The sequence below is a fragment of the Eleutherodactylus coqui genome, chromosome 6, assembly GCF_035609145.1.
Source record: "Eleutherodactylus coqui strain aEleCoq1 chromosome 6, aEleCoq1.hap1, whole genome shotgun sequence".
Lineage (NCBI taxonomy): Eukaryota > Metazoa > Chordata > Amphibia > Anura > Eleutherodactylidae > Eleutherodactylus > Eleutherodactylus coqui.
This window is the reverse complement of record NC_089842.1, coordinates 19,705,688-19,849,866: the sequence shown is the minus strand read 5'-3', so window position 1 is coordinate 19,849,866 and position 144,179 is coordinate 19,705,688. Positions and strand designations below refer to the sequence as shown.

At 44.7% G+C, this 144,179-nt stretch overlaps 2 protein-coding genes across 2 annotated transcripts; one reads left to right on the top strand and one right to left on the bottom strand.

Annotated features, from left to right (window-relative positions):
* The first annotated feature begins 20,476 nt into the window (after positions 1 to 20,476).
* On the top strand, positions 20,477 to 49,196 carry NFKBID (NFKB inhibitor delta). The gene is made up of 12 exons (XM_066572629.1): positions 20,477 to 20,572; positions 35,490 to 35,566; positions 38,380 to 38,416; positions 41,495 to 41,697; positions 42,047 to 42,264; positions 42,510 to 42,615; positions 45,121 to 45,267; positions 45,599 to 45,653; positions 45,953 to 46,104; positions 47,445 to 47,561; positions 48,218 to 48,382; positions 48,642 to 49,196. Exons 1-12 carry the CDS (start codon positions 20,542 to 20,544, stop codon positions 48,708 to 48,710), a joined length of 1,377 nt encoding a protein of 458 aa, XP_066428726.1. The 5' UTR covers positions 20,477 to 20,541; the 3' UTR covers positions 48,711 to 49,196.
* Positions 49,197 to 56,874: 7,678 nt separating this feature from the next.
* Positions 56,875 to 135,352, bottom strand: NPHS1 (NPHS1 adhesion molecule, nephrin). Its single transcript, XM_066606415.1, has 30 exons — positions 135,285 to 135,352; positions 123,465 to 123,536; positions 116,549 to 116,746; positions 115,919 to 116,041; positions 110,520 to 110,651; positions 110,317 to 110,395; positions 109,575 to 109,678; positions 109,089 to 109,210; positions 108,020 to 108,191; positions 102,076 to 102,233; positions 100,373 to 100,514; positions 99,122 to 99,246; positions 98,725 to 98,893; positions 98,322 to 98,451; positions 96,590 to 96,762; positions 95,983 to 96,123; positions 75,595 to 75,735; positions 74,132 to 74,253; positions 72,946 to 73,111; positions 72,621 to 72,777; positions 69,638 to 69,789; positions 65,778 to 65,889; positions 65,331 to 65,512; positions 64,354 to 64,413; positions 63,934 to 64,056; positions 63,163 to 63,187; positions 62,819 to 62,930; positions 62,635 to 62,749; positions 57,268 to 57,374; positions 56,875 to 57,184 (listed from the first exon to the last, which is right to left on the bottom strand). Exons 2-30 carry the CDS (start codon positions 123,511 to 123,513, stop codon positions 57,056 to 57,058), a joined length of 3,720 nt encoding a protein of 1,239 aa, XP_066462512.1. The 5' UTR covers positions 123,514 to 123,536; positions 135,285 to 135,352; the 3' UTR covers positions 56,875 to 57,055.
* Positions 135,353 to 144,179: the final 8,827 nt, after the last annotated feature.

The window sequence follows — 144,179 nt, the reverse complement described above, 5'->3', positions numbered from 1 at the left end:
GAAAATGAATATATCATTAACCGTAGTGACCACCCCATAGTGTTTTGTTTTTTTTTAAACATTAGTTTTTTATTGTATTTTCAGCAGAGTAAATGACAATAGAAGAAAAAACTGAGAACAGAAAACACTGGTACGATTCTAAGCAGCAGTTTATGCTGAAACCTTTGTGTATACAAAATCAGTAATCTGGGTGTTCCCAAAGTGTTTTTGTCTTGGCTGGTTGGGCTTTAATCCCCAGGGCTGTAAAAACAGGCTTGCTCTGGGAATTAAAGCCCTGTGGGCTGTGGACATGACAGCTCCATTCTGCCGGCTGCCGGAGGTAGACGACAACCTGGAGCTGTCATGGGGGGCCGGGATATTAAACCCCCAGTAACGCGATAGCATTAAAGTAAATACAAAGCTAAAAAAAGTTAAAGTTTTACCCCCATCCTCCACGATGACTCGTAGTGTTCTGGTCTTCCAGGATCTAGCGCCGGCATCTTCGCATGCGTGCCAGACGTCACTACGTCACGCACATGTGCTGAAAGCCGGGAGGCCCGGGAAATTTTAAAACTGTCTGCTCCTGGCTAGTATGAGTACCCCAGAGCAGGGGGATGTCACTGGGCACCACTGTATGTGGTTCCTGGTCACATGATCGCTGTTATCAAAAGTAAAAAAAAAAGTGTAATGAAAAAAGTTTGTTTCAGCTCCCCTCACGGATCATATCTGTGAGGGGAAATCAAATTACGTACCTAAGGCCCCCAGTTTTATCGATGGACCTCACTCCTGCTTCTGTGCATGCACCTGTCACCAAAATGGCGGACACATGCTCAAAAGCCGCAGATTGCCGGGGTAATTTAAAATCTTCTCGCGTCTTGCTATGAAATGTAGCTGAAAGCCTGGAGATTTCACAGCGGGCCACATTATGCGGTCCTTGGTTATGTGATCGCCATTATCCGAAGGATAACAGCAATCACATAAAAGTTAAAACAAGTTAAAGTTTCACCTCCCCTCGCGGATACAATCTGTGAGGGGAGGTGATAGTACTTACCTAAGGCGATGTCTCCTGATGGGATCCTTATCCACGGACCCTACCCCAGCTTCGGCACATGAGCCCATTGCCAGAGTGGTGGAGGCAATCGTAAAAGCTGAGAATGGCCCAGGAAATTTAAAATCTCCTTGCTTCTGGCTACTAAAAGTAGCTGAAAGCCTGAAGCAGTGACCGGGGGCCGCAGTGAGCATTCCCCAGTCACATGATCACCGTTATCCAATGGATAATGGCAATCGCTTAAAAGTTTAAGTTTGATGCTCCGTTCAGTTTGGGCCCCGCTGTGCATAACAACAGAGGATTAGGGTCACAAAGGGTATGTTTCTAAACACAGGACAAGCAGGGAGATCCATTTTGGGGTGCAAATCTTCATTCCTATGTGTGCTGTACAAAAAACTTTTTAAAATGACACAATTGGCAAAAAAACAAAAATCGTATATTTTTTCTTCTGCTTTGCTTCGATTCATTCAAAAAGTGTGGGGTCAGAATGCGCAGTACACCCCTAAATGAATATGTCAAGGGGTCTAATTTTCAAAATATGGTCATTTGTGTTAGTTCTCCATCGTTTTGGCCGCTCAAGGGCTCTACAAGTAGGCGATGGGGACTAAATCACCTTTAAGCAAAGTGTCTGTCCTGAAAGCCACTGGCTGCTCCTTTTGGTTTGGGCCCAGTTGTGCATACAAATATAATATTAGGGCCACAATGGTTTTGTTTCTAACACAGGACAAACAGGGGTATCTATTTTGGGGTGTAAATCTTCGTTTTCATTTGCACTATAGAAAAGAAAACTGTCTTTAAAGTGACATATTTGCAAAAATATGAAATTTTATTTTTTTCTACTCTAAATTGCATTAATTCCTAAAAAGAAACTGTGGGGTCAAAATACTCCTGATCCCCCTCAATGAATAAAATAAGGGGTGTAGTTTTTATAATGGAGTCATTTGTGGGGGGATCTATCATTCTGATAACAAAGTGTTCCTCAAAATGTCGATAATTAATGTTAAATTTGTACGTTTCCTAAATGGTTAGAAAAAACTAGTTTTTCAAATGTGCATCCAGAATCAAGTAAACAGATGGAAATTTATATATATATCATCAAAAATGTGTACAGTATATTTGCAAATATTTGAGATATTACAGTTGAAAATGTGAAATGTTCCCAATTTTGGCGCTTTTAATAAATATATACAAATTCTATTGGTCTATTTTTACCACCTAAATGAAGTACAACATGTGGCGAAAAAACAATGTCAGAATCACTTGGATATGCAAAACCTTTATGGAGTTATTCTATGTTTAGGTGACACATGTCAGATTTCCAAAATTTGTTTTGGTCATTAAGGCGCAAACAGGCTTGGTCACTAAGGGGTTAAGAAATTTCATATATATATATATATATATATATTCATTATTGGCATTTTTAGTCTGTTCAGTTTAGGACAACTCCAATTAGAGGTCAATGTCACACTGTTTCATGTGCAATGAGAACTAGCATCTAGAAAAAAGTTTGTGTTTTAGCTAGGTATTTTTTCTTTTCGGTATCGCTTAACTGTAACATTGTTGTTGGGGCTTATTTGCCTCCTGTTGGCTTCAATGAGAAAAGTTCCCCAGTTTTGTATCTCTGATAACAGTTACACACAGAACAATCCTGCAGAATGTGCTGATAAGAGTGGCCATAACCCTGATAGATTTCACTATCACGTGACAAGGGGTTAACAGAAGTTGGGGGGCCCCAAGATAAACTTTTACACCCTGGCCCTTGAGCCTTTAGCTATGCCCTTGCATGACATCATCAAGGTGGGGTGAATGATTGAGCTAGCTGGGTGTGGTGATCTCCTGCTAGCCACATATAAACCCAGCTCTTAGCAGTGTCTGTCTGGGTTCCAGGGTGAGCAGTCATGTTACTTCTGTTCTGTGCTACTTGCTGTCTGTTCTGTGTAACTTGTTATCTGTTCTGTGCAACATGTTCCCACTCTGAACTGTGTTTGCATGTAGGTCTGTTGTGTCTCTCTGCTTCCCCAAGACGGTTTGGACACCTGTAGTCCTTGTCTGTAGTAGATACATTGCCCTTTTCCCTTCCCCTTTACAGGTGCGGCCTCCAAACGTCTTATGTCTCGCTCGGTGTGTTACTTGGTGGATTCGTGACACAGTTCTCAATGTCAGCTCAGTGGCTGATGGTCTATCCCCCCTGTATGAGGACACATAGACTTGCTATGGTGTTTCATCTGTGACCTGTGTTCCTGTTCTGTTGCTGCTTGCTGTGGGACCTGTGCCCGCTGCTGCTGGACTCCTGGTTAGTGTAGGGACTAGCGGTATATCCAGAAGCCTTGAAGTGGCCCGCTAGCTTCCACGTTTTAATCAAAATGTCAACTTATACCTGGTATTTATATGTAGCTTATCATCTTCCCTGTAGTTCAGGGCCAGTTGTCAGAAACCCATGCGTATCCATCCTTCTTTTGTCACGATTGTGTGGGCCCCGTGCTTAGTTGGCCCACATGATCGTAACAGCTGGCACTTTATACTACCTTGCCCTTTACTCAGTGGTCAAGAGGGTTGCCTGTGTAGCAGGTTTTGTAGCTTCCTATTCTACCCAATGAATGATGGGAGCTGTACTTTTGCAACAGAAGGAGAGCCAGAGGTTGAGAACCGCAGCTTTATTCATCCTGTAATAGAAAAGTTTCAATTCCTCGTGCTGCCGGTGTGCGGTGAGTAACAAGCAGAACTAATGCCCAGAGAGGATTCCATCTGCAGCCCTTCTGTATGATACAAGTATTTACAATGGAAATTCTCATGAATCATTCAATACAACTTAAGAAGACGCTTTACATTGTGTGAAAACCCTTCTCTGCCTATCAGTTTAATGTTAATCATCAACAAAATTATCAGTGACATCATCATCATTATTAATTACATCATCATCAGTAACCCCTTAACGCTACAGGATGTACATTTACATTCTGGGGGCTCGAGGTTTGTATACAGGGGAATTAGAGGTCGATCCCACTCCATATATGGGTGGCGGCTGTTTTCTACTGCCGACACTCGGGTGGCCAACCCAGGTGGCATTGTGTTTTTTACAGCCGACACCTGCCCAATCAGTGCCTTTAAATGCCACAGTTAATTCTGATACAGGTAAATTCCCCTGGTGCTAGCACTGAGTCGCAACCGACTCGTAGGGTGACGTCACATTGTGAGGTTTTCTAGGCAGGTGGTTTTTGCAGGGTGGTGTGCCAATGTCTTCCCTAGCCATCTTTACCCCCCACCAAGCTGGGAACTCATTTCACTGACCTCGGAAGGATGGAAGGCTGAGTCAACCTTGAGCCGGCTACCTGAATCATGCGGGGATTGAATCCGCAACCTGTGAGCGAGTGCTCGGGACTGCATTCTGCCGCCTTAACACTCTGCGCCAGCAGCCTTTGATGGAGATTTTTTGCTTTTTTTCCATTTTCGTTTTTTCCTCCTCCCTTTTAAAATCATAACTCCTTTATTCATTCATTGATCTAGCTGTATGAAGGCTTGTTTTTTGCGGGACGAGTTGTATTTTTTCAATAGTATTATTTAATGTACCGTATAATGTACTGAAAAACTTTTGATCACTTTTTATTACATGCTATCTTGGAGACAAGGTGACCAAAAAAGTGCTTTTCTGGTGTTCTTTATTTTTTTCAGACGACGTTCACTGTACGGGGTAATTAATAAGTTACTTTGATAGATTGGAGTTGTATGGACATGACGATACCAAATATGGATTTTTGCTATATTATTTAGATACTTTTATTGTAAATATGGCAGAATGGGTGTTTTTTTAATTTCCTTTTTTAATATAATTAGTAAAACTTTATTGCTTTCATTTTTACTGTGCTGAAATTCCACATCCAGTACACCATCCCCAATTATATGAATTCATGACAAAGTTCTATATTCACGGACCATGAATGAAATAGATCCAAAGAGGCATGCATTTATATACACACACACATATATATATATATATATATATATATATATATATATATACACATACATACATACATACATACATACATACACACACACACACATGCCTCTTCGGATTTATTTTATTATGCCTGTGGAGAACCCTGAATAGCTTTTGATATTCAGCATTTTTAACGACATTTCTAGTTTATGGTAAAAAGACAGAAACCCATTTTACAATGTTAAAAACGCCGTGTTGGCTCTCTCAGTAGCTGACAATCCGGGTTTGGCAAAACATGAGAAAAAGACATACCACGTCAAAACACATAGAGGAGCCACTAAACATACATAGTGTCCAGGGAATGGAACATAAAGTCAGATTAGAACTCAGAACAAATGTACCTACCAAAGGCTGGCCAAGACTATTTCCTCAGGTGAGTTGGTGTGTAAGTCCAGATCGCACCTCCGCCAGAGGTCTATCGAACTGCTCAACAGACTATATAGTAGTTATATTCTTGTACATAGGGGGCAGTATTATAGTAGTTATATTCTTGTACATAGGGGGCAGTATTATAGTAGTTATATTCTTGTACATAGGAGGCAGTATTATAGTAGTTATAGTCTTGTACATAGGGGGCAGTATTATAGTAGTTATATTCTTGTACATAGGGGGCAGTATTATAGTAGTTATATTCTTGCACATAGGGGGCAGTATTATAGTAGTTATATTCTTGTACATAGGAGCAGTATTATAGTAGTTATATTCTTGTACATAGGGGGCAGTATTATAGTAGTTATATTCTTGTACATAGGGGGCAGTATTATAGTAGTTATATTCTTGTACTTAGGGGGCAGTATTATAGTAGTTATATTCTTGTACATAGAGGGCTGTATTATAGTAGTTATATTCTGGTACATAGGAGGCAGTATTATAGTAGTTATATTCCTGTACATAGGAGCAGTATTGTAGTAGTTATATTCTTGTACATAGGGGGCAGTATTATAGTAGTTATATTCTTGTACATAGGAGGCAGTATTATAGTAGTTATATTCTTGTACATAGGGAGCAGTATTATAGTAGTTATATTCTTGTACATAGGGGACAGTATTATAGTAGTTATATTCTTATACATAGAGGGCAGTATTATAGTACTTATATTCTTGTACATAGGGGGCAGTATTATAGTAGTTATATTCTTATACATAGGAGAAGTATTATAGTAGTTATATTCTTGTACATGGAGGCAGTATTATAGTAGGTATATTCTTGTACATAGGGGCAGTATTATAGTAGTTATATTCTTGTACATAGGGGACAGTATTATAGTATTTATATTCTTGTACATAGGGAGCAGTATTATAGTAGTTATATTCTTGTACATAGGGGACAGTATTATAGTATTTATATTCTTGTACATAGGGAGCAGTATTATAGTAGTTATATTCTTGTACATAGGAGAAGTATTATAGTAGTTATATTCTTGTACATAGGAGGCAGTATTATAGTAGCTATATTCTTGTACATAGGGTGAGTGTCGTAGTAGTTATATTCTTCTACCTGGGGGATAGCATTATATTAGTGTTATTCTTGTACATCGGTGACAGAATTATAATATTTATATTCTTGTACATAGGGGCAGTATTATAGTAGTTATATTCTTGTACATAGGGGGCAGTATTATAATAGTTATATCCTTGCACATAGGAGGCAGTATTATAATAGATATATTCTTGTACATAGGGAGCAGTATTATAGTAGATATTTTTTTGTACATAAGAGCAGTATTACAATAGTTATATTTTACGTTCGTCTGGGTTAATAAGCAGCTGGCCCACACGAACGTGCCAAATGACAGATAGGGAACACAAGGATTAACCACAGATATACTATCCCTATCTACTACTAGGTTTGGTGACACAGACCTACCTGAGTAGGGATATCGCCCCTATGAAGGACTGCCCAGCATTCTTCGGATCTGGGCCCTTGCTGCTCCTAGGAAGCTCGCACCCAGGATAGATCACATAAACATACCACCACGACAGGGACAACTGGGCAGAATAAGGAGACACAGAGATCCAGAATCACACCATACAGCAGCCAATACACAATCAGTAATAGCAGGTGTTAAGCTATAAATACCAGGTATTAGCTGACATTTTGATCAAAATATGGAAGCTAGCGGGCCATTTCATGGCTCCTGGCTATACCGCTATTCCCTAGACGAACCAGGAGTCCAGCGACACCAACCTTTCTTGCAGCCACCATGCATAGAACCTGTTCACACAATAAATAGACACGGAATGAGCACTGAACAGTACTATCCACACCTGATGTCTGGCCACCTGCAGACACTGAACAAGACGCTGTTCACACACCTAACACATATACAGGCATGCAAGACTACAAACCCCAAAGAGAAGAGACACCAGCTTCCTCTTGCAGAGGGGATTGTAAATATATATGCAGCAGACTCGTGGGGATTTGCTGACAGGAGGAACTCCACACCCAGACAGCTCAATTATCCCACACCTGTAGAGGTGTGCTCCTGGAACCCAGTAGTACAACAGATCCCAGGAGCACAACCAGACATTATATTCTGGTACATAGGGGGTCAGCATTATAGTAGTTATATTCTTGTACATAGGAGTCAGAATTATAGTGGTTGATTTCTTGTACATATAGGGTAGTAGAATAGTAGTCATATTCTTATACATAGGGGGCAGTATTATATGTAGCAAGGGGGTAGTCTTGCCTCGGGATCGCTGATCTCTCGTACCAGAAATGGCGCCCCACACGGGTAAACACGGCTCAGGACTAGCGTATCTCTTTGTCTGGCTCCTGACAGCATTTATTCCACAGCACAGCATATCACATCACATCATGTCCATAAGCACCCCAACTTGGGTGGGAGTCCAGGGGCGTCCCCTGTTGGACTCTTGCCTTTTCAGGGCACCAGCCTGCAACACCTTCCTGTGCTGCGCTGGTCCTCTCTCAGGTGTTGAGGTTAGGGGCATCACCCTGTCAGCCTCAGGCCTTCTTGGTCTGCACCAGACCCTGGGCTAGCAGCCCTCCCAGCTCCACTGAGCTGTCTCTCTCTGTCTCTCTTAGCCAAACACTCTCCCCTGTCTTTGGCAGGAACCAGCTTTTATCTGGTTCCTGCTCCACCCTTTGGTTAACCCTCGCACCAGGAGTCCTGTCTCTGGCCCTATACAGGCCCCCCTGTGCACTGCACCACTACACCCCCCTCCCTTCCCCCTTGATATAGGCCGTAGGCCGTATGACCTTTTCTTCTTGGCCCTCCGGGGTCAAAGCTCCAGGCTCGGGGGTCTCTTTCTAGTTTTCCTTCTTGTCTTCACTCGGCTCATCACCACCTTGCTGATCTCTGTCAGACCGTGCTCTCATAGCTTGCAAGTTGACTTCCAAGTGCAACTTCGTACCCTCTGTAGCTTGTAACTTATCACAAGGTTTCTCTACCTGAACCTTCAATTCTTCTACTTGCTGTTCCAAGGCTTTAGTAGACTTTTCTAGTTCATGTACCGTCTTTTCACCATCACTCTTGGAGCTAACCAAGTCCTCCATTTCAGTGTGGAACAGCTTGGGGTCTCTTGCCCTAACTGGCACTTTCTGAAGCTCAACTTCCATGTGGAATACTTCACATCATACATCACTCATCTGTTCAACTGTTGCAGGTGCCATTTCTTCAGTCTGCCCTTCAGTAGCGGCATGTGCACTTATTTCCATCTGTGGGCCTTGTACCACAGAGACACTTCCATTTATTTGCACAACTTCCTTATCCAGGACAGGAGTAATTTCTGAGGCCTTTTCCCCAGTCTCTGCTACCTTCGTGGCCTTCTCTGCTTCAGCAGTTTCACCTTCTGCCTTCTCTTTGGTGACTTGAACTTCAGAGGATTGCTCCCATCCCATCTGTAGCTCAGCTCTCACTTTCTCAATACCTTTCACAATTTTTATCTCTTTTTAGAATTCAACAGGGTCTTCTTTTTTTCACTTGTCTGAACTGGGCCCTAGACCTCTCTAGTCCCTGAACCTTCTTTTCAGCAATATGACCCTTTGACTCCCAGAGCTTTACCTTTACACTTAACTTCTTAGTGGACCTTTGCAATACCACTTTCTTCTCACACCTCCTTCAGAGTGCGCGTCAAGGTTAGCGCTTCGGTCTCTTTCTTAATCTTCTCCAACAAGCTCTCCATTCCTTCTACCAATTGTTGGAACACACCTTTTAGCTTTTTCTGTATCAGGGTTCTCTTCTCAGCATCTGTTTTAGCGCTAATCCAGTCTTGCATTTCAGTGCGCATCAGCTTGTTACGCCTTTCTTTTGTAACTTTAGGGAACCCCGACTTCCCCTCAGTAAGTCACTGTTCACACATCTTTTGTTTCTTCTCCCAGTTGGACACCATCTGACATTGGTAACCAAGCTCCAGACTAATGTCTTCTACTTCCTGCTGAAGACTCCCTGTAAACTTCTCAAGTTCATCATAGACACCAGTTTGAAGACAAAACAGCTGATTTATTGCTTCCACTTCTACTAGGATTTCACTGTCTTGCTCTTCAACCGTGACCCAGCATGCAGGGTTCTCATACAGTTTCTCTTCCATCTGTGACATCGTTTTCAGGGTGTGTGTTGAAGTTAACACTTCGGTCCCTCTCATACCGACCTTTTCTTCAGCACGCTCACATTCAGTGACATATCTTGCCGACCTGATTTTCTCCTCTGTAAGCTGCTGTTCACATATTTGCTGCGTCTTTCTTAGTTTGGACTCAAGCTCCTTTTGGAGACCAAGCTTCACAGAAGCACCTTCTATCTCTTGCTGAAGATGTGCTTTAACCTTCTCAAGTTTATCAAAGGCAGCTATCTTCTCTTCTTACTGCTGCCTTGTAGCTTCTAACTCCTCTTGTATTTCTTTTTTCTGCTCTTCCACAGAATCCAAGCACACAGCACTCTTCTCCAGTCTATATTTTAGGTCAGACACCTCAGCCTGAAGTGTTGCAATCTGCTTTGACAGGTTTCTCTTAGCTTCTGCATCTTCCTCTAACTGCTTGAGGAACACATCTCTCTCGTCTTGCATTATCTTCAGGTGTGCACTAAGACCAAGCCTCTGCTGCATCTCTTCTTGCACCAGCCTCTGAGACTCTTCAGCCTGAGCTTCCAGCTTCACCTGCAGTCTCTTCACCTGCTCAGACAATGCTGTCTGCCTTCTGTCACCTTCAGTGACTTTTACTTGTAGCTCTTGGAGCTGCATTTCCACTGTATTTCTCTTGCACTCATATGCACATTTGTCTTCCAACAACCCCTTCATCTTTTGGGTCAACTCAAGACACTCACTTTTCCATGTTTCTTTCACTTTTTCAATTTGCTTCAACTGGTTGGTCAGTTTCCCCACAGCTACAGTATGACTCTGTTCCAGCTCTGGGATTTGGATTCCATGTACTTTCTGGTTTCTGCTCCACCCCTTGGTTAACCCTCGCACCAGGAGTCCTGTCTCTGGCCCTCTATAGGCCCCCCTGTGCACTGCACCGCTACATATAGTAGTTATATTCTTGTACATACAGGGCAGCATTAGAGTAGTTAAATTCTAATACATGGGGGCAACATTATAGTAGTTATATTCTAGTACACAGGGAGCAGAATTTAAGTAGTTATATTTGTGTACATAGGGGGCAGTATTATAGTAGTTATATTCTTGTACATAGGGGCAGTATTATAGTAGTTACATTCTTGTACATAGGAAGCAGCATTACAGTAGTTATATTCTTCTACATAGTAACAGTATTATAGTAGTTATATTCTTGTACATAGGAGGGCAGTATTATACTAGTTATATTCTTCTACATAGTAACAGTATTATAGTAGTTATATTCTTGTACATAGAGGGCAGTATTATTGTAGTTATATTCTTCTACATAGGGAGCAGTATTTTAGTAGTTATATTCTTGTACATAGGAGCAATATTATAGTAGTTATATTCTTGTACATAGGAGGCAGTATTATAGTAGTTATATTCTTGTACATGGGGCAGTATTATAGTAGTTAAATTCTTGTACATGGGGGCAGTATTATAGTAGTTATATTCTTGTACATAGGAGCAGTATTATAGTAGTTATATTCTTGTACATAGGGGCAGTATTATAGTAGTTATATTCTTGTACATGGGGCAGTATTATAGTAGTTAAATTCTTGTACATAGGAGGCAGTATTATAGTAGTTATATTCTTGTACATAGGGGGCAGTACTATAGTAGTTATATTCGTGTACATAGGGGGCTGTATTATAGTAGTTATATTCTTGTACATAGGGGCAGTATTATAGTAGTTATATTCTTGTACATAGGGGCAGTATTATAGTAGTTATATTCTTGTACATAGGGGACAGTATTATAGTAGTTATATTCTTGTACATGGGGCAGTATTATAGTAGTTAAATTCTTGTACATGGGGGCAGTATTATAGTAGTTATATTCTTGTACATAGGAGCAGTATTATAGTAGTAATATTCTTGTACATAGGAGCAGTATTATAGTAGTTATATTCTTGTACATAGGGGCAATATTATAGTAGTTATATTCTTGTACATAGGAGGCAGTATTATAGTAGTTATATTCTTGTACATGGGGCAGTATTATAGTAGGTATATTCTTGTATATGGGGCAGCATTATGGTAGTTATATTCTAGTACATAAAGAGCAGTATTATGGAAGTTATATTCTTGTACATAGGGGGCGGTATTATAGTTGTTATATTTTTGTACATAGGAGCAGTATTATAGTAGTTATATTCTTGTACATAGGAGGCAGTATTATAGTAGGTATATTCTTGTATATGGGGCAGCATTATGGTAGTTATATTCTTGTACATAGGGGGCAGTATTATAGTAGTTATATTCTAGTACATAAAGAGCAGTATTATGGAAGTTATATTCTTGTACATAGGGGGCGGTATTATAGTTGTTATATTTTTGTACATAGGGAGCAGTATTTAAGTAGTTATATTCGTGTACATACAGGGCAGTATTATAGTAGTTATATTCTTGTACATAGTGGGCAGTATTATACTAGTTATATTCTTGTACATAGGGGGCAGTATTATAGTAGTTGCATTCTTGTACATAGGAGCAGTATTACAGTAGTTATATTTTTCTACATAGGGGCAGTATTATAGTAGTTATATTCTTGTACATGGGAAGCAGTATTATAGTAGTTATATTCTACATAGTTACAGTATTATACTAGTTATATTTTTGTACATAGGAGCAATATTATAGTAGTTATATTCTTGTACATAGGAGGCAGTATTATAGTAGTTATATTCTTGTACATAGGGGGCAGTATTATAGTAGTTGTATTCTTGTACATAGGGGGCAGTATTATAGTAGTTATATTCTACATAGTTACAGTATTATACTAGTTATATTTTTGTACATAGGAGCAATATTATAGTAGTTATATTCTTGTACATAGGAGGCAGTATTATAGTAGTTATATTCTTGTACATAGGAGGCAGTATTATAGTAGTTGTATTCTTGTACATAGGGGGCAGTATTATAGTAGTTATATTCTTGTACATAGGGGGCAGTATTATAGTAGTTATATTCTTGCACATAGGAGGCAGTATTATAGCAGTTATATTCTTGTACATAGGGGCAATAATATAGTAGTTATATACTTGTACATAGGGGCAGTATTATAGTAGTTATATTCTTGCATATAGAGGGCAGTATTATAGTAGTTATATTCTTGTACATAGGAAGCAGTATTATATTAGTTATATTCTGGTACACAAGAGGCAGTATAATAGTAGCTATATTCTTGTATATAGGAGCAGTATTATAGTAGTTATATTCTTGTACATAAGAGGCACTGATATTACTTATATTTTTGTACATAGGGGGCAGGATTATAGTAGTTATATTCTTGTACATAGGGAGCAGTATTATAGTTGTTATATTCTTGTACATAGGGAGCAGTATTATAGTAGTTATATTCTTATACATAGGGGGTAGTATTATAGTAGTTATATTCTTGTACATAGGGGGCAGTATTATAGTAGTTATATTCTTGTACATAGGGGGCAGCATTATAGTAGTTATATTCTTGTATAGGGAGCAGTATTATAGTAGTTATATTCTTATACATAGGGGGTAGTATTATAGTAGTTATATTCTTGTACATAGGGGCAGCATTATAGTAGTTATATTCGTGTACATAGGGGCAGTATTATAGTAGTTACATTCTTGTACATAGGAAGCAGCATTACAGTAGTTATATTCTTCTACATAGTAACAGTATTATAGTAGTTATATTCTTGTACATAGGAGGGCAGTATTATACTAGTTATATTCTTCTACATAGTAACAGTATTATAGTAGTTATATTCTTGTACATAGAGGGCAGTATTATTGTAGTTATATTCTTCTACATAGGGAGCAGTATTTTAGTAGTTATATTCTTGTACATAGGAGCAATATTATAGTAGTTATATTCTTGTACATAGGAGGCAGTATTATAGTAGTTATATTCTTGTACATGGGGCAGTATTATAGTAGTTAAATTCTTGTACATGGGGGCAGTATTATAGTAGTTATATTCTTGTACATAGGGGCAGTATTATAGTAGTTATATTCTTGTACATAGGGGACAGTATTATAGTAGTTATATTCTTGTACATGGGGCAGTATTATAGTAGTTAAATTCTTGTACATGGGGGCAGTATTATAGTAGTTATATTCTTGTACATAGGAGCAGTATTATAGTAGTAATATTCTTGTACATAGGAGCAGTATTATAGTAGTTATATTCTTGTACATAGGGGCAATATTATAGTAGTTATATTCTTGTACATAGGAGGCAGTATTATAGTAGTTATATTCTTGTACATGGGGCAGTATTATAGTAGGTTAAATTCTTGTACATGGGGGCAGTATTATAGTAGTTATATTCTTGTACATAGGAGCAGTATTATAGTAGTTATATTCTTGTACATAGGGGCAGTATTATAGTAGTTATATTCTTGTACATAGGGGGCAGTATTATAGTAGTTATATTCTTGTACACAAGGTGCAGTATTATAGTAGTTATATTCTTGTACATAGGGGCAGTATTGTAGTTGTTATATTCTTGTACATAGTGGGCAGTATTATAGTATTATATTCTTGTACACAAGAGGCAGTATAACAGTAGCTATATTCTTGTACATAGGGGCAGTATTATAGTAGTTATAATCTTGTACATTTGGGGAAGTATTATAGTAGTTATATTCTTGTACATAAGAGGCAGTATGATATTAGTTATATTCTTGTACATAGGGGGCAGTATTATAAAAGTTATATTTTTGTACACTGGGAGCAGTATTATAGTAGTTATATTCTTGTACATAGGGAGCAGTATTATAGTAGTTATATTCTTGTACATAGGGAGCAGTATTATAGTAGTTATATTCTTGTACATAGGGAGCAGTATTATAGTAGTTATATTCTTGTACATAGGGGCAGTAGTATAATAGTTATATTCTTGTAGATAGGAGCAGTATCATAGTAGTTATATTCTTGTACACAGGGGGCAGTATTATAGCAGGTTTATTCTTGTACATAGGGGGCAGTATTATAGTAGTTATATTCTAATACATAGGGGGCAGCATTATAGTTGTTATATTCTAGTACATAAAGAGCAGTATTAGAGTAGTTATATTCTTGTACATAGGAGGCAGTATTATAGTAGTTATATTCTTGTACATAGGAGGCAGTATTATAGTAGGTATATTCTTGTACATGGGGCAGCATTATGGTAGTTATATTCTTGTACATAGGGGGCAGTATTATAGTAGTTATATTCTAGTACATAAAGAGCAGTATTATGGAAGTTATATTCTTGTACATAGGGGGCGGTATTATAGTTGTTATATTTTTGTACATAGGAGCAGTATTATAGTAGTTATATTCTTGTACATAGGAGGCAGTATTATAGTAGGTATATTCTTGTATATGGGGCAGCATTATGGTAGTTATATTCTTGTACATAGGGGGCAGTATTATAGTAGTTATATTCTAGTACATAAAGAGCAGTATTATGGAAGTTATATTCTTGTACATAGGGGGCGGTATTATAGTTGTTATATTTTTGTACATAGGGAGCAGTATTTAAGTAGTTATATTCGTGTACATACAGGGCAGTATTATAGTAGTTATATTCTTGTATATACGGGCAGTATTATAGTAGTTATATTCTTGTACATAGTGGGCAGTATTATACTAGTTATATTCTTGTACATAGGGGGCAGTATTATAGTAGTTGCATTCTTGTACATAGGAGCAGTATTACAGTAGTTATATTTTTCTACATAGGGGCAGTATTATAGTAGTTATATTCTTGTACATGGGAAGCAGTATTATAGTAGTTATATTCTACATAGTTACAGTATTATACTAGTTATATTTTTGTACATAGGAGCAATATTATAGTAGTTATATTCTTGTACATAGGAGGCAGTATTATAGTAGTTATATTCTTGTACATAGGGGGCAGTATTATAGTAGTTGTATTCTTGTACATAGGGGGCAGTATTATAGTAGTTATATTCTACATAGTTACAGTATTATACTAGTTATATTTTTGTACATAGGAGCAATATTATAGTAGTTATATTCTTGTACATAGGAGGCAGTATTATAGTAGTTATATTCTTGTACATAGGAGGCAGTATTATAGTAGTTGTATTCTTGTACATAGGGGGCAGTATTATAGTAGTTATATTCTTGTACATAGGGGGCAGTATTATAGTAGTTATATTCTTGTACATAGGAGGCAGTATTATAGCAGTTATATTCTTGTACATAGGGGCAATAATATAGTAGTTATATACTTGTACATAGGGGCAGTATTATAGTAGTTATATTCTTGCATATAGAGGGCAGTATTATAGTAGTTATATTCTTGTACATAGGAAGCAGTATTATATTAGTTATATTCTGGTACACAAGAGGCAGTATAATAGTAGCTATATTCTTGTATATAGGAGCAGTATTATAGTAGTTATATTCTTGTACATAAGAGGCACTGATATTACTTATATTTTTGTACATAGGGGGCAGGATTATAGTAGTTATATTCTTGTACATAGGGAGCAGTATTATAGTTGTTATATTCTTGTACATAGGGAGCAGTATTATAGTAGTTATATTCTTATACATAGGGGGTAGTATTATAGTAGTTATATTCTTGTACATAGGGGGCAGTATTATAGTAGTTATATTCTTGTACATAGGGGGCAGCATTATAGTAGTTATATTCTTGTATAGGGAGCAGTATTATAGTAGTTATATTCTTATACATAGGAGGTAGTATTATAGTAGTTATATTCTTGTACATAGGGGCAGCATTATAGTAGTTATATTCTTGTACATAGGGAGCAGTATTATAGTAGTTATATTCTTGTGCATAGGGGGCAGTATTATAGTAATTTTATTCTTATACATAGGGGCAGCATTATAGTAGTTATATTCTAGTACATAGGGGCAGTATTATAGTAGTTATATTCTTGTACATATGGGGCAGTATTATAGTAGTTATATTCTAGTACATAGGGGCACTGATTTTTTTAATTGTGAGCTTGTTTAAAGCCCAATAGTCAACACAAGGCCACAAAGACCCATCGTTCTTTTCAACAAAAAATAGGCCTGCTCCAGCTGGTGACTTTGATGGTCTGATATGTTCCTTGGCTAAAGACTCTAAAATATAGGATTTAAGACCCTCATTCTCCCAACTTGACAGATTAAATATGGCCCCCTTAGGGATGGGACTATCCGGGAGCAGATCAATCCTACAATCCCATTCGCTGTGTGGGGGGTAATACCTCAGAAAGCTTCTTAGAGAACACATCTTGAAAATCCTGTAAATAGTCCAGAATACTAATAGTATTGGTGGAGCACAATGTAACAGGCACTAGATCATCCTGACAGCACCCTCTCCACCGAACTAGCTCTAGAGTAGTCCAATCGAACTGAGGATTGTGCGTCCTTAGCCACGGCAATCCTAGAACGATATCCACAGACATCTTCTCCATGACCAGAAATGAAATAACCTCCAAATGTAATGCGCCCACCATGACCGACGTTCTGGTGTCCTCCACCGCACCACCCCTGAGGACAGAGGGGTTGCATCGATACTGGTAAAGTGGATCGGCAAACCTAACGCGGTAAAACTTGATAACAGTGGTTTTACGAACTGCATATGGAATCAATAAATGCCTTTCCCACCCTGTGAAAATCCTTGTAAGACACACTACAGGGCACCAGTAATTTAGGGAGTACCTGACCTCCTAGATGACCCTCCCTACAGTCACCTAGGATCTGAAGTTTTCCTGCTGCTTCCATATCTGCCTTTCCTGGCAGGACGCAATGTGATGACCAGCCTTGCCGCAGTAGAAACAGAGTTGATTTGAAACCCGAAACCACCTCCATTCTTCAGGACTCAACCGGTCCACTTCCATACCATTAGCTTCGGGAGATGACAATGGGGTACAGGCTGTAGAAGTCGCCAGAGACTTAGCACCATGTTCTTGACGGTACTCTAGCTTAGCTTCCCTTCTAGACAAGAGTCTACGATCAGCTCTGACTGCCAATTCCATAGCCTGATTCAAAGCAGAGGGTGACGGATGGGACAGCAATAGATCTTTTACTGCGGCAGACAGGCCTACCAAAAACAAATCTTTGAGCGCACAGGCGTTCCATGCAGATTCACCTGAATACTGCCTGAAACTAGAACAATATTCTTCTGCCGACTGGTGCCCCTGGCATAGGGCCAACAACTTACTGACTGCATAACCTGCACGATCGGATTGATCAAAAAAAATATTCCCGAACTCAATGAAGAAGGAGTCTACCGACTGCAGACAAGCGGAATCAGCCGGTAAAGAATAGGCCCATGACTGAGACCCTTCTCTGAGCAGAGACATAACAATCCCCACACGTTGGGGCTCAGACCCAGAGGACCGAGGCTGCAAGCGAAAAAACAACTTACAAGCCTCCCGGAAGACAAAGAATATTTTCTGGTCCCCCAAGAACACCTCGGGTAATGGGCATTTAGGTTCAGGTACTGGATTAGCGGGCACAACCAACTGCTGCTCATGATGTCTGAGACGCCTCAACAGGTTCTGAACGATCCCGGCCAGGTCACGAATCTGACTGCTAATCATATTGTAGGACTCCATTCAGACCGTGAATCCCACCTCAAAAATCCGCAGAAAAATATTTTTGGGGCCAGTTATTATGTTACAGTACTAGTAGTGTGCACTGGTACCCACGGCGCGGAACTCCCTGACCCTCACTCACGCCAATGTCCCTTCCTGGAGGTAGCCCCAAAGGTGAACAGGTCCAGGCCGCCAACACTGACCCTACGCTGCCTAGTGGCAGGACAGGAAGGAACCGCCGAACCTATGCAGATGACAACTTACTAGTACAGACAGGTTAGGCCAATGGAATAAACCAACATGACAGGAAAACCACAGAACACAGGCAGAGCTGGATAGAGACAAGGTTACATTCACTGGAGCGGGACCGAAGTCAGACACACAGGGAACGGAACCAATAACTGGCAACTGCTATCAGAAGCTTCCAGACTATGTTCAGCTGTCTTAGCCCCTTGGACAGAGGCCAATCAAGCCAGTTGGCTGGAGCTCCCAGCCAGCCACTATAACTCACAGAGGTAGAGCATGCGTGTCTCTCATAGCAGGCGCTCGCGTGCCACACACCGCACCCGCACACCTGACCACGGCGCTGCCGCTCGCCAACCCGATTGTGAGCACAACACCATCCCAGAATGCCGCGGCAAACAACGCCACTGCCACCTGTGGTCCCTGACCGGCCTCATGGTAACACTTATAGAAGTTTTTATTCTTGTACATAGGAGTAGAATTATAGTAGTTATATTCTTGTACATAGGGGGCAGTATTATAGAAGTTACATTCTTGTACATAGGGGGCAGTATTATAGTAGTTATATTCCTGTACATAGGGGGCAGTATTATAGTAGTTATATTCTTATGCATAGGGGGCAGTATTATAGTTGTTATATTCTTGTACATAAGGGCAGTATTATAGCAGTTATTTTCTTGTACATAGGGGGCAGTATTATAGTAGTTATATTCTTGTACATAGGGGGCAGTATTATAGTAGTTATATTCTTGTACATAGGGGGCAGTATTATAGTAGTTATATTCTTGTCCATAGGAGGCAGTATTATAGTAGTTATATTCTTGTACATAGGGGGCAGTATTATAGTAGTTATATTCTTGTACATGGGAGCAGTATTATAGTAGTTATATTCTTGTACATAGGGGGCAGTATTATAGTAGTTATATTCTTGTCCATAGGAGGCAGTATTATAGTAGTTATATTCTTGTACATAGAGGGCAGTATTATAGTAGTTATATTCTTGTACATAGAGGGCAGTATTATAGTAGTTATATTCTTGTACATAGGGGCAGTATTATAGTTATATTCTTGTACATAGAGGGCAGTATCATAATAATTACATTCTTGTACATAGGGGACAGTATTATAGTAATTATATTGTTGTACATAGGGGACTGTATTATAGTAGTTATATTCTTGTACATAGGAGCAGTATTATAGTAGTTATATTCTTATACATCGGAGGCAGTATTATAGTAATATTCTTGTACATAGGGGGCAGTATTATAGTAGTTATATTCTTGTACATAAGGGCAGTATTATAGTAGTTATATTCTTGTACATAGGGGGCAGTATTATAGTAGTTATATTCTTCTACATAGGGGGCAGTATTATAGTAGTTATATTCTTGTACATAGGGAGCAGTATTATAGTAGTTATATTCTTATACATAGGGGGCAGTATTATAGTAGTTATATACTTGTACATAGGACCAGTATTATAGTAGTTATATTCTTGTACATAGGTGCAGTATTATAGTAGTTATTTTCTTGTACATAGGAGGCAGTATTATAGTAGTTATATTCCTGTACATAGGGGGCAGTATTATAGTAGTTATATTCTTGTACATAGGAGCAGTATTATAGTAGTTATATTCTTGGATATAGTTGTTAGTTTTTCAGATTATAGCTTTTACTATAAGCTTTTACACATTTAAAGAAACTTGAAGGAATGGAAAACATCTAACAATTCTCTGCTGAAAGCATGTGTAAACAGATACCTGATTAGGATTTTTCTGTATGCTATAGTAGTTGATAATAAGAGATAACTTTATATTATAGTATACAATATATGTTATCGCTGTAATCTTGTGGCTAGATTGCGCCGTGATGTTGCTCATGGCAAATTTTAACCACTTGTGGTTTTTTCTTCTTCCACTTGGTTACTTTCCCTTGTATGTTCCTCTGTATCTATAACTCTGTTATCATGTCATCTTGACTGCATTCTCTCACTCTTTATTTCCGAGGCTTCCTCCGGGGGCGGGGCTTGTAGGTTCCTCTTTATTAGAGACAGATCTGACAACTTTCTGTAACATTCACACTGAAAGAAAGAGAAGGGAGCTGCGCTGGAGCCACAAGAAGACACCCGAGGAGGGGAGGCTATGAGCTCGCCTCCTTCCTCCGCCTCTAGAGGTAAGTGTGACAGACAGACGAGGATCAAGTATATAACGAGTGCAAAGTATTTATAATTATAATCACTTCTTATTGTTCATTGATGAATTTACAAGTATAAGGAAAAATACAGCAAAATAGTAATAGTTCATAATAGAAATGCACACACATACCATATATATATATATACACATACAATATGTGTGTATTTATCTATTTGGAGCTATTATTATATAGCTGTTTTTCCTGCTAATTCTGAATTCATCGGTGAACAACAATAAGAAGTGATTTTTAATGCTTTAATTATAATTATAAACATGAGATGTCACACTCATATTTGTATGTATATATAACATATGCGTATATCTATATAATAGATATACACACACATATATATATACATAGAGAGTATTATCTACACATGCAATAATATAAATATAACAACAACATAATATTAAATATGAACATAGATTAGAATATCAACAAATCTAATAATAACAAATATATTAGTAGTGTAATATCTAAAATCATATAAATATGTGATAATAACTATTACTATTATACAATCCTGTTCTGTGAATACCCATGAATACTCCACCTGTTACTGTACGTTACGGTATGGCAGTATGGAGACATTTCTCCCTAAAAGCAATGCAAAAATTGACATACAGCTGCGAACACTGGCCCTTAATTCCCAATTAATAATAGATAACAAAAGTCTTCTGACTGCGCGGCCATTATTTATAATGCTGCAATGTAAATGGCATTGTTGGTGCAGGGGGGGCGCGAGAGCAAGATGTGGATCCCAATCTCCTGCTTCAATTACAGTGGGGTAGAATAAAAGGAAATAGCATTATGTTTACAGGAGTCTATGATGTAATACAATGTATACAACATAATAGAACATATACAACATAATATAACCTATATGGACTATTAAAACATAAGCTAAAATACCCAATATAATATATATTATAATACATGCAGGGACTGATTTGAATCATATGTTTTGCATTTATATTTGTTCATATATATATAAATTCACAGGTTTTTTTTATAATTAAATTGTATTTACAATTAATAGGGCATATCTATGATAAGTGATAGGTAGATATGCGATAGAGAGATATTAGATAGATAGATAGATAGATAGATAGATATGATATGAAATATATATGAAATATATATGAAATAGATATGATATCAGATAAATAGATATGATATGAAATATATATGATATAGATAGATATGATATCAGATAGATAGAGAGATATTAGATACATATGATATTAAATAGATAGATATGAGATAGAGAGATATTAGATAGATATGATATGAAATATATATGATATAGATAGATATGATATCAGATAGATAGATATATCAGATAGATAGAGAGATATTAGATAGATATGATATTAGATAGATAGATATGATATGAAATATATATGATATAGATAGATATGATATCAGATAAATAGATATGAGCTAGAGAGATATTAGATAGATATAATATTAGATAGATGACAGTATATGTGTTCTATGTAATAAAGCGCACAGCCAATGAGATCTCATAAGACCACATGTGTGAGTGGAGGGAGTCACTGACTCACTGCACATGGTCTGATGTGGATTTCCCAAATATTGAGTCACTGCCGGGGATTCCTCTTTACGCTTCGGTGACAGCTGTGACCACCCACACACGTCTCGTCAGATACTATAGTATCACACAACGAGCGACAGCGCAGCGAGAAACGAAAAACCCATTCTCCTCACACAACATCTGCAGCCCCTTGTCACCGAGAACAGCACAACGCTACCTGCTCCCTACCAGCTCTTAAAGGGGACCTCACACTTTATTGTCAGACCGCTGAGTGCTCTGTCCATCTTCTTAACCAATATTTTACTATCACCCCAAGGTATCAAAAAAAATCTCCTACTGTTCTTGTCTACAGCTCTCATGCAGATCTATGTGTCTCTATAGCTGCAGGCTGCATGATTAATGCTGTAAACAAATGATGGCAGAATACAGGTAGTTGTGTACCCCAAAAATGGCACTAATAAAAACTACAGCTCAACAAGCAGCAAACAAGCCCTCATACGGCCATGGTGACAGAAAGTACCAAGGTATGGCTACTGAAAAGTGGAGATGAAAGTCCCCAAGAAAATCGTTGCATCCTTACGACCAAAGTAGGCTGCGTCACTAAGGGGCCGCGTCACTAATCAAGGCCGTTTACAAAGTTACTTGATTTGTATGCTAGATGAGTAGGAATGATGAAATGGATTGGTTGCAGAAGTTTACCCACCCGTTAAACACGGTACTCAGTAGTCCCTTAGGGACTTTTCACATTGGATGTTAGTTTCGCCGCCGGACTAATAGCAGATTTTGAGCTATTTTCAATTCTGCATCAGAATCTGCAGGTCGCCTGGTGCAGAATTTGCCGCGCCTTGTGGTGCATCATGGGGTCCGTCCCGTCCCGCGTGAAAGGTGACAACAAAATGACCAAACTCACAGTTCCAGCGGCGCTACGTGACTAGAGATGAGCAAGCATACTCGCTAAGGCAAACTACTCGAGCGAGTAGTGCCTTATGCGAGTACCTGCCCGCTCGTCTCTAAAGATTCGGGTGCCGGCGGGGGTGAGCCATGAGTTGTGGCGGTGAGCAGGGGGGAGCGGGGAGAGAGAGATCTGCCCTCTGTTCCTCCCCGCTCGCCCCCGCCATTCCCCGCCCCCCGCCGGCAGCCGAATCTTTAGAGACGAGCGGGAGGATACTCGAATAAGGCACGACTCGCTCGAGTAGTTTGCCTTAGCGAGTATGCTTGCTCATCTCTATACGTGACGTGTTTGGGACTTTACATCTTGGTGATCACATGACAGTCACATGACTGTCTCGCCTTGCGTAGACTCCAAGCGTGGTGACTGTCGGAGGCCTCACTACTACTATGAGCATCATGCCTGCGCTCATAACCCCACTAGAGTCCTTTCATGGTGTCATCGGCATTTTCTGTGCTCAGCCCCCTGCGGCAGCCAAAGGCGAGCGGACTTTACGCACAGTGAAAAGGAAAAACGTACAGATCCCAGGGGGTGAATTATATTTCTAGTCATGTGACTTATGCTAATTGGGGGGATATTAACTTATGTGACATACAGAGGACATAGATTAGGATTTCGGGTTGTGGCGGGGAGTCCCCGGCTGCACAAGCGGTGATGATTAGTTCGGTCATTAGTTGTTTTTCACTTTCGTGTTTTCCTATGACTCGCTGTAGAGGTTCCGGCGAGCAGCGAGGTCATCGGGGAGCGGCGGGCTTTACTGCAATCTAAATACGAAATGACAGTTTTTAGAATAAATGATAAAATCACATAAATCACATAATAATAATTAGATGTTATATAAAGCGTTATTCCAAAGAACGCCGTTTAATATTAACTCCTTGATAACCAACCCATTTTAGGCTCTAATTATCAACCAGTTTTCAGGTTTCTTCATCGTCGCATTCAAAGAGACAGATTTTTATATTTTTCCAACAACATTGCTTAAAAAGGGCTTTTTTTGCGGGAGAAGTTGTATTTTTTTAACCCTTTAAGAACTCAGCCTTGTTCGGTGCTTAAGAACCCGATGACTTTTTTGGGATTTTCATCTTCACACTTCAAAAGCCATTACGATGTTTATTCTCCCATGAGGCTTGTCCGTTACAGAAGGAGCTGGAGAGTATAACTTTTATTATTTTGGATGGGGACCGGGTGAAGAAACACATCGGATCTGCTATTGTTTTTTTTCTACAGTTTGCATCATGCGGTATAAATGACATAACCTTTTTTCTGAAGGTCGTCGGTACGAAATCATATATTTACACTTTTGCATAATAAAAACCCTTTTTTTAGGAAAATATTTGTTTCTGCTTTGCTGCATTCAAAGAACCTTCTTCTCATTCCATAGATGGAGTTGTGTGAGGACTTGTTTTTTTGCATGATGAGCTGTAGTTTTTATTGGTACTATTTTAGGGTACATAGACTTTCTTTGATCACTTTTCGGGACCTTTTACACGAGTGTAGCGTTTTTTCAGCCGGCCATGTTATGGCCATGACATGGCTAAAAACGCGTAAATCTGCCGTTTGTGCGCCCGTTCAGATCGCCTGGGCTTCTGTGCATATATACCGAGCCCACAATGCCACCCTCTTGCCGCCCCCTCCCTGGCTCTCAGCAAGGGAAGGGGGCGGGATGGGGAAGGATCTAGTGTGCTAAGCTCCCGCTCCCTCTCTGCCCCTTGTCGGCAGCCAGCAATGGGAGGGGGCAGGACAGGGTGGGAGCTTAGCAACTAGCTCCCGCCCCGTCCCGACCTCTCCCGTTGCAAACAGCCAGAAATGGGCGGATTGGAGGAGAGAAGGGGGAGGAAGTTTAGCACCTGTCATTGGCTCCAATTGGCGTCTATGCAGCGGCCGACGTATTCTGGACAGGAAGATAGTTCAAGGACTATATTTCCTGCCCAGCGCAAAAAACACCCAGCCGAAATGCGCGATATTGGCTGGCCTGGCGTTTTTACACTGTGGAATATTGCCCGTCTGATCTGATGCATTGGAATCCAATGCATCAGATGGCAGCGTATATCGGCCGGCCGTGAAAACGGTTGCCGATATACGCTCGTGTGAATAAAGCCTTAGACCAACTTCACACGGGTGTATTCGCACATGCAATACATAGAGATTATTACCCATTGGTTTCAATGGGTTCATTCTCGCTTTCTGATTTTTCACACGCAAAAAAATCGGACCTGCTCTATTGGTCACAAAAGTCGACCATAGAAGTCTATGGGGGGTGCAAATGTGTGTGCGATGTGCAATGGGATGCTCAATGTGCTGCGCAATAACCTGAAATAAAAGATCAGGGCGTGTTCATCTGCAGCGTGCAAATCAACATGCCATACCCGTGCAAAAGAGGACAGTAAAATATGCAGACAGGCGGGCAAAAAAAGATTCATAGTGCAAATATGTTGCACTGAGGTGGGTACAACAATGCATACGCCCATGAGCAGGAGCCATTACTGTGTTACTAGGAAGGCAAAATGAACGAAAAAGCATTTTTTTGTTCTTTCTTATAGTGTCTGCCATGCGAGATAAAAAGTGTTTTCAATTTATTGTACGAGTCATTATTAGAGATGAGCGAGCGTACTCACTAAGGCAAATTACTTGGGTGTGTACCTGCCCGCTCATCTCAAAAGATTCCGGTGTCGGCAGGGGGCGGGGAGCGGCGGGGAGGAACGAGGAGGGGAGATCTCTCTCTCCCTCTCCCCCCCTACCCCCGCTCCCCCCTGCTCACTCCCGCAACTGGTAGTAGTTTGTCTAAGGCTGGATTCCGACGAACGTATATCGGATGGGTTTTCACGCCCAGCCGATATACGCCATCTCTGTCTGCAGGTGGAGGAGGCTGGAAGAGCCAGGAGTAGTGCACTGAGCTCCCGCCCCCTCTCTGCCTCCTCTCCGCCCCTCTGCACTATTTGCAATGAGGAGAGGCGGGATGGGGCGGGGCTAATTCTCAAAACTTAGCCCCGCCCCATCTCCTTTCATTGCAAATAGTGCAGAGGGGCAGAGAGGAGGCAGAGAGGGGGCGGGAGCTCAGTTCCTGCTCCTGGCTCTTCTATCCCCCCCCCCTCCCCCGCAGATGAGGACGACGTATATCGGCTCGGCGTGAAAACTCATTATAAATCCATTGATACCAAACATGTAATTTTTTGAGTCCTTTTAAAAGAAAAAAAAAAGGAAAAGTAGAGAGCAAAAAAGTTTTTTTTGTTTTTTTTAAATTTATTGTAAGTAACTTGAAGCTGCAATACTCCGATGCTCATTATCTGGTTTTCTGGCTAGTACTTGCAGTGGCAGAGCTGCAGGGATTGGTGTTCTCTACGATCCTCGCCCTTGCAGTGGGGTCCCAGCTGGCTCCTGCTGCAGACATATGTTATGGGCTAAATAGCATCATTTTGGGTGCATAGAATATATTGTATAACTTTTAGCACTTTTGGGGGAGAGACAAAAATATTGAAATTCCCCCAGATTTTTCTTTTTAGAGCATTTACTGTTGGCATAAATAATATGACAGCGTTACTCTCTGATTACCTCTATACCATAATGTGTTTGATATATAAGATTTTTTTATGTTTTACTCCATTTACAGACAACAAACACTCTAAACATATTTTTTGTTGCATCAACACATTCCAGGAGCAATAACAATTTTATTTTTTTCATCGATGAAAATATTTTTTAATACTTTTTTAAAAATGTTGCACTTTTTATTTTTGTCCCAGTGGAGGCTTCAATGGGTTAATTTTGATTACTAATTCTAGAAGCCTCTTAGACCCCCCTCCCCTCTGGGAGGTCAAAATAGGTCTCCTGAGATGGCAGACCCAAAGGCCATTGTTAGACCTCTGGGAGACATAGCAACCAATCAGCACGCAGCAATCACATTGTGGGAGACTAATAGGTGACAGAGGGAACACCATCCCTCTGTAATCCTCTTAGATGTCATAATCGGGATTTTCTATGGCATCTCAGGGGTTAACACCCCTTTAACTTTGAGAAGATCCAGCTGTGCCCGGCACTAAACAGCTCTGCCGGGCTTCTGATGCAGGGCTTCTTCACACCAGCGTCGTTTTGATGCTAAATAGGCATGTCAAGAAATGGTTTATCTGAACGAAGCCATGATTTCCTATGGGGTTCTTTGAGATGAAAGATTTTTTGACATGCCAAAAAAAAATCGCGAGCCTAAAAAAGGCGCAATAGGCGTGTTTTTTTATGCCGAGCTTTCTCTTCGTCAAAAAATAAGACTTGTCCTACCTTTTGATGTCACAATGCCAGCAGCTGCCATAAACTCCTATGGAGTCTGCCGGTAAAGGGAGGGGGCGGGAGGGAGAGCGGCATACTCATGAATAGCAGCCGCGACATGCTCACATATTGGTGGTCACTAATGGGTTAATGTTGTTAGTATTATTAATATAATTTTTTTTATTATTATTATGTCTTGTATTATTCTTGTATTTTCAATGTTTTATGTTCAGATTTTTGTTGTTTCATCGTATCTGCTTTAACCCCTTAATGACTGCCCACACACCTTTTGACGGCCTCATCGGCTGAGCCTTATTCTACCTGGCTGTCAATTGGTGGCCTCACTGTGGAGTAAGGCCCCGGGATCTGTGGGACTGACAGCTCCCTGCTCTCGGCTACCAAAGGAAGCCAAGAGCCTGGAGCTGTCATGGGGGGGGCGGCAGTATCCGACCCCGGACACGTGATTGCCATTATCCACCGGATAACTGTGATAGCATAAAAGTTAAACAAAAGTTTCAGCTCCCTTCACGGATCGGATCCATGAGGGGAGCTGAACGTACTCACCTCTGACCTCCGCGATGTCCTGCGCTTTTCTGGTTCTTCCAGGATCTGACATCGTCCTCTGCGCATGTGCGCCAGAAGTAAAATGTCAGGTGCATGCGCAGAAGGCCCGGGGGCCCAGAAGATTTAAATTCTCTCTGCTCCCGACTTGCATGTGTAGCCGAGAGCAGGGAAATGTCACCGGGGACAGCTATGTGCGGTTCCTGGTCACAGGATCGCCGTTATCCATTGGGTAAAGTTAAAAAAAAAAGTTTAAAAAATGAAAAAAAAGTTTAATCTCGCCACACAGATCATATCTGGGCTTTGGGCACTGACGTCATCGTGTACTGTGCATGACCGCCTGTGTGAGGACGCAGTTATGCTAAGTACATCACGCGGCCGTACGCAGCGCCACGGCCGAGCTCACAGCTGGGATACGCTGCAGTCCTCCGCAAACGGATTCCACATACGGCTGCGTGAGCCCGGCGTTATTCAGACCGCTACCTGTAATACGTAATTTACAAGAAGCCCCGGGAACGCTCGCCTTCCTGCAGTTCCAGGAGCAGCTTGTTGAGCGCCTTCTGTTAGAGACCCCCACAGCTCAGCAAGCGTACAAAGGCTCACAGAGCGCCACCTTTTACACCCCGTCCTGGCCACTGAGGTCAAGAAATACCCCCAAAAAAGCATGGGAGGAGGAGGGATACCCTTTTTTTGCCCCATGTGTTTTCAGACATACCACACAGTTTACATTATTACTTTTATCTAAGATTTAGGGAACACGAAAAAGGTCATGGAGGAGGTATGCGGGGGGATTATTTTTAGAGAGTCAATTTTTTTTTTTTGTGCAAATGAGCAATGTGCTCTGGAATTTATTCAGTTGTGCCCCGAAATTGAACTGGTGTTCCCTCCATTATGGGCCGAGCCACGTGTACAGTAAGCAGATTGGGGCTACAATGGGTATGTCTCTGAACACAGGACAAACAGGGGTATCCATTTTGGGGTGTAAGTCTCCATTCATATGTGTGCTGTACAAAAAAACCTGTTTTTAAAATGACTCAATTACCAAAAAAATGAAAATCGTAATTTTTCCTTCTGCTTTGCTTAGATTCAGTCGAAAACTGTGGGGTCAAAATACGCAGTGCACCCCTGGATGAATTCATTAAGAGGTCTAGTTTTCAAAATGGGGTCATATGTGGGGGTTCTCTGTCGTTTTGGCAGCTGAAGAGCTCTACAGGAAATGGGGCCTGAAAGACCTTCAAGTAAAATGTCTGTTCTGAAAGCCACCGTCTGCTCCTCTCAGTTTAGGCCCTGTTGTGCATGCGGACATAATATTAGGCACACAATGGGTATCTTTCTGAACACAGCACAAACAGGGGTATCCGTTTTGGGGTGCAAATCTTCAATTTTCATGTGCACTATAGAAAAAAAAATCTTTAAAATGACATTTTTGCACATTTTATTTTTTCTCCTCTAAATCGCATTGAAGCCTGAAAAGAAACTGTGGGGTCAAAATACTCCTGACACCCCTCAGTGAATACATTAGGGTGTTGTTTTTTTCAAAATGGGGTCATTTGTGGGGGTATCTATCATTCTGACACAAAATGTTCCTCAAAATGTTGATAATTAGAGATGAGCGAGCATCGCTCTCCTCGAGTAACTGCATTCTTGACCAAGCAGGCTCAGGAGGGCGGGGGAAGGCAGGGGTGAGCGGGGGGCGACGGAGGATAGCGGGGTGGAAAGTGAAAGATCTCTCTCCCCCGACCCCCCCCCCCCTGCTACATCCCGCCGCCCCCCGAGCCTGCTCAGACAAGAATGCAGTTACTCGAGAAGAGCGATGCTCACTCGAGTAACTGCCTTATCCGAGTGTGCTCGCTCAACTCTATTGATAATCAATGTTAAATTTATACATCTCCTAAATGGTTAAAAAAAACTAAAGTTTTTCCAATGTGCTTCCAGAATAAAGTAATCAGATGGAAAAATATACCTCATCAAAAATTTGTAGAGCATGTTTAGACATTGCAATTGAAAATGTGAAAAAAATGTACATTTTTTCAAAATTTTCCCAATTTTGGCACTTTAATTTGGCCTGGTCATTAAGGCACAAACAGGCTTGGTCACTAAGGGGTTAAAGTTATTGGAAGGAATTTCTGTCAGCTTTTGTTCCCTTCTCCAGTTTATAAACGCTCAAAACACGCACCAAGCATACCCGCATGTATAAACAAATGGAAAAGATACAATATGCATTTTGGCCAAGATATTTAAAGGGGCTCTGTCATTAAAAAAGAAAAATTCTATACTTACCTATTCCTCCCCCATCAGTCTACTTCACTGATCTTCTCCTGTCTACTGCAGTCCTGTGGGGTCACTTCACCTCCAGTTGGCTGATTCCCCTCCTTCCCGTGTGGTTATGTACATTGGCTGGCAGTCTTCTGCCTGCCAGCCAATGTACGTAACGTCACAGCTCACAGGCCAATAGGGGGAATTCCGATCCACTGCACAAGCTGCTCATGCGAGCTGTCTCCGCAATAGATCAGAATTCCTTCCTAGGCAGTGAACACTACAGCACAGGGACCTGTCCTTCACTGACCCGACCGAAGGAATGTGAGGAATGTAGCCCTCATAGCGGAAACTCAGTTAGGAGAAGATGTGTTAAGGAGACTGATGAGGGAGGAATAGGCGAGTATAGAGTTTTTATTTTAATGACAAAACCTCTTTCAGCCTGCAAGTCCACTTCACAGGTCCTCTTTCTCTCATGGGTCCCTACACTAATGAGACAACTAACCCCAGAAAACCTGCCTGCAGTGCGGGGTGATCGTCCTAATAGGGATGACCCTGTGCTGATAGCTAGGGACCTACCTCATTCTAGATGATAAAGGACCGACAGCAAGAAATAGTTCACACTACATGTACCGAGAGCTGCATACACACACAGGAGCAGGACACTGTTTACCTTGAACATCCTGAAAGGTGCACAGACACCTCATGTCCAGACACATGCACAGACACGCAAGAGAATGACACTGTTCACACTGAAGAAAAGGCCAACAGCCTCTAGCAGAGGATCTGGTATATATGAGCAACAGACCTTGGGGATTGGCTGGCTGGAGCAATCCACACGGAGCTAGCTCAATCAACACCACCTGTGAAGCTTTGTTGCTGACAACCCATGTAATATAACAGATCCCAACAGCGAACCCTAACATTGATATTGTACTATTGTTACATTCGTGCAAGATACAAGCATAATGAACCCCCCACGGACATCACTAACATATCAGACCTTGAAATACCTAATGTCTACAATGGACAAATGTAGACATGCAACACCAAAATGCAGGGGGCACAAAATAGGGCAAATAAGGGTAAGAGAAATACAGGGATGAGAACCGTATACCTAAACAACTTTGGTGTAGTAGACCTTGCCTAGAAGCAGGGCGATCGCCCTGATTGCAGAGGCTTAACATCAGGAATCTAGGGGGTCTAGTCTGTCCCTAGATGGAGGATAGGAAAGGGGTATAATGCAGATAGAAAGAGCAATGTATACAATACAGTATAAGGTAGAAGTGAGTAAGCCCCATACAGAACAAATAACCACAGGTACTTAGCTGTCAGGTGTCTGCTGCCCCACCAAACACCTCAAGCAGGAAAATAACTGGCGCCCATGTAAAGGCGGCCCCAGAATAAATATACTTCCATTACATCAGATTGGCTGGCTGGGGGAAACACTTCCCTGTCTGTCAATCAGATCATACACCACAGGAGATGTTGAAGCAAGGAAGAGAAAAAGGGAACTCCGAAATTTCAGACAAATGACACCTAAGGGACCTTCTGCAGTGACAAGAAGAGGCACTAATCAGCTCCCAGTGCTGAATAACAGGGGGTATGAGTCTAAGGCATGATCACATGGGCGGGGCCGATGTCGTGATGTCACCCCAGCTTCACTTCCTGATTGTAACTCATGTGCCATAACAACTGTGTTTGTATTATTTTATTAGCAATGTTTTATGTAGTGTTATTGTATCTGCTTTAAAACTATTTTTTCTTCTTTTTTTATATTTTCCATAATTCGAGGAGATGGATACGTAAAATGATAATTAGTGGTCAATTGGCTATGCATAAATGATGCTGTATGAGTGTAGAATAAATTAGCGCCATTTAAATAAAGTTTATTATTATTTTGCCCCATAACACATGACACGGCACTATTGTTGTTGTTCATTCTGTCACTTCCGACTCTGGGATGACCTCGTGGAGCAGCCTACGCCAGAGCTTGGTGTTAAATAATTGTCAGTGTTCTGTATTCATCAGTCAAAAACAAGCATACTGAGGACTGTAATACAGAGAAAATAATAATTGTTGACTTTGTATGAGGTTAAGGCCCTTTTACACGGAGCGATAATCGCTCAAAAATCGCTAAAAAGTGACCGTTTGAGCGATAATCATTGTGTCTAAATGCATCGCCATCATGCAATTCAGTCCAACCTAAAAATCGTCATTCAGCCTTATCAGCAGTTCTTTGTGGGTAGTGCTGATAGCATTGTTTCCTGTTGGAGAACAAAGGAACGGAAATCAGATAAGAGCTTTCAGCTAAAGGCTTCATTTGCACACTTAGGCCTCGGTCACACGACCGTTTTTTGGTCCGATCTGCAGACGCGCTTGCGATCTGCAGATCTATAGACCAAATGCATCCCAATGGGATCGGTCACATGTCCGCTTTTTATGCGGATGTGCGATCAATTATATGACATGACGATTTGCATATCTGCGTTCTGCGCATTGCTGTGTTCTATATATGCGCTCAATGGGGCCGGCGGCAGCAGCGCCGACCCCATTGAGTACATATACTTACAGATCGTTCTCCTCTGCCACAGCTGTAACAGCTGCGGCAGAGAAGAACGATGTTCGCCCATTGAATTCAATGGAGCCGGTAATACAGCCGGCCCCATTTAAAGCAATGGGCTGCCGGCGAGCGTGGGATGAATTTTCGGGTAGGGCTTATAAATATAAGCCCTTCCCTGAAAAACATCCTAAAATGTGTAAAAAAAAAAATATATACTCACCTTGTCCCTTCAGCCGGAGTTCAGCCGCGGCTGGCCGGCAGTTCTCCTGAACTGCTCTGTGTAGTATTCAGCAGATTTAAAATCCCCACCTGCTGAATGTGCTGCCTCTGATTGGTCACAGCCCTCACCAATCAGAGGCAGCTCTCACTCACCCATTCATGAATTCATGAATGGGTGAGTGAGTGCTGCCTCTGATTGGCTGAGCGCAGGGACTAATCAGAGGCAGCTCTCAGCTATTGAATGACAGGGCAGCGCTGGGCCATTTCGACGAAAACGCTGCTAGCTGCAGATTTTTCGGCGAATCGTTGGCCCCGGTCACGTGATTTGCGGATGCGCATCCGTCATGCCATCCGCAAATCGCGCGAAAAACCGCCCGCGTGACCAAGGCCTTAATTGCTCTAAAGTAGCTATGTAACTACTTAATACTTTATGCAAAATGATCGCTCAAACTGTCGTTCGACCGATCTTTGAGCGATCATCGCTCCGTGTAAATGGGCCTTTTCCCTTGGAGTCAATCAGCAGGTTGATTGGAGGAGAGCCGACTACATTGTATTCATGGAAGACTTTTTAATTTACTGCTGCTGTTTTAGAATTAGAACTCCTGTTTATATCGCGGCCGCATTCATTTATCTTTATTATATTTTTTTAAATGTTTTTTAGATTTTTTTATGTACTTGTAAACACTAATTACATTGTATTTCGCCTTCAAAAACACGAAGCGTTAAGAATTGGAGGATGAAATATGGAGCCCTTTCATTGTTATGGTCATTCCCAAATATGAAATTGACTTAAAAATATAAAATAAATGTGATACTCAGGGTGGATTCAGACGACCGTATATCGGCTCGGTTTTCACGCCCAGCCGATATACGGTGTCCTCATCTGCAGGGTGCAGGGGGGGAGGATGGAAGAGCCAGGAGCAGGAACTGAGCTCCCGCCCCCTCTCTGCCTCCTCTCCGCCCCTCTGCACTAATTGCAATGAAAGGAGGCGGGATGGGGCGGGGCTAAGTGCTGAGAATCAGCCCCACCCCCTGTCCCACCTCTCTTCATTGCAAATAGTGTAGAGGGGCGGAGAGGAGGCAGAGAGGGGGCGGGAGCTTAGAGCACTGCTCCTGGCTCTTCCAGCCTCCCCCCCTTCTGCAGAGAGAGACGCCGTATATTGGCTGGACTTGAAAACCGAGCCGATATACGTTCGTCTGAATGTAGCTTTAGTCATATATAATGGAACACGGCTGTGGAGGAAAGGGGAGGAGCTGCTCATCTGTATTTTTAGTATTACTCTTGATTTATTCTTTATTCTATTTACCGTATTTTCCGGCGTATAAGACGACTTTTTAACCCAGGAAAATCTTCTCCAAAGTCGGGGGTCGTCTTATACGCCGGACTAACTAAAAAAGAAAAAAAAAATCAATACTCACTTCCCGCGGCGTTCTTCGATGGTCTGCGTCGCTACTGCTGACATCATTGAATGGCTGTGATTGGTTAACGCAGCGCTGGCTTTCATTGGCTGACGCCACGCTGAGTTAGCCAATCAGAGTATTAGCTTTATAGAAGCCGGGCATTCAAGCCCTGCATCCAGAGAGCAATGCTCTGTCGGTGTGGAGGAGGGAGAGACAGCCTGCAGCAGTGCTGCGGGAGGTGAGTATTGATTTTTTTCTTTCTACAGCATATTCCTGGCGTATAAGTCGACAGTTGGGGGTCGTCTTTTACGCCAGAAAATGCGGTAGTATTTTTTTGCTTGGCCAGAAGACGATAGCTACAAATGTTTTTCTTTCCAACGCGCACCCCTACATATATGGCACACATCGGGTATCTATGTAATAAGTGGGCTCAGGAGCCGAGCTCGCTACATACACAGTAGGTGTCAGTCATGTTTCACAGCTGACACCCACGAGTAACAGCCGAGGTCAGAGATAACTCCGATTGCAGCTTTTAACACTTTAATTGTTGCTGTCACTTCTGACAGTGGTATTTAAATGCACCAATCAGGCCTCAGATGAGACTGCAGGCAGCTGTCCAGGTGCCATGGCAGCCAGGGGGCCTCTATAGTATTGCATTAGACAGATGATCACAGGTTCAGGTCCTGTATGGAGACTAAAAAGTTTAATTCACTATGACAAAAAAAAGTTTTTTGTTTTTTTTTAAAACCCTCTTATCAGTCACATATAAAAAAAAAATAATGAAGAATTAAAAATTGGTATTGCCACGTCTGTAAAAACCCAATGTAGTAAAATATCACATTAATAACCGCTACAGCGAACACAGAAGTAAAAGTAATGATTTGTTAAAAGTTGGGAGGAGAAGATCAAAACCCAAAAAAGGTTGAAGCAAGAAGGGGTTAATATCTGGAAATTTTTGGATTTAACTAGTAATAGAATTGTATTTTATAAGAGATCATAGGAATCTTTTGATCGATGGCAGCACTGCACTCCGTTACCAGCGGAACCCTTATATAACAGTGATGTGTCCATATACGCTTTAGCTTTGCTTATTGCTCACTGTGTCCCTCTGCTGGTTGTCTTACAGACTGCAGGCCATACTGTTCTCCTCCACAAACAGTGAAACAACTTCTGGAACAGAAGCGACAGCAGAACCCCAGCCAGGTAACTAGTGGGAGCTATGGGGTTAATATATTCTACCAAAATAACCTATATTTCTGGGTCATGAGATGAAAGCTTCTGAGAGGTTGCAGTTTAATGAGGCTACATTGACACACTGCAGACAGGTCTATTCAATTTAACGACTTCTGCAACAACTCTGCGGTTTGGGAATATACCCTTAGGTCCCATTCACACAAAGCTTAACTGGCACAGATTCGGGAGCAGAGCTTTACATCCCATTGAACTCAATCCCCTGCGAGGCTCTAACAGGGATCTTTTTCAAAAGCAGATTTTAAAATCCGAGTTATAAAAAGAAAAGATCCCATTCCAACTCTTAAGGCAGTGTCCATGCCAAATCACATCGGGGGGCTGACAAAAAATCAGGAACCTAGAAGGTGTTGTGAGCAAAAGCATCATTTATGGTGTAGAAGCGACCCCTTGTAGGGAGGCTCCAGTACCCTGTTGTACTGCCTCTAGCTTGGATATAAGATGTGATATGGGCAGACATGGAGGCTTTAGTACCCTGTTGTACTGCCTCTAGCTTGGATACAAGATGTGATACGGGGAGGCATGGAGACTCTAGTACCCTGTTGTACTGCCTCTAGCTTGGATACAAGATGTGATACCGGTGGGCATGGAGGCTCTAGTACCCTGTTGTACCGCCTCTAGCTTGGATACAAGATGTGATACCGGTGGGCATGGAGGCTCTAGTACCCTGTTGTACCGCCTCTAGCTTGGATACAAGATGTGATACGGGCGGGCATGGAGGCTCTAGTACCCTGTTGTACCGCCTCTAGCTTGGATACAAGATGTGATACGGGTGAACATGGAGGCTCTAGTATCCTGTTATACCGCCTCTAGCTTGGATACAAGATGTGAAATGGGCGGCCATGGAGGCTCTAGTACCCTGTTGTACCGCCTCTAGCTTGGATACAAGATGTGATACAGGTGGGCATGGAGGCTCTAGTACCCTGTTGTACCGCCTCTACCTTGGATACAAGATGTGATACGGGTAGGCATGGAGGCTCTAGTACCCTGTTGTACCGCCTCTAGCTTGGATATAAGTTGTGATACAGGCGGGCATGGAGGCTCTAGTGCCCTGTTGTACCGCCTCTAGCTTGGATACAAGATATGATACGGGGGGCATGGAGGCTCTAGTACCCTGTTGTACCGCCTCTAGCTTGGATACAAGATATGATACATGGGGCATGGAGGCTCTAGTATCCTGTTGTACCGCCTCTAGCTTAGATACAAGATGTGATATGGGAGTTATGGAGGCTCTAGTACCCTGCTGGGCTGCCTCTAGCCTGTATACATACTGTGATAGTGAGAAAATTGTATCCATCATCCAAACAATAAGATAAAACTTGAAATTTATTGCATCATATTAAAACCGCAGCCTGTGCACACAGGTACCTCACAATTTCTGACGCATTTCGGCAGAATATCTGCTATAGTCATATACATGCTGCGATACGGTCGGGTATGGAGGCATACAGGTTCCATATGGTATCCTGCGGCACATTTGCCCACAGATGTTGCAACTTGGCTGCTAGATCCCACACACTCATAGGTTGTTGTAGTTGGCATCCCAGATGGTCCCAAACATGTTCTATTGGTGACAAATCTGGCAACCGGGCAGCCATAGAAGTGTGACAATGTTGTGGGGTTCCTGTGACCCCCTTGTGTGTGCGGCCGAGCATTATCCTGCTGGAAGCCGCCATGAGAGGAACACATGTTGCTGCAGGATGTCCTGAACACATCGCTGACAGGTCATTGTCCCTCATACCACTATTAGACCAACTGTCGTATGGGATGGCCCCCCAGACCATCACACCAGCAGGGGGAAGTATGCCGCTCCACAGCAAACGCAGCATTGAGGCGCTCATCATGAGGCCTCCATGCTTCAATACGACAGCTCCCAAAGAGAACCTGGAATCTTCACTAAAGACAATACGTTTCCACGCCGTAGCAGTCCAGGTTTTTCATTTACAACACCGCTGCAAACAAAGTTGATGGTGTTGGCGTGCTAATGGCAGGGTGCTGTGGCACCAAATTTCCTTCTGCAAGTACCTGGAAATCATCTGGGCAGAGACTGGGTTCTCTAATGAAGATGCCACCTGTGTCTGGATGGCAGACAACAAAACTGTTGGATCTGCTTGTGCTTGTTGCCGAATCAAATGCTCCTCTCTGCTAGGGGTCAGTTTGGGCCGTCTGGAGCATGTTCACCATATATGCATGCCCTCACGTAACTGCTGTACCCAACACCCTAATAGCTTGGTCCGAACAGCCTAGATAGCGGGAAACCCATTGACACTTTGTGAGTGCACCATGAGGACATTGTAGAGGCATGTCTAGCAATCAACGAGCTCTCCATACGGGTACACTACACAAAAGTAGCCTCAGAGTATGTTTAGAGCGCAACAGGGGAAGCACTTTTATGGCCTCAGGTGGTAAAACCAAGCGCCTAATCACCGTAATCATTTACACATCTGCCTGAGACATAACTGCAGGCCGAGTTTGGCAGCAGTCCAACATTTCTATCTGGGTGCATTATTTTTTCAATCCATTGTATATCCTACTGAATGGGGCTAAATCTACATGTGGATCCACATGCAAATCCATGGCAGAAACCAGGCTCGGGTTTCTGTTGTGAATTATTTTGTTACCCCGCTGTCTGATTAACCCTCTCGGTTTCCCTCAATCAAGACATAAAATAAAACTGGTGGAGCAGGATGAAGTCCATATTGATAGAGCCGTTCCTTATCTTCACTTGCCTCGGAGATATAATATTGCGTCATGTCATTCTCTTCCAGATATCGGCATCTCTGGTGGAATATCAGCAGGATCCAGGTTTGTCTTCTGCATCTTTCCTTTATGTTCTTTCATGTTCTTCTTTGCAATCAGACATGGCCGAATGTATCCTCAGTGATTCCACGGAGGCACTGAATGCACCCTAAGGGCCAATTCACTTGGCCATAATGTTGGGCCATGTGTTGGCTGTGTGCTCCATGGATAGCACATGACCTCATTATAGCCTATGCAGCTATACAAACAAGCAATGATCCATGTGAACAAAAATCGCTGCATGTCCTATACTCATCCATTTGCACAGATAAGAATACCATATGTGATATAGAATCCATGTAGATCAAACAGCACACAGAAGGGTGTACGTGTTCTCCAATGCGACTTGTGCCCAACTTTTTCAGGTGCAACTCACAATAGAGCTGTGTAAATCCGTCCTACGAGTCACTTTTTTGAGGCATATTTACTAAGACCGTCATTTCATATTGTGGCGTGAGTAAAGTTTGCACTGGTGTAAGTCTGATGAAAAGTTTTCGAAAGATAGATTACCTCAATTGTGCTCACGTGTGGCCCTAGAAAGGGGAGTAAGCCTCAAAACCCACCCTAGCTACTTGATTGAGAGGAACCTAACAGCTCATATTATAAGAGTGAAGGAAAATATCCCTGGAGGACATCCGGACTCATTCTGGTAGAGCCATAATGACGTTATGGGCAGCATGAGCTCAAGTTCCATGATGAAGGAACCCTAATACTTTCATACGCCATTGCAGGCTAGACTTCAAACCACTTGAGGAGTCTTCCTTTGAGCACTCTGTATTAATTATGTGTATATCACACCCCTAGGGCATATACCCAAGTATGCCCATGATAGAATCCAAATCACAGTTTTCTGCACAGATTCAGGTTCTAAAAACCATGGTAGATGTCCATGATGGCTTTGCCTTTTAGTGTACCCCGGATCCTCGTGGATTTAGCCATTTTCAATGGGCAATAACTCATGCAGTTTTCCCACCGTGGATTCCTCATTAGGAAGTGATATGTCACATATAGATATGGATTCACATTGACAGGCATTTCTTAGATGTAAAGTTTCATTGGAATTGATATGGAGTCCACTTAGATTCCACTTCAGATCCACAGCAAATTTGTGCTATGGAAACATACCCTTGAGGCTAGCTTTACACTGGTGAACATGATATGGGGCCATAAATCATGGCCCCATGCCGCGCTCCCCACCATGTGAATTCCCTGTGGATGGGAGACATTTTCATGTCAAAACTGCCTTGCATCACTGACAGCCACAGCAGAGGATCATGGAGTTTCTCCAATTATTTTCAATGGGAGACATCGTATACGTAGCACGTGGTGCGATTGCGCTGCCAGCCCCATTAAAAGCAATGTATGGCGCAATGCAAGAGCATGCACAAGATGAAATATTCTGCGATTTGTTTCCCAAATCGCATCGCGGTGCGATGCGGGAAAACATCGCTCATGTATATGACCCCAATCATCTGCACAGGATGCGCTGGATACGTAACCTGAATACACTGTGCTACTGCACACCAAAAACACAAAATAAGGACAACTGCATAAAGGAAACAAACTCTCCCTAATAAACTAAACCAGGGATATGCCTAACCAACAGATAACCCGTCCTGACAAGGACGAACCTGACCTCGTATCTCGTCCACTAGTTAACCCTATGAGAGATAGAGGAATAACACGTAAAACAAGATAGAAAAAAATAAACTGCTCTGCTCAGCTTTGCGCAGTCACAGGTAACGGGGAAACCAGCTCCAAGCTTCTGGCTTCCTCCACAGCCAGCAGATGACTGAAAATAAACCGCATCCAAGTCAAGCTGCAGCCCAGGCTAAATAGCCCTGACAAAATACCCACAGGTGGGATCCAGAATCTCTCATCTGATACCACTCCCATCAGAGCCAGAAGACAAAAACACACAGAAAACCTGCACCAAACTTTCTAGTAGGAAAGCGATCACAGGACCGCCACAACAATGTCACACACATATTTGTGTGTGACATGTGCGTCTCGCAATGCACAAATCTCACTCAATTTTCTCGCCCATGTGCAAGTGGCCCAAGAGATTATTCTACATTTTCATATGCTGCTGTATTGGACATTAGCCTTGTGCCATATCCCCATGTGTATGTGCTGCTGCGCAGGACATCTAGGAAAGACTGAATTTCTTACACTATCCCTCTTTTCTGTAGTTCAAACAACAGCACATAATAATCCTCCCAATACAATTTTCTATGCGTTGAACTTAATGTTTCTTGGTGTGAACTCTTAGTTACCTGTCCAAAAAACAAAGTAGGGGAAGGGGATATCTCATTATATGAATGTGCTGCTGTTTGGACTATGGGAAAAAAATAATGCAGGAAATTCACTGTCTTTCTCTTGTTATCCATTTTTTTCTCTTTTTTTTGTCTCCATATTCTCTTTTGCTGTCTCTCATTTCCTTAGGGTAAGCACTAGAGATGAGCGAGTATACTCGCTAAGGCACATTACTCGAGCGAGTAGTGCCTTAGCCGAGTATCTCCCCGCTCATCTCTAAAGATTTGGGGGCCGGTGACAGGTGAGTTGCGGCGGGGAACAGGGGGAAGGGGGGGGAGGGAGAGAGAGATCTCCCCTCCGTTCCTCCCCGCTCTCCCCCGCTGCTCCCCGCCCCCCGCCGGCCCCCGAATCTTCAGAGATGAGCGGGGAGATACTCGGCTAAGGCACTACTCGCTCGAGTAATGTGCTTTAGCGAGTATCTCTAGTAAGCACACATGTATCTGAAATACTTCACATTTTCAATGATGGTTTGCACATGGAAAGTGCTCAGCGGACTACAGTACCAGCCAGGTGGATGGGATTCAAATGGAATTTAACCCATGGCGCAAATTTTAAAATCTGCAGCATGTCAATTTTTGTTGTGGATTTTCACTCTGGATCTCACCCCTTTTTCACTAAAGAGGGCTGAAATCCGCCACAAATTTTCCGCACAATCTGCATGTGCGGCAGATAAATCTGATGTGTGCACACCTAATACTTACATTTAAGCCAGTTTGTTTCTTATTACGTCATTGAAGACAACAATGCTGTATGTCCCTCTTTTCACAGGCTCAGTCACGGCTCCGTCATTTCTTCACCAAAGTTCCAGCCATCAGAAAGATGATTCCATTGTATTTCATAGACCAGCTCTTCACTACACCTACCCTCCACTGGAGGACCTGTATGCTTCCAGGCATGGCCCGACGTATGGCCATGAAGGGAGATATGAGACTGGAAGGACTGAATCTCAAGCTCCGGATACGGACGTAGGGGTGAGATGTTCTACTGCAACGACAGGGAGGATGTATGGTTAAAGAGTCAAGGCAAACCAGACAGGTCTTCAAACCAGGTTTACCTGAGCCTCCAGAGCCAACTTCATTGGCATGTTATATCAACTAAAGTGCATAGAAATAGTTTGAAAGATCCCACAAGGACTATGGACTCCCGTATCTTTAGCCCTTGTCTTGAGAATCAAAAGCGGCTCCAAACAAAGTGCATTGAATGAATCTCAAAAAACATCTTGATCAATCTAGGGCCACCCTTGGCCTTCACCCAACAAGTTGTCCATGTGGCTTGTACAACATTGTATATAATACATAATATTCTGTCTTTCTTGGAAAGGTTGCATCCTCAGGCTCCTACATGGCCACTTTTGCCCATAATCCCTCCTGGATGGGACACAATTCAGGGGCATGTTCTACCACGGGAGCTGACGCATTTCTGAGGATGCCGGGATCTGTGGTTCCAGATATGATGTCTCTAGAGTTGGAAGAAGCCAGAAGTCATATCCAGGGAATTAGTCCAGAACAACTTCTGCATCGTGATGAGGATGGAGACACGTAAGTAGTGAGATTGTTCATCAATGGTAAATGTTAATTAGGTATTTCATCAGGCCCTCTTTGGTTAACTGTCGTAGCCTTGATTGCTGCCTAAGCCAGAGAAGATATTTGCTAGGTTTTCTTTGCTATAGAATAGTCCTTAGATCATGGGGCAATAACTCTTGTGTGGCATTTGGAGGGTTATCACCAAATTATGGATTTGATTTCTGTTTTCTTACCACTTTCTAAATGTTCTTTATTCCTAGAATCCTTCACCTCTATGCAGCAAGAGGCCTGCGCTGTCAATCATATGCTGTGGCAGAACGCTTCCTGCATTACGGTCAGCTGGATGCCAAAGAACATAATGGGAAGGTCAGGATATCTTTATCGATTTGTTAATTGTATCTTTTTAAATACGTTTTAAATCGCATTTTTAGAAATAGATTTATCAGAAAAATTCAAAAAGTTTCCCCCAGTATTGAGTTTGATCATCTTGATCTCTTACTGTATATTGCCAGCCTCTTTGCAATCGGAGCCAATCCAATGTGTCACCTCATGCAGTGCTGGCTTTAGCCAGCAGATAGCGCCATTGTATAACGGCAGAAAAAGAGTAACTCCCCTAGGAAAACCAGGATACAAATTGGATTGGAAAGGGTTAACAAAAGATTTTGGTCCACGAATATATTCACCAGAAAAGGACATGTTGCAATTTTTTTTGTTACATAACGCTGTTTCACATAAGAAACGCACCTCTGAATACACCGAATTAATTCATTTAATCCATATTCTGTCAGTAAAAAATACATACTGAATACGGCCAGAAAATATGCCCATGTGCATGGGCCCTTATAATCCGTATCTGTTTAGCACAAACATATTCTGCAGCAGTGTATAAATCACAGGGAATATGAACAGACATCTAAAGGCCCATTTACATGGAGCAATATTCGCTCACAAATCGCTAAAAAGCGATGGTTTGAGCGATCATCGTTCAATCTAAACGTGCGTCCATCGTGCACTGCTAGCTGATTGTTAAATTCAGTCCAACCTAAAAATCGTCATTCAGCCTTATCAGCAGTTCTTCGTGGGTAGTGCTGATAGCATTGTTTCCCGATGGAGAACAAAGGAACTGAAAGCAGATAAGAGCCCTCGGGCTAATAACTGCTTTCAGCTAAGGCTTCATTTGCACACTATTTAGCTATTAAGTAGACAATAGGTATCGTCCCCTCTCGTCTCTCCTCCTGTCTACATGACAAATTGGTTTGTCTCCATGACAGGAGCGATGAGTGATCACAAATAAAAGGTGTGTAAATTGTGTTAGGGTGTATGGGAATGAGGGTATACTGATAGATAAAAGTGATCGGGGTCTGATGGAGCATGTAGAAGCTGGTTAAATGGAGAAGAGTTGGATTAGGGATGTTATTGGCCTCCTTAAGAGTTGTATTTTTAAGGATCACTTACAGATGGACATTGAGGATTAACCGGATTGTATGTGTAGCACATTCCAGAGAACTGCGGAAGCTCAGGAGAAGTCTTGGGGATGGGAGTTCAGATTATGGAGGATGTAAGGACCTTTTTACACTGAACAACTAGCGTTCAGATTCTTGCTGGATGGAGGGAATGTGAATGATAGTTATTAAGTGTAAATGCCTGCACAAACTTAATAATGAACGGTTCAGGTCCTGCAGGCATAAAAATCAAACGACGATCTGCCCAAGTAAACTGGCAGCCGTTCATCTATGAATGACTGCCTATTATTATGGAGGTGAGCAGAACAATCTCTGGCCCGCAGCTCCTCCATTGACTGAGCGACGATTGCTCCCATGTGAAAGCACAAGTGATTATCGCTGAGACAGCTGTCTGGTTCTTCTGCATCTGACAGTAGTCCCATATGTAAGGACTAGTGATTAGAGAGCATTGCCCTTAGCGAGTACCCGCCCGCTCAAGACAAAAGGTACGGGTGCCGGCGGCAGGCAGTGAGCTGCGGGGGAGAGTGGGGAGGAACGGCAGGGAGATCTCTCTCACCCTCTCCCCCCCCCCCCCGCTCCCCCCTGCTGACTGCCGCTACTCACTGCTCCCCCGCGCAGGCACCCGAACCTTTTGTCTCGATCGAGCAGGTACTCGCTAAGGGCAATGCTCGCTCGATCAATTGCCCTTAGTGAGTATGTTCGCTCATCTCTAGTAAGAGCCCTAAGTCTGAGATGATTAGCAGAATGAAGAGTCATGGGTAGGATGGTAGACAAAGAAGGTAGGAGATACAAGATGGTGCAGCAATGTGGAGAGCTTTACGGATAAGAGTGATGAGTATAAATTGTATTCCGTAGCGGATGGGCACCAGTGCAGTGACTGGTATAGGGTGGAGGCTTCGGGGGAAGTACAGAAAGACGAGCCTGACTGCAGAATTTAGGATGGATTGGAAAGGGGAGAGTTTAGTGAGGAGGAAAACCAATGTGTAGTGAGTTGTGCAGAGCATTCAAACTGAAACACTTGCTGCAGGCTCACGGGCTTCTCATCCGCTTCTCGCTCAGCACTTTCCCCTCCTATGGGGAGTGAGAAGCCAGCGAGTCAATGAGGCTTTTTAAGCTGAGCTTAAACAACCCCGAAAGACAAGTGATCAACTTTTTTGCATTCACACTGAGCAACCATCGCTTAAATTCATTCTTTTAAACAAATTTAGAGCAATAATTCTTACATGTAAATGGCCTTCGGGACATTTTATCTTATCAGTAGCTCTTCATTATCAATTGTAAATGGCTATTAACCAATATTCAAGCTAAAAAGCTCATGTAAGGAGAACTTTACTACTGTCGTGAAGAGAGAGTGTTCAATCATCGATGTCCAGTGAGCCCCCCACCTCATCTCTCTTTTCTTCTACAGTCTCCTCTCCTGGTGGCTGTGGCTGCCAACCAACCCGAGATCGTCTATGACCTCCTGACACTGGGTGCAGATGTCAACGCATCAGACTGCAAAGGGCAGACTGCTCTACACGTGGCGGGGACCTATGGACTCTCCAATGTCATCAGGGTAAACTTGCTTCAAACATTTTTCTCCTAATGACTCCTTGAGCCATCATCTCAACAGTAATATATTCTGTACTCCACTAAACCCCAAGACAAATCTGGGGACAACCCTCATAAGGAGGTGTAATGGCCACCAGATTGGTTATCTCCAGGCTTTCCCAAAAACTGATACAACTGAAAACACAGGGGAGAAAAAAACTCAGTGACTTATATTTTTCGGGAACTTTGGGGTGATTGTGGGATGTACTCTGTAGGAATCTTCTTTCAAAGGTGTATATTATGAATGATCTTCCCAGCATCTTCCATGTAATGACCATCACATTCTTTCATTTCAGGTGTTCTTGGCTCTTCAGCACCAGAATATTGATGTGGAAGCCAGAAATTATGATGGTTAGAGAGAACTTCTAGATATGTTATATTAGAAACTGTGCCAGGCTGAACAGTGTGGGGTCCACAAAAATCACATTTCAATTTAATCAGTCCAACTGGACAAATTCTTCAAGACAGATTCTCGTGGGGCGACCCATGACCCTGGGGGCTACGGTATTGTGCCCATTGCAGGTCCTCAAGTTGCCAATTTGTGGAGGTCAGCTCCTTACAGAAAGGGTCCATTCACTGTAATCTTCTAACTTCATTTTTATCTTGTTTTTGTTGTTTTATTTTATATAATTGTCTCTTTTGTCCTCAAGGTTTGACCCCTCTGCACTGTGCGGTGATCTCCCAAAACAATGCATACAAAAGCAAAAAGAACCAGAACACCCAAAGTGCTCAACAACGTGAGAAGGAGGCCATTACATGCATCCAACTACTGCTGCAGATGGGCGCCAGCTGCACAAGTCAGGTATGGAGATTGCACCAGATACACCGTTTTCCAGTATATATATCTTTTTAAGGACATGGACTTTAGGAGCAACTGCAGAAACCTTTATCCTTTAAGGACAATTTAAAAGTCATCACTGGATCGCTGACTTCTCGCTGCATGTAAACACTCTCCCCTCAGAGCTTTACATAGGCTGTGAAGCGCTAAGCGAGAGGTCAGCGATAGTCAGCGGTGATCTGCCTGCACGAGCGCCAACAACTAGCAGTGACGTCACCTGCTCCTGCAGTCATTTAGCTGACAGTCGTTCCGTGCAAATAAAGCATTAGGCGACCATGTGATGGTAACTCATCAGCACCCCATGATCGTGTCACAGGGATGTCAGGGAGTTGGAATTTTCTAAGGTGGGATCAGAGTTATCAAGATTTTCAATATTTGAATAGGCTGTGTTTTAGTAATGGTGTTGTCTGATAAGGACAACCCTGTTCATGCACCCTATTATGAATGTTAAGGACTTCCCTTAAAGGGGTTGTCCCGCGCCGAAACGGGTTTTTTTTTTTTTCAACCCCTCCCCCCCCCCCCCCCCCCGTTCGGCGCGAGACAACCCCGATGCAGGGGTTAAAAAAGAACACCAGAGAGTGCTTACCTGAATCCCGGCGCTCCGGTGACTTCTTACTTACCTGATGAAGATGGCCGCGGGGATCTTCTCACTCGGTGGACCGCAGGGCTTCTGTGCGGTCCATTGCCGATTCCAGCCTCCTGATTGGCTGGAATCGGCACGTGACGGGGCGGAGCTACACGGAGCCCCATTCAGAAAAGAAGAAGACCCGGACTGCGCAAGCGCGGCTAATTTGGCCATTAGACGGCGAAAATTAGTCGGCTCCATGGAAACGAGGACGCTAGCAACGGAGCAGGTAAGTGAAAAACTTCTTATAACTTCTGTATGGCTCATAATTAATGCACAATGTACATTACAAAGTGCATTAATATGGCCATACAGAAGTGTATAGACCCACTTGCTGCCGCGGGACAACCCCTTTAATGAATTGGAATGAAGACCTACTCTGTTAGAGCGCTGGCAGACCAGGCCATCCATGCATTACTTGAATGACCACCATATGATGCTAGATTTCTGCTAAAGAGGAAATGTCTGGCCAGGCCTTACTTTACACGCTGATCACCGAGGACCTGCAATAATCACTTGATTGCCATGCTAGCTTCCACTTTGTATCATATTCTTGGTAAATTCCATCATTGTCAACTCAGTTCATTTCTAGACACTAGGGATGATTGTAGGATGTCTCCACTATTGAGAAGAAATCTATTTAAACTGACTTGAAATTAATATTAACTTCATCACACAGGAAATAAAGAGTAATAAGACGGTGCTCCATCTGGCGGTGCAAGCGGGGAACGTCCCTCTGGTCAAATTTTTCCTTGAGATGTCACATGCCAATCTCCCTGGACTCATCAACATGAAGGTGAGCAGCTCTGATATTATTATCCCAGGTTCTGTTTCCTGTAGCTGATTAAGTCCAAAACTGTATACGTATCTCTGATCTTGGCCTCCATTACAATTTGTAACTCATGAGCCATGACTTGTGGTCTCCATGATATTTGATTGTTGATCTTCGATACACAACAGTTTTTACCTCTGCTACATATAGGCAGCACTTAACTTTATTGCCCATGTCCCCAGTCCCTTAGTTACACGGCTCCACCATCTACTTCATATTTTGGACACTGGAAAATCTTTCACTTCACTATAACTAATGGTGGATTTAGGTCTTCCAAATATCTTGGAATGCTGAGTCTACTGCATAGTTAATCTTAGCCTTCATAATGCTAGAATCCATACGAAGTCATAGCTGATAGTGGAACTGCTGATGGTTCAAAGTTGATTCCTTCAAGGATTTATTGCCCACTGACATTGACCTACAGCACACATGGCGTTGGTTTGCTATTGGCCAATATTAGGAAGACAAGCTCATAGTCATTGGACCATAGTCTGTGGTTCGCCTTAGCTTTGCACTGTAGAACACCTGGTACATAACACCACATCCTCATGTTTGCCACTTTTAATTACTGACCATTATGTCTCCTCATTCCCTGAATGATGTCCTTTTCTTTTTTACAGGCCCATGGAAATACTGCTTTGCACATGGCAGCAGCTTTACCACCTACTCGCTCTACTGAGTATCTGATCCAGCTCTTGCTCTTCTATGGGGGTGACCCAAGTACCCGCAACCTGGAGAATGAACAGCCTGCCCATTTGGTACCTCCTGGAGAGTTTTCAGAACAGGTACGTACTAGTGAATTATCCCCTTGCTATTGTTTATCGTTTGAGGTTTGTATATCCAGCATTGAGAGCATTTACCTTTCAAAGCACCACATCCCTTCTACTATATACTAAACATTTATTTATTGCTGCAGAGACAGTGGTGGGATAGGAGGGGGATGCTGCTGCAGTTTCACAGTCTGTGCTTCTTATACTGAGTGCTGATGTTTCTGTTTGTAGAATGTGAATATAATATCCAGACTTCCTTATTTTTCACTGTTAGATTAAAATGCTCTTAAAGAGAAGACGTGTGATGTCATCAACCCGCAACCAATCAGCAACTTCCTTATAGGAAACAACAGATTAGGACTATTTCACTAGTCCTAAAGTCAAAATTCTTCTACTTGTGAAGAAACAACATAAAACATACCAAAATGCAGAATGATTTGTTCAGTAACCAAGTTTTTATTTGTTATTGCATCTTTCTGATTACAGCTATCATACATTATGGTTTCTGTGAAACTCAACACAAGTGATTACCAAAGTGTAATAATTACCATACACAACAGGTGAGGAAAGAGATAAGAAACAATAATATTCTATGGTAAGCCTAGGAAAAATGCTCATAAAGACTCGCTAGAAAAAACTGCTACATACTATAATACTGCCCCTATCTACAAGACTATAACTACCATTATACTCACCCATTTGCAAAAATAAAACTACTTTAATACTGCATCTTATGTATAAAAATATAACTACTATAACACTGCCCCCTATCTACAAGACTATAACTACCATTGTATTCACCCATTTAAAAAAATATAACCACTATAATACTGCCAGAATGTACAAGAGTATAACTACTATAATACTGCCTCCTATGTACAAGAATATAACTACTATGATACTGCCTCCTATGTACAAGAATATAACTACTATAATACTGCCCCCTATGTACAACAATATAACTACTATAATACTGCCTCCTATGTACAAGAATATAACTACTATAATACTGCACCCTATGTACAAGAATATTACTACTATAATACTGCCTCCTATGTACAAGAATATAACTACTATAATACTGCCCCTATGCACAAGAATATTACTACTATAATACTGCCTCCTATGTACAAGAATATGACTACTATAATAATGCCCCCTATGTACAAGAATATAACTACTATATTACTGCTCCTATGTACAAGAATATAACTACTATAATACTACTCCTATGTACAAGAATATAACTACTATAATACTGCCCCCTATGTACAAGAATATAACTACTATAATACTGCCCCTATGTACAAGAATACAACTACTATAATACTGCCACCTATGTACAACAATATAACTACTATAATAATGCCCCCCTATATACCAGAATATAACTACTATAATACTGCCCCTATGTACAAGAACATAACTACTATAATACTGCCCCCTATGTACAAGAATATAACTACTATAATACTGCTCCCTATGTACAAGAATATAACTACTATAATACTGTCCCCTATGTACAAGAATATAACTACTATAATACTGCCCCCTATGTATAAGAATATAACTACTATAATACTGCTCCTATGTACAAGAATATAACTACTATAATACTGTCCCCTATGTACAATATAACTACTATAATACTGCCCCCTATGTACAAGAATATAACTACTATAATACTGCCCCCTATGTACAAGAATTTAACTACTATAATACTGCCCCCTATGTACGAGAATATAACTACTATAATACTGCCCCTATGTACAAGAATATAACTACTATAATACTGCCCCCGCATGTACAAGAATATTACTACTATAATACTGCCCATATGTGCAAGAATATAACTACTATAATACTGCCCCTATGTGCAAGAATATAACTACTATATTACGGCCCCCTATGTACAAGAATATAACTACTATAATACTGCCTACTATGTACAAGAATATAACTACTATAATACTGCCACCTTTGTACAAGAATATAACTACTATAATACTGCATCCTATGTACAAGAATATAACTACTATAATACTGCCTCCCATGTACAACAATATAACTACTATAGTACTGCCTCCTATGTACAAGAATATAACTACTATAATACTGCCTCCTATGTACAAGAATATAACTACTATAATACTGCCCCCTATGTACAAGAATATAACTACTATAATACTGCCTCCTATGTACAAGAATATAACTACTATAATACTGCTCCCTATGTTCAAGAATATAACTACTATAATACTGCCCCCTATGTACAAGAATATAACTACTATAATACTGCTCCTATGTACAAGAATATAACTACTATAATACTGCCTCCCCATGTACAAGAATATACCTACTATAATACTGCCCCCTATGTACAAGAATATAACTACTATAATACTGCCCTCTATGTACAAGACTATAACTACTATAATACTGCCCCCTATGTACAAGAATATAACTACTATAATACTGCCCCCTATGTACAAGAATATAACTACTATAATACTGACCCCTATGTACAAGAATATAACTACTATAATACTGCCCTCTATATACAAGAATATAACTACTATAATACTGCCTCCTATGTACAAGAATATAACCACTATAATACTGCCCCCTATGTACAAGAATATAACTACTATAATACTGCTCCTATGTACAAGAATATAACTACTATAATACTGTCTACTATGTAAAAGAATATAACCACTATAATACTGCTCCTATGTACAAGAATATAACTACTATAATACTGCCCCCTATGTACAAGAATATAACTACTATAATACTGCCCCCTATGTACAAGAATATAACTACTATAATACTGCCCCCTATGTACAAGAATATAACTACTATAATACTGCCCCCTATGTACAAGAATATAACTACTATAATACTGCCTCCTATGTACAAGAATATAACTACTATAATACTGCTCCCAAGACGATAACTACAACCTTGACTCTAAGTACCTGAAAATTGACCCTTTAAAAGATTAAAACTAGAGATGAGCGAGCATTGTCCTTTTCGAGTACCTGCCTGCTCGTGAGAAAAGATTCGGGTACCGGTGGTGTAGAGCGGGGGTGGGGGAGGAGGAGGAGATCTCTTTCTCTCCCCCAGCTGCACCCTACTCACTCCTGCAACACAGCGCTTACTGCCCGCCGGAACCGGAATCTTTTCTCAGGAGCAGGCAGGTACTCGAAAAGGACAATACTCGCTCAAGTATTTGTCCTTAACGAGTATGCTCGCTTATCTCTAATTAAAACCTACTAGTATTTTCCCCTTCCTATTACATAAACCAGTGACATAGAATACTACAAGTTGGGGGGAGGGATGTTTCTTCTGTCTCTTCTTGCCTGTTGGCGTTGGTTCGAGTATAATTATCTACAATACATACCATTTCTGTGAAATGAATTCTTTCCTATGGACCATATTGGACCAAGATGAACTCTTCACAATGGCGGAGGGATCTTTAGAATAACTATATATTCTCTTTTTCTGAATGCCAGAACATTAAGAGCTTAGAAGAGCTCAGTTCTACACAGAGGACGTTCCTGCTGTACGACTTAATATATTATAATTAATATAAAATCTATTTCTGGGTATTTTTGTAATACAAAAGTAACTAAAATGCACAAAAACAACTTACAGAATGTTTCAGTCAGAAGACGATTGATCTCATGCACATGGCCAGAGTTTGTCCAGACGCACAATACGTGATCCTTAGAAACCAATACCCTAATGTACTCCGGCGGGAATCCTCTCATTTCATGTGGAGGTTTTTCTCAGATTCATAAGAAATCTAATAGAGGAAACAATTTGCAGCCGAACCCTAATGTATTACAGAGTGATAAAGGTAGAGAATACCTATGTAATACAGTTCCATACAGGGGGCTATACAGCAGCCCATGGGGTGCCTAGTGAACACTAGGGGAGTCCACAACTCACCATACAAGCTCTGTGTACACAGCTCTGCCATGTGTATGTGGTCTCAGACTTACTTCCAATGTGTGAAAGTATTAATTTGGCTGCATTTCTTGGTGAAGGAGACATTTTTGGTGGCCATTTTGAAATCCGTCATATTGCATTCAGCTCAGATGTTTCAAATGGGTAGAGGGTCATGTGATATATCAGTCCTGGCTAGAACTTACTCAGAAACACACTGGTGTCAGTTTGGCTCCGTCTTTAATTGTGTAGGAGTTAAGCAAGAGCAAAGTTTCACAAAGTGCTTTACATGGTGTGTTGGATGTTTCCACCCTTCTGCCAGATGCACATGGCTAAACATTTAAAGGGGTTTCCAGGGAGAACACTATTGATGACCTGTCCTCAGGTCATGAGTAGTTGATCGTCTGGGGTCCGTCGCTTGGGACTCCAACTGATCAGCTGAGCGGACGAATGCTGGCAGCGCCGCAAATACATAGAGGTCAGAGCAGAAGCAGTGGAAGTCTCTATGCTGACCTCTGTGTATGTCAGGATTCGAACCTGTGACCTCCTGCAGCCCTACCTATTGAGCTATTTAAGCATGCTGGATAACTACCCTGAGTCCTAGCACCTTGTTCCGTGTCCTTCGTCTCCTGTCCATGTTCCTAGTTCCGCGTTTCCGGGTCTTGGTCCACCCCGTCCATCCCTTGTCTTGTACCTTCCCTGATTAGGCTCTCTATAAAAGCCTGGCCTTGCCACTCCCTTCTTGCGCATTGTTGTGCACTTTGTCTCTAATCAAGCATCTCCCACATACCTTCTCCTCTACAATTGACCGTCTATCTCATGTACCAGACCTCGGCTACACCTCCTGACTACGTTATTGTTTCAACCCTTTGTACTGCCCCGCCATCTTGTGAACCATACCCCAGCTACTCCTGGACCACGCTACCTTTCTGTAAGCGGCTACAGCACGAGACTTCAGTCCCACGCTATACTCTTGGCAGTGTAGTGGCCAGCGCTTGTAACTGCATGCACGGCTCTCATTCAAATCAACGCCAGCTGTGCCTACAGTGACAAGGGGCGGCCACTACACGGAGGTCAGCGCAGAGACCTCTGCTGCTTCAACTCCGACCTTTTTGTATTTGCAGTACTGACAGCATGCGCCCGCTCAGCTGATCGGTCGGGGTCCTCAGCAATGGACCCCAGCCGATCGCCTCTTAATGACCGATCCCACGGATAGGTCATTAATAGTATTCTCCCTGGAAAACCCCTTTAATCCAGTCTTCGTCAACATACTGAAGAATTCCTGGTAATACTTCCATTTCAGGTGAACCATATTGCATATTTTTCTGCTTACACAAGGGATTTTAAATTGCTTCAAAAATAAAAATATGGTGAGAAGAACCAGATATTACCGGACACCATGTCCCCATCTGCGCTCAATGAGAACATTGAGTTTCCATGTTGCTTTTAACAGGATGGCACACCTCCGCACTTTGCTATGGCTTTATGCAGATGGCTGGATGTGTAATTTCCAGGACACTCGATTAGACGTAGAGAACCAGTAGAGCGACCACCAACTTCACCAGATTTAACACCTTTAGACTTCCATCTCTGGGGCCATTGGCCGAGTTCAAAATGGCTGCCAAAAACATTTTCTCTACCAAAAAATGCAGCTTCACTCCCAATTAATACTTTCACACATTGGAAGTCAATTCGCTCCTTATTACACCAGCTAAACAGGTGTGTCCAAAGGTTTGCCTCACCTATGTGAATTGTGCAGTGCGCTTTGTCCTATAACAACGTCACATAGCAGCCCATACTTCGAAAAATGGGTATCTGCACCTTCTGTAATAGTGTTACATACACCACACTGTTAAGTGTCGGATGGTCTGAAGTAAAACACGTCACTCTTCAATGTTGCCTAATGGCCAGCTTTTATTTTTTTTATCATTATTTAATGCGATATTTAATTTTTCACACATTTTGTTTTCAACTATTTATTCTGTCAACTGTGTTTAATTTATCACTGACCATCATCCCCCACGAGGGATCTGTGTGCTTCCTGTAATGTTACACTCAATAAAGCTGGAAAAATAAAAGAAAATGGAAAGAAAAAAGATCTCATTTTTTTCTTCTTATTTAAGTCATATATTATAGAATTTAGTTAAATTACTTTTAAACGTTTAATATTAATTTTTCAGCATTCGTCTATTTCAGAATTTTATCTAAAATAATTTACTGGGATTTTTCTGGATTTTTTTCTAATTTTTTATTTATATTTTATGCATTAAAGTGTCATTTTTTATTTTAATTACCTTTCTATTTCTCACCAAGCACTTTAATAGTAAATCCCGCTCACATGCACTTTATGCGAACGCCTGTATTACTATGGTGTACTGTCACTTACAGGTGTCATCTGCATTATTCAGCTGGCACTCCAACGAAAGGACTGGATTGGAGATCGCAGCCATTTAAACTCTTGCATGCCATGGTTGATTGCTGCCTGCATCATCCAAGTGGTAAACATAGAGAAGTAGCCTCCTCTATTGGGCCTTTGGCCCTTGCAATGGATAATGAAGGCTTACGAATGGCCTCTGTGTCTGTCATGACTTTAAAATCTAGAAATACTGACAATACACTGCAGCACAGAAGTATTACAGTGTATAATATGAGCGATCAGAAGATTGAATGTTCAAGACTTAGAAACAAGTATAAAAAGAGGGTAAAAAATAAAAATGCACAGGTAAAAAACCATTTATTGATTTAAGTAGTCCTTTATTTTTGTAAAAAATAAAAAAGACATAGTTTGTACTGCCCTATTTACAGGAACCCATACAATGAAATCTTAGCATTATTTATCCCAGTCGGTGAGCACCTTGAAATACAAGAAATAAAGCCCAAATGCACTCGTTTTGTTAAATCCTCCTACCAAAAAAATCAATAAAAAAGTGATCAAAAAGTTGGATGCACTCCAAAATGGCAGCAGTAAAACTTATAGGTTGGCCTGCAAAAATAAGCCCTCATGAAGCTTCTGATGGAAGAGTAGAAATGTAACGGGTATCCAAAAGCAGCAATGCCAAAATGAATAAAAATAAATTTGAGAAAAATGGTAAAAGTTGCACAATTTATTATATGCTCGCCAAATTGGTACCATAGAAGATAAAACTCATTCTGAAAAAAATGAAGACAAGTCCTCATGAAGCTGTCGGAAAAAAAAAGGATAAAAAGTTAAGATTTTTGAAAAGTACCTAGGCCATGTTCTTAAATGATGTTTTTTCAAGTTTTCACCCATCCACGTGATGATTTCTCTCTGCTCCACTGAAATGAATAGAGCAGAGATTTGATAGCAGGAATACAGTGGAGATGGCTTTTTTCTTAGGAAGGTGCGGTCCACCTACAAAACATTCTCCCATAAGGTGAACGTGTGGAATCGCAGACAAAGAGTAAAAAACAAAAAATATATAATTTTTATTGGAGGGGTGACTATGGGGCAACCGTCTGACAAAGATGACTGTCATATGTATTTGCCAAAAGAAGTATTAGTTTATTAATAGGAACCAGCTTGTAAACGCGTTTCGAGGTATGTGAACCTCTTCCTCGGTACTTGCTGCGGACGCACTACATGATTACACTCAAAAACATGAAGAAGATGGGAATTAATAGATGGAAAGTGGGACATGGTTTAGGTATGAAGCTGCAAGTAGTGCATGTGGCTCCACTCCATCCCTAATACTAATACATATCCAATGGATAACGGCAATCACATGACCAAGAATCACGTACCGCGGCCCTCTGTGAAATCTCCAGGCTCTCAGCTATATTTGGTAGCCAGGAGCTGGGAAACTTTAAATTACCCGCAGCTTTTCCACATGCGTCCACCATGTTGGTAACGGGTGTGTGCGCAGAAGCCGGGGTAAGATCCATAGATAAATATGGGGACTTGTTGAATTAGAGTATATGGGGATATGATCCATGAGGGGAGATGAAACTTAAACTTTTTAAACTTTTTTTTTCTACTTTTACACTTTTACATGATCGTCATTATCCGGTTCCCGGTGACATCTCTCTGCTCTCGGTTACTCACGCTAGCCAGGAGCAGAGAAATTTTAAATTTCCCAGGCCTCCTGGCCTTCTGCGCGTGCGTGAGATGTATGATGTCTGACGTCTTTCTATTTACATTAATCGACCACATGACCAGGGGTTGCTCCCCGCAGGTCCCTAGTGCTCCAGGTAGTCAGCTACCTCTGGCAGCCAACAGCAAGGAGCTGTCACATCCACAGCCCATGCGGCTGTATATCCCCACGGCGAGTGTGTTTCTACGGCCCTGGGTATTAAAGCCCACTTAGGAAGGATGTAAAAAGTTTATGTGGTGGAAAAAAGTGCAATCTGTTCCCCTCTATTTCAGTCTCCCCATGCTGCCATATTAATCGACCACCAAGGCCCTCAGTTACCGTTTATTGATCATAGTTCATGACTTTCACAGACATACAGCAATAATCATTCAGTATGTAGTACAATATGTTTTGTAAACAAATTTTACCCAAATCTTTCGACGCCCCCCTCCCCTCCCCCCAAATGGTAAAATCATTTATGTGAAAATAGACACTTATAACTGGTTGAATTCGAGTTTTCCTCCATTGCAGTTTACAGGATTCATCTGGGTAAATTTTTTGTCAACTAGAAAAAATAAATAAGGGGACATCATTTGAGTCAAAATTGTAAGAAGATGGATATTAGGGTCTGACTATCCATATCTCACACCAAGTGTCCCTGTCCCGCATATGGTGTCTCAAACGTTGCAGACAATGGCAAATCTGGTTCATCATACACCCGGCCTCCTGGTCCCTGGTACGTATCCCATGACTGCCCTGCTCTGTCTCTGTCCTGCTAAGACACAAAAATATCATCTCCAGGTGATTTACATGACAGGACAAAAAGCAGAATAAACATATGTAAATGCAACTAACTGTAGGTCCAGGCTGCCAGTTTGTTTTCTGGGATGTTGGATATTCGCCTCCAACTTCTTCATATTCATGATGGTCAGACATTCCATACCAATCTTCATATCCTCCTTCTAGGAGAAAAAAACAACAGCGCTTCTCACTTTCAAAACTCATTACTACACCTGATGTAATATTACCGCCTATGTACAAGAATATAACTACTATAATACTGCCTCCTATGTACAAGACTATAACTACTATAATACTGCCCTCTATGTACAAGAATATAACAACTATAATACTGCTCCTATGTTCAAGAATATAACAACTATAATACTGCCTCTATGTACAGGAATATAACTACTATAATACTGCCTCCTATGTACAAGAATATAACTACTATAATACTGCCCCCTATGTACAAGAATATAACTACTATAATACTGCCCCCTATATACAAGAATATAACTACTATAATACTGTGCCCTATGTACAAGAATATAACTACTATAATTGTGCCCCCTATGTACAAGAATATAATTACTATAATACTGCTCTTTATGTACAAGAATATAACTACTATAATACTGCCCCCTATGTACAAGAATATAATTACTATAAAACTGTCCCTATATACAAGAATATAACTACTATAATACTGCCCCCTATGTACAAGAATATAACTACTATAATACTGCCCCCTATGTACAAGAATATAACTACTATAATACTGCTCCTATGTACGAGAATATAACTACTATAATATTGCCCCCTATGTACAAGAATATAACTACTATAATACTGCTTCCTATGTACAAGAATATAACTACTATAATACGGCCCCTATGTACAAGAATATAACTAATATAATGCTGCCTACTATGTAGAAGAATATAACTACTATAAAACTGCCTCCTATGTACAAGAATATAACTACTATAATACTGCCTCCTATGTACAAGAATATAACTAATAAAATACTGCTCCTATGTACAATATAACTATTATAATACTGCCCCTATGTACAAGAAAATAACAACTATAATATTGCCCCCTATGTACAAGAAAATAACTACTATAATACTGCCTCCCTATGTACAAGACTATAACTACTATAATACTGCCTCCTATGTACAAGACTATAACTACTATAATACTGCCCCTATGTACAAGAATATAACTACTATAATACTGCTCCTATGTACAATATAACTACTATAATACTGCCTCTATGTACAAGAAAATAACAACTATAATATTGCCCCCTATGTACAAGAATATAACTACTATAATACTGCCTCCTATGTACAAGAATATGACTACTCTAATACTGCCCCTATGTACAAGAATATAACTACTATAATACTGCCCCTATGTACAAGAATATAACTACTATAATACTGCCCCTATGTACAAGAATATAAATACTATAATACTGCCCCCTATGTACAAGAATATAACTACTATAATACTGCCCACTATGTACAAGAATATAACTACTATAATACTGCTCCTATGTACAAGAATATAACTACTATAATACCGCCCCCTATGTACAAGAATATAACTACTATAATACTGCCCTCTATGTACAAGTATATAACTACTATAATACTGTCCCCTATGTACAAGAATATAACTGCTATAATACTGCCCCCTAGGGACAAGAATATAACTACTATAATACTGCTCCTATGTACAAGAATATAACTGCTATAATACTGCCCCCTATGGACAAGAATATAACTACTATAATACTGCTTCTATGTAGAAGAATATAATTACTATAATACTGCCCCCTATGGACAAGAGCATAACTACTATAATACTGCCCTCTATGTACAAGAATATAACTACTATAATACTGCCTCCTATGTACAAGAATATAACTACTATAATACTGCCCCCTATGTACAAGAATATAACTACTATAATACTGCCCCTATGTACAAGAATATAACTACTATAATACTGCCCCCTATGTACAAGTATATAACTACTATAATACTGCCCTCTATGTACAAGAATATAACTACTATAATACTGCCCCCTATATACAAGAATATAACTACTATAATACTGCCCCCTATGTACAAGAATATAACTACTATAATACTGCCCCTATGTACAAGAATATAACTACTATAATACTGCCCCCTATGTACAAGTATATAACTACTATAATACTGCCCTCTATGAACAAGAATATAACTACTATAATACTGCCTCCTATGGACAAGAATATAACTACTATAATACTGCTCCTATGTACAAGAATATACCTACTATAATACTGCCCCCTATGTACAAGAATATACCTACTATAATACTGCTTCTATGTACAAGAATATAACTACTATAATACTGCCCCCTATGTACAAGAATATAACTACTATAATACTGCCCCCTATGTACAAGAATATACCTACTATAATACTGCTTCTATGTACAGGAATATAACTACTATAATACTGCCCCCTATGTACAAGAATATAACTACTATAATACTGCCCTCTATGTACAAGAATATAACTACTATAATACTACTCCTATGAACAAGAATATAACTACTATAATACTGCCTTCTATGTACAACAATATAACTACTATAATACTGCCCCTATGTACAAGAATATAACTACTATAATACCTCTCCTATGTACAAGAATATACCTACTATAATATGGCCCCCTATGTACAAGAATATACCTACTATAATACTGCTCCTTATGTACAAGAATATAACTACTATAGTACTGCCTCCTATGTACAAGAATATAACTACTATAATACTGCCCCCTATGGACAAGAATATAGCTACTATAATACTGCCCACTATGTACAAGAATATAACTACTATAATACTGCCTCCTATGTACAAGAATATAACTACTATAATACTGCCCTCTATGTACAAGAATATAACTACTATAATACTGCCTCCTATGTACAAGAATATAACTACTATAATACTGCCCCCTATGTACAAGAATATAACTACTATAATACTGCACCTATGTACAAGAATATAACTACTATAATACTGCCCCCTATAGACAAGAATATAACTACTATAATACTGCACCTATGTACAAGAATATAACTACTATAATACTGCACCTATGTACAAGAATATAACTACTATAATACTGCCCCCTATAGACAAGAATATTACTACTATAATACTGCCCCTATGTACAAGAATATAACTACTATAATACCTCTCCTATGTACAAGAATATACCTACTATAATACGGCCCCCTATGTACAAGAATATACCTACTATAATACTGCTGCTTATGTCCAAGAATATAACTACTATAGTACTGCCTCCTATGTACAAGAATATAACTACTATAGTACTGCCTCCTATGTACAAGAATATAACTACTATAATACTGCCCACTATGTACAAGAATATAGCTACTATAATACTGCCCACTATGTACAAGAATATAACTACTATAATACTGCCTCCTATGTACAAGAATATAACTACTATAATACTGCCTCCTATGTACAAGAATATAACTACTATAATACTGCCCCCTATGTACAAGAATATAACTACTATAATACTGCACCTATGTACAAGAATATAACTACTATAATACTGCCCCCTATAGACAAGAATATAACTACTATAATACTGCACCTATGTACAAGAATATAACTACTATAATACTGCACCTATGTACAAGAATATAACTACTATAATACTGCCCCCTATAGACAAGAATATAACTACTATAATACTGCACCTATGTACAAGAATATAACTACTATAAGGCCTTTGTCAGACGGGCGTTTTTTCGCGCGATTTGCGGATCGCATGACGGATGCGCATCCGCAAATCGCGTGACCGGTGCGCGCAAGTCGCCCGCAAATTGCCCGAAAATCTGCTCCTAGCCGCGTTTCATTAGAAACGGGCCGGAGCTGTCCAGCGCATTGCATTCAATGGAGACGGCAATAGAGCCGACTCCATTGAAAGCAATGCGCTGCGGGCGAGCCCGGGATGAATTGTCGGTAAGGGCTTAAATGTATAAGCCCTTCCCTGCAATGCATCCTAAAATGTGTTAAAATTAAAAAAAATTGTACACTCACCTTCTCCTGGCAGCCAGAGCTCCGGGCGGCCGTCCTGCAGTGGGTGTGAAGGGGGTGTGAGTCAGACCTGCCCCCTGATTGGCTCAGCGCTGAGCCAATCAGAGGCATGCCTCACTCACACCCATTCATGAATTCATGAATGGATGTAAGTCAGACCTGCCCCTGATTGGCTCAGCGCTGAGAGACAGCAGTCACTCACCAATTCATGAATTCATGAATGGGTGTGTGAGTGTTTTCAGCCTCTGATTGGTCAGGGCTGTGACCAATCAGAGGCAGATCATTCAGCAGGCGGGGATTTTAAAGCCCCGCTGGCTGAATAGTGCCAAGAAGCAGTTCAGGAGAACTGACAGCGGCCGCGGCTGGACTCTGGCTGCAGCGGAAAGGTGAGTATACATTTTTTTTTTATTTTAACACATTTTAGGATGAATTGCAGGGAAGGGCTTATATATTTAACCCCTTCCCGACAATTCACCCCGCGCACGCCGGCAGCCCATTGCTTTCAATGGAGCGGCTGTATTGCCGCTCCATTGAATTGAATGGGCAAACATCGTTCTTCTCTGCCACAGCTGTTACAGCTGTGGCAGAGAAGAATGATTTGTCTTCTATACGTTCTCAATGGGGTCGGCGCTGCTGCCGCCGGCCCCATTGAGCGCATATAGAGAAGAGAACAGGAATCGCAGATCGCAGATAGGTGCGATCTGCGATTTTTTGTTCTATAATTTATCGGCCGAGCGCATAAAAAGCGCTCATGTGTCCGATACCATTGCAAAGCAATGGTTCTATAAAATCGCCGGACGCATGCGCATGCGCAAATCGCGGCTAAAAACGCCCGTCTGACTAAGGCCCCCTATGTACAAGAATATTTGAACAATTTTTCCTCTTATGTATACGAACATACATTAAGGCTGGTCTCACGCGGCCATAAGCACACTCTACTTGCGGAGGCCCCGCAGCGGATTCCAGATGTGAGCCTGGCCATGATGCTGCATTCAGCAGAATTGTACTGCGCATGAATTTGTCCCCATGCAGGCCGTCATGCACAGCACACCTTTTTTTTCTTTATTTATATTTGCCGCATTGTCGCTTAGTGATGATGCAGATGCCGCAGCCGAGAGCAGATTACGCAATTCTAACACGCTAATGTGAGCGGATCTGTGTTATTCAATGGCTTTTAATTGAACCGTATATCACTCCGGATCAAACTCTCGCGGAATCCGCAATTTAAGTCCGGACGTGTGAGACCGGCCCAACTGTCGTGGTTACATTCCTAACAATCTTGTACTTACCTGCCCAGCTCTGGAATTCCGGATCCGCTCTCTCCACAGTCTCATAGTGCGGGGACAGTGAGGGCTGATAATCTCGGGTCGGGTAGTAATACAGTCCTGAATCTGATCCACTGTCCTATGAAAGATAACCCGGAACACAATTAATGGTTGTACTTATACTGGTTCATTCTCATATCGGCCTCACCTGGTAGGCGCTGCTGCCGGTCTCAGAGCCACTATCAATCAGTAATGTCTTCTTTGCTTGTGTATTGATGAGTTCTCCATCTCCGTACTCATTGAGGGTTCCCTTGGGTGTGCTGCAGGGGTTAAAGAGAAAGAAGAAGATTTAAAGGGGCGGTAGCAGATTAGAAAATTACAAACAGCACCAATCTTGTATGTGGCTATGTTTGGTACTGCAGCCCAGTTTCATTCATAGATACATTCCACACAAACCTTTCTTGCTAGTTTTATACAAGCTCTTTAAGTGCTATATATAAGTCTCCCATAATACTAAGGGAGCACATTGGTCACTTCCATTCCTTCTCTTACCGCTCGTCCTTCTTCACTGCATTCCCTGTGAGAAAGAAGAGAAACGTAAAAGCAAATGCAAAATTCATGTTTTTTATAGTTGTCATTGTTTTTTAGCTAACTTTTAATTTGAGCTGTGTAATTACTACAAGGAAACCGTCAACAAGCTGCTGATGACAGATCCGTTGTGGGTATCAGGGGCCGATTGGCTATAGGCTCTACAGGGAGAAATCTCAATGGGCCAGTCTGGTAAGGGGCTAGTCTGGTCAGGCAGGGCTGATATCAGCATTTGGGCAGATGTCATGACTCACTGCACTCCAGTGGGCTTACTGTGGTTGAATTTGGGCTAATGCAAGATGGAGCATGTGCTTCAGGCCCTGCTCTCCCACAACAAGGGCACAGACACAGAAAAGGAGGAGGAAGAAAAACAGCATAATTTAAAGGGCCAGACCCAATCAACCACCAGCATGGCTATATAGAGCATGCTTATGACCACACCTACTTGTATTAGCCTCGCCTATTAGTAACTTGGCCCCATCTCCAACAGGAGGCCACTTTTAGAATTTTTTAAGTTCCCCTGATGAGCATTTTTTCCAGGGTTGTGCTCATTAACACATTAATACCCTATGAATTTCAGCTCATCAATATCTAATGCCGGCATTCGGTAAATAGCCGTATAGTCAGATTATAATTAAAACATATTAAAATAAGTCAACATCAAACAACCTTCTTGCTGATGGCTTCCAAGTAGCAATACTGGAAAATAACACGTTAAACTGCCTTTTGCTTTACCTTCTTTCGTCCTCCTTCCGAACCTCCTCACCAGGCAGAAGACGAGCCCTGCATTTAATAAGATGAGTAGCACCCCGCCTGCACCGATGGCCGCGAACAGATACGGGGTCCATTGGAAATCATCTGGGAGGAACGTAATATACAAACAGTGCTTTTATGTTCTCCTTCCTTTCCTCCCAGCAGTAACTGTCACAGTACAGGTTCTACAATGTAGCAACTTGCTCTTCCCAATATCTTCCCACCCCACCAAATAGCTTTCAGGCTCCACCCACTTTGGGGGGTGACAGCTAAGCTCCGCCCAAAGTGGAAGAGCTTTACAACATGAAGCTTCTACAGGGAAGCCCAGTAACATTACATGGTGATTGGTGGGTTCCATTGAGACAAACCCTTCAGCACCTCAGAACTCTCTCAGCAACTCACCGGCCTCTGGGACAGAAGGAGGGGGCTGTGTGGGTCCAGGGAGCTTCAAATCAGTGTCCTCTGGAAGATCAATACAAGTGTTTGAAAAGGTTAGGTGACATTTAAAGGGATGTGAATACATTATATATATAATTACTAATTAGAAACAAATAGTGAAACACTTTCTATTTTTATCTGTTTTTACTTTCTGCTTTGTGGTTTTCTTATTCTCTTCTCTATACATGACTTTGGCCACCTTGCCTGAGCTGCATTTAACAGGATTTACAGATTCTTTACAGCAGCCTCATGGGTCATGGAAACAATGCGCAGGAAGGGACTCACTGACTTCTAGGGGAGAGTATTGTGGGCATACATGGTGACCTTTGCAGGGAGGGTAAGGAGTTGAGCTGTGATCATCACCAGTAGACTCCTATGGGAGGGTGTTGTGGCCATGCTCTGTGACCTTTACAGAGAGGGGAGGAGGTAAGCTATGACCACTACCCATAGACCTCTATGGAAGAGGATTGTGAGCATGCTCTGTTACCTGTGCAAGAAGGGGGTCAGCTGAGACCATCATCTATAGACTTTTGTGGGAGAGTGTTGTGGGCATGCTCTGTGAACTGTGCAAGAAGGGGAGAAGGTGACTTTGTTCATCACCTATAGACTTCTATGGAGGAGTGTTGTGGGCGAGCCCTGTGACCTGTGCAGGTAGAGGGAGGAGGTGAGCTGTTACATCACCTACTGACTTCTATGGGGGAGTGTTGTTGGTCTGTTCTGTGCAGGGTTCCCTTTAAAGAATAACTTATGGGAAAACAATACGATGTCCAGTATTATGACCTGGGGGTGGAGCATTACACAGGGGGTCTCTCTTGGTATTCTCTAAATCCCTGCCATGCTCCACCCCCTTTGGCCCTGCATTGGGCATCACACAATGTACCAGTACTGAGTGTTCCTTTAAGGATGAGCTGCGGTTTATTGTTCCACTCGGCAGGGATTACCTTGTGTAGTGACTGTCAGCACGGCTCCGCCATCTGCATAGTCGCTGTCTCCCAGCTTGTTGACGGCGTTCACAGAGAAGTTATACACTGTACTGCCTCTAAGTCCAACAATAGTAAAAACAGTGGACCGGGGTGGGAAGACATCGACGTACATGTAACTGTCAGCACCGCTCATCCGATACCTGCAAAACAGCAGTGCATTTCTAACAACTGACCACTAGGTGGAGTATTGGAATGAACGCTAGATTATGATGACTAGCACTTGTTTTTCATGTTTTCTTACAATTCTTTGCATTACATTAGTTCCCTGAGTGAGATTACCCAATAATAATGTTCATCCAGGGCCACCTGCTTCATGAATAGAATGCTAGTACTCCAGTAAGAACTGACACACATGCAGGCAGGAAAAGCTGCAGGTAAAGCCAATTGAAAAAATAATCCACTAACCGGACTCGAAATTGTTGTTCCACTCCTCCATCAAATCCCTCCTTCCATCCAAGGGTCACTGAGTTGTGGGTAAAGCTCAAGATCTTCAGATCAGTAGGTGGATCGGGGCGACCTCGGGGCAACATAGAGAAGATTTACTGCAGCTTATAAGAAACGCCAACTGCTATTCATAAAGTGAATAACAACTGAAGATCCTGTGAAAGTGTCGGTCAGGTCTGAGTTACCTTTGTATCTATGGCAACATGATGGCCAAAATGTTTGAAAGTGACACAAATTTAGTTTTTCACAAAGTTTGCTGCTTCAGTGTTTTTGGATCTGTTAGTCAGATGTTGCTATGGTTACTAAAGTAAAATTATAAGAATTTCAGAAGTAAACTTTTATTGACAAATACATTAAGTTTAGTCAAGGACTCGATATTTACAGTGGTGACCCTTAGTTTTCAAGACTCCTTCACTTCCTACTGGCACACTGGATATCAGCTTCTGGGCCAATCATGACTTATGACAGCCCATTCTTCCATTCAGTGCTTGGAATTTATCGCATTTCTGTGTTTTTGTTTGTCCACTCACTTTTTGAGGATTGACCACAGGTTCACAATGGAACTGAGATCATAGAATCATAGACAGGTAGAGTTGGAAGGGACCTCTAGGGTCATCAGGTCCAACCCCCTGCTCAGTGCAGGATCACTAAATCATCCCAGACAGATGTCTGTCCAGCCTTTGTTTGAACACTTCCACTGAAGGAGAACTCCCCACCTCCCTTGGTAACCTGTTCCACTCGTTGATCACCCTCCCTGTCTAATATATAATGTGTCTCCTCCCTTTCAGTTTCATCCCATTGCTTCTAGTCTTTCCTTGTGCAGATGAGAATAGGGCTGATCCCTCTGCACTGTGACAGCCCTTCAGATATTTGTAGACAGATATTAAAGGGGTTGTCCCGCGGCCAAAACGAAAACATTTTCACACCCCAGTCCCACATGTTAAGCAAGCATTACAAACTACCCATGTAAATCGTTTTTTAGAGCGTTTCTACTCACCATGAAGCTGTTTCATGAAGATATAAAAATCTTCTTCCAAGATGGCTGCCGTCATTTCCCAAGGTGCACCGCTGGTCTTCTCCCATGGTGCACTGCGGGTCTTCTCCCATGGTGCACCATGGATGTTCTTCTCCAGTCTGAACTCCACTGCCGATTACAGCCACCTCATTGGCTGATTGGCACCATGTGACGGGGCGGAGCTACGTGATGACGCTGAGAAGGGGGAGGAGCCAGGACGCAGCTCGTGAGCCCGGAGCCATCAGGAGATGATTTTTCTCAGCGCAAGCGCGACTGTTGCGGCGACCAGAGAGGAAGGCTTCAGTCGTCGCTATGGAGACGGGGATGCCAGCACCGGAGGGGGTAAGTGTATAACTTCTGTATGGCCAATATTTAATGCACGATGTATATTACAAAGTGCATTAATATGGCCATAGAGAAGTGCATAACTGCACTTGCTTCTGCAGGACAACCCCTTTAAAGTCTCCTCGCAGCCTTCTTTTTTGCAAGCTAAACATTCCCAGATCCTTTAACCGTTCTTCATAGGACATGATTTGCAGACCGCTCACCACCTTGGTAACTCTTCTCTGAACTTACTCCAGTTTGTGTCTTTTTTAAACTGGGAGGCCCAGAACTGGACACAGTATTCCGGATGAGGTGTGACTAAGGAAGAGTAGAAAGTTGCCCTTTTTGCTGCTGCATAACAATGTTGACTCATGTTCAGTCTGTGATCTATTAGTATACCCAAGTCTTTTTCACATGTGCTGCTGCTTAGCCCAATTCCTCCCATTCTGTATGTATTTTTTTCATTTTTCTTGCCCAGATGTAGGACTTTGCATTTCTCCTTGTTAAATACCATTCTGTTAGTCGCCGCCCACTGTACAAGCTTTTCTAGGTCTTTCTGAATACTCTCTTTCTCTTCACTAGTGTTAGCTATCCCTCCTAGCTTTGTGTCATTGGCAAATTTGATCAGTTTCCCATCAATTCTTTCCTCTGAATCATTTATAAAAATATTGAACAACACTGGGCCTAGGACAGAGCCTTGTGGTTCCTCACTTGATACCTTCTTCCACTTGGTTGTGCAGCCATTTATGACCACTTTTTGGGTACGATCACTCAGCCAGTTGTGAATCCACCTAACAGTTGCCTTGTCAATCCCATATTTGGTCATTTTTTCAATATGTATAGTATGAGATACTTTGTCAAATGCTTTACTAAGGTCAAGATATGCTATAACTGATATGTGATACTATATGTGATTCTGTCGTAGAAGGAAATTAGATTAGTCTGGCATGCCTTGTTTGTTACAAACCCAGCTGGCTCTGGGTAATTACTTCATTTTCCTCCAAGTACTTGCATACATGCTGTTTAATAATTTGTTCAAAGATCTTTCCCGGTATAGAAGTCAGGCTCACAGGCCTGTAGTTTCCTGGATCCACCTTCTTCCCTTTTTTGAAGATAAGGACAACATTTGCCCTTTTCCAATCTTCTGGGACTTCTCCTGTTCTCCATGAATTCGGTGGAGTTTCCTGGTCACAGACCCAAAATGTCAATGTTTTGTCCACTGAGCCACTTTGTTATCACTTCTGTCATGTGACATGGTGCTCCATCATCAGTGTCAGCTTGGCCAATAAACCTACAGGGAAAGGTCGCAGTGGCCCATCCGGGTCCTGGGACTAGTGGAGAGGTGGAATTTTTTGTTTAACTATCTACTCAATTACAATGAAACTAAAAAAAAAAAAAGTTATACTCACCCGCGCTCCTCGTGCTCCGGCCTCTGCAGTCTACAAAGTACTTTCTGTCACCCGATGGCTTTCGGGCAAAGATCGATCATATGACAATCCCATGTGATTGCTGTGATAGAGAACTCGCCGTAGCGATCACATGATTGCTCTAACCGGATGTTTACGGGTGACTAAACCTTACTTTGTCGACTGCAGAGGCAGAAGAGCAGTATAGATGAGTATAACTGTTTTTTATTATGCCAAAATTATTTTTGCTGTGTTTTTTTATGTCACATATAGAATTATTTTTGAACGTTTTTTTCACTGGATTTTTCATCAATTTTTCATTTTATTAGTGGGTAATCTGTACAAAAAGTACATATATAACCACCCCAGTCCTCTGCAGTCTGATCTATGTACAATATTTGGTCTGATGAAGCCCCCTCAGACTATTTGGACATCTGGAAGAATGATTGTACAGAAAAGAATAGGTGAGCTCTACCATGAGTCTTGTGTCATCCTGAGACCTTAAGCCGGACGAAGGGTCCATAGAAGATCCAAAAGCTCGCTTTTTAGCCATTAAAAGGCATCATATCTACAAGATTACTTGTTTTCTTTTACTGAGAACAATCACATCTTGAGACTATATATGGGTAGGGTTGCCTTTCATCCAAGGGAGCGGGCTCACTCATGGCTTTAGAATACGGCCATGAATAAAGAATACTATCTAAATATCCTCAACGAGCAACTTCTCCCAACCAGCCTGGAGCAATTTGGTGATTACCAAAGCTTTCTCCACCATGTAACAATACAAAAGTGATAACTAAGTGGCTCCGTGAACAAAACACTGAAATTCTGGGTCAGAAAAATTACCAGATCTCCACCCCATTGAGTACCTGTGGTCAATCCTCAAAAAGCGGGGAACAAACAAAAACACAGAAAGTTGTCCACAACTCTACATGCGTCTTCGATAGAAATGCAAGCAACCTTGTGACTATTTTACACTTTCCATCATGGCTAGATATCACATGGTCACTTATGACTTTTTTTTCCCCCATAGGGAACACTTTAATCTATTGGATGACAGCCATGTATCGCCTTACTGGTGCTGACAAGATGGATAGAGAAGCTGTCCACTCCCAGAGCGTTGGTTGCCGTGCAGGTAAAGATGGCGTAATCATGCACCGCGCTCACATTGGCAATGATCAGTGTGCTTCTGTGAATCCACAACTCATGAGACGTTTTCACAGAATACCTAAGAAATCCATAAAAAGTAGACAGGGAATAGTTAATAAACCGCAGCGCGACGCCCCACTTCCCACCTGCCCCCTTTTTCATATGTCAGTTTCATCCGTAAAATAGCTGGTCTACTAAAAGAATTGAAAAAGTTGCTCCAAAATGGTGGCAAAAATACCGGAAGGCAATCGTGAGAATGTCCTGAGGAGGTCATTCCCATCACTGAACTGTATATTCACAATGGGGGGATTTACAATTGAATATTTGCCAGTTTAATTGCAAAAATTGCGCCAAAAAAACGTCTTGTATCAGACGAACGCAATGGGTCAAACAATTTGCAGATTTGGCCTCCAATACCACCTCTACACTGTTGAAACCCAAAAGTGACCTCCTTGTCTTTCCGCCCTTTAACCAGCTGACCTCCCCTCAACATCTCCATTCCAGTGTCTGGCACCATCATAACCCCCAGACAGCATGCCCGCTGCCTTGGCGTCACACTGGACTCTGACCTCTCCTTTACCCCCCATATCCAATCTCTGGCCCAAACATGCCCCATACACCTCAGGAATATTGCTAAAATACGTCCGTTCCTCACCACGCTAAATACACTCGTAGTCGCCCTCATCCACTCCCGAATCGACTACTGGAACTCGCTGCTTATTGGCCTTTCCCGCACCAGATTCTCCCCCCTCCAATCCATACTAAATGCGGCAGCTAGACTCATCTTCCTACCTAGATGCTTCTCAGACTCCTCTGCACTATGCCAGTCGCTGCACTGGCTGCCCACGTATCACAGAACTAAATTCAAACTCATTGCCCACAAAGCTCTCCATGGCCCCTCATCACCGTACATCGCTTACTTCCTGTTTGTACACCACCCAGCCTGCACACTTCGAACTGCTAACACTCTCAGACTAAACACCCCTCTAATACGAACCTCACACACTCGCCTAAAGGACTTCTCTAGAGCAGCACCGGTCCTCTGGAACGCTCTACCCCAAAACATCCGGACAATCCCCGACGCGCAGAACTTCAGATGTGCCTTAAAGACGCACCTCTTCATAGACGCATACCAAACCACCTGATCTAGTCCCGCATCCCCACAATATGCCTCCTGCCTCTTCCTATGGCTTTCCACTTTTGCCTATCATGTATACTTCCTGCCACACACCTCCTATACTACCCTACCCTGTTTGTGTCCCAAAAAAACTGTATATCACATGTGATTGTCGCATTGCTGTGTTCCCCCTTGGTCCATCTCCTTCTTTTTCACCCCACCCCCATTATTTCTAAATAATTGAATACCACATGTAACTTTTGTATTTTCTGTAATGTTCGTAATGTGCGGAATAAGTTGGCGCTTTACAAATAAAGATTATTATTATATGTCCCTCTTGTATACTTTGCACCCCATTTATGATGTGTTTTAGACACTTTGGAGCAAATTTATCACTGGTGCTGGGGAAGACTTTGGTGTAAGTTGTACAATTTTTTTTTTATGCCAATAACTTTAGACCTTCTTACTATTAATTTGCGCCACAAAGAACACATGTTCCGCCTCTCACTTTTCCAAAGAGTCTAGAAAAGACGGCAGGTTTGAGTGGCGGGAGGTTTTTAGAGACATCTATGATGTGCAACTTCATAAAACGTTCCAACATTTGTCCTAATCACACTCCACTAGCTGGGGGGAGTACAGGGGGGGCTTATTTATTATAAACTGGATGACAGAGTTTTGGCCCGCGACGCACCAAAACGGCCGGGTTGATCTACGTAGACCGGTGTTTCACATATGTAAAGCCTGTGCCAAGCTATGAGCAACAAGTGAATTCGGAGGCGGAAGCCTCTTACTACATGTGATTCATCCGGTGGTGCCTCCATGCTCCAGATGAAAACCTACGTCAACTACCAGCTGGAGAAGGTTTTTGCTAAAATCTACACCAATATAGTAAATGTGTCTTCCACACCCTGCCCGTCTACTTTTTGAAAGCATGGTGGGGCACTAAAAAGCCCCAGTTAAAGCGTGTGCGCCAAAATTGTGACTTTTGGATGCCAGAATTCTGGAGTTCAGATCATAATAAATAGGGCTCTGCAACGTTTCTGTCATTTATGCCACTCCCTGGTGCTTTTACAAAAAGTGGGAGGGGCTCTGCTTTTGAAGGCGTGGCCATGCATGGCTAGTCTAGCTGGCGTAGGTTTTCCTCCGGCACTTTATAATATATTTGTTACTTGTAGCTGACCATAGGCTTTTATTAGACTGGGCTGTGATACACTGATCTAAGTAAATAAGCCCCGTGAGTCCACGCCTCTAGATATATGTAAAAATGCGACAAACCCATCACCATCAGGCGACATTTGATGCATTTGTTATATCTTTAAACTGAAGAAGAAAAGAAAAGCTGCTGGAAAACTGGTGTCAAAAATTCCCTTGATGATATTAGGAATTCCCACTTTTTTCAGCAAGCACAAGAAAGGGTGTGGCTTGAGGAAATGGGTGTGGCCTAAATGTGCCTTTTACCTCCAAAATGCACCAATATTTTGCTGAAAAATCTGGTGTTAAACCAAGTTTATACCCTGTGATAAGTGGCGCATTTTAAGACTGTCCAAGTTTACACTTTCTAACTATTAGACAGTAAATCTGCCCCAATGTCTCTGTACAGCACCAGGAAATGGGGGAGCCGGACCGCGGCTCTGGAATTACTGTTTATTTATGGTAGCCGGTGGTAATATGGGAAGATCCAGTGATTAGGTGATGACGGGCCATTCGACTCGGCCCATGAGAGTCCTGGAATCTGGCCAGACTACCCTGACTGACTGAAATGCGTCGCTCGTCACTATCAGAGATCTGAATACCTGGGGTTTGAGAAGTCCAGGGTGATGCCATTCTTCGCCCAGCTGAAGGCCACATTTGGGATCCCCTCAGCTTTACATTCGAGCCCCGTTGAACTTTTCCCGTCTCCGGGAACGGCCACTTTGCTGAGGTGAACGCCTTTGTCTATCTCCGGCTTAACTGCAGGAAACAAGAATCAGGAAGAAAAGTCTTGTGGTGGGTACAGCAGCCTCCAGAAGGAGGAGAAGGGTCCTCAACTCCCATGGTTGGTCAGTACGCCCAATGGAAATGAATATGGCGGTCATTTCCTGACTGGAGGGGAGCCGTCATTATGGAAATCCTACTTACAACGCACAATAAGGCGGGCATCAGCCTTGACAGATGGGGGGACTCCATTATCCACCATGCACTCATAACGCCCGGCATCCGTCCTCTTGGCGTCATTGATGATCAGTCGTCCAGTAAGACCATCAACTTGTCTTTCCAAAGCGGACAAATCTCTCTCCTCGTCTCCCTGTTGATAGGAAAGACACAAAGGATGAAATGTATTAAGACCAGCATTTCAAGCGCGGGTCTTAATATTATTTCCCCTGGTGTACGATGCGCCTAATATATAAAGAGGCGCAAACCTCCCCGTATATTAGGCGAATCTAGATTCTCCATGCACCTATATAGAAATCTATAACAGGTCCAACCTGCCATATATTTCTGGTATAATTTACTCCAGTTTTTGGTGTAAATTACATATAAATCTGTCAGTCCAGGGTGGCCGCGCCGACGCTCAACAAGCCACGCCCCTTTTCCAGGAAAGTGGCGAACAACAGCACAAACCACAAAAAGTCGCAAAATGTTTGTGCAAACAAGTAGAAACTGGCATAAGAAGTTTCATGAACGTTCCCCACAGAGTCAATGCTGAAATGTGATCACTTGTAGTTACAGGTCTAAAGCCTGAGGCTGCACTACTGAGACTCTGATGGCTACACATCCCTTTGTTGTCATGGAGGCTTTGGGGCATAAGTATCATGTTTCGTTCACCAGATTTCTGACTTTTTGGAGATTTACACCCAGCCCCACCACTTTTTCAAAAAGTGGGCAGGGCCTGACGGTAGTGGGTGTGGCCTGTCATATTTACCATAATGTACGCCAGAAATTAGGATACATACTAACAGAAACCCTTGCCAGCTTCAAGCTGGCATCAGCTTCCACCTGGCAGATGGAGGTCCCCCAAAGAGTCCCTGCTTCGATCTGATTACTCGTAGCTACAGGCCCGAAGCCTGAGGCTGCACTACTGAGAGATTCTGAGGACGGAGTTCTCCCTTCTATTGTCATGGAGACCTTGGTGTAGGAGCCATTCTACATACGCCCCCTTGTGTTTATCAATGTGCGCACATAGCTGTGGCTATTCAAAGAGGATATTGATGTGGATCCGCACATCATCTCCTGCGCCATTCAGGGATCCGCTCCCAGAAGTAGTCCTGCTGCCACCAGACATAATCCATAGAAGCCAGGAAAAGGCCACAATGGCGCTCCGTACCAGCCATCTCCACTGAAACATGGCATCGCTGACAGGATTAGCATCTGCCACACACACGAGCTCCGCTCTCTCCCCCAAGTCCACTTCCGTGGGGTCAACAAGGCTGCGAATAGATGGAGAATCTGTGGGGGCAAAAACCGAAAAATATCAGTGAAGCTTCACCATTGATGAGCATTTGCCTGTATGATGAATCTCCTCTGCCTCTTATGGCAAAGCGGTGTTCATTTTGTGCAGGAGAGGTAAAAAAAGATGGGAAACCATAGGCAAGTTGTTGCTGACGGATCTTTGGTCTTATTCCCAGGCTACTTGGAATATCAAGGCGCCGATGGGATTCACAGTAGGACAATCAACAGTAGCCTTCTTAATGTGGCATATGATAAAAAGACCAGACCTATTAACAGCAGCTTGCTGACAGTTTCCATTTAGAGAGAAAAAAATTATATGTTGCAGAGGCAAAAAAACGTAAAAATACATGAAAAGAGCAAAGAAAAGTTCCACCATTGATTCGGGTGCCGGCAGGGGGCGGAGCTGAGCGGGGAGGAACAGAGGGGAGATCTCTTTGTCCCTCTCTCCCCCCTGCTCACTGCCGCAACTCACCCGTCACCCGCGCTGGCAGCCGAATCTTTAGAGACGAGTGGGCAGGTACTCGAATAAGGCACTACTTGCTCGAGTAGTTTGCCTTATCGAGTATGCTCGCTCATCCCTACTCATCAGTGTACAGTAGGTTGCTTGCTGGCGGGGTGAGAGGTCTATGATGTGGGTCAGGAAGGGTATCGTTCCTCCTTAGGGAGAGCATCTAGAGAGTGTGAGGAGCCTTACAAGGCCATGCATGCTCCTCTGGGAAATATGCAAATGAAAGATGGAACAATGCCTCCACAGCGCCACCTATTGGAAGGCAGCATTCCTGTAAGTCAATGTCTGACCTTTTAACCAGCCTTGTAACCGTGACTGGGAATTGTGAGCCAACGCCAGAATTCATAATACACAGACAGCTGTTTCGGGGGTTTTGCCCCTCACTCATCAGTGCTCAGCAGGTTTATGGCTCGGCTAGTGAGAGGCCTATAGACAAAGGCTGGGAAGGTCTCTCATTTAAGTCTCCCCCTAAGGAGAAACTATATCCTTCCCGACCTAATGGTGTTTATGGAGGAGCCGGTAAGGCCCTGGCTTGCTGGCCAGCTGTCCTTCCGAGTCACGGCCCCTCCAGTTACATGGGGTCCTATACACTGTGGGGTTCAACGAGGCTGCGATGCAACCACTACAAGACGCCTGGGCACACGTCTTACAAGATTCTCCAGATTTGAAGATATGTGATAGAAGCTTGTGATCATGGGGGTTGCTTTCAGCTGCACAGCAGACTATGACTCCAGTAATCCCTTTGTAAGACACTGGCTGATAACAGAGAACAATTCTAATTGACACCACAAGTACTAGAACACATACGAGATTTGCATCTTGGAACTTACAATGAACGTCCAGTTGTACGGCAGTGCTGTTCTCCCCCTCCTTGTTCTCGCAGGTGACGCTGTACATCCCCGAGTCCGCTCGACTGACGTTCCACATCTCCAGAGAGCCCGCGCCCTTCAGGTGGTGTCTGTGAGCTCCTTCTATAAGACGACCAGCGGGTCATTTACCTGCTCAGCACATCAGCAACCAGGTGAAACATGACCCCAAAATACAGAGGAGCAGAGGGGCTCCTTCACATGAGCGTATGCGCAATTGCGCACGCCTCAGCAGGACGTATTTGCGCTATGAGCAAGGTTTCTTTTTGCGCATGTGCTGGCGAAACGCGCCCGGATTTAAATGGCTAATGAGTTCCAGATGCGCTCTTTTCCAAGTGGAATTGCACAGCGTGTTGCGCATCTCCTTGCGTGTAGCAAACAGATTTGCGCAACCCTATAGACTTCTATAGGGACTATAGGAGTGCAAATGCGCACAGACGTTAAACATGCTGCGGTTTTTTTTGCACGTGTGAAATATGCGGGCAAAATATGTGTACAAACCCTCTGAAATCAATGGGGTCTATTCCTTAAATGTTACAAGCGCAAAAGCATTTGCGAAGCCCCCCAAAGGGACCTTTAATACGGGCAGAGAATTAAATCACATCCGCGGGTGGTAAATTCAATTTAATTGACCGTGGATGGCCAATGATTCCCTATGGGCACATAGAACTGCGGATCTCACCCACGGAAAAACACGCGGATATGCTAATTCTATTTTTCCAGTGGACATGAGGACTTCACACGGCCGTATTTGCGTGCACAAAATTTGCACGTACCGTACGCAGGGAATAGACCCCATTGATGTTAATTGGTTGCTTCTCATTTCCTTTTCTGCACATGCATTGCGCACGTGCGGAAAAAACACAGCATGCCCTATTTTTGTCCGGATTTGTGCACAAGAGGTCCCGAAAAAAGTCCATGGCAAGTGTACAAAGCGCAATAACCTGCGCAATTCTGAGACAGAAAGATCACATCTGGACCTCATTCGGCTAAATAGCCTTTTAACCCTTTGCAATCCAATTTTGGATTCAGGGTTTCCTAGGGGGCTTTCTCTTTCTGCCATTATACAATGGCGCCATCTGCTGGCTAGAGCCTGTACTGCGGTATGGGACATGCTGGAGAGGCCCCTGACAACAGAGCTGCCAGTAATATACAGTAAAAATACCCCGCCGGACGTCTTCCGACATTGGAGCTGTACAGGCTTCAATCAGAAGGTCTTCAGACGTCAGACAGTGGATTGGAAAGGGTTAAATCCTAGCAGTGTCCCGTGTGCAAAAAACATAACATGCATGCGCAAAAAGTACAATAAAATGTGGCAATATGAGCGTCTATCTACCTCGTTCATCGCATTATGGCGTGCGCAATTGCAAATAGACCCCTGTGAAAAATCCCTAATATGGATGAAAATGGAACATGCCTCAATTTTTTTCACCCCGCATGTAAAACGCAAGTCTTAATACCCCACTACGAATCAATAGGAAGTAAGCTGCCTGTGTTATGTGTGTAAAAAAAAATGCGCGCATAGCACAAAGCACAAATACGCCCGTGTGAATGAGCCCTTAGAAGCGGCCCATCCGTAACGCTGATGTGGCCCTGCTTTGTAGTGTATTTTGCGCAGTGAGGTGTAATACTGCAGTTTGGCCACTGGATGTCACTCTTGTAGCATCCATCGTGAAGAGCAGGCAGTGGGGATAATTGGCTTTCTCTGTAAGGTGCAGCAGAGAACTAACACCTCCGGGCTACGATGGGGAGAGAATGTTTTATTAAAAGGGTTTGAAGATTATTGAATAATGCATCACCCGGCTGTGGTAACCTGATGCCGCAGCATATGTACATTCATAGACAGCTGACATAACCTTTACAAGGCCAGATGCGCGCCGCAAAACACGATTGTGTGTTATTCCTTGACTTTCATTGTTTGCGGATTGTCAGCAGTAACTTTACAGATGGATCTTCATGACGCTGCAGCCGCAGTCACTGCTGATACCGATGAAAGCTGAGAGCGCTGACATCTCACGGGGTCCCTAGAAACTCAGGAAGACGGGACAGTAATGGATAGTAGCCTGGGGCTCCGTGGAGAACACATGTAAAGATGGAATTTTTTTGTGGCGCTTCCCTAATTTTGTACTTTTTTTTCCAGTGATGACTTGCACCGTTATCTGCACTACTAGATGAAGAAATGCAGGAGACACACAGAGCGTGTCACCCTTGTACCTCCTTATAACTAGTCCCAAAATAATGACAGCATAGGATTCCATGGTTATATGCATGGAAATCACCTGGTTATGAAGGGGTTAAAAAAGTTAGCAGTAGAGATGAGCGAACGTACTCGTCCGAGCTTGATGCTCGGGCGAATATTAGGGTGTTCGGGATGCTCGTTACTCGTAACGAGTACCACGCGATGTTCGGTTACTTTCACTTTCATCTCTGAGACGTTAGCACGCTTTTCTGGCCAATTGAAAGACAGGGAAGGCATTACAACTTCCCCCTGCGACGTTCAAGCCCTATACCACCCCCCTGCAGTGAGTGGCTGGGGAGATCAGGTGTCACCGGAGTATAAAAGTTGGCCCCTCCCGCGGCTCGCCTCAGATGCGTTGTGTGTCACTTGTGACAGAGATCAGGGACAGTGGTATCGTGTTGGAGCTGCTGTAGGGAGAGTGTTAGGAGTTAGTGTAGGCTTCAAGAACCTCAACGGTCCTTCTCAGGGCCACATCTAACAGTGTGCAGTACTGTGGAGGCTGCCTTTTGCAGTGGTGCACTTTTTTTTTTTTTCCAAATCGGCCGTGCAGAGCATTGCGCCCTGCAGTAATACTACAGGGACAGAAGTGGTGGTTAGGCAGGGAGAGTGTTAGGAGTTAGTGTAGGCTTCAAGAACCCCAACGGTCCTTCTTAGGGCCACATCTAACCGTGTGCAGTACTGTGGAGGCTGCTGTTAGCAGTGTTGCACTTTTTTTTTTTTTTCCAAATCGGCCGTGCAGAGCATTGCGCCCTGCAGTAATACTCCAGGGACAGAATTGTGTAGGCAGGGCCAGAAGACATATTTTATTGATTGAATATAGGCAGTGGGCCTTTCCTTTAAAAAAAAAGGGCAAAAATTCTATTTGGCCTGCCTCTGACAGTCCTCAGCGTTTTGAGTACGTGTGTGCTGGGTGGTGAACGTAAAAAACATCATACGCAGCCAGCTAAGTTTAACAGCAGGCTTGCGCCAATTTATTTCCTGGCTGGGAAATCACCGCTCTGCTGCAGTTAATAACAGTGCAACACTGCAGTTCTGTGACACACAGCAGGGCCACACAACACATTTATTAATTGATTGAATATAGGCAGTGGGCCTTTCCTTTAAAAAAAAAAAGGGCAAAAATTCTATTTGGCCTGCAGGCTTGCGCCAATTTATGTCCTGGCTGGGAAATCACCGCTCTGCTGCAGTTAAAGGAGATGTCTCGAGGAAGCAGTGATTTTTTTTTTTGCCCAGTCCCCCTAATTAAACATACATTACTAATTACCCCTGTAAATGACTTTCCTAGCTGGTTTGTACTTACCGTTCCAGCGTTTCAGCAACTTATAAAAGTTTCCCCAAGATGGCCGCCGGCTCTTTCCCCGTCGCTCGCTGCAGCCAGACGTGCGCGCTCCCGAGACGCTGCCAGCTGTGTCTCCATGGCAACCGGACGCAGCGCAGCCGCCGACCAGACGCCCCGCAGCCGCCGACCAGACGCCCCGCAGCCGCCGACCAGACGCCCCGCAGCCACCGACCAGTCACCCACCGCCAGGCAGCAGGTAACCGGCGCTAGCCCCCGGCTCCCCAGCGCTACGCTCCCGGCTCCCCAGCGCTAGACCCTCAGCCCAGGTGAAGGCCCCGGAGCCCAGCGCTGGGCTCCAGGGCCTTCACCTGTCAGTGAACATCACCCCCGACCCATCACTTACCCCCCTGGCCCAGCGCTAGTTCCCCCGGCCTAGCGACAGCCCCCCCCCCCCCGGCCTATCGACAGCCCCCCCATCGCAGCGGCAGCCCCCCCCCGGCCTAGCAACAGCCCCCCCATCGCAGCGGCAACCCCCCCCCGGCCTAGCGACAGCCCCCCCATCGCAGCGGCAGCCCCCCCCCGGCCTAGCGACAGCCCCCCCATCGCAGCGACAGCCCCCCCCGGCCTAGCGACAGCCCCCCCATCGCAGCGGCAGCCCCCCCCCCATCGCAGCGGCAGCCCCCCCCCATCGCAGCGGCAGCCCCCCCCCCCCCGACGCAGCGGCAGCCCCCCCCCGGCCCATCACTTACCTGGACGGCAGGACAGCTGGACGGCAGGACAGCTGGGCGGCTTCTCCGGACAGCTGGGCGGCTCTGCACCTTCCTCTAACAGAGGAAGGTACAGAATGGCCGCTCCAGCGCGCTCCCGAGCAGTGACAGCTCGTCTGCGCATGCGCAGAAGAGCTGTAGCGGGGAGCACACTGAAGCGGCTCGTGCTGAAAGGAGAAGACCGGACTGCGCAAGCGCGTCTAAAAAAGCAAGCTGCCGGCGAATTCAGACGGAACCATGGAGACGAGGACGCTAGCAACGGAGCAGGTAAGTGAATAACTTCTGTATGGCTCATATTTAATGCACGATGTATATTACAAAGTGCATTAATATGGCCATACGGAAGTGTATACCCCCACTTGGTTTCGCGAGACAACCCCTTTAATAACAGTGCAACACTGCAGTTCTGTGACACACAGCAGGGTCACACAACACATTTATTAATTGATTGAATATAGGCAGTGGGCCTTTCCTTTAAAAAAAAAGGGCAAAAATTCTATTTGGCCTGCCTCTGACAGTCCTCAGCGTTTTGGGTACGTGTGTGCTGGGTGGTGAACGTAAAAAACATCATACGCAGCCAGCTAAGTTTAACAGCAGGCTTGCGCCAATTTATTTCCTGGCTGGGAAATCACCGCTCTGCTGCAGTTAATAACAGTGCAACACTGCAGTTCTGTGACACACAGCAGGGCCACACAACACATTTATTAATTGATTGAATATAGGCAGTGGGCCTTTCCTTTAAAAAAAAAAAGGGCAAAAATTCTATTTGGCCTGCAGGCTTGCGCCAATTTATTTCCTGGCTGGGAAATCACCGCTCTGCTGCAGTTAATAACAGTGCAACACTGCAGTTCTGTGACACACAGCAGGGCCACACAACACATTTATTAATTGATTGAATATAGGCAGTGGGCCTTTCCTTTAAAAAAAAAGGGCAAAAATTCTATTTGGCCTGCCTCTGACAGTCCTCAGCGTTCTGGGTACGTGTGTGCTGGGTGGAGAACGTAAAAAAAATCATACGCAGCCAGCTAAGTTTAACAGCAGGCTTGCGCCAATTTATTTCCTGGCTTTGAAATCAAATCACTGGTAATACAGCATGCTGAGGGGTAGGGGTAGGCCTAGAGGACATGGACGCGGCCGAGGACGCGGAGGTCCAAGTCAGGGTGTGGGCACAGGCCGAACTCCTGATCCAGGTGTATCGCAGCCGACTGCTGCGCGATTAGGAGAGAGGCACGTTTCTGGCGTCCCCACATTCATCGCACAATTAATGGGTCCACGCGGGAGACCTTTATTAGAAAATGAGCAGTGTGAGCAGGTCCTGTCGTGGATGGCAGAAAGTGCTTCGAGCAACCTATCGTCCACCCACAGTTCTGCGCCGTCCAGTGCTGCAAATCCGAATCCTCTGGCTGCTGCTCCTCCTTCCTCCCAGCCTCCTCACTCCACTACAATGACACATGCTCAGGAGCGGGAAGACTCCCAGGAACTGTTCTCGGGCCCCTGCTCAGATTGGGCAGCAGTGGTTCCTCTCCCACCAGAGGAATTTATCGTCACTGATGCCCAACCATTGGAAAGTTCCCGGGGTCCGGGGGATGAGGCTGGGGACTTCCGGCAACTGTCTCAAGACCTTTCAGTGGGTGAGGAGGACGATGACGATGAGACACAGTTGTCTATCGGTGAGGTAGTAGTAAGGGCAGTAAGTCCGAGGGAGGAGCGCACAGAGGATTCGGAGGAAGAGCAGCAGGACGATGAGGTGACTGACCCCACCTGGTTTGCAACGCCTACTCAGGACAGGTCTTCAGAGGGGGAGGCAAGGGCAGCAGCAGGGCAGGTTGCAAGAGGCAGTGCGGTGTCCAGGGGTAGAGGCAGGGCCAGACCGAATAATCCACCAACTGTTTCCCAAAGCGCACCCTCGCGCCATGCCACCCTGCAGAGGCCAAGGTGCTCTAAGGTCTGGCAGTTCTTCACAGAGACGCCTGACGACCGACGAACAGTGGTGTGCAAACTTTGTCGCGCCAAGATCAGCCGGGGAGCCACCACCAACAGCCTCACCACCACCAGCATGCGCAGACATATGATGGCCAAGCACCCCACAAGGTGGGACGAAGGCCGTTCACCGCCTCCGGTTTGCACCGCTGCCTCTCCCCCTCTGCCCCAACCTGCCACTGAGATCCAACCCCCCTCTCAGGACACAGGCACTACCGTCTCCTGGCCTGCACCCACACCCTCACCTCCGCTGTCCTCGGCCCCATGCACCAATGTCTCGCACCGCACCGTCCAGCCGTCGCTAGCGCAAGTGTTTGAGCGCAAGCACAAGTACGCCGCCACGCACCCGCACGCTCAAGCGTTAACCGTCCACATAGCCAAATTTATCAGCCTTGAGATGCTGCCGTATAGGGTTGTGGAAACGGAGTCCTTCAAAAGTATGATGGAGGCGGCGGCCCCGCGCTACTCAGTTCCCAGTCGCCACTACTTTTCCCGATGTGCCATCCCAGCCCTGCATGACCACGTCTCCCGCAACATTGTACGCGCCCTCACCAACGCGGTTACTGCCAAGGTCCACTTAACAACGGACACGTGGACAAGCACAGGCGGGCAGGGCCAGTACATCTCCCTGACGGCACATTGGGTGAATTTAGTGGAGGCTGGGACAGAGTCAGAGCCTGGGAGCGCTCACGTCCTACCCACCCCCAGAATTGCGGGCCCCAGCTCGGTGGTGGTATCTTCGGCGGTGTATGCTTCCTCCACTAAAGCACCCTCCTCCTCCTCCAACGCAACCTCTGTCTCGAAATCTAGATGTGTCAGCAGCAGCAGGACGTCGCCAGCAGTCGGTGTTGCGCGGCGTGGCAGCACAGCGGTGGGCAAGCGTCAGCAGGCCGTGCTGAAACTACTCAGCTTAGGAGATAAGAGGCACACGGCCCACGAACTGCTGCGGGGTCTAACAGAGCAGACCGACCGTTGGCTTGCGCCGCTGAGCCTCCAACCGGGCATGGTCGTGTGTGACAACGGCCGTAACCTGGTGGCGGCTCTGCAGCTCGGCAGCCTCACGCACGTGCCATACCTGGCCCACGTCTTTAATTTGGTGGTTCAGCGCTTTCTGAAAAGCTACCCACACTTGTCAGACCTGCTCGGAAAGGTGCGCCGGCTCTGCGCACATTTCTGCAAGTCCCACACGGACGCTGCCACCCTGCGCACCCTGCGCACCCTGCAACATCGGTTTAATCTGCCAGTGCACCGACTGCTGTGCGACGTGCCCACACGGTGGAACTCTACGCTCCACATGTTGGCCAGGCTCTATGAGCAGCGTAGAGCTATAGTGGAATACCAACTCCAACTTGCGCGGCGCAGTGGGAGTCAGCCTCCTCAATTATTTTCAGAAGAGTGGGCCTGGTTGGCAGACATCTGCCAGGTCCTTGGAAAGTTTGAGGAGTCTACCCAGGTGGTGAGCGGCGATGCTGCAATCATTAGCGTCACCATTCCTCTGCTATGCCTCTTGAGAAGTTCCCTGCAAAGCATAAAGGCAGATGCTTTGCGCTCGGAAACGGAGGCGGGGGAAGACAGTATGTCGCTGGATAGTCAGAGCACCCTCCTGTCTATATCTCAGCGCGTTGAGGAGGAGGAGGAGGAGGAGGAGCATGAGGAGGATGAGGAGGAGGGGGAAGAGACAGCTTGGCCCACTGCTGACGGTACCCATGCTGCTTGCCTGTCATCCTTTCAGCGTGTATGGCCTGAGGAGGAGGAGGAGGAGGAGGATCCTGAAAGTGATCTTCCTAGTGAAGACAGCCATGTGTTGCGTACAGGTACCCTGGCACACATGGCTGACTTCATGTTAGGATGCCTTTCTCGTGACCCTCGCGTTGCACGCATTCTGGCCACTACGGATTACTGGGTGTACACACTGCTCGACCCACGGTATAAGGAGAACCTTTCCACTCTCATTCCCGAAGAGGAAAGGGGTTCAAGAGTGTTGCTATACAACAGGACCCTGGCGGACAAGCTGATGGTAAAATTCCCATCTGACAGCGCTAGTGGCAGAAGGCGCAGTTCCGAGGGCCAGGTAGCAGGGGAGGTGCGGAGATCGAGCAGCATGTACAGCACAGGCAGTGCAACACTCTTTAAGGCCCTGGACAGCTTTATGGCTCCCCACCAAGACTGTGTCACTGCTCCCCAGTCAAGGCTGAGTCGGCGGGAGCACTGTAAAAGGATGGTGAGGGAGTACGTAGCCGATCGCACGACCGTCCTCCGTGACACCTCTGCCACCTACAACTACTGGGTGTCGAAGCTGGACACGTGGCCTGAACTCGCGCTGTATGCCCTGGAGGTGCTTGCTTGTCCTGCGGCTAGCGTCTTGTCAGAGAGGGTGTTTAGTGCGGCTGGGGGAATCATCACAGATAAGCGTACATGCCTGTCAACTGACAGTGCCGACAGGCTAACACTCATCAAGATGAACAAAGGCTGGATTTCCCCAGACTTCTCTTCTCCACCAGCGGACAGCAGCGATACGTAAGCAATACGTAGGCTGCACCCGCGGATGGAAGCATCGTTCTCTCTCACCATCCAAAATGGGGAAATTTCTGCTTCATCAATCTGTGTCTAATATTCCTCCTCCTCCTCCTCCTGCTCCTCCTCCTGAAACCTCACGTAATCACGCCGAACGGGCAATTTTTCTTAGGGCCACAAGGCTCACTCATATAATTTTTCTAAACAATTTTTATACGTTTCAATGCTCTTAAAAGCGTTGAAACTTTAACTTGAACCAATTTTTCGTTAAACTGGGCTGCCTCCAGGCCTAGTTACCACTTAAGCCACATTAACCAAAGCGATTAATGGGTTTCACCTGCCATCTGGGTTCGGCATGGCCAATTTTTTCTGAGGTACATTAGTACTGTTGGTACACCAATTTTTTTGGGCCCTCACCTACAGTGTAATCATAGTAATTTCTATGTTCTTCGCCTGCACTCATGGTACAGAAAGGTGTGTGGGGTTGGCCTACACTTTAGCTACATAAATGTAACTGGGGCCTTGTCTATACTGCAGCTACTGAAATGTGAAAGAGACTGTTATCTCCCTAAACTGCTGCAATGGGAATGTTACTGGGGCCTGTCTTGAGTGCTACTATTACTGAAATGGAACTAAGACTGTGCTCCCCCTATACTGCTGCTAGTGATATGTTAGTGGGGCCTGTCCCTAATGCTACCGCTGAAATGTTAATAATTCTGGGCTCTGCCTATACCGCTGCTAATGGTATGTCACTGGGGTGTGGAAACAGAGGCTTCACAAAGACATGATGGCGGCGAGGCCATTTCCCACCAACGCTGTTACTGTTAAGGTGCATATAACCACAGACACGTGTAGAGGACACATAGTGCCTCCAAAACATCCCCCTCCTCCTCCAACAATGAAAACATTCTTGGCAAATACCTTTGCATTGGTCCGTCTGGTGGCAGTCCAAGAATTTCACCTTTAACGACACAACAAGAGAGCACCACCACCATCCCCCCCGCCACGGCCCACTTAATCCTGGCCACATTCCGAAAATCAACTACATAAAACCGCGCTACCAGGTCCGCAGTCACCACCACATTACCACCAACGAGGTTACTGTTAAGGTACATATTACCAGTCTGACTGGGGCATGCAGTGTGGGCCGAAGCTCACCTGTATTGTATCTCATGTTAGCTCTGCTGAGTAGGGCACTGCAATGGGATATATTTATGTACCGCCGGTGGGTTCCAGGGAGCCACCCATGCTGTGGGTCCACAGGGAATTCCCATTGCGGAGTTGGACCTGGCTGTGACTATTTATAAAAAACCGCGGTCTGACTGGGGCATGCAGACACCTTGACAGAATGAATAGTTTGTGGCACATAGGTTCCCCATTGCTATGCCCACGTGTGCAGCTCCAGATGGAGGTGGCACAGGATTGGATTTCTCATTGCTTCTGTACAGCATTGTGGACTATCGGCCCGCCCCTTTTATGGGGGGGTCGCTGCCTAGCCATGCCAACCCTCTGCAGTGTGTGCCTGCGGTTCCTCTGGCAGACACACTTATAAATAGATATGAGGGTGGCGTGGCATGAGGGCAGCTGAAGGCTGGGCAGGAACAATTTGGTGTACGCTGTGGACACTGTCGTGCGGGGGGAGGGGGGGTTGGGCAGCATGTAACCCAGGAGAAGTGGCAGTGGAGTGTCATGCAGGCGGTGATTGTGCTTTGTTGGAGGTAGCGTGGTGCTTAGCAAAGGTATGCCATGCTAATGAGGGCTTTTCAGAAGTAAAAGTTGTTGGGAGGGGGGGGGCACTCTTGCCACTATTGTGGCTTAATAGTGGGACCTGTGAACTTGAGATGCAGCCCAACACGTAGCCCCTCGCCTGCCCTATCCGTTGCTGTGTCGTTCCCATCACTTTCTTGAATTGCCCCGATTTTCACAAATGAAAACCTTAGCGAGCATCGGCGATATACAAAAATGCTCGGGTCGCCCATTGACTTCAATGGGGTTCGTTACTCGAAACGAACCCTCGAGCATCGCGAAAACTTCGTCTCGAGTAACGAGCACCCGAGCATTTTGGTGCTCGCTCATCTCTAGTTAGCAGTAATAGTGCTCTATATGGAGTCCCTCACAGTTATAGTGCTCTATAGCGAGTCCCTCGCAGTAATAGTGCTCTATAGCGAGTCTCTCACAGTAATAGTGCTCTAGAGCGAGCCCCTCACAGTAATAGTGCTCTAGAGCGAGTCCCTCGCAGTAATAGTGCTCGGTAGCAAGTCCCTCGCAGTAATAGTGCTCTAGAGCGAGTCCCTCACAGTAATAGTGCTCTATAGCGAGTCCCTCGCAGTAATAGTGCTCTAGAGCGAGTCCCTTGCAGTAATAGTGCTCTAGAGCGAGTCCCTCGCAGTAATAGTGCTCTAGAGCGAGTCCCTCACAGTAAGGGCTCATGTCCACGGGCAAAATATGATTTAAGATCCGCAGCGGATCTCCCGCATGCGGATCCGCATCCCATAGGGATGCACTGACCACCCGCGGGTAGATAAATACCCGCGGATCGTCAATAAAAGGGATTTTAAAAAAAATGGAGCATGGAAAAATCTGGACCATGCTTTATTTTCGTGCGGGTCTCCCGCGGGGACGGCTCCCGCGGGCTTCTATTGAAGCCTATGGAAGCCGTCCGGATCCGCGGGAGACCTAAAATAGGAATTTAAAGTATTTACCATCCGTAGCGGACCGGGAAGGTCTCCTCTTCCTCACGGCCGCATCTTCCTTGCTTCGGCTCGGCGGATGTGCCCGGCGCATGCGCGCGGCACGTCGACGACGTGCCGGCGACGTGCCGCCGGCGTGAGGAATTCATCCGCCGGCCGAAAAAGAAGATCCGGCCGTGAGGAACAGCTGACATTCCCCGCCCGCGCCGGATAGGTAAATGCTTTTAAATTCTTATTTTCGGCGCTCATGTCCGCGGGGCAGGAGGGACCCGCTGCAGATTCTACATGGAGAATCTGCAGTGGATCTTATTTTCCCCGTGGACATGAGGCCTAATAGTTCTCTATAGCGAGTCCCTCACAGTAATAGTGCTCTAAAGCGAGTCCCTCACAGTAATAGTGCTCTATAGCAAGTCCCTTGCAGTAATAGTGCCCTATAGTGAGTCCCTCGCAGTAATAGTGCTCTATAGCAAGTCCCTCGCAGTAATAGTGCCCTATAGTGAGTCCCTCGCAGTAATACTGCTCTATAGCAAGTCCCTCACAGTAATAGTGCTCTAGAGCGAGTCCTTCACAGTAATAGTTCTCTATAGTGAGTCCCTCATAGTAATAGTGCCCTATAGTGAGTCCCTCGCAGTAACACTGCTCTATAGCAAGTCCCTCACAGTAATAGTGCTCTAGAGCGAGTCCCTCACAGTAATAGTGCTCTATAGCAAGTCCCTCGCAGTAATAGTGCTCTAGAGCGAGTCCCTCGCAGTAATAGTGCTCTAGAGCGAGTCCCTCGCAGTAATAGTGCTCTATAGCGAGTCCTTCACAGTAATAGTGCTGTATAGTGAGTCCCTCACAGTAATAGTGCTCTATAGTGAGTCCCTCACAGTAATAGTGCTCTATAGAGAGTCCCTCACAGTAATAGTTCTCTATAGCAAGCCCCTCACAGTAATAGTACTCTAGAGCGAGTCCCTCGCAGTAATAGTGCTCTAGAGCGAGTCCCTCGCAGTAATAGTGCTCTAGAGCGAGTCCCTCGCAGTAATAGTGCTCTAGAGCGAGTCCATCGCAGTAATAGTGCTCTATAGCGAGTCCCTCACAGTAATAGTGCTCTATAGCGAGTCCCTCACAGTAATAGTTCTCTATAGTGAGTCCCTCACAGTAATAGTGCTCTATAGTGAGTCCCTCACAGTAATAGTGCTCTATAGAGAGTCCCTCACAGTAATAGTTCTCTCTAGCAAGCCCCTCACAGTAATAGTACTCTATAGCGAGTCCCTCACAGTAATAGTGCTCTATAGTGAGTCCCTCACAGTAATAGTGCTCTATAGAGAGTCCCTCACAGTAATAGTTCTCTATAGCAAGCCCCTCGCAGTAATAGTACTCTAGAGCGAGTCCCTCGCAGTAATAGTGCTCTAGAGCGAGTCCCTCGCAGTAATAGTGCTCTAGAGTGAGTCCCTCGCAGTAATAGTGCTCTATAGCGAGTCCCTCAGTGTAATAGTGCTCTATAGCGAGTCCCTCACAGTAATAGTGTTCTATAGCGAGTCCCTCACAGTAATAGTTCTCTATAGTGAGTCCCTCACAGTAATAGTGCTCTATAGTGAGTCCCACACTGTAATAGTGCTCTATAGAGAGTCCCTCACAGTAATAGTTCTCTATAGCAAGCCCCTCACAGTAATAGTACTCTATAGCGAGTCCCTCACAGTAATAGTGCTCTAGAGCGAGTCCCTCGCAGTAATAGTGCTCTAGAGCGAGTCCCTCGCAGTAATAGTGCTCTATAGCGAGTCCCTCACAGTAATAGTGCTCTATAGCGAGTTCCTGACAGTAATAGTTCTCTATAGTGAGTCCCCCACAGTAATAGTGCTCTAGAGCGAGTCCCTCGCAGTAATAGTGCTCTATAGAGAGTCCCTCACAGTAATAGTTCTCTATAGCAAGCCCCTCACTGTAATAGTACTCTATAGCGAGTACCTCGCAGTAATAGTGCTCTAGAGCGAGTCCCTTGCAGTAATAGTGCTCTAGAGCGAGTCCCTCACAGTAATAATGCTCTATAGAGAGTCCCTCACAGTAATAGTTCTCTATAGCAAGCCCCTCACAGTAATAGTGCCCTATAGCGAGTCCCTCACAGTAATAGTGCTCTATAGTGAGTCCCTCACAGTAATAGTGCTCTAGAGCGAGCCCCTCGCAGTAATAGTGCTCTAGAGCGAGTCCCTCGCAGTAAAAGTGGCCTATAGCGAGTCCCTCGCAGTAATAGTGCTCTAGAGCGAGTCCCTCGCGGTAATAGTGCTCTAGAGCGAGTCCCTCGCAGTAATAGTGCTCTAGAGCGAGACCCTCACAGTCATAGTGCTCTATAGTGAGTCCCTCACAGTAATAGTGCTCTATAGTGAGTCCCTCGCAGTAATAGTGCTCTACAGCGAGTCCCTCGCAGTAATAGTGCTCTATAGTGAGTCCCTCGCAGGAATAGTGCTCTAGAGCGAGTCCCTCACAGTAATAGTGCTCTATAGCGAGTCCCTCGCAGGAATAGTGCTCTAGAGCGAGTCCCTCAGTGTAATAGTGCTCTATAGCGAGTCCCTCACAGTAATAGTTCTCTATAGTGAGTCCCTCACAGTAATAGTGCTCTATAGTGAGTCCCACACAGTAATAGTGCTCTATAGAGAGTCCCTCACAGTAATAGTTCTCTATAGCAAGCCCCTCACAGTAATAGTACTCTATAGCGAGTCCCTCACAGTAATAGTGCTCTAGAGCGAGTCCCTCGCAGTAATAGTGCTCTAGAGCGAGTCCCTCGCAGTAATAGTGCTCTATAGCGAGTCCCTCACAGTAATAGTGCTCTATAGCGAGTTCCTGACAGTAATAGTTCTCTATAGTGAGTCCCCCACAGTAATAGTGCTCTAGAGCGAGTCCCTCGCAGTAATAGTGCTCTATAGAGAGTCCCTCACAGTAATAGTTCTCTATAGCAAGCCCCTCACTGTAATAGTACTCTATAGCGATTCCCTCGCAGTAATAGTGCTCTAGAGCGAGTCCCTTGCAGTAATAGTGCTCTAGAGCGAGTCCCTCACAGTAATAATGCTCTATAGAGAGTCCCTCACAGTAATAGTTCTCTATAGCAAGCCCCTCATAGTAATAGTGCCCTATAGCGAGTCCCTCACAGTAATAGTGCTCTATAGTGAGTCCCTCACAGTAATAGTGCTCTAGAGCGAGCCCCTCGCAGTAATAGTGCTCTAGAGCGAGTCCCTCGCAGTAAAAGTGGCCTATAGCGAGTCCCTCGCAGTAATAGTGCTCTAGAGCGAGTCCCTCGTGGTAATAGTGCTCTAGAGCGAGTCCCTCGCAGTAATAGTGCTCTAGAGCGAGTCCCTCACAGTCATAGTGCTCTATAGTCAGTCCCTCACAGTAATAGTGCTCTATAGTGAGTCCCTCGCAGTAATAGTGCTCTAGAGCGAGTCCCTCGCAGTAATAGTGCTCTATAGTGAGTCCCTCGCAGGAATAGTGCTCTAGAGCGAGTCCCTCACAGTAATAGTGCTCTATAGTGAGTCCCTCGCAGTAATAGTGCTCTAGAGCGAGTCCCTCACAGTAATAGTGCTCTATAGCGAGTCCCTCGCAGGAATAGTGCTCTAGAGCGAGTCCCTCACAGTAAGAGTGTTCTATAGTGAGTCCCTCGCAGTAATAGTGCTCTAGAGCGAGTCCCTCACAGTAATAGTGCTCTATAGTGAGTCCCTCACAGTAATAGTGCTCTATAGGGAGTCCCTCACAGTCATAGTGCTCTAGAGCGAGTCCCTCGCAGTAATAGTGCTCTAGAGCGAGTCCCTCACAGTAAAAGTGGTCTATAGCGAGTCCCTTGCAGTAATAGTGCTCTAGAGCGAGTCCCTCACAGTAATAGTGCTCTATATCGAGTCCCTCGCAGTAATAGTCCTCTATAGCAAGTCCCTCGCAGTAATAGTGCTCTATAGTGAGTCCCTCTCAGTAATAGTGCTCTATATCAAGTCCCTCACAGTAAAAGTGTTCTAGAGCGAGTCCCTCACAGTAATAGTGCTCTATAGTGAGTCCCTCACAGTAATAGTGCTCTATAGCGAGTCCCTTGCAGTAATAGTGCCCTATAGCGAGTCCCTCACAGTAATAGTGCTCTATAGCAAGTCCCTCACAGTAATAGTGCTCTAGAGCGAGTCCCTCGCAGTAATAGTGCTCTAGAGCGAGTCCCTCGCAGTAATAGTGCTCTATAGCGAGTCCTTCACAGTAATAGTGCTGTATAGTGAGTCCCTCACAGTAATAGTGCTCTATAGTGAGTCCCTCACAGTAATAGTGCTCTATAGAGAGTCCCTCACAGTAATAGTTCTCTATAGCAAGCCCCTCACAGTAATAGTACTCTAGAGCGAGTCCCTCGCAGTAATAGTGCTCTAGAGCGAGTCCCTCGCAGTAATAGTGCTCTAGAGCGAGTCCCTCGCAGTAATAGTGCTCTAGAGCGAGTCCATCGCAGTAATAGTGCTCTATAGCGAGTCCCTCACAGTAATAGTGCTCTATAGCGAGTCCCTCACAGTAATAGTTCTCTATAGTGAGTCCCTCACAGTAATAGTGCTCTATAGTGAGTCCCTCACAGTAATAGTGCTCTATAGAGAGTCCCTCACAGTAATAGTTCTCTCTAGCAAGCCCCTCACAGTAATAGTACTCTATAGCGAGTCCCTCACAGTAATAGTGCTCTATAGTGAGTCCCTCACAGTAATAGTGCTCTATAGAGAGTCCCTCACAGTAATAGTTCTCTATAGCAAGCCCCTCGCAGTAATAGTACTCTAGAGCGAGTCCCTCGCAGTAATAGTGCTCTAGAGCGAGTCCCTCGCAGTAATAGTGCTCTAGAGTGAGTCCCTCGCAGTAATAGTGCTCTATAGCGAGTCCCTCAGTGTAATAGTGCTCTATAGCGAGTCCCTCACAGTAATAGTGTTCTATAGCGAGTCCCTCACAGTAATAGTTCTCTATAGTGAGTCCCTCACAGTAATAGTGCTCTATAGTGAGTCCCACACTGTAATAGTGCTCTATAGAGAGTCCCTCACAGTAATAGTTCTCTATAGCAAGCCCCTCACAGTAATAGTACTCTATAGCGAGTCCCTCACAGTAATAGTGCTCTAGAGCGAGTCCCTCGCAGTAATAGTGCTCTAGAGCGAGTCCCTCGCAGTAATAGTGCTCTATAGCGAGTCCCTCACAGTAATAGTGCTCTATAGCGAGTTCCTGACAGTAATAGTTCTCTATAGTGAGTCCCCCACAGTAATAGTGCTCTAGAGCGAGTCCCTCGCAGTAATAGTGCTCTATAGAGAGTCCCTCACAGTAATAGTTCTCTATAGCAAGCCCCTCACTGTAATAGTACTCTATAGCGAGTACCTCGCAGTAATAGTGCTCTAGAGCGAGTCCCTTGCAGTAATAGTGCTCTAGAGCGAGTCCCTCACAGTAATAATGCTCTATAGAGAGTCCCTCACAGTAATAGTTCTCTATAGCAAGCCCCTCACAGTAATAGTGCCCTATAGCGAGTCCCTCACAGTAATAGTGCTCTATAGTGAGTCCCTCACAGTAATAGTGCTCTAGAGCGAGCCCCTCGCAGTAATAGTGCTCTAGAGCGAGTCCCTCGCAGTAAAAGTGGCCTATAGCGAGTCCCTCGCAGTAATAGTGCTCTAGAGCGAGTCCCTCGCGGTAATAGTGCTCTAGAGCGAGTCCCTCGCAGTAATAGTGCTCTAGAGCGAGACCCTCACAGTCATAGTGCTCTATAGTGAGTCCCTCACAGTAATAGTGCTCTATAGTGAGTCCCTCGCAGTAATAGTGCTCTACAGCGAGTCCCTCGCAGTAATAGTGCTCTATAGTGAGTCCCTCGCAGGAATAGTGCTCTAGAGCGAGTCCCTCACAGTAATAGTGCTCTATAGCGAGTCCCTCGCAGGAATAGTGCTCTAGAGCGAGTCCCTCAGTGTAATAGTGCTCTATAGCGAGTCCCTCACAGTAATAGTTCTCTATAGTGAGTCCCTCACAGTAATAGTGCTCTATAGTGAGTCCCACACAGTAATAGTGCTCTATAGAGAGTCCCTCACAGTAATAGTTCTCTATAGCAAGCCCCTCACAGTAATAGTACTCTATAGCGAGTCCCTCACAGTAATAGTGCTCTAGAGCGAGTCCCTCGCAGTAATAGTGCTCTAGAGCGAGTCCCTCGCAGTAATAGTGCTCTATAGCGAGTCCCTCACAGTAATAGTGCTCTATAGCGAGTTCCTGACAGTAATAGTTCTCTATAGTGAGTCCCCCACAGTAATAGTGCTCTAGAGCGAGTCCCTCGCAGTAATAGTGCTCTATAGAGAGTCCCTCACAGTAATAGTTCTCTATAGCAAGCCCCTCACTGTAATAGTACTCTATAGCGATTCCCTCGCAGTAATAGTGCTCTAGAGCGAGTCCCTTGCAGTAATAGTGCTCTAGAGCGAGTCCCTCACAGTAATAATGCTCTATAGAGAGTCCCTCACAGTAATAGTTCTCTATAGCAAGCCCCTCATAGTAATAGTGCCCTATAGCGAGTCCCTCACAGTAATAGTGCTCTATAGTGAGTCCCTCACAGTAATAGTGCTCTAGAGCGAGCCCCTCGCAGTAATAGTGCTCTAGAGCGAGTCCCTCGCAGTAAAAGTGGCCTATAGCGAGTCCCTCGCAGTAATAGTGCTCTAGAGCGAGTCCCTCGTGGTAATAGTGCTCTAGAGCGAGTCCCTCGCAGTAATAGTGCTCTAGAGCGAGTCCCTCACAGTCATAGTGCTCTATAGTCAGTCCCTCACAGTAATAGTGCTCTATAGTGAGTCCCTCGCAGTAATAGTGCTCTAGAGCGAGTCCCTCGCAGTAATAGTGCTCTATAGTGAGTCCCTCGCAGGAATAGTGCTCTAGAGCGAGTCCCTCACAGTAATAGTGCTCTATAGTGAGTCCCTCGCAGTAATAGTGCTCTAGAGCGAGTCCCTCACAGTAATAGTGCTCTATAGCGAGTCCCTCGCAGGAATAGTGCTCTAGAGCGAGTCCCTCACAGTAAGAGTGTTCTATAGTGAGTCCCTCGCAGTAATAGTGCTCTAGAGCGAGTCCCTCACAGTAATAGTGCTCTATAGTGAGTCCCTCACAGTAATAGTGCTCTATAGGGAGTCCCTCACAGTCATAGTGCTCTAGAGCGAGTCCCTCGCAGTAATAGTGCTCTAGAGCGAGTCCCTCACAGTAAAAGTGGTCTATAGCGAGTCCCTTGCAGTAATAGTGCTCTAGAGCGAGTCCCTCACAGTAATAGTGCTCTATATCGAGTCCCTCGCAGTAATAGTCCTCTATAGCAAGTCCCTCGCAGTAATAGTGCTCTATAGTGAGTCCCTCTCAGTAATAGTGCTCTATATCAAGTCCCTCACAGTAAAAGTGTTCTAGAGCGAGTCCCTCACAGTAATAGTGCTCTATAGTGAGTCCCTCACAGTAATAGTGCTCTATAGCGAGTCCCTTGCAGTAATAGTGCCCTATAGCGAGTCCCTCACAGTAATAGTGCTCTATAGCAAGTCCCTCACAGTAATAGTGCTCTATAGCGAGTCCCTCGCAGTAATAGTGCCCTATAGCGAGTCCCTTGCAGTAATAGTGGCCTATAGCGAGTCCCTCACATTAATAGTTCTCTATAGCGAGTCCCTCACAGTAATAGTGCTCTATAGCGAGTCCCTTGCAGTAATAGTGCCCTATAGCGTGTCCCTCACAGTAATAGTGCTCTATAGCGAGTCCCTCACAGTAATAGTGCTCTATAGCGAGTCCCTTGCAGTAATAGTGCCCTATAGCGAGTCCCTCACAGTAATAGTGCTCTATAGAGAGTCGCTTGCAGTAATAGTGCCCTATAGCGAGTCCCTTGCAGTAATAGTGCTCTATAGCGAGTCCCTCACAGTAATAGTGCTCTGTAGTGAGTCCCTCGCAGTAGTAGTGCTCTATAGAGAGTCCCTTGCAGTAATAGTGATCTATAGCGAGTCCCTCACAGTAATAGTGCTCTACAGTTCTCTTTGATGAGAATCGTTCATTTTTCTTTTCAATCTGGGCCCAGACCGCCATGAAGATTTCTTCCAGCTACAAATCATCTCTTCAGACTCTCCCCACCCAGCTGCTACCCCCAATACATATCTCAGTAACTCTTCCATAGTACTACTGCCCCCTCTGTGGCCCCACAAAGTCATATGGCTCCCACTGTGGCCCCGCTTAGGTAATATGTCTCCTCTATGGCCCTGCAAAATAATAGTGCCGTCTCTGTTGCCGCACAAATGAATAATATCCTTTCTATGGCCTCGCTAAATAATAGAATTCTCTCAAAGTGATAATGCCCTCGTGGCCCAAGAAAATAATAATATTCCCTCCGTGGCCCCACTTAGTTATAATGCTCCCTCTGTGGCCCCATTTAATTTTAGGCCCCACCTAATAGTGCGCTGACCCCGTCCCCTCCCACATGGTCCACTTTAGAAGCTCTATTCATAGATTAGCTGCAGTAATCTCTACATTACTCACACGCTCTGTCTGGTAGAGATCACTGACATCACAACGCTCTATACAGAGACTGGCTCATCCCCCCGGCTGCGGATACAATACACTCAGAGGACAAACCCCCAAATCCAGGGCAGTTGTGAGGCCGGTATAGAGACTTCTGAGGTAATAAAGATAGGTCAACCATTGACGACACTCATTTATTAACTATAGAGCAGAGTAGCAACAACAAGCATCCTTCTCTCTGCAGAACATATCACATCCATGCGTTACATGGAAAGCCCATTGATTTCAATAGGAGTTGTGTAATGCTTCATTTCCTCTGTGGAGGCGCTGTAGACTAACTCTACACCTATTGCCAGAATAACTCACAAGCTACACTGGATTACTGACAGTTCAAATAGCAGAGCAGTCTCTCCAGCCTTCATACCCTCTCACCTCTATTTAGTACTTGCCCTTGCAGACTCCATGTGTAGTTGACCTCCACAGGGTTAGCTCGGATATATACCGGGATGAGGGCTGCACCATGCTCCACAGCCTGGACAACCTTTGGCTGCTCATCAGTGAATTCTGGAGGAACTAAAACAAAAGTCAACATTGAGAACCTTCTCGTTCTACATTGAATTATGGTGTCTTCAGCCCTGATACAGATATTGTTGGCCATTTGGATTTTCTTCCACCAAGAAGGCCACGTATAGTGCCACTATTATCCGACTAACTTGTTTACTTGCTCTCTATAGGCCATACTCAAGGAAATTTTACGCCATCATCTATTATTGGTAAAACATCTCCTATTTCTCAGATCTAACTATGTGTTGTTCCCTTTTTGGTCTATTTGTTGTACCAGATCATCACAACTTCTTCATGTATGACCAGTATGATAGGGTAGACCACTATACTTTATGCCAAAGTCATAGCTGCTGATTTCATCCTTGTTATAATTGAGACCTTTGAACTTTTGGAATTGCCTTTTATTCAAGTCAACCATTGGGCCAAGTTCCTTAGTTGTCATGAGAAGTGTAGATATGACTGGTGTGGTACTCACATAGAACATTGAGCTTGTAGAAGGTGTTGACAGTCTCACTCAAGACCTTGCTATAGGCCTCACAGGAAACACGCTTTCCATTGTCTGCTGAGGAGACTGTTAATGTGACGCTTTTGGAGGTCGATTTTCCACCATATTCTGCATTCCTTGTACCCAAATCCCTTCCCTTCAAACTGTTGAAGAAAGACAGCATGTTAATGGGTGATTGGTTAGTTGACTTGTTGCTTAGTTGAATGATCAGTTGGGTGTGCCTTTGGTTGATTATTTGTTAGGTTAGTTGGGTGGTTGGTTGAGTGGTCAGTTTGGTGTTTGGGAGGTTGGTAAGTTGGGGATTGATTGGATGGTTGGGTGGGTGTTTGACTGGATGGTCAATCAGTTGACTGGTTGCTTTGTTGGGTGGTAGGTTAGTTAGTAAATGTGCTGGTTAGTTGATTATTTGGTTGTTTTTGTGTGTGGTCTACCAGGTGTTTTGTTGGTTAAATGGTCAGTTTAGTACTTGAAAAAGTGATTGGGTGATAGAGTGGCTGGTTGTGTGGTTAGGTAGTAAGGTGGTCGATCAGGTGCATGGTTGGTCGGTTGATTGCTTGTGTGGTAGGCTGTATGATTGATTGCTTGGATGGTCAGTTGGTTGGTTTAAGAGTAAAGGGACTTTTATCTTGGGAATAATCATAAAGTTGAGCGTTTATTCTTAATAATTGTTAGGTGTAAACATGTGCAGTAACTAGGGTTGAGCGAACATGGTCGTCCGAGCTTGATGCTCGTTCGAGTATTAGCATACTCGATGGTGCTTGTTACTTGAGCGAGTACCACGCCGAGTTCGACCCCTCCCCGTTTTGACCCCGCACCGCACGTCCACCGCAAAATGTGGCTTGCTGGGGGAGAGAGAGAGTAAAAAAAAGCTTGGCACCGAGCGGGTCAAATACAAAAATGCTCGGGTTTACCATTGACTTCAATTGGGTTCATTACTCGAATAGAGCTTTCGAATATTACCAAAAGCTTCACTCGAATAACGAGCACCCGAGCATTTTGGTACTCGCTCATCTCTAGCAGTAACCACACAATCAGCAATAAATCATTAGATTCTTACTGAATGGATCTTTCATACAAACCTAAAAATCATTGTTCGTTTTGGGCAAATCCCTTTGTAATGATTTCTTTACTAGAAAAGAGTGGCAGAAGGAATATAGTTGAATAGACATCCAATGAACGATCAAAACTGACCATTTATTGTTCAGTGTAAATGCATTACAGGCAAACAATATACAATCATTACTTCATCGCTCATCGCATCCTGGTTCCAATTTATCTTGCAGTGTAAAAGGGCCTTAGGTTGATTAGGGTAAGGCTTTATGTTACTGAATGGCTAGGTGGTCAGTTGCTTGTTTGGGAGGTTGGTTGCTTGATTGGGCGGCTGTTCAGTTTGTTAGTTGTTTCTTTATGTGGTTGGTCAGTGGTTTCCTTGGCTAGGTGGTCAGTTTAGCAAATAGTTGATTAGTTTGTAGGGTAATTGGTTGGTTGCGGATTTGGTGGCATAGTTGGTTTGTTGAGTGATCGATCAAGTGTCCAGTTGGTTGATTGGTTGTGCGGTATGTTTTTTTCCATGTGTAGGTGGTTGCTTGGGTAGTTGGTTGGTTAGTTTGGAGGTAGGTTGACTAGGTGATTGATAGATTGGGTTCTTGATTGGGTGGGTGGTTGTGCCTGATGTATACATTACCAATCTCATACTACTTACATAGCTCCATCCTTGATCCATGATATTGTTGATTCTGGATTACTGCTGCCCGTCCTGCACTCTAGAGTGATGGTGCTTCCACGTTTATAATCTTTGGGTGGGTTGACAATTTTAACATCAACTGGAGGAACTATGTAATAAGAAAAAGATACTGAGATCTGAGGACCAGCATGGTCATAAAATTAAACCAACTCTTCCAACTCCTTTGGTCTTGCCAATCCTATCTCATGGTATTCTCCTCACTCATATCATATTGTTTTGATGCTTTAATTACAAATGTAGATGGTTCCCACCCCTTATCATTCTCCTGCCATGACATAATCCAATCCCCATGTTGTTCTCATTAGTAGTAACCGAAAAGTACCATATACTTAGTCCCCATATGGAGGACCAGGTGACTCACATTGGACATGTAGTTTCGTGACAGCAGTTAGCATGTTCTTCCCACCATCATTGGTGGCATTACACCGGTAAGTTGCCTGGTTGTCACTTGGCACAGTTTCAATGATGACCTCCCTAGAGACGATCTTCCCTGTAGATACTGTCTTCCCATCTGACACGGTTCTCTTATCCTGAATGTTCAAAAAATGAAAACATTTTATGATACTTTCTGCCAAAACTCCTATCAGCGGCCAGAGAAGGTAGTTTCATATTCTGATGAGTGAGTCGCTTCAAGGAATTACTGTATCTCACATGATCTCTAACGTTCACATTTGCCAATCTAAGTTGCTCCTTATCGGGACACCATTTTTTTAAGCTTGCCATAGTTATTTATTTGAAAGAGCTCCAAAACTTTTTACCTTAAGCCAGGTGAGTCGAGGTGCTGGGTGACCACCAGTGCAGAAACAGATGATCTTTACACGTGTTCCGGCCCGAAAGCGAGTGTCCAAGGGAGGAGCCTCAATCCAGATCTTTTGAGGAGGATCTGGAAAAGTTGTGCTTACAATATTAACCCCGCATCAATAACTCGCTGTTCACAAAAACATTTTACATGGCCTCCTCATTACTAGGTCCAATCCTTCCCTAGATACGTCTACAGCAGGGATCTCTGCACCAAACCAGAGGCATAACAGAGGTGCTACCATGTGCATTTATAATACTGGTATGTAACAGGGGGGTCTTTGGGCCCCCTAAGACTCCTGGGCCCGGTAACAAGTGCTACCTCTGCATCCCCTATAGTTATGCCCCTGCACCAAACTGTTACCCCATTTCTGCTTGAAGGATGGGAACAATCTAACTCTAAGCAGAAGGCCTAACTGATTTGAGACAGTCTGGTTGCTAGGGATATGTTGACTGACAGTTATATGGGGTTGACAAGGTAGCATATCCCTAGCAACCAGACTGAGTTTACTTATATCCAACTTCCAACTTTTCCGGACTTCTCCATTACACATAAACATTCAGTTCAGTGGAACGTAAATGGAGTTTTAATGGAGACAGTCTAGAAAGTCACAGCTAGACAGCTCTTGTGACCCCTTACCTCCAGACAAGAACTATTTCTCTTGACTCCGCCCATACACATGAGCGATCGGTGCGATTGGGGGAAAAGTTATGAGACACTCCCCCCACCCCCATACGCATGCAGGCGTCGTCTGGTCTCGCCGAAAGCTAGTTCTCCTAACTGTCCCATATACATGAACACTCAGCTATTTCTCCCCCCAAACACTTGAACTCTCGCTCATGCGACAATTACGTCCCCCTGATTCCACCATACATGAACACTTGTTCTGCTGACAGCTATTTCCCCGCTCCCCCATACACATGACCGCTCGTCCATCCGTCAGCTATTTCTCTCATCTCCTGCCAGAACTGGCAGCTTCTGATATCATTTGCCCAGTATGTAGGGGGTCTTATACTTTACTTTCTCTATCTTTTCCTGCAGACTGCTATTATTCGTATATCTGTAATAACATACTCCCTAAATTACAGTGTATGTAGATCCAGAATTTCCTTGAAGTCGTCCATCTCTAGACACATGATGTGACAGGCTTTACCACACTCCTGCTTTCATCACACCCACACAAATCGTTTATTCTGTATACACGGCTTACAGTTTACGCTGAGCTGGACGCTATTCGTCTTGGTGTAGAGAAGAGCCTCATTAAAAGCTTCACAGGTCAGCGACATGCCGTTATGTTCTCTCTGAACCACCGCCGTTATGTTTGACATTGTCATCTTCCCTCCATGATCTGACTGGAAGGAAAACCATACAAAGATAGATAGATATGAGATGGATGGATGGATATTAGATAGATAGATAGATAGATAGATAGATAGATAGATAGATAGATAGATAGACATGATATAGATAGATAGATGATAGGTAGATATGAGATTAGCTAGATATGACATATAGATGGATATGAGATATTTAGATAGATATAGGATAGATATGAGATAGATAGATAGATGGAGATCGATAGGTAGATAGATAGATAGATAGATAGATAGATAGATAGATAGATAGATAGATAGATAGATAGATAGATTATAGGTAGATGATAGGTAGATATGAGATTAGATAGATATGACAGATAGATGGATATGAGATAGATAGATGGATATGAGATAGATGGATATGAGATCGATAGATAGATATGAGATAGATAGATCTGAGATTGATATGAGATAGATAGATAGATAGATAACTAGATAGATAGATAGATAGATATGAGATAGATAGATAGATAGATGGAGATCGATAGGTAGATAGATAGATAGATAGATAGATAGATAGATGATAGGTAGATGATAGGTAGATATGAGATTAGATAGATATGACATAGATAGATGGATATGAGATAGATAGATGGATATGAGATAGATGGATATGAGATCGATAGATAGATATGAGATAGATAGATCTGAGATTGATATGAGATAGATAGATAGATAGATAACTAGATAGATAGATAGATATGACATATAGATGGATATGAGATAGATATGAGATAGATCGATAGATATGAGATATATAGATAGAAATTAGATAGATATGAGATAAATATGAGATAGATCGATAGATATGAGATATATAGATAGATAGGAGATAGATATGAAATAGATCGATAGATAGATATTAGATACATAGACATGATATAGATAGATAGATAGATAGATAGATAGAGATGACATATAGATGGATATGAGATAGATATGAGATAGATCGATAGATATGAGATTTATAGATAGATATAAGATAGATCGATAGATAGGAGATAGATATGAGATAGATAGGAGATAGATATGAGATATATAGATAGATATAAGATCGATATGAGATAGATCGATAGATAGATATTAGATACATAGACATGATATAGATAGATAGATATTAGATACATAGACATGATATAGATAGATAGATAGGTAGATATGAGATTAGATAGATATGACATAGATAGATGGATATGAGATAGATAGATAGATAGATAGATAGATAGATAGATAGATAGATAGATAGATAGATAGATAGATAGATAGATAGATATGAGACAGATGGATATGATATGGATAAATAGATAGGAGATAGATAGATATGAGACAGATGGATATGAGATAGATCGATAGATATGAGATTTATAGATAGATATAAGATAGATCGATAGATAGATAGGAGATTGATATGAGATAGATAGGAGATAGATATGAGATAGATGGATAGATAGATAGATATGAGATAGATAGATAGATAGATAGATATGAGATAGATAGATAGATAGATAGATAGATAGAAGATAGATAGATAGCTCACATCAGTTATAGTTACTACAGTATTCTCCAGCTCTACGGCCCCCAGCCACCAGCGGATGTACACGGGAGGATTACTTGATGCAGTAAAACAGGAGAACGATAACGATTTATTTTCTGGACTGCTGGATGAGCCGAGAATTGTGACTTTGGTGGGAAGAACTAAGAGAAAAACAGATGAATTTTAAAAATTCCGTATAAATCGGTGATCGTTTATCCTCATAATATAAAACTTTCTTTTTTACTATTCCTGCCCTCTATCGTTTTCAAATGTTTCCCCATCGTCCTCATTGGTGGCCGCTGTCTAATTATGTGGTCTGTCATCTTGGAATTTTTTGCCATTGTTGGTTGAAATGAGATGTTTAGGACCTGATTGGCTGATTACGGACAAAGTGCATTGTACTGTTTTGTGTCTTTCTCTAAAGTTGACCTGCCAGTTTAGTCCAGGATGTTGCTGGTGGGCGATCTGATATACGATTGATCACCGTGGCCTATCATAATCTGGTGTGTATGGCCAGCTTCACACGTACACAATGTTGACAAAAGTATTGGGACCCCCACTAATATATCCTTACCAACCTGAGAGGCTACCCAGATGAGCGGGCCACTTCCATATACGTGGAGGAGTGACGTAATAAAATATTACGGATTAAAGGATTTTGTACGTCTTCCAGACTGCACCATATGATATGCCCAGGAGCTTCTTCACCCTACTACAAAAGGCCTTAGCAAAATTTGTATGGAAGGACCTTAAACCTAGAATTAGCTACAAGACCCTATCTTGCTCTAGGTCGTCCGGGGAAGCGGGCTTACCGGACCTCGAACTTTATCATAAGGCAGCGGTCGGGAAATGCATACTAGACATACTCCACCACCCAGAGAAAAAAGCATGGGCGGCCCTGGAATTAGATCAAAATAACCTGAACCTAGAAGGAGCCTTTTGGATCCCCGGCAAAATAAATTGGAAAGCGCAGGGGATGTCCCCCTTGGCGCTGAACCTATTAAGAGCATGGAGGCGAGTAACCAGAAACAGTAAGATAGCAAGCGTACCCGGACCTCTGACACCACTCACAGGAAACCCCCAAATCCCGGCCACACTAACGGTAAAGACACTGTCCATTCTTCCGGACAATCCTAAACCACAAACCCGAGGGGTGTGGGGGTCGAGCGGTATGCACCCACTGAACGATATTGCTGGAAACCATAGACTAAAACTGGGTGCGTGAATGATATATTTACAAATCAGGAATTACTTGAGCTCGCTCGAGGAGTCTGGGCAGCTAAACTCAAATCTAACCTCATTCGAGGAGATCTGTATGGCCCCTACCCCCCCCCCCCCCGACCCACTTAATATCTCTGCTGTATGGCTAGTTGCTCGACGGTAGGCAGAGGTAGTCGCGCCTGCCGTGGGAGACGAGGTGGGAGGAAGCGATCGGGAGGCAGTTTTCCAAAGAGCTCTGGAGCAAAGCATATAAGCTTTCCCACAAGATGTCTACCAATTAAGGCCCAAGAACTGAACTACAAGATTATCTCACAGTGGTACAGGACCCCGGAGAGACTCCATAGAATCTTTCCTGACGTTCCGAAGGATTGTTGGAGATGCGGCCTGGAGGTGGGTTTCATGTTACACATATGGTGGTCTTCTCCACTAATCGCTTCGCTCTGGGGGGATATCGCTGGGCTATATAATAAAATTTGCAGGTCTTGTCCCCTGAGATTGCCCTCCTCTCCATGCTGCCAGGCACTATATCTCGAATCAAAAAAGGCCTCCTAAGACACTTCATTGTGGCTATGCGCCTAATCATCTCACAGCACTGGAGACAAAGGGGAGGGGTCCGGAGATCGACATGGGTAGAGGCTATGGAATATATCAAACATATGGAAGAACATAGGAGCTCAGACTTAGGGCCCGATGGGCCACGAGCGGCCACAGGCGACATTTGGACCGTCTGGATAGACTTTAAGGGATCTCCATCCTTCCGAACATGGCTGGTCGATGGATCATTATGAATACAAATGTATTGGGTGACCTGAGGCGGAAACGAGAACCTAGATCGGCCATCAACCGTCAATAGGCCCTACCTCATGCCGCCCAACCAAGCAAAACGATGCAAGGAGGTAGAGGAAGGCCATTGTTGCACACAAAATACCTGCATTGCATTTCTCCAACAATTTGGGAGTGTTTATATAGTTCCACTGAAGGCGTGTGGGGGCTACCGGAACCCCCCGTAATAATTAATCAGGGTGGCAGATAGGGGGTCAAACTAATAGAGAACAGGGTGGAGGAGACCTGAAGTCAGGTGGATCACGCCCCAATGGGAGTAGAATTTACATCTGGACCCCCAGCAGATAACTACATAGGACCCACGAGGTTCATGACCCCAGAATGTCAGTTAGGGGCCCCTGCGGTGGCCTCCTTCGCCTCCTACTTGGCCAACAAATGTTATATTGTTCCATTTTCATTATTGTATTCAACAATCGAAAGCTGTTTTCGAAAACCAATAAACATATTTTGAAAGAAAAATGTTAATAAAATCCAATTTCATCGCCTTCTATGCGCTTTGCAATACTTTTGCCAACATAGTGGGGGTCAGTGATGCTTCCTGTTGCAGCCCATACCCCCTCCTCCCAGAAGGAAGAATCACAAAGTCAGAGCGCAATTTCCGCCGCTTTGACCGAATGGGGTCTTGTTCTCATCAGCGTTCTTCTTTTTGTCCTCCTCTTCCCTCACAGGAGCAACAAAATGAGAAAAAAAACGTTGCGTTTTACTTCCCATTGATCTCATTGGGATTTCCGGAGCCTCGCTTACGCTCAATTCTCTTCCATTCTGTCTGCTTTTTGGTTTTTTTTGTGTAAAATATATCGCAGACTGCAATACTTTTTTTTTCCACAAAAAAACGTTAACAGAAAGGTCCTTTCCATTTTTTTTGTACATCGCAGTCAGTGGGTGACGGAACCGAACAGAAGGGTTTTCATCCGGTTTCGCTTTTGTTGTCCATTTAACGGATACGATTTTTTAAAAAGCGTGCGCAGAAAGGAAAAAGGACAAAAGAAGGCAAGATGAATCTTAAAAATGGATGTAAATGGAACGAAATGGAAAAAAAATGGATAGAAAATTACTTTTTTTGACAAACCTGTATGTTGGATTCATTAAAAAAAACCAAAAAACTATGTTTTCCGTTTAGTTCCATTTTAATTCCACTTTCTAGCTATTTAATTTAAAAAAAAAAACAGATCTGTGAAAATGGAAAGCAAAACACTGATGTGAAGGAGCCCAAAGATCCCTGTTAGATTAGTGGGGGCGCTATTGCTATAGTTGCTATGAAAAACATCTGAGAGCAGCAGTGGTGAGAAGTGGTACTGCAGGAGACAAGATGATACTGTGAAAGCAAAGAAAATCTGCAAGAAAGGGCAAGACTCCTATTTTAATGAGGAGTCTCTGAACAAAACATATTATATCATGGTGGGTTATATATTACATCATATCATATTAGGTTATATGATATATTATACGGGGTCATTACAGATGATCCCCGCTGTGACCCCTCATAACTCTAATGACTCTCAGACACAGAAATTTGAAAAAGAAATTCTAAAATGTTACTTTAGCGATACGGATAAGGGAGCGTTTACACGTTGCAGAAACGCCGCGGTTCCACTATGGATTTTCCACATCGATAGCGCAGCAATGCCGCAGGTTAGAGGAGCGGTTACAGCAGGAGATCCGCCGCGGGTTTTTCTCTACATGTGAAAACAATTTGCTTTAATCCCATTCTCTTTAATAGTAAACGTTTTTGCTGTAGTTTTTCCGTAGGCGAGTACGATGTCCGTCCGAGAAACTCGTACCGATACCGCACTGTTAAACTTGCGCCTCTGGATGCGAACGCGATGCATTTTGCCTAATAACCACATAACATCCTTGTACTCGTGATTTTCATGCACGTTTTTCATGTGCGTGAAAAAATCTCAAGTGCTTCCAATGGCAAAAATGTCATCGCACTCGCATGCAAATTGCGTGACACGACGGCGCGTTTCTTTTAAGATTCCATAAGAAATGATGGGCAATTTCTTGTAAAGAATCACCCCAAAAATAGGTCACGCAGCAACTTCTCAATTTTGCAGCATCGCAGTGACGGAAAAATTGCTTATGTAAAAAAAACGCACCGGCGCCAATGTGTTATTTTCACACGGGGGTTCTGTCCATATTACCACTTAGGTAAAATAAAAGCTGCGCTGTGATTGGTTGCTAGGGACAACAAGGACCGTCTTACTGTTAGACAGTTTTGCTAAATGAGACCCAAAAAGTTTTATTCTGCTGTAGTCGTCGCTGGGCGATATGAGACAAAATGGCTGCCAATGAAGACAGGAGAGCGTTTCTTGTCGTTGAGTTTTATATCTACCGGGCTGTTATTAGTGAGCAGCGTAATTTTGGAATAAAGCTTGGTGAAGCTCCGCCCAGCGGGCACATGATTTGTAGGTGGTGCTCCGATTATAAGGAAAAGGTTGCATTTATAAGTAAAAATCATCGGGCCGTCCACCAGTAAGAGCGGAAACAGCGGACCGTCTGCACAAGTCTCGCAGGAAGTCCCCAGAAATTCACCAAGTAGCGACGTTTCGATCCAAACGGATCTTTGTCAAGCCTTAGATCGAAACGTGGCTACTTGCTGTATTGCTGCATTGGTACATTGCTGGGACCATTATGGAATAAAGTTCCTTTTAACTGGTACGGACCGCCGTGGGCGCCGCCTCAGATTGTGCTTTGTTTCTGCTGTCTTTGGAGCAGGTTTGGATCCAACCTGAGCAGAGGCGTGACATCACCTTGGCCTACAACCGTATGGAGACGAGAGCCGGGTAGGTGATTGCTGCTGTGTTTTTGGGTAGATGTGCCCAGAAATTCACGGTCAGAGCAAGCAGGGAATTGGTCAGCCCTGAAACGGAACCACAGAGTCCGGCGATGTTCTTTCTGCGAGAGTATTCCAACTAATGGAAAGCAACGGTTTCATGGAGTCTTTAGTTTTTAGTGATAAAGCCGCCTTCCAGCTTTCGGAAAACAAATGTAATGTCAGGATATGGGGGGGCGGAACCCACCTATCTATGGTGTGCGGGAGCGGAACCCACCAGTCTACGGGGAGCGAGGAGAGGAACCCACCGGTCTACATTGAGCGTGGAGCAGAACCCACCCATCTACGGGGAGCATTTGCGGGACTTCCCCGAGGTGAATGTGTTGTGCGCTATAACCTGTAGAATAGGGGACGGCCCCATCTTCTTCCACGAGGAAACAATCTCAGTGATTTCATACCCGGACGCTACAGTTATGGCTTCTCCCCCAGCTGGAACATGAAATCCCAGGTTTCATCTTCCATCAGGATGACCCCCCATTGTCACAGTGAAGCCAGAAGTGAGCGTCACCTACCAAACTGATGGACTGGCCGTGCCAGTGGTGACGATGGTGACCTTCTTCCTTGGCCTCCATGCTCCCTGACCTTACACCTTGTGATTTTTTTCCTCTGGGGAGTGTTAGAGTCTACATACCCCCCTCACTGCCCACCATGACCTGAAGCCTGGCATCCCAGAAGCCATTGCATCAGTTATAACATGGATGGCAGGAATTTGACTTCAGGCTCCATGTGTGCCCAGTGACAATGGGGGCCACACTGATCTCCTCTGATGGGGGAGACATTTTTTCTGTTGTGCAACAAAACTTTCTGAGTTTCTGCTTCCATTGATATGGAATTTCTGTATCTGAGAGCTATTGAACGGAGTTACGGGGGTCTCACATTGGAAAGCTCATCTGTAATAACCCCGTATTATGCATAGAGGGCAGCAGATTATACATAATATAAATAGCCATTATTTAGTAAGTTGTGTATAAGAACCCCCAGGGACCCCTGCAGCCCCTTTTAAATGTCACACCGTTCCCTAAGATGAAACCTCCAGAAGACACTCACAGAGAACATTGAGAGTGATGCTGGCGCGGAGGACCACCGGAGTCACGTGATTGACGGCTTCGCAGCTTATAACAGCCTGATTATGTTCCGGCTTGACATTTACAGTCAGGAAACTTCTAGACAGTCTTTTGTTATGGTCTGTCTCCCAGCGGTTGTAAACCAATTCATCATTCTGGACAGAAAAAAGAGGAGAAATAAAAAGGAATGTCAATTATAATCAAAGATTAGAGCATAAGATTAGAGCCAGGTCCATGCGTGAGATATATGGCACATGGGAGGGGGCTTCATACCGCTATGAAAGACGAGAGAGCGTGCAATTTTTGATTTACAAGCAGTGGGGGTTCAATCTCTGGGATCTCACTGGTCCTGAGAATTAAGGGGATGCAGGTCTGATTTAACACTGCGTCCCCTTCACTCTCCAACATTAAACCCTACTGATCATAAAGTGATGGCAAAGCCTTGTGATGGAAATACCCCTTTAATAGAGGAAGGTCCCCAATTCAAAATCCTCATCTATTCGGCAGAGCAGAGGGCAGCTTCATGGAGCTTGTCTCATTCTGGAGGACCCAGAATGAGATTGATTTCAATGGACATCATGTAATACTTAATTTTCCCTGTGGTGGTGCTGCAGGGAAATAGAACACTTGCTGCCGATTTACCCTACCGATCATAACTGATTGCTGGAGGTCGTCACCCTGCGATCAAGTTATCATTAGAGATGTGCGAGCATACTCACTAAGGCAAACTACTCAAGCGAGTAGTACCTTATTCGAGTACCTGCCCGCTCATCTCTAAACATTCAGCTGCCGGCGGGGGGCAGAGAGCGGTGGGGGAGAGCGGGGAGGAACGGAGGGGAGATCTCTCTCTCACTCTCTCCTCCCTGCTCCCCCCTGCTCACTCCCGCAACTCACCGCTCACCTGCGCCGGCAGCCGAATCTTTAGAGAGTAGTTTGCCTTAGCGAGTATGCTCGCTCATCTCTAGTTATCATCATTGTAAAAGAAGGGATTGCCCAAAGCACAGAACTCCTTTGATAGCTAATATGGCTACAGTGAGTCTGAGAAAACTTACCTTTAACCATTGCAGAGTTGCCAAAGGATTTCCACTATGAGATGTACAGGTCAGCTTCAAGGTTTCCTCAGACTTGGTAGATAGTCCTTCATAACCATTAATGGTTGGGACATCAGGGGGGACTACAGAGGGGAACGAAATAAAAGAGAGGGATTGAAACAAAGAAAACAATGTGAAAGTTAAGACCTTAAAGTGTAAACACAGTGGAAGCAGCCATCTTCATTTTTATGGTCCAGCAAGTCCAGAAAGATCTGTGGAGCACTGAACTATGAGTATGAAGACCCATCCTGAAGACTAACGTTCTATAGTTGCATGGTTGTTGCTCCTCACCCCCACCCCTGTAGTCGTAATAGGCACAGTTGGCTCCCCATCTTACCTATCCTTTATGGCCAGCTTAAAGCCTACCTAACCATGAACATAATCCTACAGAAGGGCCATTTTGGTAACTGAGATGTGTATAGTGGGTACAGTATAGCATTGTCTCACACAGCACATTCATGGTGAAGCTCACGGTCAGTGGTGTCAGAAGAGCAGGATTTAGTGCAGAGCAGACCAGAAGTTTTCCATTATCTGTACTTTGTGGGATGACCCTGTGAGTGGAGAAAATTGTACGTGTTACTTGTATACAAGATGTTCACATACTTGGACTTGGCCACCTAACATATGGGCCAGTTCTAGGTCTGATCTTAGTTTAGTCATATGAGGTATAACAAGCAGATGTAGCTGCATGGCCCAGACAAATCACAGTGAAGAACCATATAACATAATCTTTGTATGATATAGAAATGTTAGAAAACATCAATGGGGTGACTTCGGTGCCCAGAGCGGTGCCCTTTGCAGCGCTGAAATCCCATTAGTATTACTTTCAGCATTCTGTACCTTCTCTATATATATGGATGCTAGACACCCTTGTAAGCATTATGGGATCCATATACATAAAGGGAAACTCAACTAACAATATGGGTGGTGAGAACCTGTGTGGGTTACCTCTCTCCACAGAGGCCACAATGGTTCCAACAAGGCCCAAATATCAAACCTCATTTCCCTTTCACAGTGGAAAGCAAAGAGGTGAAAAAGCTGAGGTGGCATCAACCAGCTGCAAAAAAAGCTGCCAAGTATCGCCTATGTTACTGGTATCAGAGGGTCTAAAAAAAATACTGATTTGACTTAGAATATGCCTTTATGTGGAGCCCCCCTTTAAGAGATGATAAGTTTAGTTTGTACTCACATAGCTGTTGTCTCGGTATTCTCCAACTTGTCGGCTGATCCAGGTTCATTACTAGATGATGATGAAACCTCCACCCCACCTGTGTGTAGCCAGAACATCAGCTATAGTACTTACTGATATTAGAGTGTTACCCTCAAAGGTCCACCTGTCACCATGACTGTCAAGCCGCCCCCCCCCCCTCCCACCCCCGTTCTCTTACGTACTTTTGGTGATGGTCAGTGCAGCGGCTGGTTTGGCGTTGAGGACGCTGCAGGTGACCGGATATTCTGTCTCGTAGACCCACGTGACAGAGCTTCCAGCTGCATATTCCTTAAATGCAGGAGTCTCGGGGGGGACTGTGAGAGATACATTAGGCGGTCATTAAAAACGGATACAAAGTAAGAGTGAATGTAACGCATTCAAGAAGATTTAAAGATACAGTAAGAAATTAATCAGTAATGTCACAAAGGAGTTTTCATGCAAACAGCCAATCATCATATAATAACAAAGCATGTACACCACAATAGACAAAAAACTATAAGAACACACAATGTAACCAGGAGGGGTGGACAAACAACAAGTAACATACAATGTAACCAGGAGGGGTGGACAAACAACAAGTAACATACAATGTAACCAGGAGGGGCGGATAAACAACATGTAACATACAATGTAACCAGGAGGGGTGGACAAACAACATGTAACATACAATGTAACCAGGAGGGGTGGATAAACAACATGTAACATACAATGTAACCAGGAGGGGTGGACAAACAACATGTAACATACAATGTAACCAGGAGGGGTGGATAAACAACATGTAACATACAATGTAACCAGGAGGGGTGGACAAACAACATGTAACATACAATGTAACCAGGAGGGGTGGATAAACAACATGTAACATACAATGTAACCAGGAGGGGTGGACAAACAACATGTAACATACAATGTAACCAGGAGGGGTGTATAAACAACATGTAACATACAATGTAACCAGGAGGGGCGGACAAACAACAAGTAACATACAATGTAACCAGGAGGGGTGGACAAACAACATGTAACATACAATGTAACCAGGAGGGGTGGACAAACAACATGTAACATACAATGTAACCAGGAGGGGTGGACAAACAACATGTAACATACAATGTAACCAGGAGGGGCGGACAAACAACAAGTAACATACAATGTAACCAGGAGGGGTGGACAAACAACAAGTAACATACAATGTAACCAGGAGGGGTGGATAAACAACATGTAACATACAATGTAACCAGGAGGGGTGGACAAACAACATGTAACATACAATGTAACCAGGAGGGGTGGATAAACAACATGTAACATACAATGTAACCAGGAGGGGTGGACAAACAACATGTAACATACAATGTAACCAGGAGGGGTGGATAAACAACATGTAACATACAATGTAACCAGGAGGGGTGGATAAACAACATGTAACATACAATGTAACCAGGAGGGGTGGATAAACAACATGTAATATACAATGTAACCAGGAGGGGTGGACAAACAACATGTAACATACAATGTAACCAGGAGGGGTGGATAAACAACATGTAAAATACAATGTAACCAGGAGGGGCGGACAAACAACAAGTAACATACAATGTAACCAGGAGGGGTGGACAAACAACATGTAACATACAATGTAACCAGGAGGGGTGGATAAACAACAAGTAACATACAATGTAACCAGGAGGGGTGGACAAACAACAAGTAACATACAATGTAACCAGGAGGGATGGATAAACAACATGTAACATACAATGTAACCAGGAGGGGGGGACAAACAACAAGTAACATACAATGTAACCAGGAGGGGTGGATAAACAACATGTAACATACAATGTAACCAGGAGGGGTGGATAAACAACATGTAACATACAATGTAACCAGGAGGGGTGGATAAACAACATGTAACATACAATGTAACCAGGAGGGGTGGATAAACAACATGTAACATACAATGTAACCAGGAGGGGTGGATAAACAACATGTAACATACAATGTAACCAGGAGGGGTGGACAAACAACATGTAACATACAATGTAATCAGGAGGGGTGGATAAACAACATGTAACATACAATGTAACCATGAGGGGTGGATAAACAACATGCAACATACAATGCAACCAGGAGGGGTGGATAAACAACATATAACATACAATGTAACCATGAGGGGTGGATAAACAACATGTAACATACAATATAACCAGGAGGGGTGGATAAACAACATGTAACATACAATGTAACCAGGAGGGGTGGATAAACAACATGTAACATACAATGTAACCAGGAGGGGTGGATAAACAACATGTAACATACAATGTAACCAGGAGGGGTGGATAAACAACATGTAACATACAATGTAACCAGGAGGGGTGGATAAACAACATGTAACATACAATGCAACCAGGAGGTGTGGATGAACAACATGTAACATACAATGTAACCAAGAGGGGTGGATAAACAACATGTAACATACAATGTAACCAGGAGGGGTGGATGAACAACATGTAACATACAATGTAACCATGAGGAGTGGATAAACAACATGTAACATACAATGTAACCAGGAGGGATGGACAAACAACAAGTAACATACAATGTAACCAGGAGGAATGGATAAACAACATGTAACATACAATGTAACCAGGAGGGGTGGATAAACAACATGTAACATACAATGTAACCAGGAGGGCTGGATAAACAACACATAACATACAATGTAACCAGGAGGGGTGGACAAACAACAAGTAACATACAATGTAACCATGAGGGGTGGATAAACAACACATAACATACAATGTAACCAGGAGGGGTGGACAAACAACAAGTAACATACAATGTAACCATGAGGGGTGGATAAACAACATGTAACATACAATGTAACCAGGAGGGCTGGATAACCAACATGTAACATACAATGTAACCAGGAAGGGTGGATAAACAACATGTAATATGCAATGTAACCAAGAGGTATGGAGAAACAACATGTAACATACAATGTAACCAGGAGGGGTGTATAAACAACATGCAACATACAATGTAACCAGGAGGGGTGGATAAACAACATGTAACATAGAATGTAACCAGGAGGGGTGATTAAACAACATGTAACATACAATGTAACCAGGAGGGGCGGACAAACAACAAGTAACATACAATGTAATCAGGAGGGGTGGATAAACAACATGTAACATACAATGTAACCAGGAGGGGTGGATAAACAACATGTAACATACAATGTAACCAGGGGGGGTGGATAAACAACATGTAACATACAATGTAACCAGGAGGGGTGGATAAACAACATGTAACATACAATGTAACCAGGAGGGGTGGATAAACAACATGTAACATACAATGTAACCAGGAGGGGTGGATAAACAACAAGTAACATACAATGTAACCAGGAGGGGTGGATAAACAACATGTAACATACAATGTAACCAGAAGAGGTGGATAAACAACATGTAACATACAATGTAACCAGAAGAGGTGGATAAACAACATGTAACATACAATGTAACCCGGAGGGGTGGATAAACAACATGTAACATACAATGTAACCAGGAGGGGTGGATAAACAACATGTAACATACAATGTAACCCGGAGGGGTGGATAAACAACATGTAACATACAATGTAACCCGGAGGGGTGGATAAACAACATGTAACATACAATGTAACCAGGAAGGGTGGATAAACATGTAACATACAATGTAACCAGGAGGGGTGGATAAACAACATGTAACATACAATGTAACCAGAGGGGTGGATAAACAACATGTAACATACAATGTAACCAGAAGAGGTGGATAAACAACATGTAACATACAATGTAACCCGGAGGGGTGGATAAACAACATGTAACATACAATGTAACCAGAGGGGTGGATAAACAACATGTAACATACAATGTAACCAGAAGAGGTGGATAAACAACATGTAACATACAATGTTACCAGGAGGTATGGATAAACAACATGTAACATACAATGTAACCAGGAGGTGTGGATGAACAACATGTAACATACAATGTAACGTAGAGCCTCCATGCCCATCTGTATCACATCTTGTATCCAAGCTAGAGGCGGTACAACAGGGTACTAGAGCCTCCATGCCCGCCTGTATCACATCCTGTATCCAAGCTAGAGGTGGTACAACAGGGTACTGGAGCCTCCATGCCCGTCTGTATCACATCTTGTATCCAAGCTAGAGGTGGTACAACAGGGTACTAGAGCCTCCATGCCCGTCTGTATCACATCTTGTATCCAAGCTAGAGGCGGTACAACAGGGTACTAGAGCCTCCATGCCCGCCTGTATCACATCCTGTATCCAAGCTAGAGGTGGTACAACAGGGTACTGGAGCCTCCATGCCCGTCTGTATCACATCTTGCATCCAAGCTAGAGGTGGTACAACAGGGTACTGGAGCCTCCATGCCCGTCTGTATCACATCTTGTATCCAAGCTAGAGGTGGTACTACAGGGTACTAGAGCCTCCATGCCCACCTGTATCACATCTTGTATCCAAGCTAGAGGCGGTACAACAGGGTACTAGAGCCTCCATGCCTGCCCGTATCACATCTTGTATCCAAGCTAGAGGCGGTACAACAGGGTACTGGAGCCTCCCTACAAGCGGTCTGTTCTCCACAATAAATGATCCTTTTGCTCTGATATGTAATCACTTTCTTAAATCAACGTTACAATCACAGAGAAAGAAAATTTCATCCATCCAACAACTTTGTCTGATAATGAGTGTGTGACATGTAAGATACAATGTAACCAGGAGGGGTGGATATATGACATGTAACATACAATGTAACCCGGAGGGGTGGATATATGACATGTAACATACAATGTAACCTGGAGGGGTGGCTATATGACATGTAACATACAATGTAACCCGGAGGGGTGGATATATGACATGTAACATACAATGTAACCCGGAGGGGTGGATATATGACATGTAACATACAATGTAACCTGGAGGGGTGGATATATGACATGTAACATACAATGTAACCCGGAGGGGTGGATATATGACACGTAACATACAATGTAACCTGGAGGGGTGGCTATATGACATGTAACATACAATGTAACCCGGAGGGGTGGATATATGACATGTAACAGAGAATGTAACCTGGAGGGGTGGATATATGACATGTAACATACAATGTAACCCGGAGGGGTGGATATATGACACGTAACATACAATGTAACCTGGAGAGGCGGATATATGACATGTAACAGAGAATGTAACCTGGAGAGGTGGATATATGACATGTAACATACAATGTAACCTGGACGGCTGGCTATATGACATGTAACTTACAATGTAACCTGGAGGGGTGGATATATGACATGTAACTTACAATGTAACCTGGAGGGGTGGATATATGACATGTAACATACAATGTAACCCGGAGGGGTGGATATATGACACGTAACATACAATGTAACCTGGAGAGGTGGATATATGACATGTAACATACAATGTAAGGGGTGGATATATGACATGTAATATACAATCTAACCTGGATAGGTGGATATATGACATGTAACATATGATCTTAAGGCGGCTCATACTTACTTAGTATAGTGAGTATTGCTGCATATGTCATAATCGCCATGCTGACCTCCGACCTCCCCACTTGGCAGTAGTACTGTGCGTCATCCGACAGCTCACATCGCTCGATGCGTAGATTGTACTCCCCTGGGGGATTAATGAATACAGGGACCCAATTAGAGAGAAATAATTATATGCGGCACAGCTGAGCGAGGCTCCGGGATACATATATATATATATAGGACCGCAGTACTAATTAATAGTACGCCACCACATTGCCTGTTACATGACCTGCGTGACTAGTGGCTGAATACTAATTACAATGTCGGTCTTACTGTACATTACCACCAGGTGCACGGAGGTGTATAATATCTTGTATATTACACACCTCTCGTTGGTTTCACGGCCTCCATATTCTCTTTATCTTTACTGAGCACAGAAAAGTGGAACGGAGACAAAGGGGGTAAAAGTCACATAACTTGAGAATCCGGATGTGATAACCCTACATTACATGATGAAAAACTATCATAGTGAGTCATGTGACACAAGTGACATCATCGCTGTTATATTTTACATGTATGTCATCACTGCTGGAGTGTTGATAAGGGAACAACCTCTTAGCCCAGGACAGGGAATCTTACTGGGGGTTCTTACCTTTCTGGGGGTCTCCAGTCATGCTGTAACGAGGGAATCCTGGTATCCTCCTATCAGGTCCCAGCAGGAGCCCATCCTTCACCCATTGCACAGTGCCGGATGCATGCTCCACCTCACAGACCAGCTCCTGTGCCGACCCCTGCACCACCATCACGTTGTCCGGCTGGACCCGGAACACCTGCTGGATTCCAGCCGCGCCTTCAAGGAGCAACAGGAGAAACTGGACATTCAGCAGAATATATTGTGGTCATGATATTAGATCTGTACGTCAACACAATGGCAACGAGCAGCAACATCACCGCCCGGCTACCAGCTTAGATACACCTGCTGCATGGAGCTTCTGCAAAACAACCCTGATAACTAAAATAACTAGGGACAAGGACTGGGGCCCTAAAATCCTGAATACAGGGAACACTAAACCACCGGACACCAGGGACTGGGGATCTAAATCATAAGACACCAAGGACTGGGACAATAAACCACTGGACATCAGGAATATGAAGCCACAGGACACTAGGGACTGGGGACCTAAATCAGGAGACACCAAGGATTAAGACAATAAACCACTGGATTTCAGGGATATTAAGACCCAGGGCATCAGGGACTGGGGACCTAAATCATGAGACACCAAGGACTGGGACAATAAACCACTGGATATCAGGGATATTAAACCACAAAACCGGGCATCTAAATCATGAGACACCAAGGATTGGGACAATAATCCAGTGGACACCAGGGACTGGGGATCTAATTTATGAGACACCAAGGACTGAGACAATAAACCAGTGGACACCAGGGACTGGGGATCTAATTTATAAGACACCAAGGACTAGGAAAATAAACCAGTGGACACCAGGGACTGGGGATCTAAATCATGAGACACCAAGGACTGGGACAATAAACCAGTGGACACCAGGGACTGGGGATCTAATTTATAAGACACCAAGGACTAGGAAAATAAACCAGTGGACACCAGGGACTGGGGATCTAAATCATGAGACACCAAGGACTGGGACAATAAACCAGTGGACACCAGGGACTGGGGATCTAATTTATAAGACACCAAGGACTAGGAAAATAAACCAGTGGACACCAGGGACTGCGGATCTAATTTATGAGACAACAAGGATTGGGACAATAAACCAGTGGACACCAGGGACTGGGGATCTAATTTATGAGACACCAAGGACTGGGACAATAAACCAGTGGACACCAGGGACTGGGGATCTAATTTATGAGACACCAAGGACTGGGACAATAAACCTGTTACCGTGCAGGGCGGCGCGGGGTCCGGCACGCCGCCCCGGCTTCGGCTTTGGCGTCCTGGAGCTCTGACGTCAGGGCTTCCCCGGCGACGTGGGGCGGCCGGCGTGCAGCGGCGTGGGCGTGTCCACCCGTAGGGTGTCGGCCGCACTCCTCTCTCTCTCTTGTACCATGAGTGGGGGGTTGGCTCCTCCCACTCTCCGCCCCCAGGCGGAGTTTTGTAGTCATAATGCTGGCAGTGACCTGAGCTCACTGCCAGTTATTGGTTCTGTCAGCTACTAGTCAGTCCTGTCTGCAGTTTCCTCTGTCAGCACCCTAGTTGCTCGTCAGCCTCCTTTTCCAGCTTGCCTGGAGCTAAGTCTTTTCTGTTTGGTCACTCCATCTGCCTTTCCTTGTCGGTAGGGACCGCCGTCCAGTTGTCCGCCTGGGGTTAGCCAGGGTCAAGGCAAGTAGGCAGAGACAGTGGGGTGTGGTAAATTCAGGGCACCCCACCTGGCGCTCAGGGGGGGGGGGGTCAGAGTGCCGTAACATAATAACTGGCCCTTAAACTGTTTTCTATGGAGGCGATCAGCACCCTCGCGAACCAGCTGCAAGCCCTGGTGCCGGTGGTCCAGGATTTATCCGCTCGTATGGCAGCCCAGGAGCAGCGGGGGTTGTCGCAGGGTCCGGACGCCTCGACCAGTCCAGACCCCAAGTGCCCTCTTCCCGAGGTGTTTTCTGGGGAGAGGAACAAATTTTTTGTTTTCCAACAAGCTTGCCGCTTGTTTTTTCGGATGCGCCCCCGTTCATCCGGGTCGGAGGCCCAGAGGGTCGGGTTTATAATGTCCCTGCTGTGGGGCTCTGCCCAGACCTCTGCTTTTTCCATTCCCGAGGGTTCCCTGTGCCTGCAGTCTGTGGACTCCTTTTTTCAGGAACTCGGGAGTATCTTCGACTAACCGGACCGAGCGGGGTTGGCGGTTTCTCGGTTGTTGGCGTTACATCAGGGGTCGCTGTGTGTGGAGGATTATTGCTCCAACTTCAGACGCTATGCGGGTGAGACGGCATGGAACGATAGCGCTCTGAAAGACGTTTTCCTGCAGGGCCTCTCGGTCGCGGTAAAAGACCTGTTGATCTCCCATCCCGTTCCCGGGTCCTTAAAGGAGGCTATGGAGCTAGCGGTGAAGGCAGATAGGAGGCTCAGATCTAGGAAGCAAGATAGACAGGCCCGTAGAATCAGACAGGTCGGTTGTCCTGTTCCCTCTTCTTCCTTACCAGTCTCGGTTCCCGAGCCCATGGAGGTGGACCTGCTGGACCCCAAAGAGCGACGCCGGATTCGATTGCTGCATCATCTCTGCCTCTACTGCGGGAAAGCTGGACATCGGGTGATCACCTGCCCCCTGAGGCTTCAGCGCTCACAGTCGGAACCGGCGGAAAACTCCAAGTCCTAGGCGATTGTAGGGAGGATCGTCTAGGACTTCAGGTACCTTGTCAGGTTAGTTTCCAGAATTTTTCCCGACCAGGGCAGGCGTTTATTGATTCCGGAGCGGCCGCTAACCTGATAAGCCTGTGTTTCGTTAGACCCCTGATGGCTGAATTTGTGGCGCTGAAGACGCCAATTCGTTTTACCAGCACTGATGCTACCCCTCTTGCTACAAGCCTGGTACGATGGAAGACCCCAGGGTTACAATTCACTGTGGAGATTCTCCACTCGGAAGAACTATCATTCCTGGTGATGGAGAAAATGGCGGTAGACATGGTACTAGGGATGCCATGGTTGGCGTTGCACAACCCCCAATTCAATTGGACCACCCGGGAACTGACTCATTGGGGCCCATCCTGCCAGGGCCATCTTGCTCCCCTTCCTCTCTGCTCAGTAGATGCCGCGCTCGTCCCAGAATGCTTGTCTGACTTCCGGGATGTGTTTTCTAAAAGCCTGTCAGAGACCCTGCCTCCCCACAGAGAGTGGGATTGTGGGATAGACCTTATTCCAAATAAGCCCATCCCTAAGGGAGCCATTTTTAACTTATCCTGGCGCGAGCACGAAGCTCTCAAGGCCTATATTACGGAGTCCCTGGCCAAACATCATATTAGGCCATCCCGTTCCCTTGCTGGGGCAGGTCTCTTCTTAGTCGAGAAGAAGGATGGGACATTGAGGCCTTGTGTAGATTATCGGGCCTTGAATCAGATCATAGTCAAGAACCAATGCTCTCTGCCTCTGATTCCTGACCTCCTGAATCAGGTGGTGGGAGCCCACTGTTTTTCTAAACTGGATTTAAGAGGGGCTTATAATTTGATCCGAATCCGCGAGGGGGATGAATGGAAGACGGCATTCAATACCCCGTTGGGACACTTTGAATGTCTTGTGATGCCATTCGGCCTTTGTAATGCCCCTGCGGTCTTCCAGGGGTTTATGAATGTGGTCTTTCACGACATCCTGGGGGTGTTTTTAGTCATCTACCTCGACGACATCCTGGTATATTCTCCTGACTGGGACTCTCATGTGCAGCACCTTAGGTTGGTACTAACCCGGTTACGTGAGTCTGTTTGGCACTCAACAAGTGTCCTTTCTGGGGTACGTAATTTCTCCGACTTCTGTGCAAATGGAGTCAGATAAGGTGGCAGCTATCTCCCAGTGGGTCCGACCAGGTAACCTGAAAGCACTCCAACGGTTCTTAGGTTTTGCGAATTTCTATCGCGAGTTCATTAAAATACTCGGTCATCGCTCAACCATTGACCGACCCTACCAGGAAGGGGGCTGACTTGGTAAGATGGTCACCTGAAGCCCTGGGGGCGTTTGATCGTCTCAAAAGGGCGTTCTCGGCCGCCCCGGTGCTCGTCCAACCTGACCCGCTACACCTCTTCTTCATGGAGGTTGATGCATCTGAGGTGGGGGCTGGATCTGTGTTGTCTCAGGTGGTTAGCGGGAGGGCTGGCTACAGTCCATGTGCCTTTTTCTCACGGAAGTTCAGTTCGGCAGAGCGGAATTACGATGTAGGCAATCGAGAGCTATTGGCCATCAAGGGGTCCTTAGAAGAGTGGCGTCACCATCTTGAGGGCGCTAGACATCCCGTCACGGTGTACACTGATCACAAGAACCTAGTATACCTCGACAATGCTAAGCGCCTCACCGCACATCAGGCCAGGTGGGCATTGTTTTTTTCTAGATTCAACCTCGTAGTGACGTATCTCCCGGGGACTGAGAATGTCAAGGCTGATGCTCTCTCGCGGAGCTTTGAGGTGCCAGAATGTGAGTCGCTGCCTCCAGAAAATATCCTGGAACCTAGGGTTGTGGTTGCGGCGGTGGACTCTGGGCTCATTCCCCGCCTTCGGAGTGCTCAGCAGGACGCCTCACCGGGGGTTCCAGAGGGCTGATGGTTTGTGCCAGAATCATTACGCATCACGGTTATTGAAGAGTCCCACTCGTCAGCTTTCGCGGGTCATCCAGGAGTGCAAGAGACTCTGGATCTCTGCTCCAGGCTCTACTGGTGGCCTGGCATGTCTCGTCAGATACGTGACTTCGTAAGGGGGTGCTCTGTCTGCGCTCGCGGCAAGAATCGCCGGAGGGTCCTCTGAGACCGTTGCCTGTGCCGTCGCGCTGCTGGTCGCACCTTTCGGTAGATTTTATTTCTGACTTGCCAGAGTCACAGGGGTTCACCACCGTTCTGGTGGTGGTGGACCGTTTCTCTAAGCTGGCCCATTTTGTGGCGTTAGAGAAACTTCCTTCGGTGATTGAATTTGCTCAGGTCTTCGTTAAAGAAATTGTTCGCCTCCATTGAGTCCCTGAGAACATTGTTTCCGATCGGGGGGTTCAGTTCGTGGCGCAGTTTTGGCGGGCCTTTTGCAGAAACCTTGGGACTTCGCTTTCATTCTCCTCAGCATTCCACCCGCAGACTAATGGTCAAACTGAGCGGAAGAACCAGGATTTGGTGCAATATTTAAGGCTGTTTGCAAGTGAAAAGGCTCATCGGTGGGTTGAATTTCTGCCGTTGGCTGAGTTTGCACTGAACAACCGTACCAGTTCTTCCACTGGGGTCTCTCCGTTTTGGTGCGTTTATGGCCAGCATCCCCGTTTCCTTACTTCTCTTCCTACCCCGTCTGCCTGTCCTGCAGCTAATGTCGCCACTGATGAGCTGCAGGGGGTATAGAAGAAAGTACAGAAGAATCTGGAGGTAGTGGGGTCTCGCATGCAGTTGCGCAGTGGGAGAAGCCTCTCAGTTTCGGAACCTTACAGGGTGGGTCAGAAGGTGTATCTGTCATCCAGGAACCTAAGATTGAAGGTCCTATCCTTAAAACTGGCGCCGCGCTTTGTAGGCCCTTTTTCCATCACGCGAGTAATTAACCCGCTAGCGTACGAACTTAAGTTGCCAGCCACGTGGAAAATGCATAGGGTTTTCCACAAGTCCTTGTTGAAACCCTTTGTCCCTTCGGTGAGGGGGTCAGAGTGCCGTAACAAAACCAGTGGACATTGGAGACTGGGGATCTAAATCATGAGATTCCAAAAAATTGCTAGACATCAAGAACTGAGATGCTAAATCTTTGGACATCAGAAACTGGTACAATAAAGCACTGGACACTAGGGAATAAAAACCAGTAGATACCAAGGATCGGGAGAACTATAGCATTATACTCTAATCCTCTTGACACCAGGGACAATAAACTACTAGACACCAGGGATTATTTACCACTAGAAAACCTGGAACTGGTAATTGGGACATCAAATCACTAGACACTGGGGATTAGGTCACTAGATTAGTGGAAACTGGTTACAATGGTAAAGACCAGATACTAAGGCAATACATACCAAAGACGATACTATAAACCACAAGACAGCATGGACCAGAAACTAAGCTTATACACACTAGAGACCAAGCCAATAAATATCAAAGAATAGAGTATATACCACAAGAAACCAGGGACCAGGCACTAAACGAACAGACACCATGGACCACACACCATGGACCAGGCACCTAGCCAATAGACACCATGGAATGGTCTATAAACCACAAGACACCAGGGACCAGGCACTAAGCACTGGTCCCACACACCATGGACCAGGCACCTGGCCAATAGACACCATGGAATGGACTATAAACCACAAGACACCAGGGACCAGGCACTAAGCCTATAGACACCAGGGACTGGAATATAAACCAGGGACTGGGCACTAAATCAATAGACACTAAATAGACTGAAGTACATACCAAAAGACACCAGGGACCAGGCACTAAGCCTATACATACCAGGGACTGGTTACAAAGCCAATAGACACCATGAAACAGACTATATACCACAAGACACCAAGGACTAGGCACTAAACCAATAAATGTCAGGGACTGGAATATAATCTGCAAGACATCATAATAAGCCAATGAACACCTGTGGACCAGGTACAAAGGTAATATAATACCAAGGAATGGACTATAAAGAACATGCCATTAGGGATCAGGATCTTGGCCACTAGACACAAAGGACTAGACTATAATCCATAAAACACCAGCAACTGGACACTGAAGCAACAGACATGAGGGAGTGGGCTATAAACCACAAGACACCAGGGACTGGACACTAAAAAACTGGAAACATGGAACTGGGGCACTAAATGGACTGCATACTACTAGACAGCTCTAAGAAAAAATAGGACACAAGGGAGTAGATAATCCAACGCTATACATACCTCCAAAAATACCGAGACAGCAGGTCAGGATGACTGTGACAGGTTCCATGTCCCTCCCTTACTGGATGGTATCTGTGATAATACATCAGACAATTCAGGAATCACACGAGTGCAGCTCTGGAGTACAATAAAGGTTAAGTAATGTAGTGCATGGCTCCACCAGCAGAACAGTGAGTGCAGCTCTGGAGTATAACAGGATGAAACTCAGGATCAGTACAGGATAAGTAATGTATGTACACAGTAACTCAACCAGCAGAATAGTGAGTGCAGCTCTGGAGTATAATACAGGATGTAACTCAGGATCAGTATAGAATAAGTAATGTAAGTACACAGTGACTCCACCAGCAGAATAGTGAGTGCAGCTCTGGAGTATAACAGGATGTAACTCAGGATCAGTACAGGATAAGTAATGTATGTACACAGTGACCCCACCAGCAGAATAGTGAGTGCAGCTCTGGAGTATAATACAGGATGTAACTCAGGAGCAGTACAGGATAAGTAATGTATGTACACAGTGACTCCACCAGCAGAATAGTGAGTGCAGCTCTGGAGTATAATACAGGATGGAACTCAGGATCAGTACAGATAAGCAATGTATGTACACAGTGACTCCACCAGCAGAATAGTGAGTGCAGCTCTGGAGTATAATACAGGATGGAACTCAGGATCAGTACAGGATAAGTAATGTATGTACACAGTGACTCCACCAGCAGAATAGTGAGTGCAGCTCTGGAGAAGGTTGGGTGTGTGAGAGCTCTGCAGGATCCAGGGTGTGGTCACCAGTAAGAGGAAAGCTTACCCAGCCAAGTCTACAGGTGCTGGGCTTGCTCCAGCCATGGAGTCCCAGACCTCCTCCCTCTGGCCTCGGTCGGGGGGAGGGAGGACTGCACCCCAGGAGGGGAGAACACCTGGTCGGAGTGGCAGCAATGTCACCCTGACTCCCCTGGAGGAGCCCAAGAGGACCCGCAGCCAGAGGAAGAGAGTGGAGGACCATGCGGCAAAACAACGTTTGCAGGCAAGTTGGGCTGATCGCAGGGAGGGCGAGTCTGTAACGGATGTGGCATCACGCATTGCCAAGTATATGAAGGACTTTGGGCATGTCGGGAGGCAGCTGAATAAATATAAGCAGGAGCTGCACGTTGCCCGCTATGATGCGGAGCGGGCCAGATCCCGCACCAGGAAGTTAGCCATATCGCGGCAGATTGAAGCCTGTGAGGAGGCCATTGAGTTTTATGCAGAGGAGAGGGAAAGGATTCTGCAAAGAAGCGGGCCTTTCAAAGAAAAACTGTTAAACGACGAAAGGTTTAGCAAAATGGCGTCGGTGAGCAGCGCTGCTATTAAAGAGCGCTCTGCCAGGTGCTCAAGCAGCAGCACAGGCGAATCAGACAGTGCTGAGGATGGGCGAGCTGGGTGCTCTGGTGAGCAGCAATCGTCGCTGCCAGGTGGGACTACTGGGCCCAGCATTCCAGCTGAACAGGTCAGCCTGCCCCCCACGTCAGGCGAATCTGACCAGGAGGACACCGACGACAGCTGCAGCAGCAGTGGAGAGGGGGCGCTGATAATGCGGCAGATACAGCTGCAGGAGTCCCCAGAGAGGCTACAATCCTGCTACTTTGGAAAGGATTTGCCCCCAGAAACCTCAAGCAAAAAGAGGAGGAAAAAGGAAAAAACGTATATTCAAGAAAAGTTCGTTTATGTCACCAAGCACTCTGGTTTGGCTGAAAAGTCAGACCAGGGTGGTAACCCTGAGCTCCTAGTCCCGGGCTCTATGGTGGGTCCGGTGCAGGGGACTGGGGAAGAGAGGGTTAATGCGGCCCAAAACTCCAAGCCCACTTGTGCTAGTAGTGGGAATGGAGGAGTAAAGGAGGTGGAGAAGAGCGTTCGGAAAGCGAAGAGTCGCGGCCAGTCCAGAGGTGCTGGCGCTGTTGGTCACATCCCAGTGGGAGGGGGGCGTGATCCGGCGCCAGGTCCCACCGGTGGTAGCTTAGCTGTCCCCCCTGTGTCCCTAAAGCGCCTTTCCGGTGCAGAGGGGACGCAGGGGGTGGTGGCTGGGTCTGCCGATCCTCCCACACATGGTAAACATCCTTCTGCTGCTGGAAGGAAAGCTGGGGGAACTGCAAATCCAAGAGTGGCTAAGGTGGGCGGAGCTACAGCCACCAATGTCAAAAGAAATGTTGAAGTACATCTTCAGCCACCCACCAAAGGTGCCATGGACTTGCCCTCAGGGCATAAAGAGAAAATTAAGAGTAAAGGTAACATGGGTCCTGGTCCAGCAGCTAATGGAGAAGTGAGTGCGGTAATGGATGCGGCTGTTGGTACCCCTGCTGCCCCTGTTCCTGCTGCCCCTGTTCCTGCAGGAACAGGTGTCCCCGATTCCCCGGCTGGTATGCCACCTTTTGTACGGGAGGGTGGGGCTTTGGAGGGTAGTCAGGGGGTGGGTCAGGATCCAGTCGCCCCTCCAGCGGCGACAACATCTGGTAGAAGTTATGCCAGTGTCGCCGCTGGAGGGAGGGGGGATGCGTCCTCCTCGTCTTTGGGCTCTGGGGACGGCGTTTTGCAACAGCGCCTCCTGGAGGCCTTGAGGAGGGGGGAGAGCTCGATGAATGTAGGGGGCAGAGTTGTGGATTTGTCTCTCTGGGTGGAGAGACATGGTCTTGGTGCCTTCCGAGAACAAAGGGGGGAGACCGTCTGGTCCCTGCCGACAACCGGGCAGGACATTGGCCGTAGGAATGTGGCTCGTCTTCAGTGGAGAGGCAATGACGCGTGCCCATCCAGGAGTAAGGTGGTGGAGCTTCTGCTGAAGATGGGTTTCAGGGCAAATGACATCTATGCCCTGATCCATCCTTATGGCACGTCTGAGTTCGACATCAGCTTTGCTCGCCCGGAGGGCCTGGAGCTCTTCTGGGGGAATTATGAGCTGATGAAGGACGAGCCCGGCTGGCGCGGTTTCGCTGCACAAGTGGTAACCCGCCAGACTGGAGTCAAGAGAGTGACCGTTTTGACTCGTAACGAGTCCCTCTCTTGTTATGATATCATGACTTGGATAAGTCGGTATGGAGAGGTGGTGGATATGCCCAATAAGAACCGGGACGAACACGGCATCTGGTCCGGAGCCTGGACGTTTATGGTGAAACTTAAGCGTTCAGGGAATTCGGTGGCCCACATACCATCCGCGGCTTTCCTTGGCAGGGATCGTATCTTGGCCTTCTACCAGGGGCAGCCGAAGCTCTGTCACAAGTGCGGCGACCCCACACATTTGAGTGCAGCCTGTAACGTCATCAAGTGCGCTCTGTGTGGCGAGGTAGGTCATCTTGCGGCATCTTGTACAGAGATTAGGTGTCACCTGTGTGGTGACCTCGGTCACCCATTCAGTCGCTGTCCACGCTCTTTTGCCAATGCGGTCAGGGCCCCAGCGGAGGAGAGCCGTGAGGTTGCTTCTGCAGGGGAGGGGACCAGCAGAGGCGATGGAGCCCAGGAGCCAAGGAAGAACAAACATGCTGGGGCAGCCAAGCTAAGGCGCCAAGAGAAGCGCGGAAGGGGCAGGGAGCTGGTGGAAACCCAGGTGGCAGGTGGGTCAATGCTGGCCCCTGCTCCGGATGCAAATCATGTGGCTGAGGCTCCAGGGGACAGGGAGCTGGATGAGGAGGTCAGGAGGATCCAAAGGGAAGAGGATGCCACTTATTCAGATTCTTCCCACTATGAAAGTGTGGGTGAGGGCAAGGATGAGTGGCAAAAGAAAAAGCGCAAGCAGGGCTCCAAGAAAATGAAAAAAAGGGAAGGGAAATCTTCCCCTGCAACGGGCCAGGTGCAGGAAGGCAATCCAAACTCTCCTCTTGTTGGGCTCTCCAACAGGTACCAAGCTCTCTCGTCCTCGGAGGAAGAGATGCCTAGGACAAGCGTGGGGCCTACAGGGGGTGCTGAGCCTTCCTCTTATGGGGGTTTGGTGACCTCCAGGGGGAGGGCTGGCCCAGAGCCCAGTGACAAGGAGGACGAGGTCGAGGAGCCCCTTGCCATGGACCTTTCAGTGTCCAAGAAACGTGGCAAGGGGTCATCCTCAGACCCGGATGAGAAGGGGGGTGGGAAGAAGAAAGCCATCTAACTCAATCACCAATGATGGCGGCACCCGCTCCGTTGACGCTGGCATCCATTAATGTTGCCAGCATTAAATCTGATATGGCTAGATTTGCGGCCTTTGATTTTCTCGGCCACGTTGAAGCTGACATTTTGTTTTTGCAAGAGACCAGGCTGCCAAATTTGGCAGCTGTGCATAAGGCAAGGAGGGAATGGAGGTCTGGTCCATCTTACTGGTCTCTTGCGGCCGAGCCATATAGCGGAGTGGCGGTACTTTTTACCGCAGCGGTTGAATGCCGACGGGTTATCGAGTTAGAAATAGGGAGGTGCCTGATCCTGGATGTTCTCATGAAGGGACAAGAGCTTCGGCTAATCAACATCTACGGTCCCCAAACCAAGCGGGACCGCAAAGATCTCTTTATGAGGATCAAGCCGTACCTTTTTACCAGTCGGCAGGTGATCTTTGGGGGTGACTTTAACGCAGTCACGAGGACCCGTGACAGGGGAGGCTCCCTAGGCAAGCTGACTTATGATAGCGTCGCGCTTAATAGCATAGCTAGCGAAGCTCGCCTGGTGGATGTCCACATCCGGCACACCCCAGGCCACACGGGTTTCACCTATTATAGAGGCGAGTGCAGGTCTAGAATAGATAGGTTTTATTTGAAGGAGGAAGCCATCTCTTCACCAGTTTCTGTTGTTGAGGTAGAATTCTCCGACCACTGTCTGATTTTGTTTTCCCTGAATGTTGCAGAGACCCCCCGGATGGGTAGAGGCTTATGGAGGCTGAATTCATCACTCCTGGAGGAAGCAGAGATAAGACAGTCCTTTGAGGATTTTCTGCAGAGCCAGGTACCATTACTGGATCTTTGTAGCAGTAAGTCAGAGTGGTGGGAGATATTCAAGATCAGGGCTGCGAGGTTCTTCCGCCAGCTCTCTAGCCTCAGGAGCCTGAGTAAGTATCGTCTTTATCAGGGCCTGAGGAGGAAACTCGAACATCTCATCTCGACTGGAGGTAGCCGCGAGGAGATCTCCAGAGTGAAGTCTTTGCTCAAAGGGTGCCAGTATAATAGGCACGCATCTTTGGTTTTTGAGAGGGACTTCGGGAAGTACCACTCACCTGACCCTTACAGAAACTGCAAGATGTCAGTGAATCGTAAAGTTGTCACTGGACTGATCGACGGTACGGGATCTCTGAACAGGTCCAGATCAGGGATTCTGGAAGTCATCAGATCCTTCTACTCGCACCTTTTGAGGAAGAGGGATCTAGATCGAGATGTGATGTCGGCTTTCCTGGCTGAAGCTGTTCCTGAGCCAGGGGATGACATCTTCCTTAATGTTTTGACAGAGGAGATCAACATAGAGGAAGTTAAACTGGCGATTGATGGGCTTGCGCTCAAAAAATCGCCAGGACCGGATGGCTTAACATCTGAGTACTATAAGACCTTTAAGGACCTCTTGAGTCCCCTCTTGACTGAGGTTTTCAATGAGTGTCTTTCCTCGGACACTCTCCCAAAGTCAATGAGGAGGTCGGCTTTGGTCCTTCTGTCAAAGGGTAAAGACTCGAGCCGTATTGAGAACTGGCGTCCCATAGCGCTTCTCAATACGGACAGGAAGGTTCTGGCAAAAGTGCTGTTTAATCGGCTGGTCAAGTTTGCACCCCGGCTCCTCTTGGGCGCCCAGCATTGCTCTGTTCCAGGCCGTAGCACCTTTAGTGCTGTTCTAGGTGTCCGGGAGGCAGTGGAGCAGGGTAGGGCTGGTCACTGGGAGGGGTACCTGCTGTCCTTGGATCAGGCCAAAGCGTTTGATCGGGTTAATCACGAGTACCTCTGGTCTGTTCTTCTGAGATATGGCCTGCCAGTGGGGTTTGTCAATTGGCTCAAGACATTGTACGCGGGGGCTGAGACTTTCCCGCTAGTGAACGGTTGGGTCGGCCACCCATTTGAGGTTGGGTCTGGCGTCCGTCAGGGTTGTCCTCTGAGCCCCTTGCTGTACGTGTTTGCCATTGATCCTTTCCTTAGGATGATTGATGGTGGGCCTATGGCGGGGGTCGGGATGGATCGGGCGGTGCCGGAAGCCGCCCTCAGGGTGGCAGCGTACGCTGATGACGTCACCGTCTTTGTATCCTCGAGGGGGGAGGCAGAGTACGTGATGGCAGAGGTGGATCGCTACTCGGAAGCATCCGGGTCCGGCATCAACTGGGATAAGTGCGAAAGTCTCTGGTTAGGAAGGGGAGATCCTACATTTAGTCTCCCGGACACCCTTCCAGTGCCCCAGGACTCGGCTAAAGTTCTCGGCATCAAATTCGGCCGGGGAGATTACCCCATGCAAAATTGGGTGGTCAGGCTCGATGGTGCCACTCAGAAGGTGGCCCAGTGGAAGGGTTGGTCTTTGACCCTTCGGGAAAGGGTTAACCTGATCAAAACATACCTGCTCCCTTTATTCATCTACCTGGGCAGCGTATGCATTTTGCCAGAACCTCTCTGGACCCGGGTCTACAACCTGTTCTTCCTAATGTTGTGGGGGAACAGGTTGAACCTAATTAGGAGAGATGTCACATATCGCACGAGGAGACTAGGGGGGTTATCTATGGTCAACCCCGTGGTGTTTCTCGTAAACACCTTTGTTAAGATCAATATAGGCAACCTCTGGCAAGAGAGGGCTCCTCCGTGGGTATTCTCCTGTTGGGGATGGCTTCGGCCTTTCTTCCAGGAATGGGAGACAGGAGGGCGAGTGAAGGATCTTCGCACGCCGCACGGGCATCTTCCGGCTTACGCTACCGTGGTTCTGAAGATGATACGTCGGTGGGGTCTGGGGATGTGGGAGATCAGAACTCTGTCGAGGAAACTCCTCGATAAGAGGGTTCTGCTGACCCATTTCCAGAAGCCCCTGGCGCTCAAGGACTGCCCAAGTCGGGACCTGGAGGGAGGGTTACGTTTATTGAATTCTGACAGGATCCCCTTGAAGTTTTGGGACTTGACTTGGCGCTGTTTCCACGGGAGACTGTATGTAAGGGGCAACTTGAAGAGCAGGCCACTGGTGGATAGGGGTTGCCCCCGCCAGGAGTGCAGCAACGTACTGGAAAGCATGGAGCATTTCCTGCTTCAGTGTCCCTTTAATACAGAGGTGTACAAACGGGTGGGAGCCTCCATTGGTTGGCCCAGGTTGGCACGCCTCTCGTATGCGGAATGGGTCTATGGGGCATTCGGGGACCTTGGTGGCAGGGACCGGTGCACTTTATTCTTAGTCAGCCTAGTGGTCAGGTTTCACATTTGGAACGCACGGTGTTTAGTTTCGACGGAAGAGAAAATCCTCCCCGTGGATGAGGTGAATAGGAACATCCTGGGTGACCTGGTGAAGGTGCGCTCTCTGGATTATGAGAGGTTGGGCACGACTAAGGCCTCTCTCCTATGGAGAGGGTTTGTATTTCGTTAGGGACAGTCTTCTTATTGTTAGGGTCTTTGTAGGGACAGAATAGGGAGAGGTAGGGACAGTTTCTCTGAGGGTAAGTTTTAGGGAAGGAGTAGGGACATTGTAGGGACAGATTAACTATAGGGATAGTTTTTCTCTATTTGGTCGGTGCCCGGCTTATCATATCCAGTCCTTGTGGAGGGCTGAGTGTGACACTAGTAGAGTTTTTGTTTTTCGGTCAAAGATGAAGTATGTACGGCTGCAGGTAACTGAACCTTAGGCTTTCGGGTACTAATATGTAGTGTTGGTTTGTAGTTGTGTAGTATAAGAAATGTTATATGTTATGTTATGTTTTGTTTTGTATATAGGGCTAGGGGTTATAGATAGGTTGGGTGGGGGTTTATTGGGGGGAGGGGGGGGGGGGGATTTATGCCTCAGCCGTAGCTTGACACGTCCCGGACAATGAACACTGGGCACGGACTGTTGGTGCGGGCGTGGCCCTCAGGCTGCGGCGGGCAGGGTGTGTGTATGCGGTGCAGCTCGGCTCGTCCTGGACATAGACATTGAGCACGGACTTGGGATGCAGGCGTGGCTCCCGTGGCTGCACCGTAGGGGGTTGTTTGGGGTGTGTGGTGGTTTGGTCTGGATATAGGGTTAGTTTAGGATTATGTAAGGCTTTATTCTTTAGGTGGCGGGCATTAAAAAAAAAAAAAAGGTATTGGGTTGTTCTTATTATTGTTATTATTATTACTTTTGTTGTTGTTTGCATTATTATTATATCATTGCTTCGGTTATTAGTCAAGTTTTCTTTCTTCTTTCTTGGGATTTCAGGCTGGATCCTGTGAGCTAGGGATGTTTTCTCACATGTGTGTATATTGTTATATGTAGTATGTAGTGTATATGTATTGGTGAGGATGGGTGAGTGTAGTTTGGAGTGCAGGTTGGTGTAGTGTGCGGTGTGTATTATTTGGACCAGATGGACCTTTTGCTTTTGTTACTTTGTCCTGAAGTAAGGCAAAGTCCAGTTAATATAAGTGATGATTTGGTTTTGCTTTATGTTTGTCTTATGCCAAGTGAGCGATATTTATGTTCTGTTTATTGTTATGTTTTTTACTTTTATAATAAAAGATCTACAGGATGTAACTCAGGATCAGTACAGGATAAGTAATGTATGTACACAGTGACTCCAGCAGCAGAATAGTGAGTGCAGCTCTGGGGTATAATACAGGATGTAACTCAGGATCAGTACAGGATAAGTAATGTATGTACACAGTGACTCCACCAGCAGAATAGTGAGTGCAGCTCTGGAGTATAATACAGGATGTAACTCAGGAGCAGTACAGGATAAGTAATGTATGTACACAGTGACTCCACCAGCAGAATAGTGAGTGCAGCTCTGGAGTATAATACAGGATGGAACTCAGGATCAGTACAGATAAGCAATGTATGTACACAGTGACTCCACCAGCAGAATAGTGAGTGCAGCTCTGGAGTATAATACAGGATGGAACTCAGGATCAGTACAGGATAAGTAATGTATGTACACAGTGACTCCACCAGCAGAATAGTGAGTGCAGCTCTGGAGTATAACAGGATGTAACTCAGGATCAGTACAGGATAAGTAATGTATGTACACAGTGACTCCACCAGCAGAATAGTGAGTGCAGCTCTGCAGTATAATACTGGATGGAACTCAGGGTCAGTACAGGATAAGTAATGTATGCACACAGTGACTCCACCAGCAGAATAGTGAGTGCAGCTGTGGAGTATAATATAGGATGTAACTCATAGTTTGTAAAGCTTGATGAAGCACCCTAGGTAGATTTGAAAGCTCGCTATCACATCATGTATCTTTGTTAGCCTTCAAAAGGTATCATATCTACAAGATTACTTTGTTTCTCACACTGAGAACAATGACATCATGAAGATGTTTGGGCGCATTAATGGAGTTGGGGGGGTGTAGCTCCAGAACTGAAGGACATGGACAGTCAACTCCTCAGACAAGACTATAAACCTGTATTACACATTTGGGAGCCACCTGAACAGTGTGTCCATATAGAGCAACACGGCCCCCAAAAGAGCAACTAATGAAAGGAATAATTAAAGAAGGGAGTAATGACCCCGGAGACCGATCAGTCACATCAGTGAGGAGACTCTCACCGCAGATATCACATCAAGGTTATACCACATTATACCATAATGATTGCTCTCAGTCTTTGATGCGGATACAATGTAACATAATTATCTCATCTCATTGTGAAGGGTTTTCAAGAAGCTGATACAAAGGAAAAGAAGATATAAAGAATTAATCTCCCAAGGGTCATCAGATGACCTAAAAGTATCAGCTCCTGAGTCATCCTCTTGTATGGATGGCTGATAACATGAATGGTCACCCTGTGTAGTTTGTCACCCAACTTTGTATAGACATTACATTGATTCTCAATTGTTATACAGAGTTACATTTCTATATTGTTACTTTGTGTCAGTCTTAACTACAGTTCTGGCATTCTACTCATGAACCAGGTAGCTCAGTATGCACAGTGATCTAAATCCCTCCCAGATAGATGACTGCTCCAGTGCTTGGAATTGTGGGAAAACACTGGATTATGTGATTTATTAATGATAAGAAGAAGACATGGCGTGATATAACACATAATGTACTCTGTAATAATGCTGCACCTGTGAGCGCCATTTACACAGCATACCACATTTACTGGATGCAGGAGGGGGTTAGAACAAACATTCTACAGAAACAAGGGGATTTAAAGGTTATTTTTTCATTAAAGTTAGATACTTATGATGGTGCTGGAATGTTATAAGAAGAGCAGCCTATATCAGACATATATGATGTAAATGCCTCTGGAGGTAATATTAGTACTGGAGCGTTATAAGAGGAGTGGCTGATATCACTTATATGGAGGTTATTTCAGTGCTGGAGTGTTATAAGAGGAGCGTCTGATATCACATATATGATGTAAATGTCTCTGGAGGTTATATTAGTATTGGAGCGTTATAAGAGGAGTGGCTGATATCTCATATATGGAGGTTATATCAGTACTGGAGTGTTATAAGAAGAGTGGCTGATATCACATTTATGATGTATATGTCTCTGGAGGTTATATTAGTACAGGAGCGTTATAAGAGTGGCTGATATCACATATATGGAGGTTATATCAGTACTGGAGAGTTATAAGAGGAGCGTCTGATATCACATATATGATGTAAATGTCTCTGGAGGTTATATTAGTATTGGAGCGTTATAAGAGGAGTGGCTGATATCACATATATGGAGGTTATATCAGTGCTGGAGTGTTATAAGAGGAGCGTCTGATATCACATATATGATGAAAATGTCTCTGGAGGTTATATTAGTACTGGAGCGTTATAAGAGTGGCTGATATCACTTATATGGAGGTTATTTCAGTGCTGGAGTGTTATAAGAGGAGCGTCTGATATCACATATATGATGTAAATGTCTCTGGAGGTTATATTAGTACTGGAGCGTTATAAGAGTGGCTGATATCACATATATGGAGTGTTATAAGAGGAGCGTCTGATATCACATATATGATGTAAATGTCTCTGGAGGTTATATTAGTATTGGAGCTTTATAAGAGGAGTGGCTGATATCACATATATGGAGGTTATATCAGTACTGGAGTGTTATAGGAAGAGTGGCTGATATCACATATATGATGTAAATGTCTCTGGAGGCTATATCAGTATTGGAGCTTTATAAAATGAGCAGCTGATATCAGTTACATATGATATAAATGTCTGAAAGTTATATCAGTACTGGAGTGTTAAAAGAGGAGTAGTTGATATCAGTCACACATGATATAAATGTCTCTGATATCAGCTACTCTTTTAATGCTCCAGTACTGATATAACCAGTCACATAGGATATAAATGTCTCTGGTTATATCAGTACTGGAGCTTTATAAAAGGAGCGGCTGATATCAGTCACATATGATATAAATGTCTCTGGTCACATCAGTACTGAAGCGTTATAAGAGGAGCAGCTGATATCAGTCACATATAAGATAAATGTCTCTGGAGGTTATATCAGTACTGGAGCGTTATAAGGAGTTGATATCAGTCAGACATAGAAGGTTCTCAGCACTGCAGATATGTGACATAAAGGTTTCTGTCACTCATCCCATTGAAGAGTCTAACTGTCACTACCAAAGTGGCCGATAACAGGGAACAATACAGTACATGAAGGAATAGTGCATGGTAAGTGTTCCTTCAAGAAGTGAGGAGATTGAGGGATACAAGAACAAGGTGTGTTGGGAGCTGCAGCAGGTAGCACTTAGTAGGACGGTTATGGAACGCACTTACCCCTCTGCAGGCAGGTAGCGGGGACGCTGCGGTGTCCGCCTGGTAGGACGGTGTGGCAGTTCACAGACTGAGCTCTCGCACCTTCTCACACAGCCTTCTGTCTCCCCTCCTTCCCTGTCGGAGATGGTGGGAGTCGTGTACTCAGCAGTTGTAAGACTGACTCATCACGCTCATCCCAATATCCTGTGACCCCCACAGACCACCCCACACGGTCTGCACATTCCGCAGGACGGACGCGGCGCACGCTCGGGCCTCAGACGCAGCGTACCCTTAGCTTTAGGGCGTAAAGAGACCAACGTGTTTGTGCAGGTTTTTGCGCGCATTCAACTCGCGTCCGTAAGACTTGACAAAGCAAAGCCATTGATTTCAATGGATTAGTTCTCGCCAGCGTGTTTCTCGCGCCCAATTCCTACACGTGAGAAAGATAGGACTTGCTCTATAAATCTGCATCTCATGCAGAAGGCTGCCGCAGAAGTCTATGGCAGATTTAAAAAATCAACTTAAAGGGTTTGCCCCTTGACGCTCGTCCATGCGCAAATACGCTCCGTTGCCGAGAACGCATTTGCGCATACGTTCGTCTGTGGAAACCCTCACCCAAAAAGAGTATCCTTCTGGTCTGCATCAGGTTGGTATACCTTGGCATACCTAAGAGTTGTGCAGATCTCTATGCAGAAGTCTCATCAAACTCGTGACCGTCCACCGCCATCTCGCAGGTCGCACTGCGACGCCGTTGACAGTCATTAGATGTGACGTTGCAGCGTGACACGTTGCCATGTAGCTCTAGCCTAGAAGTCACCAGCGCTTCATTCTGGGGGATCACATCCCATCAAATACCCCCATTGTCCTGGACCCCGAAGAATCAGCATGTATTCATGTACCTTCTCCGGTCACCAGCAGGTGGCAGTGTAGCTACAGCTTCTAATATAGAAACTTTGTCAGGAATTAATTGCTTCGGTCCTGTCTCATTCCGTTCTCCTGCGGGTTTGTGAGATATCTCGGTCTGGTGCCAACTGTCATTTGTTATGTAACAGCTGCGTCTCTCCTATCGTTCGCTCCATGTGTCAGTCTTCACTGCAGTCCTGGCATTCTATTCATTATAATGATTTATTAAAGAGTAACAACATTTTTTAAAAACTTTTTGCGGTATGTCATAAATGTTGATTTGAGGAGGTCTGGGTGCTGATCCCGTAAAACGAGTGGGCAGAAGCGCTCATCTGATGACTGTGCCCGTTCGGGCGTTTCCATCAGTCTGTACACCACTAGAAATGGGTGCCAAAAAATCGTTTTAGTGATTGCTGGGGGGCTCGGTGTGTGGAGCCCACCGATCAGAACTTCTAACATTTCACGGTGACATGCCAAAAGTTTATGAAAAGTTTAGTTAGGCCGCCTGCAGACGAGCGGAAATTCCGTGGCGGGATGAATAATTTTAGGTGCGCAAAAAAGATCTGAACGTTCCCATAGGAGAGCCATATCTGTATGGGCATTCGTGAACCAGGAAGCTCAGGATGAGCAGCCAGAAGTCTGTGCTTCACACCAGCTGATCAGTGGGGGTATCGCTGCTGACAGCATCACCGATCTCGAGAATATGTCTCCCGTGTCCCCCTCTGTCTGTCACTGCGGTCACTTCTCGCCCCACGGTGACGTCACTGTGATGGCAACGCTGGTCAGGCTTTCACGCTCCATTCATGCCGGAAATACCAGAGCGCTCGCTGATCCGCTATCTACGCAGACCCGTTGAAAATCAAAGGAGCGCTGGAGCGTTTGTGCGAATAGCGCGCCATTTAGTCTCCTCCTCTCTAGGGGGCTCAGAGTATCCGGGACCCCATGTTCTCAAGATCAGTGTGTGTTTCTGCAGCGAGACCCCCACCAATCAGCAAGTAACCTCCCCTGTGGATGGGTACATCCCCTTTAATGGCGGATGCTGATGGAGGGCAGCCTGTACGCTGAAGAGCATTGTCAGACTGTGGGCGACAGTAAGGCCGCCTGCACACGGGCAAATTGAATTGTGGACCCCACGCTTGTCATCGGCGCCAGCGATCCGCGGCTCAATTTGCCCATAGAAGTCCGTGGAGATTCCTCTGTTCCGCGCACACATGCGGCAGTATGCTCTATTTAACCCGGATTCCGGGCGGACGGCTTACATTGCAGTTAATGGAAGCCATCCGATCCGCGGGCCTGCCGTAATTAAAAAAATATCTGCACTGCACATGCATGCGGTCGCACGGTCACCGGCCGGGGGCAGAGCACGATTCCGTACGTTTTTTTGGCGCTGAGACTTCTTATCTTTTGACGGTACAGCGTTGGCGGCTCCCATAGACTCCTATTGGAACCGGGCGGTAAAGGGAGGGGGGGAGGGGAGCAGTAATCCCGCTAGTAGCAGCCGCGACGTGCTCACGGACGCTATTCGTGCACCCGATTTAACGCTGAAATAGCTATCCGAGCGTTAAGACGGCGCTCGTGTAAAAGAGCCTTAACAGCAGCCTCAATGTCGTTAGCGATCCCGCAGACGACATTAGGGAGTTGCTATTCATGCCGTTACCCGCTGAATTCTGAAGCAAGGGCTACAGAATATTAATCACGGACGGATCGTCTCGACTTCCAAGCTGACAATCTAATGTCTCGGCCGCTGACACTTGTCACATCAGGGAGGGAGCGGCTCCTCCAGATCCCTGCAGAATTATATTAAACCAGTCACCGGCTTCATTAACTCTGAGCCGTGGGAGGAGGCGACCGCGGGATTAACCCTCACCCTGCCGCCACTTCTGGAAAGGCAGCCATACGCAATAGAAGAATGTCGCTGAAATCACCGCTCACAGCAGGACCGCGGCCGACCAACGAAGGGCTCATTCTCATCAGCACTCCATGATGGGAGCAGGAAACAGCAGCCAGTAGATGAGCGGAGCGGTCATACGATGGAACTGGCAAGCGCCAAATGGACGCCATTGACTATGACGGGTGCGTTCGCTTCCAACATTCTACGGGATGAGGCGATGCAGCGTGCCGCGCTACTTCATCGTGGTTGTAAACAGAATGCGGGGACAAACGTTCTGGATGGAATCCCTCATATTATGGGGAGTCCTGGCTGCCCCCCGACTCCTGATGTTCCAACATGCCCATCCTTCTGCGGTGTCCGGCAGCGGCGTACTCCCCGATCCCATTGACATCACATGATGAGAGTTATACGCGGTCGTGGTTTGACGTGACGCATCGCTGGCGGAGCGCTGTAACTTTCAATCTAACTTTTATTTTGGGCGTGCAAAAAAAGACCGCAGCACGCTCTATTTTAGTGCGCGCCCGATATCTGCGGAATTGCGTATTACACCGCGCAATTTTGAAAGGAAAAGAACACACCTTGAACTATTTAGGCACCGTAGGAATCTATGGGGGGGGGGGTGCTCAACCAGTTTAATCACAGCCCGGGTTTGTCCCACGCTGATGTGACCGGGCCCAGCAGCGCAAAATAAGAAAAATACGTCATGAAAGCATGTGATAGCGCTCGCTTCACAGCACAATCATGTCGCACTCTCACTAACATATATACGCCCATGCTTGATGAGCCCTAAAAGTTTTAGCCCAAGACATGCAGAGTGGTAGGTAAGGGTTCCCTCATTAGGGTGTATGTGGGCGGCGTATCGCACATGTATTTTTTGCGCACGTAATATGTAGTACACAGCTAACATACATGTAACATGCATGTTTGCAGCATATTTTAAATCCCCATAGCCTATAATGGACGTATTCCATGCGTAATACATCCCAAAATAGGACAAGCGTGTGAGAAAAACGCAGGTGGCGCAATGTAAATCATAAAGCATGCAGATCACACACAGCCCACATCCGCCCATGTGAGTGGCACCAAGTGATTGGTAATAGTTCAACCACTGCACCCCTGGCACCTAGTGTGAATGCATCAGCGGTCACAGGCGTGCTGCCACACTTTGGTGTTCCCATAGAGAACCATGTGGATGGGGGATCAGATAAAATCCTGAGACCCCCTTTAAAGCTCCAAAACCATAAGACATAAAAGAATCCTCCTGAAGACGAGACCGCACAGCCAAAAATGTCCAAGATTTGTGTTCCAACCATTGGTGTGATGATCCCGAAGTCATTGAGTCACTCATAATATCGTGAATTACATCCTAGGATACTAAAAGAAGCAGCGGAGGTAATTGCTGAACCACTCACCATACTACTTGAAAATTCCTGGAGAACAGGAGAAGTCCCAGAAGATTGGAAAAGGGCAAATGTTGTCCCTATCTTTAAAAAAAGGGAAGAAAGTGGATTCAGGAAACTACAGGCCTGTGAGCCTGACTTCTATACTGGGAAACAGCTTTAAACAAATTATCAAACAGCATGTATACAAGTACTTGGATGAAAATGGAGTAATTAACCAGAGCCAGCATGGGTTTGTACAAACAAGTCATGCCAGATGAATCTAATTTCCTTCTATGATGGTATAACCCACTGGGTTGATCAGGGAAATGCGGTAGATATAGTATAGCTTGACTTTAGTAAAGCATTTGACAAAGTATCTCATACCATAATTATTGAAAAAATGACCAAATATGGGATTGACAAGGCAACTGTTAGGTGGATTCACAACTGGCTGAGTGATCCTACTCAAAGAGTGGTCATAAATGGCTGCACATCCAAGTGGAAGAATGTATCAAGTGGGGAACCACAAGGCTCTGTCCTAGGCCCAGTGTTGGTCAACATTTTTATAAATGATCTGGGGGAGAGAATTGATGGGAAAATGATAAAATTTGCCGATGACACAAAGCTAGGAGGGATAGCTAATGCTAGGGAAGAGAGAGAGAGTATTCAAAAAGATCTTGACGCGGGTATTACGGATGTGCCTCTGTGACCTAACCCAGCCTCACCGTTTACCTTCAAAGCAATACACTACCACTTCTAGTTTGGATAAATTTTTCGCCACAGCGGCCGTTTATTAACTTTTAATTTTAACAATAGGTAAAAACACAGTATAAAATAGACAACCCACCGAAAAGGGGGAAAGTCCCCGGAGCCTACAACCCCCTCTGTCGCCTCACTAACAGGGAAAAGGATCTTCTGTACTGCCTCCCGCCGCTCTCCCACTATCCGACTTGGGAGACCGAAAATCCTTCCCGGTTCCGTCCTCCCGTCGCCAGATTGCCGACTCGGGAGGGAACACACCCGGTTGCCCCTAGTCGCCCTCCTCCCGACTCAGAGACCCGCTAGCCGTTCCTAGGCCAGCCCAAACGTCTCCGCAGGGACTCCGGCCTGACAGAGCTGGGAGGCGACAGACCGACCACACACTCTAAACCAAACATGGGGCGGGAAGGGGGGAAAGGTAGCCATCGGCCCTCCGCTCCCCCCCACCCCACCCCGCATCCGAACTGGCTCCAGGAACTCCACCCCCCCCCCTCCAACTGCCACTATGACAATGTAAAATAGCACCTATAACCCCCCCCCCCCCCCCCCCCCCCTCCACTAACTAAGCCTTAACCCCTAGTTACTAACATACGGGCGGGTGAGTGGGACTTCCTCGCTGTCTCCGTCTTCTTCTCTTCTGCTCCTTCTTCCTTCTGCTGCCGACTGAAGAGCTCCTCCTCCTGCTTTTCCCGCACTTTCTCACTGTCTCCCCCACTACTCCTCCCTATTCACCCCCCCACACACACACACACCTCTCAAACTACTGTTAACCCTAGCCTCCCCGTTAACCCCGTCATGTGCTGCCTACATATATGCGCCTGCGGCTAATATTCCGGCGCTTCTAGAAAATCTTGAACAGTGGGCGGCGACTAACAGAATGAGATTTAACAAGGAGAAATGCAAAGTCCTACATCTGAGCAAGAAAAATGATGAAAGCACATACAGAATGGGAGGAATTGGGCTAAGCAGCAGCACATGTGAAAAAGACTTGGGTATACTAATAGATCACAGACTGAACATGAGTCAACAATGTGATGCAGCAGCCAAAAAGGCAACACACAATTCTGGGATGTGTTAAGAGAAGCATAGAGTCTAGATCACGTGAGGTCATTATCCCCCTCTACTCCTCCTTAGTCAGACCTCATCTGGAATACTGTGTCCAGTTCTGGGCACCCCACTTTAAAAAAGACATAGACAAACTGGAGAAAGTTCAGAGAAGAGTTACCAAGATGGTGAGCGGTCTGCAAATCATGTCCTATGAGGAACGGTTAAAGGATCTATTCTCATCTGCACAAGGAAAGACTAGAAGCAATGGGATGAAACTGAAAGGGAGGTGACACAGATTAGATATTTGACAGTGAGGAGGATCAATGAGTGGAACAGGTTACCACAGGAGGTGGGGAGTTCTCCTTCAATGGAAGTGTTCAAACAAAGGCTGGGCAGACATCTGTCTGGGATGATTTAGTAAATCCTGCACTGAGCAGGGGGTTGGACCCAATGACCCTGGAGGTCCCTTCCAACTCTACCATTCTAGGATTCTATGATATATATATATACAGGACACACACATGCATACAGTATATACTATATATATATATATATATATATATATATATATATATTCACACAGTATATAGGGGATATGCATACATATACAGGATACACACATACATACAGTATATACGGGATATACACATACATATATACAGTACACACATACAGTGGATACGGGATATACACACACATATATACATATACAGAACACCATATATATATATATATATATATATATATACAGCATATACGGGATATACACACACAAATATATATACATATACAGAACACACACACATATATATATATATATATATATATATATATATATATATATACAGTATATACGGGATATACACACATATATATATAGTATATACAGGATATACACACATAGACAGGACACGTATATACATATACAGGACACACACATGTATAGTATATACGGTATACATTGAAGACTGCATGATAATTCATTCGCTTATCGTTCCTTGTTCAGTTTATGCAGGAGTGTTAATCAGTCGGGTAAACAGCCAATCATTCATCTATGACGCCTGTTTACTCTGGAGGCGATCTCCGGCGTGCTAAGGGCTCCTTCACACGAGCGTATACGCAAATGCGCATACTTCAGCGCAATGCACTTGCGCTATGAACGAGGTTCATTTGTGCATGTTCCGGCGCATCATACTGAACGTTCTACGTACGCAGGGCTTATTTGCGCGCGGCGCACGAACACGCTCCACTTTAAATGGCTATTTAGCCCAATGAGTTCCAGATGTTCTTCCAGTGTAATTGCGCAGCGTATTGCGCATTGCGTGCGTTTGCGAACCTCCTATAGACTTCTATGGAGACCTCTGCAGCACAAATGGGTAGGAAAATACAGCATATCCTATTTTATTTGTGTGCAAGACAAAAGCACGCAAAAGGCGGGAAATGAGGAAAAACCGCTGACATCAATGGGTTCCATTCTTTGCATATTGCACGGGCACATTTTGCGTACGCAAATACAGCGGTGTGAGGGCGCCCGAAGTGATTATCGCTGGGACGGCTGGCAGACGTATAAGCCTTCAACAGTCATCCCATGTACTGTAAAACTTGGGCCGCCGTCACACAAGCGTAAGTGCATTTGCGCACGCCTGATCACCGCGTATTTGCGGAATAAACTATGCTTTTTAGCGAGCGCACTGGCGTATTTTCCTGTACTTCTCATTTGCGTGCATCAAACAAAGACGAGCGATTGGAACGTCTAATTAATTCCAGATATGTTTGTTTTTCCAGCAGAAAAGATGTTTTTCTCGCATCTCTTGCGTATTGTGCGCGCATTTCTGCCCCGCCATTGACTTCTATGGGGACCTTTGATGCACAAATACGCAGAAAAATAGAGAATGTCTAATTTTTTTATGCAGGCGCAAAATACGTAAATTTGAATGAATGCATTGAAGTCAAAGGGCGCTATTCTCTGCACATTGCGTGCGCAACATTTGCGCAAGCAAATACGCCTATGTGATGCAAGCCATACAGCTGAATTCCGGCACGGCGCCAGTAATAAATGTGCCCCATCTGCTGCTGAAGGAAGCGATCCTCGCAGCCCCGTGGAGCCCACCCTCAGTGTTCAGCCTCGTTGTGTGGACTTGAATTAACACATTCGTCCATTCCAAGATGACCGCGCGGCGCCAAAACCGCGACAACATCGCAACGTGTAAACATTCCTTTATACTTCAGGATTTCAACGTACGAGAAGCATCCCGAATTCACCCAGCGACAGCAGTAGGAGGGAATGGAAGATGTCGCCTGGCGTCGGGGTGTTAATATATGCGAGGTATACTATGTATATCTTATCACAAGCCGAAAATAAGCCGCCTTCACCGCAGCCGCGCACCTCTATTTATAACGTGACACCTTGTGCCTATCAGTGAAGACTGCCAGATCATTCCTACTGTCAGCTGAGCAATCAAAGTACAAAGGCGGAAGAGGCTCCGGTCATCCATCGGAGAATCACTTAAATAGCAACTTTCCTACCAAAAGTAAGTGAACCCCCCGAGCAAGAAGGACAAGTAGAATTTATTTCCATATGTTAAAACTTCGTGGGGCTCCTTTGGCACTAATGATATAAGATACTAATGTCTGACACACTTCAGTTGGTATTTCCCTCAATTCATCCTGCAAACAACTGACCTAACTTTCCAGTCCATTCCAAAGATGTTCAGTGGGTTTCAGGTTGAGATTCTGTGCAGCCAGTCCAATCGTGGGGCATCCATATCCTCTAATGTAAAACAGTGCTGATGCGCGACGAGGCGCATTGACTTGTTGGAAGTATGGCCGACCATTCCCAGAGTATTGTCACATTCTCAGTAGCACATCATTGTCTAGAATGTCAGGGTACACCATAGTCTTCATGGTTCTGGCCCCTACAACCAATGGAGCAAG

What these genes read in the sequence shown, in the direction of transcription:
- NFKBID (XM_066572629.1), top strand. Translation starts at nt 20,542, where the DNA reads ATGAGCTCGCCTCCTTCCTCCGCCTCTAGAG. An exon ending in GACAGCAGAACCCCAGCCAG is followed by an intron (nt 35,567 to 38,379) that starts GTAACTAGTGGG and finishes ATTCTCTTCCAG; the next exon opens with ATATCGGCATCTCTGGTGGA. An exon ending in GACTCTCCAATGTCATCAGG is followed by an intron (nt 45,268 to 45,598) that starts GTAAACTTGCTT and finishes CTTTCATTTCAG; the next exon opens with GTGTTCTTGGCTCTTCAGCA.
- NPHS1 (XM_066606415.1), bottom strand. Translation starts at nt 123,513, where the DNA reads ATGGAACCTGTCACAGTCATCCTGACCTGCTGTCTCGGTATTTTTGGA. An exon ending in CTGGACTTCTCAAACCCCAG is followed by an intron (nt 69,790 to 72,620) that starts GTATTCAGATCT and finishes TGGATTTCTTAG; the next exon opens with GTATTCTGTGAAAACGTCTC. An exon ending in TATCCATCTTGTCAGCACCA is followed by an intron (nt 65,890 to 69,637) that starts GTAAGGCGATAC and finishes TGTTGCCCCGAG; the next exon opens with GTCGCCCCGATCCACCTACT.